We start from the raw sequence: 121,896 nt of genomic DNA on the forward strand, positions 1-121,896 counted from the left end.
AGGTATTCGGGAATGGTTAATCCATTTTTTTGAATGATCATTTTTTCGACACTTGGTGGTGGATTGCTGTAAATTGAACACAATTAACACTTTTCACTAATTGCATTTACTACCAAATTCATGTGATGTCAAATATTGCACTTTCACTCGCGCATGTTAGAACACCTTAGGATGTTGCCTGTTCAATTTGCTAAATATTATTAACTCCCTATTTCCGTATGAGAATATGAAAACCTTCGAAAACTTTTTTCAGCTTCGCTTCACCATCTCGATTTTAACTTTTTTAAGGACTTAGCAGGCATTTCACAAAGTAAATGTTGTAAACCCTAAAAGAGTACTTACGTGTTCACAGATCAGAATTCAGAATTGACGAATATAGAATAGCATCAAGTGCTCGCTTTTATATCCCTCTAGTCCTACAATGTTTTTCTATTTGGATACCAATTAGATGATATGGGATTATCACAAGTAATCAGAAGATGAGTTGTGGATTTGATTGTTTCTGTGAATTTGCACCACTCCGAATACTGTTTTCGATCGTCTTGTACTTGAGACTAAGCTAACAGTAGCGTGCAACTTAACTAATACTGGATATCACCGCGCTGACTTTTTATATTATGAATGGAAGAAAATTGTATACTAAAACAAGATACAAAAAATCTACTTTGGATAACATCAGAAAAGTGCGATCGAGCATTGCATAACTTAAGAGAATTTACTTTACAACTGCGAAATGTGATGCATCCACTCAACAATGCACAGAAAATGGTCGAATTGAGTTTTTCTTTATTATTTTTCAAGTAGGCCGACTGCATACATTTTAATGGGGGCTCATTACATGTATGGATGAGGTATCGAGGTATATGTCACCAGTGATTCCCCGTGCTAGTAAAATTGGGAACTTTATAGTTATGATCCTCCATGGAAATTGCATTACTTCATCGACCTTTCGTATACAATATATTGTATATAAGTCTTATATGTACACAGTTGGTTAGAGGTTTCTGGTTGTTCACAGTAGTTGCAGGTGAATTAAGGTTGCACAAAAGTATGTTAGCACTAGTAACCATCAGTCACACGATCATCAGATTTACTGGAATGTGAACTATGTCCGACAGAAGATATATGTTCACATGGAAAAGAGTGAATATTTTTTCGTGCAGTATTGAATTTTTTCAAACTACACCGACTTCCTGCCATTACTAAAAACATTCTAATGTGTGAGAAACGTGAAAATGGGCGAAGAATATTATTTGCATATTACGCAATTCTACTGGGATTAGTTCACTTAAAACTCCACAATACGAATATTCAAATTATAAAGGCGCCCAACGTGGGAACATTCCCAAAATGGATCTAAATTGAATTTTCAAATGCGAAATACCAAATCAAATAATCCTTTCCACTGTAGAACTAAATTTAAAGAGGATTTGGGTTTGTGGGGCATTTGTAACTGCATCCCAAAGCTCTCAATCGCTCTCAATCAGCTTCCTAAATAGTCTTTGGTAGTTTACTACTACAATAAGGATGTCTAAAACATGAGTATAGAAGCTTTGGATTTGAACTCTCCAAATGGTGAGAGTTATAGACATCGAATTCACCCGCGGTTAGGAGCAATCAAGCCGTGGCCGAGGCGCGTCTTTTGGAGACATCACCCAATTCATGTTCTTTCACGGGGAAAACTGTGGAACACACGCTCGACAAAAGGAAATTTCAGTTGCTAAGTCAGAACCCCTCCATCACCTTAATTAGGAAAAGCGGAAGACAATTAAGTTGGTGACATGGCGGTTACTGGTCTAAAGCCAGTATGTGAAAATTGAGCCAAGCGGCCTGGGAACTGTGAACCTGGGAAAGCTCCGAGCTAACAACAGAGGAAGCTCTGTGGAAGATGGTGAAGCCCTTTGGAAATAATGGCATAACGAGAAATCGGACGTGAGGAAACGAAATCTGAGGAAAAACTGGTGACCCCGGTGGGTCCCACATTGAATGGAGAAGGCTTCAGTCAGCGGTAATGCGAGCAACAATAGTATGATAAAACCAATACATCTGCGTTGAGCGGCACTTTATTGTCAGGCTTTCTCATCCACGCTTCCCGCCAGGAATTAGATCGGTGTACCGGGTGCCGGTGATCAAATCAGCGGCAGATATCTCAATGAAGCTGGTCCTTCCCATAGGAATAGGAATATCAGGAAAATTCACCATGTGGTGCTCCACATCCGCATATAATGAAATGAGCATCATCTTTATTTTTGATTGCAGCTTCGACTCATATAAAATAAATCAGAATACAAGATCTTCGGTGCGCTTATCTACAATGCAAACGTACGCATAGGACACTGCAAACAGTAATGGAACCCCCCATATGCCGAAGGGGGGGGGGGGGGCGATAGGGTTCGCTCTGGACTACGAACTAAATCCTACTTGCTAGTAACTTCTCCCACAGATTCTAAAAAACAAGTGGAAGCAAGGTAAGCTAGCCACGTGAACGGACTTTATTTATGTGATATTATCAATGCCAATTGAACATTGGAAACCGGAGAAGGCGTAAGTAGAAAACAGAAGAATTCTCTGCGCCTCCAGATGCGGCCATTGCTAAAGAAATCAATCATGACGGGATCGAATCTTTGAGAGTACGGTGTGAGGAAAACCTGGGTGCAGACCGGCTTGTTTTATAGGTTTCTTACTGTCTTCTTTTATATATTAGACTGAGTTTACTTCGAAAAAATGTTAAGGTTGGACAAATTTACTTGCAGCATGGTAGAACCTCCCCATATCTGCTTGCAATGAGGCTGACAAAGCTGCCTGATTCCCTTATAAGGGCTCGATTTAATAAAATCTGTGGGAGTGGGTCAGTTATTGGGGCTAGGATCTTTTACCATGAAAAATCCATAAAATCGAAAGCTTGTGTCCTGATTTCAAAACTGCTAGAAGCAAGCTTATTGAGATAGATTTGTTCCCAGGGTCTAGCTAGGGTCATTAATAATACCAGATTAATTATTGTTGAGGGGACAATCCAAATGGGTCAGTGCCTCGAAGTGTGTTCCAAAACTTCGTTCCAGGACATAATAGTACATTGCGGAACTACGGTACCCTGTAGGAGGCAATGTTGTTAGCCCCAACGCAAAAACTAAGGAATCCAGTAGCGTATGCAGAATCAAGGGGAGTAGCAAATGCAATTGTAGAGGAGAGAAACTATTTGATTTCATCACTTTGGTTGGTTTGAGGACGGCGGACGTGGGATTGGCAGGTACGTTCATGGCACCAAGTAGAAGTGAAGTAATTGACCTGACAATCTTCACTTCAAAGGTGTTTATAAAAGTCTTGTTGAGACGTGCGGAGAGACTGGTTGTGTATCACATTCGAGAGGAGGCCAACCATGATTCTTACCAAGGTGGAGAGTCCTGTGAGTAGTCATTCATTGGTTTCACGGATATAGGCTGAAATTCTGAAAGAGGATATTGAAAAAACCTTTGACTGTGTGCCTTTCCAAAAGCTTTGTGGTGTCGTCAGAGAACATGGTGTGGATGATACTTTAATTAAATAGACGTATTTAATGTTAACGTAGAGATTGCAGTGTGCTGAAGTGGCTGCTGATCACCACATAATAACAAAAGCAACGAAAGGCTGTCCCCAAGGAGGTGTGCTACCCCCCCAACTGTGAGAATGTACTTTGGGAACTGCAAAATTTGCTAATACATGCTGAAGCTTATGCTGATCACATGGCGGCGTTGGCAGTTGTTCGGGTTCTGGGATCAATGGTATTACTTACAACAGGGAGGAAACTACCTCGTGCGGTTTCGGCGTGGCCTTTCAGCTCTCCGAAAAAATTAAATATCTGGTAGCCATGCTAGATGAAGCTTCTTATCTAGAAACAAACATGTTGAAGTAAAGACAATATGAGCTCCCACAGCTTATGCGCTGTACAGGCGGATATTTGCCTCGACATGTGGACTTTGCCTCAGGTAGTAAGATGTATATATTTTGTTATGATTGGATCTATGTTCGCTAATGCGTGGAGTGGTGGCTTACGATGGGACATGAAAATGTTCATTGTAAACTAGCCGCACTGCAAAAAACTATGCGTGTGAGTATTACGGGTGCATTGAGTTTACAGGTATATACAGCCCTAAATGCATTTTTCAGTTTCCAGTCCTTGGAAATATTTAAGCGACTCCAATGAGAGCAGCTTATAAACTAATTCGTTTAAATCTATGGGAAAACAACGGACGTAAGTTGCAAAGCGAGTTAGAGGAGCTACTAGCTGAACCGAATTCCATACATATGGAGTTATCCAGAAATGTAGAAAATAGTGGGAAGAACCAGAAGATCGGAAATATATCGAAGTCTTAAAGCGGAGCAGGGCTCTCGATGAGGAGTTTACCTTTCGAATAAAAACGAGAGGTTGCCTTTTCCCTTAGGACAATATACAATATGATGATCCGATGAAGTGCTGGTGCATCGCAATCTGCAGCGCTAACAAAAGCACTCAAACCGTAGTAGCCCATTGTGCTCGACTCCTCCGTCCAGCGAAATATTCCAGATACGTTTGTATACCACTGGATTTCCGTTAGAGGACTTCCAAAAAGCTGATGTCTGATGCGTCCATAAATGGGACGTTCACCTAGAAAATGTTTCCTAAGTTCCACTTCCTCATTAAAGGGTGGACATCTATCATACTGTAGAATTCTTATTCTGAACAGATACGCTTCTAGTGAATTATGGGCCGCTAGAATGCCCACAACACAAGCTTTCCTTCTTTTTGACAGCATAAATTTTGCAATATGTTTGTTTGGCTCTTACAGTTTCGTGTGTCTAGCAATATTTAGGCTCTGTCACTTGTCATTATCGGAAGTTTGTTCCCGGTTTTTGACAGAGGCATTAGTCAATGAATCTAGCCTTCCAATTATTGCTCCGGTTCCGACATGGGAGAAATTTTACAATCTTTTACTAAGGCATCTGAGGTTTGATTTTCATCCAAGGCACCGTATTGGATCTAGATATAGAGTTTAGAAGATTTCTACATTCCTGAACGATTTTCGAGATGAAGAAAATTGCTGTTCGACCCACTCAGTGTAGTTTAATTTTTGCTGCTGATTGCGATGCGCCTGTCCTTTAATCGCTTATCAATCACCCAGATTGCGGCTTTTACGATTGCAAATTCTTTAGCCTGACAGACCGTTGCTTATTGTGTCTCGCAGATGTACGGGCATCCTAGAATGAGGATTGCAAAGATTCAGTTCCCTCAATATCTCCTCCAATTCTCTGTGCCTCTTACGTCCTTTGTTTCGGTGGACTACAAATTAAGTAATCCACAAGTAAGAGTTGCACCGAGTGTCTTTTTCAAGGTCCCAGCAACATCCAGGCGTACAGTTCTTTGTGGTGAGGCTAGCTTAAAGTGAAAACTCCTTTATCTCACCTAACCTTTGCGGTGAGGCTAGCTTAAAGTGAAAACTCCTTTATCTCACCTTAACCCACCATACTACAGATGCATAGCTGAACATGCACCTTATGATATCACCATAAATCCACATACTCATAAATACTCATGTGGAGGAAAATATTCGCTTTGAAAGACCACAGGCTATGCGGCGATTCACTATGCGAATTCTTAGCAGTCCCATCCACAAGAGGCAGAACTTCACCGAATGTGATAAGGTTGAAATAATAATAATAATCGTTGGCGCAACAATCCATGTTGGATCAGGGCCTTGAAGTGTGTTAGAGCACTTCATTCAAGACCGTAATGGTACACCACAGTAGACTGTAGGAGGCAATGTGGTCAGCATTGCACTCCCCCGAGATTATTACCCTGATTTGACTCAGGTACTCATTCACAGCTGAGTCGACTGGTATCCGACGTCAAATCACGATACAAATTCCATTGCCACCAGTGAGATTTGAACCGCGACCTTCCGTACGACAGCCTTGCGCTCTAACCACTCAGCTATCCGGACCACCGGATAAGGTTGAAAACTGTGCTTAATTGCGCCTTCCATCTCTTCAGCTATTTGTCATCGTGAATGGTTGCAACCACATACAATTTCTTTCACACCTGCTCTATACCCTTCTGAAATCATTGCTATATGCGGAATCTTTAGCTTCCCTGATTAGTGCAATAATAAATTTATTTTTGCTACGATGCACACTACGTGAAACTTCCCGGAATTTCTTAGGGAATGGGGGTTTAAACGTGCCTGGCCCGCAATTAGCCAGATCTTGTGAGGCTCGCTGCCAGTAACAACATGACTCCTCTCCAACCGGTCTGTCTGTCACACTCGATTTACTCGTCAACAGCTGAACCTGTGCGTGTCTCTTTTTTTGTCGGGTGATGAGAAGTGAAGTATATTTATATACAAAGTGCCGAACTCCTACCCCAGACAGACTATGGGCTAAAACACCGTCGCGGACTCTATCCAGGGCCGTTTGATACATTACCTCATGACAGGCCATTCAATGTAGGAGCACAATTCCGTGGTTCAGGGAGCCTCAGCTACCCTGGCATCTCCCCTACCCATATACTTCTTTTTCGTCTTAACAGTGACTTAAGTCTAATTCAGCTTCCGAGTGCTCACGCAGATCAAGATTATTTTTGCAAGCAGATTATAGGGCCCTTGTCAAAAACAAAGAGGAATGATAAGAAGGCGCTTTTTTTATGAACGCCGACAGAGACAAACAGCCGTTCTGATACACTCACCACAATTTAATCCAGCGCATGGGTTCTTCTTGTACTAGGTGTCGCAGATCATACCAGATGCGTTCCTGTGGCACACCAACGCTTCCTCTAGTTCCAGAAATGCAATGTAAAGAAAGAGATGCTTCTGAGAGTGTTTCTCCATAAATAATTGCGTTCCGTGTACTACGTCAGTAGTTCCGCAGTTCTGGAAGAATCTAACAAGATTCGTGGACATTTGAACGGTTTTGGGAATACTGTTGTTAAGAATGTTTTAAAAAAATTTGTATGGTATGGTATGGGACCTGATTGGCGGTGGCGCTAACAGTTTCGTTTCTGTGGATTCTGTGAATACCTGTCTCGTCGATTTAATACCTGGAGCTTCTTAAGACATAGATTGATTTTGTGACCACAATCAGAGCCCTGCTGAGACAAACACAACCATACACATCCCACCCTACACTGAGTGCACGGCACGGCATACTGGTGGTCTTGTCTTTTTTTTCTTTAAGGAGGTGGAAATCTTCAAAATACACTGGCCTGGACACGCCAGCGTGGGGGATTCTTACCCACTAAAGCCACCCCCGACTCCCTCCAAGCCCCGTGGAACCACCGTACGGAATTACATCACGGGGTGGAGTTCATTTTAGCTTGGCCCCCTTTCGTCTCTACGCGGCGTACGTAACCGTGCTTTTCTGATCTCCTCTGGCTTTCGCAGTTTGCTCTGGATAGATACGACCATGGGGTTGATCGCATCCCAGTCTTCCTGCCATGTTAGCATTCTTCGCACCAGATTCTCTGGTACAAGCATCTTTCCTAGAGTCTCCTCTAGGTTCTTCCTTTCCTCCACAAACCTTGAACAGTGGAAGAATACATGCGCTGGGTCCCCTGGGACTTCATCGCAGTTTGGACAGTCGGGTGAGGTATCCAGTTTAAACCTGAACAGGTACTGGCGATATCCTCCATGCCCCGTGAGAAACTGAGTAAGATTATAATTAATCTCACCGTGCCGTCTCTCCAACCACTCCTTGATGGCAGGGATGAGCCTGTGTGTCCACCGACCCTTTTCCGAGCATTCCCAACGCTCTTGCCACCTATTTAGCGATCTCTCCCTTTCGGCCTTCTTCGTCTGCGAAAAAGGAGAGATAGACTTCGCATTATACATATTCGTCATCTCATCTGCCAAGTTGTCAATGGACATCAATCCAGAAATGACGAATGCTGCATCATCTGAGACAGTCCTGAATGCCGAGCACACTCTTAGAGCTGTCCTTCTGTAGACTGAACTCAGTTTGTTACCGTTAAACTGGAGCTGCATGGAGCAGGATCGAACTCACTACCCTAGCTTTAAGCAACCTGGAAGCATGCCGTGGCCCTCCCACGTTCGGCATCATCCTTGCCAGGGTCATACTCTCAGTGGATGCTTTGTCATAGACATACTGCACGTGTGCCTTATAGCTAAGCTTTCCATCAATCATCACTCCCAAGTATTTGATCACAGGCTTAGAAGTAATGATGTGATTCCCAGTTTGAATACGGGCAAAATTTCTTTTACGGCGCTTGGTGATGAGTACCGCTTCCGTTTTTTCCTCCCCAAGTGTCACACCAGAAGTCTCAAGCCAACCCTTAATAGCACTGATCGCTTCGCATGAGTATAACTCAGCATCTTCGAGATCTTTTGCGACAACAAATAGCTCTATATCATCAGCGTAGCCCACCACCGTGGCTTCCTCCGGAAGGGGAAGATTAAGAACAACGTTGTACATGATGTTCCACAGCAGTGGGCCCAGTAAGGAGCCCTGTGGGACACCCGCGGAGACAACGTACTTTTGGGGTCCGTCATCGGTGTCATACCAAAGCCTCCGTTCTTGTAAATAGCTGTTGATAATAGCTGCAAGATAAGTGGGAACACCAATCTTCGCCAGAGATTCCCGTATTAGGTTCCAATTGGCCGAATTGAATGCATTTCTCACATCCAGGGTCACCACAATGCAATATTTGCTAGTACTGCCCCCTCCGCGGATTGCATCTTCGGCCAAGCCAGTAACCATTTTGATGGCATCAATGGTTGATCTGGCTTTACGGAACCCATACCGCCGATCTGGGAGACCTCTCTGGCTCTCAACAACCGGGAGTAACCTATTATAGATTACTCGCTCTAGCATTTTGCCCACAGTGTCCAAAAGACAAATAGGTCTGTAGCAGGTTGGCTCACCTGGTGGTTTGCCAGCCTTAGGCGGTAGCACCAACTTCTGTCGTTTCCATGATGCAGGAAATATCCCCTCGGACATGCACGCTTCGAACAACTCAGCGAATATGTCCGGTCTGGATTTCACGGCAAGCTTAAGGGCCTTATTCGGCACGCCATCCAGACGCGGAGCTTTATTATCTCCTATCCTAGTGCAGATCTCCAGCAGCTCCTCACTGGTGACTGGCGGTATTGCCATGTCGTTCAGAGGTCGCTGGAAGCTGTCTATGCCCTCCTCTTGCTGAGGAAATAACCCCTGGATAATTTTTAACAAGAGTATAGAACACGTGATCTGCGGAGATGATCGGCCTCTGAATCGCCCCATCACGATTCTATAGGCGCTCCCCCACGCGTTTACGTCCGCTTCTAAACAGAGCTCCTTAAAGTATTCCCTCTTGCACCGTTGGATGGCGAGCTTGAGGGTTTTGCGGGCTTCCTTATAGACGCGCTCTTTTTGCCTTTGGTCGATTCTGCCTACCGCTCTTTGAGCAGCTCTTCTGGCTCGGTGACAGGCTGATCGAAGGCTGGCCAGTTCAGCATTCCGCCAGTAGTTTGGTCTTCTACTGGGGAATGAGCACCTCCTCGGCATGGACGCGTCACACGCTTCGGCGATGCATTGGACTCTTTCCGTAGAGGCGCCTGCTTTATTAGGTTGGTCTAACCACACCTCCATGAAGGTCTGCTCATCCAGAGCTTTAGCGGACCAGCCTGACATTTTCCTCGGTTTCGGACATGATGATCTTATGTCCGGTGACTCCACCCATAGCCCAAAGAAGATTGCCTGGTAATCGCTGTGGGTGTAGTGGTTGCTGACGCACCAAGACATACTACGTGCCTGTGCAGGGCTGACAAATGTTAGGTCTACGATTGAGGTAGACCCCCCTTTCTGAAAAGTGTTTACATATCCTTCGTTGGCCAGAACGATATCTAACTGTGCGAAAGCGTCTAATAGACTGCGGACCTTGCATTTGTCTCGCTGCTACCCCACTCACGGGCCCAAGCATTAAAGTCACCAGCAATCACCCTTGGACTACGACTCCTTGCGTCGAGAACAAGGCTGTCAAGCATTTTCTCGAATTCAGGGAGTATCAGGCTTGGTGGGGCGTAACAGCTGTACACATATACCCCGTTTATTTTCACCCACAGTACATTGTATGGCTTGTCGACCGCATGCCCATATCGCCGCTCCACCAGACGAATCTATAACCCACACGCCATCGTGACGGTTTCTCTAGGGTTCGCTAATGATGGCAATTTCCACCTCGGATTCGTAGATGGTCTGCTCGAGTAAATCTTGAGCGACCCTACAATGATTGAGGTTTATTTGAATAAACCGCATTTTTTCATTGAAGTCGTCGCCTTCCTAAATTCCGGGCATTTAGCACTTCCGGCAATATGGCGGTAATCCCGTCCCTCACTTCCTTCGGATAATAAGCATTTGGGGTCGCTATTGCACGCTTTGGCAATATGGCCTTTCTCCCCACACCTTCTGCATCGATCGGACCGATCAATGTCGCTGGTGCATGCTTTCGCGAAATGACCAAACGCGAGGCACTTGAAGCGCATCTTTAGAGAAATCTGCTCTCTCAGACAGCAAACAACCCATTCGATTCGAACCTTCCCGGCCGCCAATAACTTCTGCGCGGCGTCCACTAGTAATCGCAATGTGGCCGTCTGAGTATTGTCATAGGCTTTCCGCAAACTCACAATGGACTCTTCGGCAAGTTCCTCCAACTTGAACTGTTCCATCAAGGCAGTGCAAATTTCTCCTTTGGATATCACTTCATCGAGCTCCTGGCACTGTATATAGACCTCATGTTTTTGGGTCCGTACTGTGACATTCTCCCCAAGTGAGTTCTTACCCTGAGTTCGGAAGCCATCGGTTTTCCCTAAACTAGTTTCTTTCAGCTCAAACATGAGGTCACCCTTTTGGGTCCTTCGAATCTTGCTGACATTTCCACCTAGATCTTTTAGGTCGGGGTCAGCTTTGACCCTTTTCAGTATCTCCGCGTAAGACAAACTTCCATTGCTGGAGATTTCAATCGCTTCTGGGCGAATTCGCACTTTTGCCTTTTTCTTCGTCTTTTTCCTAACTACCTTGGTCCAATCACCATTTTCATTCCCCTTGGATTTTGTCGAGTCGATTGCCGGAGCTCACACTTGGGGGACCTGCTTTCTCTCTTCGGTGCCTTTAGTTCCGTTTTTCGGAACTAGTTGTATGGCTTTTTTCCTCTTAGGCACCTGTTGACTTCCCAGAGGATCCGCCTCTCCTTCCCGCACTCTTTTGTTTGGTGGCAGGCCGATTGCAACACGATTAGGTGTCACTTGGGTCGCTTGTGACACCGTTGGGGCAATAGATTTCGACTTGCCCTTGGAATTTTGTTCCTCCTGCTGCGAATTGTTGTAGAGCACTCTAATTGCTCTGACCATATTTTTTATGGTTTGGTGGACGTTGTGCTTGTCCTTGACGAACTCAGACAGCTCCACTATTTTTGCACCAAGCTGTGTGAAGGGTAATTCCTCTACTTCAGGGCTCTGCTCTCCATGATTCCTAACCAGATTGCTACTTTTAAATAGTCCTTCATATTTGGCATTCATTGACCTTCCCTCCGTTTTATCTTTTTTGATGTTTGGCATTGGCGGAGATTTCAAAGTTGACGAACTTCTTCTCAATGGGTCCTTTTCCTGGTCCTGGAGTACCTCCTGTTGCTGCTCCTCTGGAATATGTGCGGTCGATGTTGTTGCTGTTTTTGTTGTCCAACGATCTGCTTTCAATTCACCCTTCTTCGGTTTTGTTACTGGTAGAGTGGTACTTTGCTTGAACACTTCCTTTTCCAAATCTAAAACACTTGTAGCATTAGATGCTACGGTGGCCAAGTTGTCCACCACCGAGGCACTGCGGTCGAGGGATATCGACGGCTCCAGCTCGCTTGCTCACTCCCAAAAGCCGCCGGTACTGGGGTTCCGAGCCCCTGCAGCGTAACTTTACTCCTTCTCAATTCGTCCATGTTGGTTTTATTTTCTGGGTGTCCTTCCCATAGCCATTTTGGTCCACGCACCAGAGATGAGCAAACACTAGCCCATGCGCAGTCAGAAAAGAAAAGTGCATGAGCACATATTTACACATCAATAGATATGCGCTAATCCGCCAGCTGGGGTCGCGCCTGATGGGAGATCTGGCCACTCCTCACAGGCTGGTTGTCTTGTCTATCTAAATCTATATTGAACTAAGGAGTAGGCCACCCGTGTCGAAACATCCCATTTGAGGCCCGAATGGCTCTGTTCGCTTGAAAGTAATCACAACCTCCATGAAGCTCCTGCCAGGGGGCCAACCGCAACAACCCAGCTGAACGCACACGAAGCAGGACTTCCCCTGAAACATGAATTCAGGGGCTACCTCAGTTCTCATGCTACCAGTATACCCCTGGTAAGGTTTCGTGACCTACCTCCACTTCAGATGAGTTACCGTGCAGACTCGGGTCTAATCGCTATAATCCGGCCTTTGGAACATTCGCCTACTGCGTCTCGGCCAGCAAACTAAAGTGATACAGAGTCTTTCGGTGCCACCACTAGATTCTCCTCAGCCACTTTGTTTCGGTTTGGCCGACAGGGCTGCTGTCATGGCAATGCGAAGAGAATTTTATAGCAATTTTTAGGGTATGCGATCTATGCCGCAGCTTTTGGCGCGATACCGTCAGGTTTCTTGTAGTGTGCAGATATAAATGTGCCTTTTCCGAAGGGCTCTTGCACGTTCCTCGGTCTTCAGTGAGGACCGGAGCTCGTTCTACCCTGTCGACTGATGTGAACGCCCTAGCATTTTTCGGAGGCTTAGGACTCAACACGATCGTTTTTTTGCGAAACCTGTCATCAAGAGAAATTAGGTAGGATTTTGCATAGTGGTTTAGCTCTAACTTTATTAATCTCTTTTTCTGATCTTAACAGCATATTTTTGTTTTGATGTGGATAGTATAAAGTACATTGCTTTATTGCTCTCCTCATTTACTTGGGCTTGGGGCCAGCAGGTTTACATACGTGTCGGAGTTGGAAAGTCATTATTGTATTTTCAATTTTAAATCAATTCATTAAAATATCTGCATCAAAACTATACGGTCATGTATTATAAATATAATTTCCCAGAATTCATGATATGTTTTTAATACTTTATCTGTTTTATTATTAAAGTCTACGAGGAAATTGCAAGAAAGAAACTTGATTCTCCTCAGCATCAAAACATACTTTGCATATTGTGCATGGAACTAGTGGAAATGCAGATATCTGGACGTCCGTGCGTGGTTTTAGTACGTGACGAACACGGCGTCAGCATGAAAACATAAGAAGCGATCAAAAGCTGCTCGATCAAAGTCTGTAATCTTTTAAAATCAAAATGAAAAGAATCAGACTGCATTAACAAACGTGGGGGTGAGTCGCTCATGATGGAATGCATTCCGAACAATAACAACGAGTATTAGAATAAAAATTCCTGCTTTACCTATCCCTTAAGCAAACGTTTTCGAAAGGAGATGTTACCAGCCAGATGAAGCTAAAAATTGAAAGGTTGCCCTTACTGCAATTCCATGGAGATCGTTTGGGCCATCTTAATTAATAAAGTTCACGTAAACAACAGACAAAATGCGGCAAAGTTGCAAATGGGCATTTTAAAATACTGGAACCATACAGTCAATAGTACGCCGAATGGTATTGAATTAATAAACGTTAAGTCGAAAACTGTAAGACTATTTTAGTGCAAAACTCAATAGGTCTATTTGAACCACTGTTTTAGTGAACCGGTCTGAGAACATAATGGTCCAATGGTGTCCACTAGGACGGGTAAGTGTCTGAAACTAACAGCAAGGCCACAATTTAAACTTCTTAATGCTTTGGAGATCCTCTCGCTTGTTAATGGATATTAGTAAGGTGCTACAACACGCGGCGGAATTAATAATTGCAGCCACAGGTATACAGTTTACATCTAGAGGTCATGAAATAAATGAAAAATAGCAGATTGAGGGAATTATATATTTTCCCAGACCAAATACCACCATCATCATCATCACCAACGCTGCAACAACCGGCGTCAATAAGGAACTCCAGCGCCGAGGTCCACCAATTCGATATCCCTAAAAGTTGTCTGGCGTCCTGACGGCATCACTATATCTCAGGCAGGGTCTGCCTCATCTTCTTTCTCTACCATAGATATTGCCCTTATAGACTTTCCGGGCTAGATCGTCCTCACCCATACGGACTGAGTAACCCGCCAACCACAACCTGTTGACCCGGATTTTATCTACAACCAGGTGGCCGTGGTATAGATTTCGTCTTTATGTAGGCTACGGAATCGTCCATCCTCATGTAGGGGGCACAAAAATTCTTCGCCTGCTCGATCTGGATGAAAGTAGACTTTCGGGTTGTTCTTCCCATAATATTGATATCGTCAGCGGAGACCAGTACTTGGGTGAACTTGAAGAGAATGGTGCCTCTTGCATTGACATCTGCATCGCGAATCACTTTCTTCAGGGCCAATTTGAAAGAGGTTAAAGAGGTTGCATGTGTTTCATGTGTTCTTTCAACATCGTCCGCGTAGGCCAGCAGTTGGGGGAACTTGAAGAGGCTGGTACCTCTCGCATTTACGTCTGCATCGCGAACCGCTTTCTCCAAGGCCAATTTGAAGAGAACGCATGATAGGGTATCCCCTTGTCTTACAGCGTTGTTGATGTTGAATGGTCTGGACAGTGATCCTGTTGCTTTTATCTGGCCTCGCACGTTTAATACCTCTTTGCCCATCGTCAGGCACTGATTCGTTGTCCTACACCTTGAGCATCAATTGATGAACCACTTGGTGTAATTAGGTTGGTAAAACCTCCGCCCCTGGTGCGGTTGCTCCCTGTACTTTTCGAGCTCACAGACCTGTTGGTTCTCCCAGACTGCATTTTGCCGGCTGTGACACCGCTTCGCCGTTCGATGGAGCTTTTGAGGTTTCCCGCGTGGTAGTCGTTCCCGGGTTCTTTGAAAATGTAACATTACTCGGTATGCGGCATTCATATGTTCCGTTGCTAGCTTACATTTATCGTCAAACCAGTCGTTCCGACTTTTTTTGTGACTGGGGACAAGTATGTTTGTGACCATATTGCCGCTTCCAATTCCTCCTTATAGGTCTTACGGAAGGCTATGTTGTGAATAGCTTCAGTATTCACCGTGAGCTGATTGTCAGAGGGCGTCGTAGGCGGTGTTGTAATTCGATTCTGGTGCACTATGTCCCGTCTGGAGAGGCCCACGTTTGTTTGTGGACCGCTTTCCGTGGAAACCAGGTACCTTCAACGTCCATTTTGTGCGATACTGCATTGTATAATCTGCAGCTTGTTATCATTGATATTGACATGTAAGTTATGGCAGCCAACGTATCGCCTGAAGACGGGCTTTGTTCCTACTTGACCACGAAAATCTCCAAGTATGATTTTTATATCATACTTGGGACAGGTTTTGGGGGACCGCTCAACTGCCTTCTTCTTGGTATCCTTTTCCAACTGTGAAGTCTCCCATGTAAGCGCATTAACGTTAATGAGGCTTACATTTTTATTTTGCCTTGCAAACGCAGAGTGCATAGCCTTTCGCTTACATTTTGAAAACCGATAACAACAGGTTACATTTTTTCCCTGGCTAAGAAACCTACTCCGAGCATATGGTTTACAGGAGTGCATCTTTTGCAAGGAGCGCACGTTCCATGAGAAAATGGGCAAATCGTTATTCCGGTGCCTTTGAAGGGTTCGTCGTTTTAAATTCCATCCTGTTCAGGGCTCCTTTTGTGGCTTCGTAACTTTGGTTTTCCGTATAGGGTTGTCAGCCTTACCTAACCCCCCAAACCTGGACGACCAGTTGGTACAATTTGTTCATGGTCCATTAAAACAAATGATGATAGATGATGAGATTTTCACATTTTTTTCACCTTTATCCAGTGATAAAAAGTGAGTATAAAACTTGATATATTGGAAACATTCTGAATCAGAAATGGAAAAATTTGAATCTGAACTGAAAATTCTAAAATTGACTTGGAAAAGTCTGAGTCAGACTTACAAAACTTGAATACTGTTCATTTTAACGTGATTTTGGTACCTAGTGTTTTGGTTTGTGGTAAATTTGGTGCTGCTCATCACAACCTGTATTATCGCTAAATATTTCCAGAAAACAAACATGTCCTTTTCTTTTAATATCTTTCAGTTTTTTCGGTTGAGCTTTTTTGGATATGGCCCCGTGAAATAAGTGGTTACCTTCTTGCTCCTGCGTTTATAACTAATATCAAAATTAAGAGCGGTTTTGGAATTTTCCATTTGATATACATCATGCCTATATTTGGAAAAACATTCACTCGGCCTTTGTAAGAGGACCCCCTTAAACTCGATGTTGAACAATATTACCCACTGTTGTTGATGTTGTTTGTATGCAAAAAAAAACTCATTAAAATCGTTTCAATCTTTGTCTATTTGTCTGTCCGTCTGTCACAGCCGATTTACTTGGAAACGAATTTATGGCGACAGGATGTGCTCTGTCAATTCACATTCCCATTCATTCACATATAGCAAGTGGTGCCATTTTCTGTTGATTTTAAGGAGGACTCTCCCCATATATGCGAAGAAGGGTGTACATTTTTTTCATAGGATGTGCCCGTGTGGCATTCAATTACTACTTTCTCGAAGTAGTTCTGTTTCGGACGTAGAGTGAAACATATCGGTCTGAGGGCTTAAAACGTGAGCCCCAAAAAGTGAAGCAGGCCTCCTGTTCAGAACGTATCCAATCGGAAAATCTAAAAAAATCGCAATGATGTATATGTATGAAATCTAGGGTTCAATATATATCTCATTGCGATATCTGGTCAAATAAAATTATTAATAGTATCTTATCATATTTTAGAAAATTACTCTAAAACCCCCTTCAGGTTCATGCTAGAAGTAGGAAATTGAACATCAGTGTAAATGATAAAATGGGACATTATTCTAAAAGGCTTAAAAGTAAGTCCAACTATTTTTGATAAGGTGAAAGTGTATGGCATCAACATCAAATAAAGTGAACTCTTTGAGCGACAGGTCACAAAGGAACATCTCAGTTTTCTTTTTTTAGCTTTTTTTTAATTGCTATTTGTATATCAGTATCAGTTATCATTGGTATTCAATTTACACACATGTATAAGTATTTGCGCGTATTCTTTTGGGTACGGAGTAAGGAGGAAATATTCAGATGCTTTGATTAATTACATCACATATATAATGTATGTGTCAATGTGCGCTATAGACAATGTTTGTTTGTTTAGGCCAGGCACAATCTTCTAATATGGAAATATATCTTGAACATAAGATGAACACTAAACCTTTCTACCTGAAGCGGCCACCTTCCGGTATTCCGACTTGTTTTAATTACTCGAAGCTAATTACTTAGGAAAATGTAATCCATTGCCATCACCTCAGGTACATATACAGCCTCTAGGGATCTTTCTATGTTTTTACGATTTCTTTCAAAACAGGGGGTGGCTTTTCATTTTCACCAGCATTAAATTAAAAATTCCTCACATGACACAAACATAAAGTCTTTCATACCTGAAGCGTCCACCTTCTAGTTTCCCGGCTTGTTTTCTGTTTACGTTACAAGCTGGAAAGTTTTAAACCCTACCGTTGACTATGATCATACAGTTATGTGAGACTTTTACTCACTAAAACCACCTCCTCTCACTCACTTCGAAGCTCCGAAGCTCCTTCCTCACCAGATTGCAAATCGCCTTTATTATTTTTTTCACAGCCCGCCAAGTGGTTTTAATGATGCATATAATATACGGTGTTCTTCGGAGGAAACCTTGCCCGGTGTCAATTTACACTTCTACTCTGTATGCGAGGAATTTCGGGCAGTTAAAAGTCGATATGTGTTAGGGATGATATACTAGCGGAACAGATGGTGGCGGTTTAGTTTCCCAAAACCATAGCGATTAAGACGGGGAAACTTCTACGCTTCCTCATTACATAAAACATGGATCTGCATAGACGGTTGTGGTGAGTTCTTAAAGGCAGTGAGGAGGGCAAAGGTAAACTCTTCATGATCGGTGCTGACAACCGATCCTTGGAGGCAATTAAACGTCGCAACTGCCTTAGCAACTACATATTTGGTAGCATACCTGTACATTTGCACAGGAAGAAACCAAAGAGGATACTCCGGAGGGTGTGTTGGGTACCGAGGTTCCCGGAGGAATCGCGGAGGCCATAGAAGGCAAGATCCAACAGAGATGTGGAGGACAATGCTCTGGTATTAAAAAGGACTCCAAGCACTAATAGAACCGATTACCAGAATTAAAATAGCCTCAGTAAACCTCCACCATGCAAAAGCTGCATTTGTAGTTTTTACAAGGGCAAATCGCAAGGATAACGTTGGAATAGAGCTGACTAAAGAGCCCTGGGTTTGCAAGGAAGAAATGTGGAGGTAATTTGGAATTCCTCGTGTGAAAAACCATGAGATTGCATCATTTATGCATATGCGATACATATGTTTTCCAAAGTTTCTAACTGGAGACCTCGTGGCTGTCCAAGTCTTATTGGCTTCCGAGGAAAGAACCCGAGAAGCAGTCGTGGCATTAGTATACTTCCCAGGAGGATTCCACCGGAATTAGTTGTTAAACAGGTGAAATATGTAGGGAAAAATAGGAGTGACATCAGGAGCAATATAAAGTTAGAAGCAGTGGTGGAAGCCCTCAATATGAGGCGAGCTGTTCGGCTAAGATAGTCAAGTCATCAAGGATGGTCTTTATTCCGAAAGCAGGTCAAAAGAATCCGATCCACCATAAATTTTTCAGACCAATCTGCCGGACATTGTTCATATATAAGAGACAACTATATTAGAACTATCATTCTAATTCTTAATCCGCTACGCCCATGTCAGTACGCTTAGAACACAAGATGGTCAACTGAAACTGTCCTGTATCAGTTGATGGATGTATTATGGGCTCCCATGGAAACAAATAGAAATATAAGCCTCATTAACGTTCACGTCCCTACAGAGGAGACTGCAGAGTTGGAGAAGGATACCTTCTTCGAGGCACTAGAACGAACGCTCAAAACCCGTCCCAGGTATGACATCAAAATTACACTTGGGAATTTTAACAACCAAGTAGGGTATGAGATCGTATTCGGGCGATATGTTGGCTCCCATAGCTTAAATCAAAATGCAAACGATAACGGACTCCGGATTATTCAATTAGCAGTGTCACACAAACTGTTTGTTGGAAATACCTGGTTTGTGCGAAAAGCGGTTCACAAACAAATGTGGGCCTCTCCAGATGGGACCACTTTCAACTAAACTGACCACATGTTGATCGAACGCCGCCGCTTCTCAGCCTTGATGAATGTCAGAACATATAGGGGACCAATACAGACTCGGATCACTATCTCTTTGGTACAGTGTCTCGAGCTAGAATAAGAGTTAGAACTGAAGCCATCCACAGTGCAGCCTTCGGCAGCACCTATAAGGGGGAATTGGATGCCACAATAGCCGTAATCAACAGAGATCCTGGAGATGAAGTATCAACAATTACCCAAAGAACGTTGTTATAAATACGGCCGCAAACATACTTGGCCCAGCCGCGAAAGGAGTCGGAACGGCTGGTTCGATGCTGAATGTAAGCTAGTAACGGAATGGAAGAATGCTGCATACCAAGTAATGTTGCATTCTCAAAGGACCTCCAACTGAAGACGATATAAAATTACAGCCACCACCAAGTATGTAGGATGGAGCCGGATAGAATTACAGCCGAACTGGTTAAATATGGATGCAATCAATTACATTAAGCGGTTCCTCAACTTATGCTCAAGGACCTAGTGGAGCTAGTGTGCGAGGCCAGATAAAATCAGCAGGATTACTCTCAAGGCCATTCGACATCAAAAACGGTGTAAGACAAGCGGATGCCCTATCATGCGTCCTCTTTTCTCGTTCTGTAAAAAGTGATCCGCAATGTTGAGGTAAATGCAAGGGGTACGACCCTTTTTAAGTCCACCAAACTAATGGCTCAAACTGCTTTCATCCAGGCGCGACATCTGGGATTGCACATCAATGAAGGTAAGACAAAATATATGGCGGCCATGTCAGCACCAAAAAACAACCAACCAACAACATCAAATCACACTAATCAAACGGGAAGAATAAAGATAGCAGACAACAACTTTAAGATTGCTAATAATTTCTCCTATCTAAGGTTGAAAATCACAACCGATAAAAGCTATGAAGATGAAATATTCGTACTGTTGTTGGCAGTAAAAGAGTTTATTTTAACTTACAAAAACTGTTTCGCTCGAAACGTCGAAACAAGGGTCAACGCTTTTACTGTACAAGACAATGATCTTGTCAGTCCTCATGCATTCCTCGGAGACTTGGGTTCTTACCAAAAAAAATTGCGAACTATTGGCTGCGTTCGAGAGAAGAATCCTCCGAAGAATTTTTGGCCCCCTACATGAGGATGGACGATAGCCACATAACGACGAAATCTATGAGCGATACCATGACCGTCAGGTCGTGGATAAAACCCGGCGGGTTACTTATTCCGTATGGATTACCGGTTACTTAGTCTGTACGGATGACGATGATCCAGCCTGGAAAGTCTATAAGGGCAATATCTATGGTAAAAAGAGAAGATGAGGCAGACCCTGCCTGAGGTGAAACGATGGCGTAGGCCAGGACACCAGACACCTTTTAGGGGCATCGAATTGGTGGACATTGACCCAAAACCGGGATGTTTGGAGTTCCTTATTGAGGCAGGCTTAAACCGGATACCGGTTGTTGCGCCGTTGATAATGATGATGATAGAAACAAAAGAAATTGCAGTGTGTGTTTTTGGATAACGAAGGAGCTTTGATAACACATCGCATTCAGAGGTATGAGATGCAATAACCCGTAAGGGAGTGGGAAATTCTTTTTCCTTCTGGGTGGGCAGAATTTAAGAAAGTAAGTAGATTGAGGTGCCGATAGGCACAAATTCATTTATAATGAACACTGCTCAAAGTTGTCCACAAGGTTGGGTATTATCACTATTAATGTAGAGCACGTTAGTTGATAAACTCCTAGGAGAGTTGGCTTCTTCTTTTTTCCAGCTTTTGTCCCGTTCACAAGTGGGGTCGGCTCGTTGTGATTGGGTTCGCCATTTGGTTCTATCAAATGCTTGACCCAGATGCAGTGGCGAGGCTTTTAAATTCCCATCCAGCGTATTAAGTTTACCATCGACTGCGATGTTCAGACCAATATTGAGTGAATTCTTGCTAGCGGGAATTACGTGACCACACCGTCCAAAATGCCTCTGTCGCAAATCAGTGCAACTCCATATCGGTCGCGGATATGCTCATTTCGGTTACGCTGATGATATTGTTTAAATCTGTAGGAGCAAATATGAGGATACCCTATGGTGCAGAAAGACGGGGCTGCGCATAAAGCCTGCCAAGTCCAAGCTCGACCGCCTGGGAGCCATTAGATTACATGACACGCAGGTGAAACGAGTAGCAGAGGTGAAATCTTTGGGAATAATACTTGATTAGAAACTACTTTTGAAGACATATGTTAAAAAAAATCCGTCAGAAAGCCGCATGCGCTCTGTGGACTGGCAAGTCTACAGTAGAGAGAAAATGGGGATGCACTGCGAAAATTCTGCGCTGGATATACACTGCAATAATAAGCCCTATGATTCCCTATGGAGCGGTAATCTGGGCTGATAAAATGGAACTCAGGGGAGGATTTACATAAACTTCAAAAACTGGTTTGCGTGTGTGTCAGTGTTCAACAAGTCCTTCTGGGACTGACTCCTCTCCATCTACACATTCTGATACAGGGAAGGTGAGGTGAGACGGGAGGCTGCCTAAATTGAAGGAAAAATGATATTCTTCTAGGCGGTACCCCGAGTTGTTGATACAAAGGGATAACATGACAACGAGATTTCACTTCGGTAAGTAGTCTGAAGCACGTTCTAGTAACAGGACAAACTGGGGAAGCGTGACATTGATATACAACTTAAACTAGCAACTGATTACTTGGTACAATGACGAATCCCCTACAGCAGAGGGATCAGGCGAAGGGACCATTGGTCCAAGGAAAACGCAATTTGAACCAACAGGTAAGCACATCAGCATATTATTAGATCCTACCAAGTAAATTCGAAACTTATATGGGAATGCGTGAACACGTTCACCTCGCTCAATAAAGTCTGAATACTCTGGGTTCCAGATCACATAGGGTTTGAACGCAATGAAGCAGTGAAGGAACTGGGCAAGAATGGAATGGAAACGTCGCTATATGGGCTAGAGCGATTGTCTGTGGTCGAAAATGAAATTGTTTAAACCTCAACTTCCGGATCATAGTAAGAAAACTTGCTGGCCACTGTAGGCAAAAACTGCAATACAGTTTCAGGCATCTGGGAAAATATTTAATAGCAGATGCCAGGTTGAAACACTTTTAAGTAGGGAAGTTTCTGTCTGTTAAAAGACATACTATATGTAGTTCATAGATATACTATAACCAGTAAAGGGGCATAATAATTCTTTTAAAATGTAGTGCGACTTATCTTGACAATACTATTGTGTATATATTACAACCAACAACAGCTGCTTTAGCAATTATGAAGCCTAAATCGCTGGACGAATTTGCCTGCGTTTTGGGCAAGTCAGTCTTTCTCACTCCAAAATAAGAAAAGTTTACCTTTCCTTTAATTCGGTGCATAGGAAAGTACCGGAACCTGAAATACAAATTGAGAATAACGTGTGAAGTTATGCTTGAACGGAAGCGAAGCATAAAGTCCACGTCGGATTTGGAGTTTCCAGCCTCATTAACATCCTGCATTATTTCGGCCGCAGGTGGGTTTTCGAAAGCACACTCATTCCTTAAAAAATATGGGTGCAATCATTTCCTTAATGGGCTATCGGGCATCAAGCACATACCTATGTCATCGCTGCTTACTCCGTCCTACTCTTCAGGACTTTAGCTAAAACAAAATTTTGTAGGAGGAAAAGCTACGTGTTGCAATAATTGGAGAAGACTACAAACATTAGAAATCCTGGAGTTTGACCTATCCACTGCCACCTCCCGCTTCTAATGAGCTTCAGTCGGATCCTACTTGCAATTTTCTTTAAATGTAGAATTATTTGGTCCAAGGCCGTGACTCAGTGAGAGAGGACGCAGAGGTTATCAACGTAGTAGAGTATTTGATTAAAGAATACATGTTCTGTTGAAATCCATCCCTTCCTCCAGGCATGCAAAAAGTCACTTACAACAAGAATTAAAATTATTGGCGACAGAACGTAGCCTTTTTGGTTTCCACTTTGAACTTCTGATGGTTTACTTCGATGCTGCACGTGACACTTCAAATGTAACTATGATAGCAGCAATTATTTTCTTGGAGAAACCACTCAAAATTCTCTGAATGCTGAAACTAATGAAGATTTTATGAAAATCGATGAAGAGGAAATGAAGCAGGGGTCTAACTCCGCATTCTGCTCCACAATGAGAATGCAGAGATGTTTTGGCTTTTTTCAACAGCGGGATACACGCAATTATTGCCCTCAAGGCGATTACTATATCTTGTTCCACTAACTGGGCATGATTTTAGATTCCCTGGATTCACGGGTAGCTGGAATGACTGGAGCTCAGAAACGTTGCCTAACTTGAATGCAGATGGCTCACATAATTCCGCATCTGTTTACATAAGCACTACAAAGAATGTTATACATTTTCCACTTTGAACAGCGCAGTAATAAATTCCTCTTTGTCATACTGAACGGCACGGTGTACATCTCGAGGTTTGTTTCAGCCCAGGAGGTCAGGTGCATCTCGCATAGGGGCAGTAAGTGGCTTGAATTCTTCGTTGCTTGTCGACTCTCTTGAAGTTCAAGCAGTCAAACAGATCTCATAGCGTCCGTTCTTAACACAGCTGATAATATGATTTGCTCCAGAGGAGAAGGCGCTGTTAATGGCCGAATGCTTATCAATATTTTCTGGCTGCTCATTCATCGTGACTGTTGTTCATTCAGAAAATGAATTCTTTCACAGTCGAATGACAGCAAGATAACGAAAGTGAAACGTGTTGACCTTGGGGCGTCAAAGCTCTCCATCCCTGCGGGCAGATACAGATGCAATACGCTACTGACCATCAAGTGATGATCACGCTCGAGATTGATTTCATTCCTAAATCTCCCATTGTTGGGGATGTGGTCGATCTGAATAAATGGACATTGCTGACCAAGTGAAATCTGACTAACTAGGCGGCAGGATCTGTCCTGGATCAATGTGCCGCCAATAACGAAGCGCTGCAAATTGCTGCAAAGCAGTTCAAAATATTTTTGAAAAAGGTTCATACTATATCTGTCTATTATGAGTTCTATGCGAAATCAGAACCACCTCAATCAATGGTTCCTATTATTTATGTTTCAAAACTAAACGAAAGAAGAAATTCGCTACCGTTTTCTTTCATTTGAATTTCATGGAAATCACATGCATACTGCTTACTGTATTCCTTATCATATTTGGACTTTAGGCAACATAACATATGCCGGCAACATTATCAATAATATGAAATAATGCCAAACAAACAAAAATTAAGTCAAATTATTTGCTCGTGGCAATAGTACCAACAGGTTGATTGACAGCCGCAAACAATCGGTGGGTTTATAAAGATAAGCGAATCCATGTCTAACCTTGACAATAAAATTAGAGACGATGTCTACCTAATATCTCAAAATTAAAAAGTCGATAAACACTTCATAAGACTGGAAGGCTAAAGAAAATGCTAAATACTTTTCTTTAATCGTATAGTTACCTACTTAGGCTGAATAGCTGTTTTCAGAGAAACATATGATGGAGCAGAAGTCCAAAGCCGAGTTGGCCGGGGTTGCATTTTGTTCTCCGATATTTTTTCCCCTTGTTATCAGTGACGTGGGTGGGTGATTTCGTTTTTCGTCAAGCACATGGAGTACGCTGATAACATCTGCTGGATATGGAGAGGGAAGAAACAAAGTTAGACTGAAAATGAACCCCAACAAAACAGAGGTTCTCAGTTTGATTGGTACATATTATTATATGCAGGGTGTTTCAAACTGGGTAAACTATTATATATGCCAAGCGATTCCACATGCAAATCTAAGTAAAAAATATTAAGTGATGTTTTTTCGATTTATTAACCTTTTAGCTGCCACAGGCATTTTGATTTTTAAAGAAGAAAACGCTGTGCCCACACCACTGAAATCATAGTATGGTCCAGTCACTGAAGCTGAAAATCGAATGCGATCTCCGAAATCTTTCGGTTAACATCGATTTACATAAAAAATTGAAATAAGTTGGTCTTAACTTCTATTTCTTTTCCTTCTTCTTTTTTTTTCAGCCTTTGTCCCGTTCACAAGCGGGGTCAGCTCGTCGTGATCAGTTTCGCCATTTGGCTCTATCGAATGCCTGATCTGGGTGCAATCTCGAGGCTTTTAAATCCCCATCCAGCGTATCAAGCCACCGAATATAAAACATTCGTTCATATTGTGCCAAACTACAAAATACACATGTGCGTACAACACATATCAAAGGTATATGTAAATATTGTGTTCATCCTAAATAAACAAAGATTAATTGAACTAACGCATCTTGGCGCATTTGCACTTTAGTCGTTGAACGAAAGCTTATGTTCCATACGTACCCACATGTCCAGCTTATTGAACACTACCCGCAAACTGCATAAGTACATACATATACATACACATGCCTGTTATTAGTAATTGATGCTGATATTCAAATAACTAAAAACAGCTAAAGAAGAAAAACGAAACGTGAAAAAAATCTCCCCTTCAAACCTAATACAAAATGGCGCCAATCATTATATCCAAAGGAATTCACAAACCACACTTTCCCACCAAATTTCGTGACAATCAGTTCAGCCGTTTTCGAGTAAATCGGGTCTGACAGGCAGACAGGCAGACATACATTGAATCAATTTTAATAAGGGGCTGTGTTTGCAGAAAATGTTTATTATTAATTTCCGAGTCATGGCTCATGGTTCACCTTTTTCTCCACGTATTTCCGTTCGATGTTGCTAATATGAGGGATAGCAATAATATACGCGGAGCGGCCCGTCTTGTCAACTAACAGTACGTCAGACTTGCTGTGTGGAGTATGGTGATCAGTCAGAACTTGCCGGTCCCAATACGTGATGTAAGCAGAACTATCAAGTACTGCTTCCGGCTCATATCAGTAAACCGAACATGTTCCCGTGATCAGCCCATGTTTGTATGCAAGGTTTTGATGGATAACCTTACATACAACATTATGCCTGGTGATGTATTGCGCCCGTGCCATAACAGTACAGTCAGAAATGAGATGGTCCAACGTCGCTAACGCTGAACCACACATTCTGCACTGGTCGTTCTCCACCTGTTCTTTCATGATGAGTTTTTTAAAAGCTCGGCTGGCGACCACACCATCCTGAATGGCACACATGAACCCCTCAATCTCACCAAGAGCTTTCCAACACACAGCCATCTGTTCGACAAATGCAAATCGACAAATGGCTGCCAAAGACAATTCACGTGTTTACTGTGCATCGCCTTCGACTTCCATTCATTGATTCACTCTTGTTCCAATTTCACCCCACCCAGAGGATTGAAAGAACGATCTTTCAAGTTAAGTAGAGACAGTCCATAGTCTGCCTTACAGACAGCCGTATGCAAGGGACTCGGGTGGCTCGGGTTCATCCGCTCCACGGCAGACTTTGGATGATGCATTCGGAATTTTGACATAGTAGTTCGTATTCGTCGCTGGACGTTATCCAGATCGGTCTTCGTCCACGGCAATATCCCGAATTCATAAGCCAGTGAGGGAATAGCGACTACATTCGACGCGCTTATTTTATTCTTCTCCGAGAGATGCGATATCAGCACCAGCTTTACATGTCGCAGGAATTCGAACAGCAGAGCATCCCTCAGATCAGATAAGGTGGTATGCCACGCTTCCATGAATATCGCCAAAAACTTTATTAGTTTCAGGTCAGTGCTATCGATTAGCCAGGTATGTGGAACGCTATCAAAAGCCTTGGCATAATTGATATAGCAACTAAAGACGTCTCTTTGGGCTCTAGTTGCTTGTCCTACAACTACCGAGTCGATAATGAGTTAGTCTTTGCAACCCATTGGCCCAACTCGGTAGCCCTTCTGCTCCTCGGGCAGAATGTTATTGGTCTCGAGGTGCGCATTGATCCTTCCACTAATAATGGATGTGATGAATTTGTAAAGGGTTGGTAAGCAAGTAATCGGCCTTGTGCCTGCGGGGTCCTGCGCCGTGTCCTTCTTAGGGATAAGGTAGGTAATCCCCGCACTGAGGAAGGGTGGAAATTCCTAAGGCCAACTCATGACCTCATTTATACTGCGTGCCAACCGATTGTGTACGCTGGTGAATTCCTTACACGAGAAATTCTGCACCCGATCCAGACCTGGGCCCCTCCAGTTCTTCGAGCTGTTTATGGCTCGTCGAACTTCATCTTCGGTAACATCCGCAAAATTCATACCAGGCGTATTGGCATGGCGGTGATCCACCCAGCATGCTGAGCGGATAACCCCCAAAGTCCAACCCAATATTCTTACGCTCCATCTCCGAAAACTGCACTGTGTGGACGCTCCGGTGGGATTGGTTGAGAGATCTGAAAAGCTCCGCTGGTTCCTCGCGTATGTTGTATTCTGGACACGTCTGGAATGACTTTCGCCATACCGTCGTAACCGACTGCATATGACAGAAAGTTTCTGCTTTTGTGTCCAGAGTTTCAACTACGGGTGTCTCACTGGGGATGGCATAATTCCGGTAAACCCTTTGCACTTTATTTCTCACACGTCTACTGGTATTGCCAGTGCTGATCTGAATCAGTCTAGCAATGTCCTGTCTTAGTGACGCCGACGTTCCAGACGAATTTTCTATGGTGAATCTCTTTAGTCACTCAAACCAATAACACGAAAGCGAATCTTCTAGTTTAGCGAATCTAGTTTAAAATTATTATTAAAATCGATTCACTGTCTACCTGCCTGTCACAGGCACTTTTCTCCAAAAGGACTACACCAATTCAAACCAAATTTCGTGGACGTATGGGAACTATGAAATCCCGCACATACAGTGAGTGACATAAATTTAGGTGAAGTTTCCCCATGCAAAGGGGGATATAATTATTTTTTTCACCTACTGTCTCCGTGTGTGGTGGTATCTAGTTTTTTTTTTTTTTTGGGAGTAGGGTAGGTGAATGCGTTTACGCACAGAGTGTTGGACTCCCGCAACAGCACGCTGGCGGACTACCAACTAAACACCTCCCCGTCATCAGAGAACTAGCCTGGAACCGTTTGACACATTACTTCGGGCTAGCCCTCCCGCTCTCCCGGCTTTGGGAGCCTTCAAGTCAGGGAATTCCTTTCACCAACGGGAGGGGAGGGGAGGAAGGGAGTTGTTAGTTCAGGGAACCCCTTACCGTCCGATCCCTCTGCCGGTCGAGTTCAATCTTCTTCGTAGTAAGAAGAGCCCGAACATAATGCGCAATACGATTCCAGCTGCCAGCGCTCTTCAGCATCTCTCTGACAATGTTGTCTGGAGAGAGCTCCCCTGTGTCTGCATAAAGCTGCTGGCGGAGGCCGTCCCACCTCTCGCAAGAGAAAAAGGTGTGTTCAGCGTCATCCGCCACTCTATTGCAGAACACACAGTCAGGAGATCGCGCCTTCCCAACCCTGTGCAGGTAAGACTGAAAACCTCCATGCCCACTTAGAAGTTGGGTAAGGAAGTAATCAATCTCACCGTGCTTTCTGTTCAACCACGGGTCTAATTTGTCGATGAGCCGCGCAGTCCACTTGCCCCTTAGCTCATTTTGCCAAGAAAGTTGCCACTCGTTAAGGGTGCGTTGACGTTCTTCACGGGCAACCACTTCTCTTAAGTTTTCGCCCTTACGGCGATAGATAGCTTTGCGCTCCTTGGCAAGGAGGGCAACGGGGATCACTCCCGCAATCACCATCACAGCCGGTTCGGAGACAGTGCGATAAGCAGACGCCACTCGCAAAGCTCCCCGCCTCTGCACTTGAGCGAGGCGTTAACGATGCACCTCCTTGTCAAGGGCATCAGCCCATACCTCCGCACCATAGAGAAGGACGGACTGCGTTGCTCCCATGAGGAGACGTCTCCTAGTTGATATAGGGCCGCCGACATTCGCCATTAGCCGACTCAAGGCCGCGACTCCTGCTGCAGCCCTGTCCGCGGCTGCTTTGATTTGCTCGAAGAAGCTCATCTTCGAGTCGAGCATTAAACCAAGGTATTTAACCGTTGGTTTTGACTCTATAGTCAACTCGCCGATCGATATGGGACGCAAGGTCGGGATTCTTCTTCTGGTCAGGATGACTACTTCGGTTTTTTCCAGCGCAAGGTTGAAACCGTGAGCAGTCATCCATCCGCTTACCCGTCGCATCAATATGCCAAGTCTGCTTTGCGCCTGTTCAACAGTGCGTCCGGCAACAAGTGCCGCAACGTCGTCTGCATAACCGACCAGGCGCGACTCTTCAGGCATATCGAGTCTCAGCAGACTATCGTAGGAAGCGTTCCAGAGGTCCGGCCCTAGGATGGATCCCTGCGCTATTCCCGACGTGATTTCCATCCTCCTCTGGCCCTCTAGCGTCTCATAGAACAGGGAGCGGTCTTTCAGATAATCCCTCAATATCCGCAAGAGATAGCTTGGCACGTGAAAGGAGTTCTCTAGTGTGCCCAGCATATCTGTCTATCTCACGGAATTGAAGGCATTTCTGACATCAAGCGTTATGAGGAGCACTATCCGTCGAGATCGGCGGCTGTGTGCCCTGGCTCGATTAAACGCATCTATGACCTCCATAACAGCATCCACTGTAGATTTCCCTGTTCTAAACCCGAACTGCCTTGCGGATAAGTCCCCGGCAGCACGGATCGCTTCAGCGAGTCTACCCCTGATGAGCTTCTCGAGCACTTTTCCGGCCGTGTCAAGCATACACAGCGGTCGGTATGCAGATGGGAGCTCCGGATCTCCTTTACCCTTACGGATCAACGCGAGTCTGGCCACTTTCCAGCGAGAAGGAAAAATGCCCTCCTTCAAGCACGCGTTGAACGCTTCGAGCAGCAATTCTGGCCGTTGGCGGAACACCAGTTTGTAAACTTCCGCCGGGATGCCATCAGGACCTGGCGCCTTCCTGTTTTTCATAGTGAGAACCGCTTCTTCGAGTTCTCCCATTGTGAAAAGGGGACAATCCACGACGCTTTCCGCGCTGTTTACATCAACCCGTACAGGGTGTCTGGGGAACAATGCCCGCACAATGCAGTCCATCTGGTCGGTGCTCAGTATGCAGGGCTTCCGCAGAGCCCCGATTTTCCGAGTGACAAGCTTATAGCCAAGTCCCCACGGGTCATCATTCACCTCATTAATAAGATTTTGCCAGCCGCGAGCTTTGCTTTTATTTATAGCGCTGCGGAGTCTCCTTTTTGCTGATCTATATTGTGCCTTTATGGCACATGCCTCCTCGTTGGCGTACAAACGTTGTGCCAAACGGCGGAGCTTATGACACTCCTTCCGTAGGTCGGCAATTTCCGCCGTCCACCAGTACATAGAAGGCTTGTCGCGCCTGGGGCCTCTCCGGGGCATGGAAGCCTCACACGCCGTCGTTATCAGATTCATCACTGAATTTACGACGGTGTCAGCTGCGACACCACCACCCCCCGGAGTGCCCCCCAGCGCGGCCCTACCTGCTCCAAGAGCTTCGACGAACCTTCCGATGTTCACCTTCGCGACATTCCACACGTAGGGGGAACGTCGTGTTGGTGCTCGCCGGCAAGTAGCGTCAAACACTTCGAACGCAATGTACTGATGATCACTTGCCGAGAAGTCTTCTAGGACTCGCCACCCGTCCACCGATGATGCCAGAGATTCCGACGCAAAAGTTATGTCGGGAATGCTTCCTTCACAACCTGAGCGCCGAAACGTTGGCGTGGATCCGGTGTTTAAAATTACGAGCCCGGTTCTCGCCGCCATTTCCAGAATCCGTTTCCCTCTGGAGTCTGATTGAGGCATGCCCCATTCAAGAGCCCTGGCATTAAAATCACCGCCAACCAGGATTCGTCCCTCCGTGTTCGAAACGGCGTCCTCCAGAGCATCAAGCCGGCGTTGAAAGTCCGGAATCGACTCATTCGGCGTCAGGTAAACGCTAAAAAACGTTATCCCTAAACACCGGATCCAGGCAAATCCGTCCCCCCGGCCTTCGGCAAGAACACGAAGTCGAACGTCGTCCCGAACCCAGATGGCAGCGGTGCCCGATAAGTCGAGATACCATGAGGACGGGTCCTTGTTTCGGTATTGCTCGCTAATCAGCACTAGATCAGCATTTACTTCCGCAGCGAACTGCGCTAGCAACTGGTGAGCGATTGCACTCCGGTGCATGTTAATTTGCAAAATGCGGATCATGGCGTTCGCACCCTAGCCCTCTCCAATTCCGCCCTGAAGATCGGACACCGTCCCGAGCCCGCAGTGTGTGCGACGCTTTCGCCAGATGCGCCACGATCCCTGCAAAGAACACAACTCTCGCTTTCCTTGCAAGTCTTCGCTTGATGACCCGCTTGGCCGCATCTCCGGCATGCTGTCCTCCTGTCCGGACCCTTGCAAGCTGCTGATGTGTGTCCATAGTCCAGACACCTGTAGCACTTGGTGGGGACTATCCGCATTCGTACCCTGCATACTACCCATCCGATTTTGATTCTCCCGCTGTTAAGGAGTTTCCTCGCATATTGCTCGGGGACATCCACCACGGCAAGTTTTTGGCCTCGAGCATTTACAGAGGTAATACCTACCCGGGCATTGGTTACCTCTGGACATTCACGCTTTAGCGCCTCCTCTACTTCGACCTTTTCTGTGAGGCAGTCAAGATCCCGTATTTCCAGAGAGCACATGGGTTCTAGGCTGGAAACAAGGGCCTTCTCCCCCAATAGCCCCTTGACCGCTTCGCAGAACGTGCTCTTGTCGGTCGTCTTTGGGCCCAGTTCGACGTGAACTCCACCACTCCTCGTTTTCCGTATCGAAGACACCTCTGCTCCGTTCTCCTCGGGTTTCATCCTGTAGCGGATTTCACTAAGGACTTCCGCAAATGTCTTGCCTTCCGTCGGCTTAATGAGCAGAGCCGACGATCTAGTCCTTCTTCGTTTCCTCGTTTTTTCCGCTACTGGCTTTGGGTTGGCAGCCTCCTTGTTTTTGGACAGACGTGTCTCTGGCGCCGGAGTCCGTTGTTTCTTTTTATCCTTTTTCGCCTTCTTTTTTTGGACCTTGGAGACTACTTCGATAAAGTCTCCTTCAGGCACGTCGTCCTCTTTCCGCTTTTTCCCCTGTTCACTTTGCAGAGGGCTATCTGCGGTCCGTTTGACGCAAGCAGCATTCTCAGCGGGGAGTGCGACTGTTTCTGCTCTACAATCGTCTTCCGCTGCTCTCCACGTGCGTCTATAAAAGGAAATGCGGTCCAGTAGTTCCTCCAGTTCCATCAGCCCGTTTTTGACGCCTTTGCTGACGTTTCTCTGAAGGAACGTTGCCGACCGCGTACGTTTCACCACTGCTGCGCACTTTCGGATGAGCCTTTCCTCTTCGGCTCTAGCGAGGACGGTCGAATGCATTTCCACTCGATTTGTGTCCAAATCCATCTGCTCAGGACTAGCGTTTCTCACTGAGCTTACTTCCAGGACAGGGGCACTGCAAGGTAATGGAGTTGCCATCCCCGCACGGTCAGTCGCACCACTTGATGAGGCTTCCTCTTTATTTGGGCGCCCCGGTGTCTCATCGGGTATATCAGCCCTCGTTGCCTCTTTCACTGGTCGCTGCGGTGAACGACGCATCTTTGTGCTCCGCCCAAACGCACCCAGCTCTTCCTCCTTGTCTGTTGTTTCGTCGTTTTTTTTTATAATTTTCAGAATGTTCTCCATGAAAAAGGTACCAGCGCATCGTGTGCAAGGGAGCGGGCCGCAATAGTCAAGAACGGGTATACCCTCAGGGACACAGCCCCTACCCCAATTCCCTGAGGCCTGACCTACGCTTAGCTGATCCCGGAATTCACGGACGGATCAGCGCTCGCTCGGGGCAACGCGGTCTACTAACACCGGTTCAATGCACACTTCCCGACCAGGGTCCCGAAGGGGCTGGCTCCTGATACACGTCGCAACTACCACCTTGGCAGAGCTACACTCACATCACCCCGTCGACGCCGACAGAGAGTTGTCGACGGCTCCGGAGACTCCCAGTGTGTCCCGACGTGTACCGGTCATTCGCGGTTCGCTCTTCACCGAGAAGCTTTCTCGAGGCTACTACCTAGGACGCAGGTATGCTGCCAGCTAGGGGGCAGAACTACTTACTCGGGCACCTCGGGGACGTCACACCCCGTATCGTAAGCGACCCGTTTAAAAATCGCTAACGACCCCTGTGGTATCTAGTAAAAGGTACCCATCAGTACTTTCCGATACTGTGACTGCAAAATGCGCGGGTGACGAACCTAAATGTGCACACTTAAAGTGAGACATTACTTTTTACATTTTCGGAAAAAAGCCATCGCAAAAATCTGGAAAAATCAGGGTGTTTCGCTTTCATGAAATCTTGGCCTTAAAATATGCCCCTGTGCGATATCCGCCCAGATAGTAGTGAGTTGCTCAGTTTAATAAAAACTGTTCAATTTAATGAAAAACAAAGTATATTAGCCCGGTCAATATTAATCTAGCATAAATGGAAGACCTATTTTAACATTTTAGCAAAATATAAAATCTATACTCTGGTCGGGCAACTTTGCTAATCAGGCATTTTTGCTGGAGTCATTGAATGGGTCAATGATTTTGTTTATGCTTTCTTTGCAAGTATCAGTTACAAATAATAATTCCTAATTTCTATTTTTTTTCATCTTCATTTTTCTTTAGAACAAATATCGAACAGTAATAATGTCGATTGAGAAAAATGAATGAAACAATTTTATAATACAACAAGAAAAATATGGAATAAACATTATGGCCACTGTGGGCACTCAAATGTTTTTGTTAATAAATAACAAAAGTCTAATACAAAGAAATATACAATTTATTTATCTTAAAGCTTATAAAGTGGATAATATATATATTTAAAGATATGATCATTCTTATATTTAACTTTTATTTCTTTTTTGATAAGCGAAATGAACAAAATAAAATATCTAATTCGTAACGACCGGAAGTTAGAGTAATACTCGCATAATATTTACATTATTTACATAGTCCCACCATAAGACAAATGGCAAAACGGAGCACGGCTGCTAGTCAGCATCCCGAAGACACCAGTACCAAGATTTCTCCTTTTCATTCCGCTTAACATCCATTTTTCTCGCCCTGGAATATCTCCAGTCGAATCCCGGAGTCCCCGTAATCAAGTTCCGGGGATACACTATCTTCTTGTCGGCGACACGTCCATATATATGATAAATAACCGAGTCACCGGCAGAATCAATAACTAAACCGTTCCTATCCAGATACATGAAAGCTTTGGGAGGAATGGAGCCTGCCGTAAGAGTTGTCTCGAAATACCCGCCATTTGGGTAGAACCGCTGCAAAACTCAAGGGTTCTCACCATGCGAAGCGGATCGCACTAAATCATTCCGAATCAATCTAACGATAACTGTGTCGATTCTCGGCACAGCAGCAGCTGCATACATCACCTCATTAGTTACAAAATGTTCATTACTTAATGAAGCTTCAAGTTTCAAGTTCATACCGCCGTACGCCAAGGAATTTTGAAACAGAATCGTTTCACACTTTTGCGCGTTGATTTTCATCTGCCAGCTGCTCGTGAAGAACTTAATGCCATTGAATGTCTTCTGAAGTTCAACTTGCACCTCAGTTACCTTTTTGTATGCCGTGTAGGCTATCAGATCGTCAGCGAGGGCAACCAATGACCTTTTAAGAGATTTATTGAACTCAAATAAGTTAAGTAAGTCGCGGGCAAATACTGCAAAAAAGTGTAAGCAGTCACGGTTCGTTGCCTCAATCTCTTCAAAACATGAAATTCTTTTTTAGTAGTGAGATTTCCATCTGTGATGACAAAACATTTGCCGTACAGAATCGTCGATATGAGCTGATTGGGAAACTCGTTTTCAAAACAGTCTGAAGATCAGGCCTTCCAACCAGACGGTTTCAAAAACCTTCTTCATGTCTATAAGGCCAGCAAATATTAGACGTTACGTTATTGCCAGTATTGTCGAATGTACAGATCGAAATTTGAATTGCGCATTCAACAATAATTCCTTCCTCTTGATATGCCCGTTCAAAACTTTCATTACCAAAAATCAAATACCTTGTTGATGTTAGGCAGCAAAAATTTTGTACTTCTGGCATGATCTTAAAGGGGGTTTCCGCCAAAATTTTCAAAATATGGTAATAACATTATTAACAAAATTAACAATATTTGTGCAGATATCGGAACATTATGTTTTTGGAGGCTTAGATTTCGTTTGGATAGACCACTTTGATTTTTTTCAAATTTTTCAGTTGGATAGGTTCTGAGAACGAAACACACTTGTTGGGGGTCATATATGCGCTCTCACTCCCATACTTTTCACTCGATATCGCATACGGGAACAGTTTCGAAAAGTACTAATTGAGCTCTTTAATTTGCTATCCCCATGGCCATATTTTGTCAAAAAATTATTTCGATTCACAGACCACACGTTCTCACCAAATTTCGTGACGAATGGTTCAGCCGTTTCCAAATAAATTGGGTGTGACACACAGACATCGAATCGATTCTTTTCAGGTTTCGTTTCACACAAAACTGTGGCGCGGCAGGATTTCGAATGTCGCGAATACCAGCGGACAGATGACGTCACCGGCGCTCCACTCAGTTCAGACCTCGCTACAAGAGTGAAAAACAGAGTAGGTGACGAGAAACGTCAAAAGTAAAAAAAAAGATAGTTGCTTGGCAGTCACGGTGGAAGGAAAGATTTTCGTGCAGAAAGAAAACAGTTACATACGGAAATCAGTATTATTTCTAATATCTCGGAGTTATCCGATTTTCGTGCAGAAAGAAAACAGTTACATACGGAAATCAGTATTATTTCTAATATCTCGGAGTTATAATAAGAGTAATTTCTTGAAATTGTGTATTGAATATTGTTAAATACAAGCACCTAAAAGAATAAAAGTTCTTAAATTTGACTGAGAACTCTTATACTGGTGACCCCGGAGCGAACATCGCCGCATTAAAATACGTTAAGAACCAAACTGTCCCAGATTCCACCGAGGAACAAAGCGCAGAATAAATTCTCAAATGAAAAGTCTATCGAAGATGGAGGAAGAAGTGCAGCATTAAGAGGAAACGGTGCCAGCAAGATCCCGTGAACATGCACCAAAGTGCGTGAGAAGCCACCGCAGCCCCCGTCCTCAAGACCAGCGTCATCGCCGCAGGATTCGAAGCCGCCGCCCTCAAGACCAGCGTCATCGCCACGGGATTCGAAGCCGCCGTCGTCAAGACCAGCGTCAACGCCGTAGCCGCCGCCACAACCATCAACAACGGCGCGTTATTATTATTTATAATTTTATTAAAATTTTGTTGTTTTAAAAAAAGTGGTAACAATAAAACAAAATCGCCGCAAGAGACGCTGGCAGGCCTAACGGTGGGAGATCGGACTCCCAGCCAATTGCTGCGCGAAATAAAGCAATTGGGTGGGAGTACGATCGACGACGAGTTGATGAAGTCCCTTTGGCTGCGTCGGCTCCCGGAAGGCACCCAGGCGGTCCTCGCGTGTGTCTCAGCTTCCTTGGAGGCACTGGCAGCTGCGGCCGACAAAGTGCACGAGCCGCCTTAACAGCCAGTGTGGCTGAGATGCGGGCGACGCTGGACGCTCAGCGTTTGGGCGCCAGATCACGAGCTCACTCGCGGTCTGCCACCCGAAAAGGGCGATCAGATAGCAGGTCGTCAGGACAGTCCACGGACCGAGGGATTTGCTGGTACCACCGCAGATTCGGTGATAAAGCCACCAAGTGTACAATCCCTTGTAAATTCACGCCTGCCGCAAAAAACTAAGTCCGCGGGGGGTCTTGACGACGGCCACCCAGAACGCAGCGCCACGTCGCCTAACTATTTTCGACCCTCTCAGCAGGCGCAACTACCTCATCGATACTGGTGCGGAGGTTTCGGTTCTTCCCGTACCTCGGCAACATCAACTATTTCCACAACCGCTCAAACTTGCGGCAGCAAATTCCTCCCGCATAAACACATACGGGTATAGGCAAGTGGACATGAGTCTTGGCTTGCGTAGGACGTTTTCGTGGCGTTTCATCCTGGCGGATGTCAGCTTCCCCATACTAGGTGCAGACTTCCTGTGTCACTATGGATTGCTGGTAGACTTGCAAAACAAGTCTCTTATAGATTCCACGACCAACCTTAATTCGTCGGGACAAATGGTATCTCACCCAGGCAATAATCTTTCCGTTCTTTTAGAAGACATTACCGACTCTGGTGTTCGGGCACTTCTCCAAAAGTTCAGCCAGATTACTACCGAGTGTAGTCTCTCCAAACCAGTGAAGCACAATGTACAGCACCACATTATCACTACTGGTTCCCCGATCTTCTCGAAGGTGCGTCCTCTACCATCCCAGAAACTGGCTATTGCACGGAAAGAGTTTGAACAACTCGTTCAACAGGGTATCTGCAGGCCCTCAAACAGCCTTGGACTTAACCAAGGCTTATCACCAAATCCCAGTAGCTCCTGAAGACATTCCAAAGACGGCAATATGTACACCCTTTGGACTCTTCGAGTTCTCCCGAATGACTTTCGGATTGTGCAATGCGGCGCAAACCTTTCAAAGGTTCATTCACTCAGTCCTGCGAAACCTTGATTTCTGTTTCGTATATTTGGATGATGTTTTGGTCGCTTCTTCCACTGAGTCTGAGCACTTAGCCCATCTCGAGTGCATTTTTCAACGTCTTCTTGAGTCTGGTTTAGTCCTAAACGTTGAGAAATGCAAATTTGTCCAAAAACAGGTGAGATTCCTCGGCCATTTTATTTCCCCTGAAGGAATACAGCCCGACCCAGACAAGGTGCAAGCGATAACAAGCTTCCCGCGTCGAAAGACAGTGAAGGAGTTGAGGAGGTTCTTGGGCATGCTAAACTTCTACCGTCGTTTCCTGCCCAAGGCCGCCCATCACCAGTCCATTTTGAACGCGTACTTGTCTGGCCCCAAAACTAAGGACACACGAGATATCGTGTGGTCTGAAGAGGCTATCCGCGCGTTTGACAAATCCCGTCAACAACTGGCCGACGCTACACTCTTGGCATTCCCTCTGCGAGATGGACCTCCAGCCGTTTTTGTTGATGCCTCTGACATCGCAGTAGGTGCTGCCCTTCACCAAAAGGTGGATCAGGTTTGGGAGCCTTTGAGCTTCTTCTCGAAGCAGTTGAATTCCGCTCAACGGAATTACAGTACCTACGATCGCGAACTGCTCACCGCGTACTTGAGCATCAAATACTTCCGTTTCTCCCTAGAAGGCAGGCCGTTCACAGTGTTCACGGATCATAAGCCTCTCACGTATGCTTTGAAACAGAAGCCCGACAAAGCGTCCCCTCGTCAGCTTCGACACCTGAGCTTCATAAGCCAGTTTACGTCAGACATCCAGCACGTGTCCGGCAAGGACAACATAGTCGCTGACGCTTTGTCTCGTGTCTCCGAGGTTAACATCCCCGCCTCACTCGATTTCTCGGCTATTGCCAAGGCGCAGGAGGATGACGCAGCACTTCAGAGCCTCAAATCCAACCCCAAATACAAATTTCGGGAGTTGCCCATCTTCGGCTCAAACCTCTCTCTCTGCTGCGAAGACTCGGAAAAGGGACCTCGGCCATACATTCCGGCCACATTTCGCAAGGAAGTGTTCCACGCAGTTCACGACTTGGCGTATCCAGGCATCAGGTCAACAAATCGGTTAGTCACCGATAAATACTTCTGGCCCTACATGAACAAGGATGTCAATTCCTGGGCCAGAGAGTGCATCGCATGCCAGAAGCGTAAAGTCTCCAGGCATGTAAGGAAAGAAGTGGGCTCATTCCCCCGCACTACCAAGTGTTTCCACACAATAAACCTCGACATAGTAGGGCCTTTGCGAGACTCGCACGGTTACAGGTATTGTCTCACAATCATCGACAGGTTTACGCGGTGGCCTGAGGCAATACCTCTGAAAGACATTACGGCGCAATCATGTGCCGAAGCCCTCTGTCGAGAGTGGATACCTCGCTTTGGCGTCCCTGCAGTGGTCATCACTGACCAGGGAATGCAATTTGAGTCCACCCTTTTCTCGGAGTTAGGCAAACTCCTAGGGTTTAAACGCCAGCGGGCTACTGCATACCATCCGCAATCCAATGGGATGCTGGAACGTTGGCACCGGACGCTGAAAGCCGTCATTATGGCACGCGACGATCCGTCCTGGACCCAAGTCTTGCCTCTCGTCCTACTCGGCCTACATACAACCCGCCGAGAGGAATTTGTTGCCACTTCCGAGAGGAATTTGTTGCCGCTTCGACAAGAGATCGGGTCTCACAGAATCGGGGTTGGTGCGTCTGCTGAGAGACAATCTCCGACGCATCAAGGCTACTCCTCCCACCCAACACTCGTCCGCATCTGCCTGTGCGCCCAAGGAACTGGACACGTGTACGCACGTCCTGGTCAGGACGGGTGCCGTCCGGAAACCGCTGCAGCCTCCTTACGAAGGCCCGTACCGCGTTCTCGAGCGGGGAGAACATTTCTTCCAGCTCGAGATCGGGGGCGCAAAAAGGCGGTCTCCCTGTCCAGACTGAAGCCCGTGTGCAACCCTAAACAACGGCGCGTTCGCTTCAAGGACACACAGTTCCGGATTCGGTCGCTGAAACCCCTCGGTTTCATCTGGGGGTGGAGTGATGTGGCGCGGCAGGATTCGCGCCATTCGAAATTTATTTCGAATGTCGCGAATACCAGCGGACAGATGACGTCAGCGGCGCTCCACTCAGTTCAGACCTCGCTACAAAAGTGAAAAACAGAGTAGGTGACGAGAAACGTCAAATGTAAACAAGTCGGAATACCGGAAGCTCGCGCTTCGGGTATAAAGGTTTTGTGTTCATCTTATGTGAGAAACTTCAACGCACATTTTTCTGTCCGTATATAGCTACAAATCCAACATAATCCTGTATATTTTTCCAAACTACGAGACATACTTACGTACATATTACACTCACCCTAAACAAACAAACTGCCTATTTCTCAATACTGTACACATATATGCACGTATATAAATTGATCGTACTCATATTTCCGATTTACTTCGTCTATCTGAATTAGGCACTACCCGCAAAGTCCTTTAGCACGCATATACTATACACCTATATATACACATGTCTCGTTGGAATAATTGATATTCATATACAAATGATTAAAAAACTAAAACAAAATAATTCCTTTCCACCCAATTCATACCAACTTACTTCGTTGTGGTATTGATGAATTGATATGTGATGATGACGTCATGCAGGTTGTAGAGTCCACGAAATTCACAAAAAATTGTAAAGTTTCACCCCCTGTAACTTTGTCAATAATAGCTTGATTTTCTTCAGACTTGACCAAATTATGCATTATGTTCTTCATTATACGCATGTAAAATTTTGTACTTCTGCGATGAACATAAGGGGGGTGCCGGGTAAATTTCTAAAATGTGGAAATATACTATTATTAACTTTATTTCTGCAGATATCGGAACCGGATATATTTCGAGGCCTAGATTTCGTAGAGTTGCACTACTGTGATTTTTTTCAGATTTTTCGGTTGGATAGGTTCTGAGAACGAGACCTGTTACACTTTTTGATGGTCATATTTGGAGCCCTCACTCCCCTATATCTCACCCAATATCAAATATTGAACCAGTTTCGAAAAGTACTAATTGAGACCTTTCATTTGATACTCCACATGGCTACATTCTGTGAAAAAAAAATTTTGCAGCCTCCTTTCATATGTATGGGGAGCCCCCCCTTAAACTTAACACAAAATGGCGTCAGTTACTGCATGTAAAGGGAACGGCAGATCACATACTCCTACCAATTTTCGTGACAATCGGTCCAGCCGTTTCCGAATAAATCGGCTGTGACAGACAGACAGACAGACAGACAGACAGACAGACGGACAGACAGACAGACATCAACAGTCGACTGAGCTGGGCGAGCTTTAAAACGCTCCGCGTCTATTTGGTGTTTAATAACAATTTTGGAAGCAGTGAGCAAAACAAAAAACAAAAACAGTGAAAGTTGGTGAATAAGGTGAAAGTGACAAACAAAAGTGTATAATTATCTGAGTACTTTGCAAGAAATTCTTCTTCATTGACTCTTCAGTGATAATTTTTTCTCTTTGTTCATTTCATTTCCTTTGTTTGCCATCTGTATTGAGCTAGATATTAATTAGCCGTTTACTGAATGTATTAGCGGCTACAAACTTGACTAGTGAATAAAAAAGGAAACTGACGATAGTGATATACGTGGTGCGGTGCGAGCTTGTCTGCCCGTCGATCACGTGGACTCGGGTTCGAGCCCGCGTAAGGACTGCGCATTTTTTATCAACATTTTAAACCTTGAATTCTGTTCGTATAGTGTTGCGTATAACTTATTGATACTCATTCACCAGAATTCCATTTCCACCCTGGGTTTGAATCCCACTAAAAACGAAATTTGAATTTTCTATTCGTCAAGAATTACAGCTTATTATCTTCACAAACACTATGGAATGCTGTGCTACGGTAGGTAACTTGCTTGATTTGTTTTGATTAGTAGATTATTTAAGAAAATGGAAGGTGAATATAATCAACCCGGAGAAGAGACATCCGCCCGGACGTTGGATGTTAACACAACATCCAGCCTGGTCCCCACTAGTAAGGGCGTCGGCGAGAAGACGCCACTGGTAAATATTGGAGGCGACCCATTTAAGAGGAGCAGTAGAGTCATGCGATCCCCGGCAGCAAAGCCCGATAATGCTGACAAAGTTAGCCAACGCGCCTCGATTAAGGATGCGAGTAGTGAGCCGGAGGCGATAACTAAGCTAGGGGTAATGATAAAAAACCTCATGGAGTATGTAAACGCTCGGCATAATGTCCATCACGCGATTAAAGACCAAGTGCGTGCTATTAGAGCTGCGTATCTTGAAGTACGAGAAGAACTAAAACAAAGTAGTGAAGGGAAGAAACAGGGAGAAACTGCAGCACTGCAGTCAACGCCTAGAGTGCTGCTTCCATCTAGGGGCAGCCCCTTCACTATTAAGGAAACTCCGGAGCTCCGTAAAAGACCGAGAGAGTCTAATGGGGAATCAGAATCTCCTCGACGTAGCCAAAAACGCAAAATGGAGAAAACGCCTCCACGGCAACTTCGCGAAAGACTACCAGAGCCTACGGCGAAAGACGGTAACTCCAATCAAGGTTCCACTTGGACTAAGGTGGAAAAGAAGAAAAAGCTGCAGAAGAGAAGCAGGCCTGATGCGCTAATAATAACAAAAACAAGTGAGCTTACGTACGCTGATATTCTGCGCAAGGTCAAAACAGACACCTCGTTAATGGAGCTAGGTGAAAGTGTGAACCGCATAAGGCGAACACAGAAGGGCGACATATTGTTGGAATTCAAACCAGGCGAAAACAGGTCAGAAGACTTGCAGAAAAAAATCGAGTCGTCACTGGGTGAGGCAGCAGAAGTGAAGCTCAGTCAAAATCGTGTGGTCATTGAGTGTAAAGACTTGGACGAGATCACAACGAAGGACGAAATTTGTCAAGCGCTACGATCCCAGTTGGGAATACAGTCGGTCCAGGAGCGAGATATTTTACGGCTGAGGAAGGCATATGGCGGCACACAAACTGCGTCCATAAGCCTAACACTTGAAGCGGCCAAAAGGGCTATCACAGCCAGTAAAGTTCGGATTGGCTGGGTCGTCTGCCGACTACGAGAGCAGATAACTCTAAAAAGATGCTTCAGGTGTTTGGAATTTGGGCACGTGGCGAAGAAATGTACTAGCGTTCACGATAGGTCCGACCTGTGTCGTAAATGCGGAAATAAAGGCCACATTGCAAAAGCCTGCGAAGAAAAACCCAATTGTCTGTTCTGCAGGCAAATAAACGACATTGACAGCGCCCATGTCACAGGCAGCAGCACATGTCCGGTGTATAGGAAGGCGATCAACACTATGCGCAAATGAGGTTCCTACAGCTAAACCTGAACCATTGCCAAGCGGCTCAGGACCTGCTCTCCCAGACGATATTCGAAAACAAAATCGACGTTGCTATTATCTGCGAGCAGTACAAAAACCTAGACAGTGGAGTATGGGTCGCGGATAAGAGCGGAAAGGCAGCGATATGGACATGTGGAAATCGGGCCATAGAAGGAACCACCAAGATCCTCGAGAATGGCTTCACTAGAGCAAAAATAGGCGGAATATCTATTTACAGCTGTTATGCGGCTCCAAGCCTTACGACAGAGGAGTTCCATTCTTTGGTGGAGAGGTTAGCAACAGACGCACAAAACCATAGTCCTAAGATAGTGGCTGGAGATTTCAACGCATGGGCTGAAGAATGGGGCAGCCGAGAAACGAACGCAAGAGGACGAATATTACTCGAAGCTCTTTCTCGTCTGAATCTTGTAGTGGCTAACACTGGATGCGTGAACACTTTCCGTAAGAGAGAAATGGGGTCCGTGATAGATGTGACTTTTGTTAGCGATGTTTTAGCTAAGGATCTGCAGTGGTATGTCAGTGACGAATATACACATAGCGACCACCAGGCCATCATTTTTGAAATCAGACATGGAAAACGAATGAAACGGTCTCGGACGAGAGCTGAAAGGTGGGCAGCTAATAGGTTTGACGAGGAGATTTTCGGAGAGGTTTTGCAGCAAAATACAGCGCTTGAAGGAAGCGCAGAAAATAAAGCTCTGCAGATTGGCGAGAAGTTGCAACGAGCATGTGACGCATCCATGCCAAGGTATGTTGTATCACAGAAGCGAGTTCCGAACTTTTGGTGGAATTCTGAAATCGGAGAATGCCGCAAGGCCTGCCTCAAGGCCAGAAGGCGCAGTCAGCGAAATAGAAACCGATCTGGATACGAGCAATTACATGAAGAATATAAAAACGCTCGGAAGAAACTACATGTGGCCATCATGAAAAGTAAATGCGAACACTTTAAGCGACTGTGTAATGAAGCTGACACGAACCCCTGGGGTGGCGCTTATAAAACCGTAATATCGAAAGTTAAAGGCAAACGCTCCCCATCGATCTCTTCCCCTACTCTGCTTGATGAAATAGTAACGGATCTTTTCCCACAGAATGTGAGTACCGCTAACCTTCCCACTGTCGAGATAGACACCGCGGAAGTTCCCACCGTAAGCGAAAAGGAGGTCCTCGAAGCTGCGGATAAAATTGTTGGAAATAAATCACCTGGCTTGGATAGCATCCCCAATAAAGCTCTGAAGGCAGCAGTAAAAATAGCTCCAAATATGTTTGCCGAGGCGTTCACCACATGCCTTAAAGAGGGGGTATTTCCTACACAATGGAAGAAGCAGAAATTAATTCTAGTCCCCAAGCCAAACAAACCTTTGGGTGAAGCTTCGTCCTACAGGCCGATATGCCTTCTAAACAATACTGGCAAACTATTCGAACGAGTAATCTATAACAGATTAATTCGAATTGCCGAAAAGGATGGCGGTCTCTCCGAAAATCAGTTCGGTTTTCGAAAGGGGAGGTCTACAACGGATGCACTTGTCCTAGTAGCAAACACAGCTAAGACCGCACTTGACGAGGGCAAATGTTGTGCAGTGATTACACTTGATGTGAAGAATGCCTTCAATTCCGCTAGATGGAGCAAGATACTTGAGTCCCTAATTAACTTAGGCGTGGCGAAGTACCTGGTGCGTATTGTTGCCGACTTCCTAATCGATAGGACTCTGTGCTGCGAATCAGATGAAGGAATGAAATCCTACCAAACGACATGCGGAGTTCCGCAAGGGTCTGTCCTAGGGCCACTCTTGTGGATTATTATGTATAACGGGGTACTGACCCTAGACCTCCATTGGTTTCGCGGACGATATTGGTGTGACGGTTGTTGCACGCCTTCTCGAGGAAGCCGAGCTCTATGCAAATGAAGCAGTCTGTGAGATTAAATCCTGGTTAGAGAATGCTGGTCTACAGCTCGCAGAGCATAAGACGGAAGTAGTACTTATTACCAAGCGGAGAAAGTGCACTTCCATGAAGATCAAAGTTGGAATGCAAACAATTTATTCCAAGCCTGCACTTAAGTACTTAGGTGTAATGATTGACCAGAGGTTGAATTTCAGATTGCATGTGGAGGGTGCAGCAGCCAAGGCATACAACATCGGAGCGCTGGTTGCGAGAATGCTACCAAATATAGGTGGCCCAAGGCCGAGCCGTCGACTCCTTATTTCAAGGGTGGTCAGTTCGATCCTACTGTATGCAGCCCCAGTATGGGCAGATGCACTGGAAAATATAATAAATAAAAAAAAGATTGGAGCTGCGTATCGCATAAGTGTACTCCGAACATGTTGCGCTTACAGAACAATTTCTAATGAAGCAGCTTGCGTGATAGCAGGAATGATCCCGATTGAGATTCTGGCGAAAGAAATACAACGACTTTACGATCGAACGTACCTCACCGGAGAATCTCCTGCCCGTCGGCGACAGTTCGCACGAGCTGAAACTGTCGCGGAATGGCAAGAGAAGTGGGACGAGTCAGAAAAAGGCCGTTGGACTCACAAAATCATATGGGATATCCGGAAATGGATCGAGCGACCTCACGGCGAAGTAGGTTTCGACCTAACTCAATTCTTGAGCGGACACGGAGGCTATCGAGCATATCTGTACCGATTTGGGCGCGATGATTCGCCATATTGCCCACAGTGTGTAAACATTCCAGAGGACGCAGAACACGTCTTTTTTCACTGCCCCAGATTCGAAACCCAAAGGGCTACATTAGAAGCTACAACCGGGGAGCACTTTACACCCGAAAATATCATGGAGCTTATGGTGAAAGCCAAGGGGATATGGACCGAAGTTGAAAAAGTGATTACAGCCATCGGAAAGAAGCTTAGGCAGGAGGAAGTCATCCGAAAGAATGAACGCGAGAGGAACACGAATGTTGACATGAGCGCAGAAGAAATTCTGATCCAGCCCCGCGACGTAATACCAAATGGGAGTCCCGCGGGGAGAGTGGAAGGAGAAGGAGGTGGTTTTAGTGGGTAAGAGTCCCACATAACCGTGTGGCAGGAGCCTGCGGTAGCTTTTGAAGCTTTCCACCTTCCATCGGGGAAAAAAAAAAAAAAAAACAGACAGACAGACAGACAGACGGACAGACAGACATCGAATCGATTCTAATAAGGTTCTGTTTCACACAAAACCTTAAAAAAAGATAGTTGGTTGGCAGTCGCGGTGAAAGGAAAGATTTTCGTGCAGAAAGAAAACAGTTACATATGGAAATCAGTATTATTTCTAATATCTCGGAATTATAATAAGAGTAATTTCTTGAAATTGTGTATTGAATGTTGTTAAATACAAACACCTAAAAGAATAAAAGCTCTTAAATTTGACTGAGAACTCTTATAAAACATTAAGAAACCCTGAAGAGAAGCCATTTTAATATTTCACTCGAATCAATCAATTATTCTCGCTTATTATTATGTTAGGATCTTATTGTCATGACTTGCGATGCGGTACGAAATTGATCAGTTTGAACTATTATAATTTTGACACTTCGAAAAGCTGTTAAAGGAGATCTCGGAATGTGACATCTTTTGAGGCTTAAATTTCACATAAGTGTTTTACACAAAACAGGGCTTGGGTGAAATAGATTCTTTATAAATGGGACTTAAATATTTTACGTGGATGTCTCTCATTAATTATGACGTCAGCATCTTATTTGTATGACTTAAGAGCCAGTAGTGTCCGGATAGCCGAGTGGTTAGAGCACAAGGCTGTCCGACGGAAGTGCGCGGTTCAAATCTAACTGATACCAGTCGACTCAACTAGGGTAATAATCTCGAGGAGCGCAATGATGACCACATTGCCTCCTACAGTGTACTTTAGTGCACCGTTATGGTCTTGAATGAAGTGCTCTAACACACTTCCAATTGGATTGTTGCGTCAATGATTATTATTAATATTATTTGAATGCAATGAATCTGCGTGAAATTGATAAGTTTGAATTGATATTGTATAACTTTGATTGTAATAGCAATGAAACTTGGCTATATTATGCACGATGATATCCTCTGTGTTGTTGCAAAACTTGGTACTCCTAGAATAAACTTAAGGAGCGTTTCCCAGGCAATTTCAAACAGTTGGTAAGATACCATTAGTAAATTCATTTCATCAGGTATAGGAATGGGACATATTTTGAGGCCTAGATTTTGTATAAGCGCATGACCATGATTTTTTTCAGAATTTGTGTTGGCTAGTTTCCGAAAATGAGTCCTGTCTCACTTGAAGTATACAGATTTTGGTTTCTTACTCGCGCAATTCTCAATTTATGTCAAAATTAATACCATCATCATCAACGGCGCAACAACCGGTATCCGGTCTAGGCCTGCCTTAATAAGAAACTGCAGACATCCCGGTTTTGCGCCGAGGTCCACCAATTCGATATCCCTTTAATATCAGTTTCGGAAAGTCCTCATCGGGGCCTTTCATTTGATATCATACATGACTACATATGGTCTAAAAAAATTACACATCCCCCCTTCGCATGTATGGGGAATTTTTGTTCATAGTTCCCATATGTCCACCAAATTTCGTTTAAATCTATTTAGCCATTTAGCATCTTTCACTCTCTTCATAGAATCTACACACAGTGTCAGCAGATATCAGTAGCTTACCCAAGTGATAGTTTAGCCCGCAGTGGGTATTCCCACTATGATCCGGAGGCACTTCTTGGTAAGATTTAAACAATCTTTCGAGCGTTTGGGATCGTATTACCCCAATGAGCACCCTGGACTCTTCTATTCCCGGTAATTTCGGCCAGTATAGTTCCTCAGCCCTTCTCTTCATTTTTCAATGTCATAGCCATGAATCCATTTCTGACTTCACAGAATGTCTCTGGTCCGTATAGTGGTGTCGCTCTTCTTTTCTAAATTCGTCCTCTGCTTCATTGCCTTCTTACTCAATGTGCCCTAAACCCCAGAATATCCAGACCTTATTAAGCCTTATTTATCTGGTAGGACATAAGTGCCTTAATAATCGCTTGGCTATCGGTTAGAATAGCAAAGTTCTGCCCCTCATAGTTCCTTTCGAGGTTGGAGGATACACATCTGTCCATTGCTTATATTGCCGCCTGGAATATACTATTCTGGTTACTCATTGGCTCAAAGTGCGTTTTCTCTGAAACGATGATCCCGGCGCCTGCTCCCTTTACCGTAAGGAATCTTTCAGTGTACCAGGTAATCAGTTGCTCATTTAAATCGTATGTAACAGCTACGCTCTTCTTATCGAAGTGAAACCCTTTTGTCATGTTACTAGTAATTCGGGATGCCGCCTAAAAAGAACATCAATTTTCTTGCGGACATTCTGAAGATCACCCTTCCTGCCTGTATTTGTACGTGCAGGTGGGCAGCAGTCAATTCCAAAAGGACTTGCAGGGATACCACTAGGCAAGGTTTCATTGCCCTACTGATACACACAGAAGCCAGTCTTTGAAGTTTGTGGACCTCCCCACTTGTTGTGCTGAATTCCATTCTGTCTGCCTAGATAGCCACCCCATAGGTAATCATAGGCCGTGCAACTGCAGTGTATATCCATAGTAGTATTTTCGGGTGCAATCCATTTTTTTGTGCTATGGACCAGCAAATCACCAGAGCGCTTGTGGTTTTCTGACATATGTTTTCAACATGTGTTTTCCGGAGTAATTTTTTGGTTTTGTGTGATTCCCAAATATTTGACCCCTGTTACTCGTTTCACATTAACGTCAAGTAGTCTAATGGCTCTCAGGTAATCAAGCTTGTGCTTCCTAGTGAATAGCACTATATTGGCTTTGGTTTAATTTATGCGCAGTCCCGGATAATAATAAATATCACTCTTGCCTGCCTTCATGAAGCTATGCTTCCCCTTACCACTCTTAGGAAAAATGCTAAGATGATTTCTAGGCCTCTGTGAAGTACTGGGAAAATGCCATCTACTCCGGGTAGATTTCAGTGGTTCACAGGTTCTCGCTGCCTACCTACAGTTCTGAGCATCCCTCTATTGCTACATTCCAATTCATCTTTTCTTCTATTGTCCGTTTTTGAGGTGTCACCTTCCGCCATGAAGTAGGATATGAATTCTGAGAAGCAGATATATCCTGTCCTTCTCATTCCCGGTAAATATCCCTTCTTCCTTTCTCAAACAGGTACAAGATACTGCTTTGTTTTAATAATAATAATCGTTGGGGCAATAATCCATACTGGATCAAGTCCTTGAAGTGTGTTAGAGCACTTCATTCAAGACCGTAACGGTACACTACAGTACACCGTAGGAGGCAATGTGGTCAGCAATGCGCTCGCCCGAGATTATTACCCCGATTTGACTCAGGTACTCATTCACAGCTGAGTCGACTGGTGTCTGATGTCAAATCACGATACAAATCCCACTGCCACTAGTGAGATTTGAACCGCGACCTTCCGTACAACAGCCTTGTGCTCTAACCACTCAGCTATCCGGACATTGCTTTGTTTTGCTACAGCCTTATACAGCTTGTGTGGTTTATTCCGTGCCTTTACAGAATGCCCTAAAGCTGTTTCGTTTGCTTCCCTGATCGCACTGTTATAGGCCGTCAATGCCCTTTTGTACCTCTGTCAGTCTATGGTTTGTTTCGCTTGGTTGAAGAGTTTCCGTACCCCCTTTCTCATTTTGATAAAGTTCCTGCTGCACCAGCTGTCTGTCGTCCTGACCTACTCTATCGCTCCATCTCAGGCAGGGTCTGCCTCGTCTTCTTTTCCTACCATAGATATTGTCCTTAAGGACTTTCTGGACTGGATCATCCTGATCCACACGGATTAGGTGACGCGTCCACCGCAACCTGTTGAGCTGGATTTTGCGCACGACCAGATGGTCGTGGTACCGCTCACAGTTTTCATCGTTATAAATGCTACGGATTCGTCTACCCTTACGTAGGGGACCAAAAATTCTTCGGAGGATTCTTCTCTCAAACGCGGCCAAGAGTTCGCAGTTTTGACTGGCAAAATCATAGTCTTGTACAGTAAGAGCTTTGACCCTATGGTGAGACGTTTCGAGCTAAAGAGTTTTTGTAAGCTGAAATAGGCTTTTTAGGCTGCGAACAACCGTGCGCGGATTTCATCATCATAGCTGTTATCGGTTGTCATTTTCGACCCTAGGTAGGAGAAATTTTCAACGTCCCAAAGTTCTCCTGTCTTTATTGTTCTCTTTTGACCACGAGATCTCCAGTTAGAAACTCTGGAAAACATATGTATCTTAAGTTTCTTTTGAGAATGATGCAGACTCTTGGTTTTTCACAGGAGGAATCCTGCATTAACTGCATACTTCCAGACAGAGTGCGTGAGCCGATACTATTCCAATGTTATCCATGGAAGTTGCCCTTAAAATCACTGTACTGCATGGTGGAAGTTAAACTGGGCTATTTCAGTGCTGGCCATTGGCTCCCTCAATTATTTGGAGCTTTCCTCCATTGTCGGAGTATTGTCCTCCTTGTTCGACATGACACTTCCTTGCGTTTTGCTGTCCGACTTGAGCCCAAGAAGGTCTAGATTAAGTTCGTCCAACTTCTCCTTTGCTGTGGGCAGCAGGTCCACTTCCTGGCGCTGTCATGCCCTTTCATCCTCTAAGATTTCCGCGATTTCTTCAGTAGGCTTACCAGCCAATGTGTTCTCCGAAGTATACTTCCAATGTTTCTCTCTGTGCACGTGCACAGGTATGCTATCGAATCAGCCATTGATGACAACAATCCATAGTGGATCAGGGCCTTCAAGTGTGTTTGAGCACTTCATTCAAGACCGTAACGGCACACTACAGGATTACAGTATCCTGTAGGAGGCAATGTGGTCAGCATTTGGCTCGCCCGAGATTATTACCTTGATTTGACTCAGGTACTCAATAACATCTGAGTCGACTGGTATCCGATGTCCAATCGCGATACAAAATCCACTCCCACTAGTGAGATTTAACCGCGATCTTCCGTATGACAGCCTAGTGCTCTAACCACTGAGCTATCCAGAGGCAGTTATGACGTTTAATTGCCCCAGACATCGGTCGTCTACCCCGATCGTGAGGAGTTTGCATTTGCCACCTCCTGCCGTGACCATAACCACGTATGGAGTCAATCGTAAAATTTCCAATATTTTGCATTAATAGCGGGCATACTCAACTCACATGGTTTGATGGAGCCAGCCTGTACCCATATATTTTTACATAAAAAATCCATAAAACCTTTCACACCTAAAGCACTATGCTTTCGGTTTTGGGCTTGTTATGTTTGCTTCATGGTGTTCGAGTATTTTCTAGTGCAATTTTCGCGATATAAACAAAAGAACCTATTTCTACCTTTCTAACTTAGCCATAGATGGCCTCATGCCCGGAATGAGACTGTCGTTCGACAGTGTGATAACCATTTTGCTGACAGGAGAATATTGATGAACACTGGACCGACATCAAAAGTGTTATTCTCTCCGTTGCAAATGAGGTCTGCTACGGCGTTCCGAGACAGGTAGTGTACAAAGGTACGTGAGGAACTAAAGGCTCTAATTGCCACTACGAGAGGGGGGGGGCGAGCGTAATGGCGTGTATAGCGTAGCGCGTCACAAAAGCCTATTCGTTATTGCGCTAGTCAGGGAAGGAGGACCTGCCCCAAATAATTACAATTTAGTTACCATACATCTAGAAAGAATATGTAGGTCTTTGCCATCCCTCACAGAACCGTTGTGAAACTTACGCACAATGGTTCTGTGAGGGATCGTAAGGAGAGACCCCTCAGCCACGACGACGAGCAGATTACGAGTCGAAGGAACATTTCACCAGGGTTTTTTACCGTATAACCGTTGGTATAATCCCACCTCTTGTAAATGGAATTGTTAGTCACTGTAATTACGGATATGGACTACTGGTCGAAACAAAAGAAAAATCATCTCGGGCTCAAGTGTGGCGAGTTCGATAGGCTTGACACTAGCTCGGTGGAACTGTTCAATTACGACTCTCTCTGCAGAGTTGCTTGCTCCATTCATCTATAAATCCTGGGAACCTGAGATTTCTCTCAGTGCATGAGACAAAGGTATTATCGTCAAAATTCTGCATAAGGGAATCCGTTTTCCAATAATTGGAGGAGAATTTGCGTGCCTCTCACCGTCTCAAAAAGGGCTAACATTATATTGATATAAATTGGAGGAAATCTCATAGGGGTAATCGCCACACCATGTCAACATCATTCTCTCGATCATTCTCGAGCAGTGCAGGCTCAGACCGCTGCCCTTCATTGATTTTGGAGTATTTTACGCTAAAAGGACATTCCGCAGAAGCTAATAGTTATTATCGGAGCGACGTATAATGGCGCAAAATATCACATGCTGTATAGAGGTGCAATTTCTGAGTAACTTAGCATTCGGAAACGATTCCGGGAAAGTTGCATTTTATTTCCGATCCTACTCCTTCTTGTTATGGGTGACGGTATTCATACTCCTTGTATGGCGGATTTAAAGAAGACCGACATCTTTCCTGAAATACCTCGACACTTCAACTACGCTTGGAGTCGCATTGAAGATAAATACCAACAAAACTGCGGTAGGTTAAATAATCAACACTACTCCCCGCCGAGGTGCGGGCCAGCTTCTGGTAGATGTGTTGCTTAGAGCACAAAAGTGACAACGTATAGGCCCCACTTGAAGAAATTGTGGCCCCTACGATTAGGTTGTTCAAGGATCATATGCTCTATGGGCTACCGGTGACAACGTGGAAGGAGTTAAAATGCATTTTATCGAGTTGGGAAGAATGTTGCGTAGGCATAATCGTTAACATGACGTGGATTTTGCCAAATTACATCCTTTTTTTCGGCAAAGTATTCTAAGTGACACAAAGAGATTAACAATATGCACACAACGCCATGAATAAACACAGTTACTTGTTACCTTCAAATTTTAACGGTAGCTAACAGCAAAGATAATAGTATTTATTGGTATTTCCAATCATTCCATATTATCGCTTGGTGAAACGTGCTTCCACGGTATAAATCAATGAGCAAGCGTTTCATTATCATCATCAACGGCGCAACAACCGGTATCCGGTCTAGGCCTGCCTTAATAAGGAACTCCAGACATCCCGGTTTTGCGCCGAGGTCCACCAATTCGATATCCCTAAAACCTGTCTGGCGTCCTGACCTATGCCATTGGTCCATCTCAGCCAGGGTCTGCCTCGTCATCATTTTCTACCATAGATATTGCCCTTATAGACTTTTCCATACCGTCACCTAATGAGCCGGATTTTATCCACAACCAGACGGTCATGATATCGCTTATAGATTTCGTTGTTATGTAGACTACGGAATCATCCGTCCTCATGTAAGGGACCAAAAATTCTTCCGAGGAATCTTCTCTCGAACGCGTCCAAGAGTTTTTCCTCCTAAAAATCCAAGTCTGCGGCGAATATATACGGACTGGCAAGATCATAGTATTGTACAGTAAGAGCTTTGACCCTATGGTGAGATGTTTCGAGTGAAACAGTTTTTGTAAGCTGAAATAGTTGGTTGGTTGCCTACAACTGTGCGCGGATTTCATCATCGTAGTTTTTATCAGTTATCATAGGCCAGTAGTTGGATGGACTTGAAAAGGTTCGTACCTCTTGCATTTACCTCAGCATCACGGATCACTTTCTCGAGGGCCACGTTAAAGAGGAAACATGATAGGGCATCCCCTTGTCGTAGACCGCTGTTGATGTCGAATGGTCTTGAGAGTGATCCTACTGCTTTTATGTGGCCTCGGACATTGGTCAGGGTCAACCTAGTCAGTCTTCTTAATTTCGTCGGGATACCGAATTCTCTCATGGCCGTGTACAGTTTTACCCTAGCTATGCTATCATACGCGGCTTTAAAGTCGATGAATAGATGGTGCAACTGTTGTCCATATTCCCATATTCCATCGCTTGCTGCAGAGAGAAAATCTGATCTGTTGCTGATCTGCCTGGAGTGAAACCTCTTTAGTATGGGTCAATGATTTTCTGGGCGTATGGGGATATCCAGCCTAGCAAGATAGCGGAGAATATCTTAAAGATGGTACTCAGCAACGCGATGCCTCTATAATTGCTGCACTGTGTGATATCTCCCTTTTTATGTATGAGACGGATAATGTCTCGTTGCCAATCGTCAGGCATTGATTCGCTGTCCCATACCTTTAGCACAAGTTGATGAACCACTTGGTGTAACTGGTCGTCTCCATATTTAACCAATTCGGCTGTAATTCCATCGGCTCCTGGCGACTTATGATTTGTTAGCAGATGAATTGCACGGACTGTTTTTCCTAAACTTAGTGGTGGCAGTATTTGTCCGTCGTCTTCAGTTGGCGGGACCTCCAACTCGCCGATGTTCTGGTTGTTCAGTAGCTCATCAAAGTACTCAACCCATCGCTCCAATATGCCCATTCTGTCGGAAATCAGATTTCCCTCTGTGTCTCGGCAGGATGAGCATCGAGGTGTATAAGGCTTCATCCTGCTGACTTGTTGGTAAAACTTGCGCGCCTGGTGCGGTTGCTCCCTGTATTTTCGAGTTCACAGACTTGTTGGTTCTCCCAGGTTTCCCGCAATCTTTGAGAATGCAACATTACTCGGTATGCGGCATTCTTCCGTTCCGTTGCTAGCTTACATTCATCGTCAAACCAGCCGTTCTGACTCCTTTTGCCGTTGGGTCCAAGTATGTTTGTGACCGTATCCATGATAACGTTCTTCAGGTGATTGTGAAGGTCATTTGTTGATGCTTCATCTCCAGGTCCTCTGTTGACTGCGGTTATTGTGGCATCCATTTCCCTCTTATAGGTGTCGCGGAGGTCTGTGTTGTGGATGGCTTTAGTGTTCACTCTCACCTGATTGTCAAAGGGAATTCTAGGTGGTAATGTTATTCGAGCTCGAAGCACCATGCTAACGAGATAGTGATCCGAGTCTATAGTGGCCCCCCTATATGTTCTGACATTCATCAAGGCTGAGAAGTGGCGGCGTTCGATCAACACGTCGTCAATTTGGCTGAAAGTGGTCCCGTCTGGAGAGGCCTGTATGTATGTGGACCGCTTTCCGCGCAAACCAGGTACTTCCAACAACCATTTCGTGTGACCCTGCTAATTGAGTAATCCGCAGTCCGTTTTGTTTTTGTTTTTTCGTGTAAGCTATGGGAGCCAACGTATCGCCTAAATACAGGCTCTTTGCCTACTTGGCTGTTAAAATCCCCAAGTATGATTTTAAAATCATATCTGGGACAGGCTTCGAGGGTTCGTTCTACTGCCTCGTAGAAGGTATCCTTCTCCGACTCTGCAGTCTCCTCTGTAGGGGCGTGAACGTTAATGAGGCTTATATTTCTAAACTTGCCTCGCAAACGCAGAGTGCATAGCCGTTCGCTTATGTTTTCAAAGCCGATAACAGCAGGTTTACTGGATGACCGCTATAATATATGGTGTAGCTGCTCTTCTTCAGGAAACCGGTCCCTGTCCATCGCATCTCTTGTAACGCTGTTATATGAGCCCTATATTGGGAGGGGGTATCGGCTAGCTGCTCATCAGCTTTATCTCTGTACAGGGAGCGCACGTCCCATGAGAAAATGAGCAAATCGTTATTCCGTTGTCGTTGCCGGGTTCGTCGTTGTAAAGTCCATGCTGTCCGAGGCTCCTTTCGTGGCTCCGTAACATCAGTTTTCCGTGTAGGGTTGTCAGCCCTACCCAACCCCAAGCGTTTGCAAGGTTATAATGGGGAGGTTAAAAAGTCAGCTCCGAAAATTTCATGTCCCGACTTCCTACAAGAAAGAACGAGCGGTAAAACTCTCCCGAGATCTTCAAATATGAGAGCCCCCCACGTAACCCCGAAAGTATTTGAGATTTACAGTAAGTTGCCAAACAGTATGACAAACAAAGTCCTTAAACTTGTGGAAATGTTTGAGGTATGCTTGTTAGCTCTAAAATAATCTTGTTTCTTAAAGCTGGTAATTCTCCAGCTGAAACATTTTACTACAGGCCTATATCCCTATTGAACACTATGGATAATACGATGGAGCGAATAATGTGCAACAGGTTGCTCCCGGTTGTAGAGGCTCTGGGGGGCTTATCAGATTAACAATTCATCTTCCGTATGTCCCAATCAACCATCGACGCCATCAAGCTTGTTCCAGACGTAGCTGAAAATATCGTGCATGGAAAGGGTATCGCTGGAAAGTATTGCAGGATGGTTACCCTTGATGTGGAAAATGCATTCAAATCAACCAGTGCAGACCTTATAAGGAGGTCTTTTAGGGCGATACCCAGAGAGAGAACTATGTCACCACTTCTAAAACAGCAATTAAATACCTTAGAGTGATTCAACCACGTGGCCCTGGGAAGGGTTGCCAAATATTGCGCCGTAGCCGGATTGATGGGCATGCATATTTTGACTAGTGGGATGAGGTGCATCTATGATGGGCCCAGTTATTTCTTTGATGGATACGTAAAAAACTGAGAAGGATAGGAATCATTAAACAAGCGGCAACAACGACGGAAACGGATTGGAAAGGGTTTGCGTACCCAGAGAACGTATGAGATAAACTATGATCTCATGCAGTTTCTCATGGAACATAATGGATACGGTGAACAAAGCTGATGGCTTTCGGATGCAAGTTAAAAATTCGCTTGGAAATAATGTCCGAGTATGCGCCCAAAAACATGAGATCTACATATATCAGGGTAAAGATTTCGATGAAGTGACATGAAAAGGAAAAATTTGCACCACCTTGAAAGGGCCACGCAAGTTGGAAGAACTTGAGGAGGAATCTAATATGCGTTTGCCAAAGGTCTATGGCGATACTCAAACTGCCACCATACAATTAGTAGTGGAAGCAGCATAGAAGTTTTTAGCCTTGGAAAAACTTCAGATTTGATGGGTAGCTTGTAATTTAAAACAACGATTAACGAAGAAGTTATAGGGAGTGAGGCCATATTGCCAGAGGAACCACAAATATGTGTTGTCTGAAGGAAAGGAGTAATGGGATAACCAGGATTTTGGCAGAAGTGTCAAACTGCAATGAGAAAGTCAGTTGTTATTATAATTGAGCCCTAAAGAAAGTTCGACAGTAATGTACGTGTCACATATTCGACTTATGGAGCGGGGATATGAGTGTGTGGTCGCCAAACCATACAGTGTACCATGAATCAGTCCACCAGTGGCTTTGTGTGGGCAACATAAGTGATGTATGTGTATACAGCCTCTACGTTCCACCAAGTCTGACGCTGTCTACCCAATCCTAAAATACAGTAGCCCAACACCTCAGAAAGTTAAGCTGTTTTGCCACAAACAACTTATCCGTTAGTCCTCATTTTCGGCTTCATCTTCTGGTCCGACACTTCCCCCACCAAATCGGAAGACTCCGACGCAAAGAGAATCTTCTACGAAATCATTTGTTCCCTCAAATCCTCCTATCTCTCTAGTCCCGTAACCTCCTTTTCGACCCCGGCGGTAGAGTAATCTTCTACGACGGCATTTACTCCTCATCCCAGTTTCCAAAACCTACCCATCCTCAGTGTCACTCCTAGCTTCCTTTCTCAAACCCCTTAAGCATGCCCCCCATCCCAACCCACATCCTAGTTGCTTCCCCCGCCCGCTTTCATAAAAAAAATTAACGAGTGGAGGTTATTTCGACTTTTCATCCAGAACACAATTTATTTACAATTTCTTTTTTAGTGATAAGTTAGCTTAAGCCATAGTTTTTACCTTAGATTAAGCTAGGCTGTTAATGTAGTACATAAGTTAGGTTAATTTAGCTATGTAGTTTTATAGGATAAATTAAAAATGTTGTTCATCATCAGGTGAGAGTGAACACTGAAGCCATCCACAACACAAACCCTCCGCGACACCTATAAGAGGGAAATGGATGCCACAATAACCGCAGTCAACAGAGGACCTGGAGATGAAGCATCAACAAATGATCTTCACAATCACCTGAAGAACGTTATCATGGATACGGCTACAAGCATACTTGGCCCCAGCCGCAAAAGGAGTCGGAAGGGCTGGTTTGACGATGAATGTAAGCTAGAAACGGAACGGAAGAATGCCGCATACTGAGTAATGTTGGATTCTTAAAGAACGCGGGCACGCGCAGAGACTTATCGCGAACTCCGTCGAGCGGAGAAGCGACTTCACAGACGGAAAAGGAAGCCTGGGAAAACCAACAAGTCTGTGAACTAGAAAAGTACAGGGAGCAACCGCACCAGACGCGCAAGTTTTACCAACAAGTCAGCAGGATGAAGCCTTATACACCTGGATGCTCATCCTGTCGAGACAAAAAGGGAAATCTGATTTCCGACAGAATGGGAATATTAGAGCGATGGGTTGAGCCTTTTAATGAGCTACTGAACAACCAAAACATCGGCGAGTTGGAGGTCCCGCCAACTGAAGACGACGGACAAATACTGCCACCACCAAGTTTAGGAGTAACAGTCCGTGCAATTCATCGGCTAAAAGATCATAAGTCGCCAGGAGCCGATGGAATTACAGCCGAATTGGTTAAATATGGAGGCAACCAGTTACACCAAGTGGTACATCAACTTGTGCTCAAGGTATGGGACAGCGAATCAATGCCTGACGATTGGCAACGAGGCATTATCTGTCTCATACATAAAAAGGCAGATATCACACAGTGCAGCAATTATATAGGTATCACGTTGCTGAGTACCATCTATAAGATATTCTCCACTATCTTGCTAGGCCGGATAGCCCCATACGCCCAGAAAATCATTGGCCCATACCAAAGACGCTTCACTCCAGGCAAATCAGCAACAGGTCAGATTTTCTCTCTGCGGCAGGCGATGGAAAACTGTTGGAAAATGGACAACAGTTGCACCATCTGTTCATCGACTTTAAAGCCGCCTATGATAGCATAGCCAGGGTAAAACTGTACACGGCCATGAGAGAATTCGGTATCCCGACGAAATTAATAAGACTGACTAGGCTGACCCAGACCAATGTGCGAGGCCAGATAAAAGCAGCAGGATCACTCTCAAGACCATTCGACATCAACAACGGTCTACGACAAGGGGATGCGCTATCATGCGTCCTCTTTAACCTGGCCCTCGAAGAAGTGATCCGTGATGCGGAGGTGAATGCAAGAGGTACGATCCTCTTCAAGTCCACCAAACTACTGGCCTATGCTGACGATATCGACATCATGGGAAGAACCACCCGAGACGTACAAACTGCCTTCATCCAGATCGAGCAGGTGGCAATCGGCGCGAGATCTTGGGCTGCACATCAATGAAGGCAAGACAAAATATATGGTGGCAACGTCAGCACCGAAGACGAATCAACCAACAACATCAAACCGCACTGGTCAAACACAAACACGAAGAAGAATAAGGATAGGAGAATACAACTTTGAGACCGTTGACAATTTCTCCTATCTAGGGTCGAAAATCACAACCGATAACAACTACGATGATGAAATCCGCGCACGGTTGTTGTCAGCCAACAGAGCCTATTTCAGCTTACAAAGACTGTTCCGCTCGAAACGTCTCACTATAGGGTCAAAGCTCTTACTGTACAAGACTATGATCTTGCCAGTCCTCATGTATTCCTCGGAAACTTGGGTTCTTAGCAAGAAACATTGCAAACTCTTGGCCGCGTTCGGGAGAAGAATCCTCCGAAGAATTTTTGGCCCCCTACATGAGGATGGACGATTCCGTAGCCTACACAATGACGAAATCTATGAGCAATACCATGACCGTCCGGTTGTGGATAAAATCTGGCTCAATACGTTACGGTGGGCGGGTCACTTAATCCGTATGGATGAAGATGATCCCACCCGGAAAGTCTATAAGGGCAATGTCTATGGTAGGAAAAGAAGACGAGGCAGACCCTGCCTAAGATGGAGCGATGGCGTGGGTCAGGACGCCAGACAGCTTTCAGGGATATTGAATTGATGGACCTCGGCGCAAAACCGGGATGTCTCGAGTTCCTTGTTAAGGCAGGCCTAGACCGGATACCGGTTGTTGCGCCGTTGATGATGATGATGGTGGCTGTTTGTCGGTTGTCTGACACTGTCCCTCAATTTTTTTCTCTTTAGAGCGAGGTTCAGTGGTAACTTGCGGCTCTCCAGTGGGGTAGCAGAGTAGCTTATGGGCAGTTGGATGTAGTTTCATCTAACGAAGGTCTTTCGGAAAGCTTGGCTCGGTTTTAGCCGTGACCTTAGTCAGTCCCTACGTTGATTTAGCAGAACATACCACGCATCATGATATGGGTGATATGGCTTCCATTGAGGTATAACTATTATAGATCAACCTATTAAAGTATGCGTCTCTACGGAAACACAATAGAGCAATGCATCACCAAAGCATCTGAAGCGTCTATATTTAGGAAATGCCCCGACCAAATTTGACTTCTGACAACCTAAATCCTTCAAATTAATCTCTATGTGATGTCTATTGCGTTGCTCAAACTAGCCTTATTCTGAAGGAAAAATTCAAGCCCATCTAATAGTTTTTCTTGAAATGTGCGTGAATGCTTTGCTTGGCACTGCATTGATATCAGAACTTCTTACTGACACTCGAGCTATTCTCCGCAAATACCCGTCCAGTTCAAATACAAGTTTTTGTTCCCTAATTAATTGTTTCTACAACGAACTTCAATTCATGTGACTCATAACTTCCCAAATAATTTTCGTCACAATTTGTATGTAAGGTGTCCTGAGATAGTAAGCAAGTGAAGGCTGTTTCTACAAATGTTTATTTCAACATTCGTTGTTCTACTTCTTCAATCATAATTGCCAAGATATGGTTTAACATTTACCAGGATTGAGTTGTTTTTCTCGCCCGTTACACATAACCACCAGCGTTGCTTCAGAGATGCCACTGAAAAGAATGTGAATAGGTCTAATGCTATCAAAATAAACAAAAAATCTGGCTTATAATTTACTATAAAGCATTTCAAAATAAATATAAAATTTGGTATTTATTTCGTTTGAGTGCTTCATTTATTTTAAAACTCCAATTTTCTCCATTCTTCTCAAAACATATTGAATAGTGGTCACAAATCTTTTTGAAGACATTCCTATTTCACGGATTCTGTCCCCTTTGTCTTTGTCAGTCAAATTTTCTAAACTGTTTTCTCCACATTCACTTGGATCCATGCAGACAAGGAACAGCTTCACTACTGCCCAGACAAAACCAACCGTTTCTCGTTTCGCAATTTCTTCCAAAATATTCTCCAAAGTGGGAATGGGACTGTATCCTAAATTTTCTAAGGTTGACTTGAAAGTTTTGTAGTAACACGCTTCGATCAGCAAATCTCGTTTTTGGTCCAAAACATCAAACTGGGGGTTCGTATACAAGAAATGTGAAAAATCGAGACCGGGACTTGAATACACTGAACCCTGGAAATCAATCTAAAAAAGAAATACAAAAGTCTCACTTTGAATCCAAATGTAGTGTCGGCAATATTATTGTATACTTACAAAATAAAGATCGATCGGTTTCCCATTTTCATATTTAAATAAAATATTATTCGCCCAGAGATCATTGTGAGCAAGGACTTTCGTCTCCTTTTTGGCAGGGCCGAACCATTTGGGCAAATTTTGTGGAATTATCGAGATGAATCGGCAAAGTTTTTCTGCGGTTTCTTTGAATCCTGGCCATGTCTCTACTACTTTGGCCAAATGCTCGAAAGGTTTTATAAAACTTTCTTCCACCATGTTTTGATCTTTAATACTGTTGACAAGAAGGTCTTTGCTGAAGATCCGGAATACTTCGGGTTGCTGTAATTGGGAAAATGTATATCGTGGATGTGTACGGAATAGATTTGTTTGTTCCTCAATTTTCAACATAGACGTTAATTAAAATCAGACGGTTCCTTCCTTCCTTGCGTACTAAAGAAAGGAAGGAATGACTGTCGAAACACTGTATAAGTGGTGCACAATAAAAATGTTTAGCCAAAAAGGGAATTTTTTTCATGCTTTCGACTGTTATCAAGTTTGAAAATGTAAACATGTTTCTAATGTGAAAACTTTCTGCCAAAAATTCATTACCTCCCTGGCGAGAACCTTTGAAGCTGCATGAAATTTAGCCAATTTCTCGAAGACTAATCCACAGTGTTCCTCATCTAAACCTTTAACGCGATCGGCAAGGATATACCCCAGAGATGTAACGTCCACGAAGACAAAAGTTTCAACTGGCGCCGGTGTATAATATAGAAATCTGTAGGGAAAGTTTGCGGTAAGAGGCAGCTTTTATCGAAATGTATATTGAAAACTTACCTTGGAGCGAGAGCTTCACCATCAAGGAGGCGTTCTATTTCCGGTAAAGCATGCACGTAAATATCGCGTTCTCGAGTGAACAATCCCATCTCCCCAAAATGTTCCCCGAGTGGGCCACTCGGTTGAACTTTAATTATGAGGGATATTTTTTTGTCATCTGAGCCTCCATCGTTATAGGTTGCATCAGCTCTATAAATATGGCCAATGTAATTTTCACCTGGTTTAGGCCCCATTGTGAATAAGACGTTCTTTAGTTCAAGGACTTTTCCATTAAAACCAACCTTAAACGCAGCTTCAAAAAATTTGGAGTCCATAAATTCGGGAATGTTGATATTATTAAAGTTGACCAGCATCGTGACTCTGCAAACCAAAATAAGTTCTCGTGGATAAATTTTATTAAAATATTTGGGGGGTCTAATTCCTAAAGTCACATGTTCCAAAATTGTCGAAAATGAGTTAAGCGTAGAGTTGCATAGTTAATTTCAAGCCACATTGAATAGTTTGAAAACTTTTTTCCGAATTTTGTTTACTTTTTGCGAAAAATACGATTATTTTTTCAAATGTCACCCTATAACTAACATGACCAGATATTTTTCACTCCATAGCGGGGCACTTTCCTAAATAAGCAGCATTTGGGAGAGGGGGGTGTAATAGTGAGGTTTGCTATAATAAAATAAGTACAGTTTGCAAATGTTTTATTTTACAATGTAAAATATCCTAGCTTACACAGAACATGGGTACTGAAGTCTATTCAAATCTCAGTGTTTAATATGTCACTGGAACCTATTTGTTTAATTAAATTTGGCGATGATCGCAACTTTGCATGAAAGTCTTGGCAGCTTAAATCCAATTGAATTTTGTCAAGATGTCTGTTTGTCGTTTTTTTTTTTTGTTCTTACACTTTGGAAGGTGGAAAGGTTCAAAACCTACCACGTGCTCCTGGCATACGGTTATGTGAGACTTTTACTCAATAAAACCACCTCCTTGTTCTTCGCTTACTCCGCGGGACTTCCATTTCGGTATTAGGTCGCGGGGCAGGATATGTTATGAACTGCGACTCTTGTCGTTATTTGTAACTCTCCTCCGAAGCTCCTCCTTCCTCAGCAGATTGTGGATCGCCTTTATTAATTTTTCCACCGCCCTCCAAGATGTTTCAGGGGCTAGCATGTGGTCCACAATATTTTCGGGTTCCAACCGTGTCTCGGCGTCAATTTCTGCCTGTGCTCTATGTGCGGCGGACCGCGGGCAGGTAAAAACAACATGCTCGCCTCCTCCGGAATCACCACGCATGTCGGGCAAGGCGGGGAGCCGTCACCCCCGAAGTGATAAAAGTTTGCACGGTACTCTCTGTGTCCGCTTTGGAATTGGGTTAGGTGGTAACTAAGCTCACCGTGCCTCACCTGATCCATTTAGAGACATTAGGAATAATCTTATGTGTCCAGCGTCCTTAAAGTGAATCATCCCATCTTTTTTGCCATTCCAAAATATATTCACTTCGCGCCAATTGTCGACGATAGGAGGCGTCGTCTCTCGTTCGCCAAGATGTCGATGGGAATCATGCCTGCTATGACACAAGCTGCGTCGTCTGAAGTTGTATGGTAAGCGCACGACGTTCGCTATGCACTCAATCGGTATGGGGCTGCGATTTTTCTTCTATTTGCTTCCAACTTCAAAGAGGGTGCCCAGACTGGAGCTGCATAAAGCAAGATGGAGCTGACAACTCTCGAGATCAGGCGCCGAGGGCTTTGCCTAGGATCACCTATATTTGGGAACATTCTTGCCAACAATGTAACCACTCCGGAAGCTTTTGTTGCTAAATTTTTAAAATGGTACTTGAATTTCAGTCTTTGCTCAACCATGACTCCTATGTATTTAAGCGTTGATTACGACTATCGACTATCGACGACTGCTTCCTTCGCTTGGTAATCAAAACTACCTCGGTTTTATGTTTCGCAAGTGTCAGACTAGCCTCCTCTAGCCAAGACCTGATTTCATAAATTGTCTCGTTTGTGATTACCTCGATTTCATCAATTTCCGTCACCGTTCTGAGGGCATTGCCGGTAGATCTTGCCTTTCGGAATCCGAACTGCCTATCTGAAAGATTACCCTCCTTTTCTGTGATTGGTACAAGCCTACTGAAGATCACCCGTTCGAAATGTTTGCCGATGCCGTTTAGCAGGCATATAGGTCTGTAAGACGAAGGATCACCCAAAGGTTTATAACTTGTGGGAAGAGAGTGCTAATGATATCCCGCAGCAAATCAGGGTTGGTGATCGGCGGTGAGCCCTTACCCTTGATTGATATGATTACTACCTTGTATGCACCTCAACATGGGTCGAAGTTCGCTTCTTTGCAGAACCTTTTGAAGTGTTCAGTTTTACTTCTAGAGATATCTGCTTGCAATTTTTTCCTCGCCTTCTTATATCGGTTGTGCAGCTCTTCAGACTCAGGCCAGTTTCTGCTACGTTGGCTGTGTCTTCTGGCTTTAAGGCAAACTTTACAAGTTCTTCGATTTCGGCATTCCACAAGAAGTTGGGCATTCGTTTCTTGAGTACCGTGCGGCGGGGCATGGACGCATCACACGCTTTTTATATCTTTTCTAGAACCTGCGCCACCTTTTCTCGTCCCCACTGGTATCTTTTCCTGCAGAAGTATTTCCTCGAAAATTTCTTTACCAAGTTTTTTGGATTGATTCGATTTGGCAGATTCGCTTTGCTCCTGTCGTCCGCTCCACCTGGAAGATGATAGCCTGATGGTCACTGTGTGTCTATTCCTCGCTCACCTGTCATTGGAGATCCTTAGACAATGCATCACTAACAAACGGTTTCTGCAAGTCCAGATTGCCGCTTTGCCGCTTCTGTCTGATACAAAGACACCATTGTGGGAGTCTTTGTAATATTCGCATATAATGGCAACGTTAATTTCATTTTCTAGCCCGCTTTGAGAGAGCAGTTCCTGAGCAATTTGGCAATGGTTTAAATTCAGCTGGAGGAACTTCATTAACGAAAAGCTGAAATTGCCTTCTTAAACGCCGGACATCTGTCACTGCCTGTGATATTATCGACGTTACCCTCCTGTGGTTCTCTGCATAGCAGGCATTTGGGATTCGCATTGAACTCTTTGACAATATGTCCTTCTTCTCCGCATCTTCGGCACAACGTAGATCTATCGTACTTGCTTGAACAATTTCTCGAAACGTGTCCAAATTTCATACATTTGAAATACCTCTTTGGTGACGACGCGTATTTTGGCAACAGTAATAGCCCTTTTCGCTTCCTTGGCCTAAGCGCAAGGGGCAAATTGTTTTTCTGCGTGCGTCTTATACGATTCACGTGTTTACCCAGGTCCAAGAGGGAACTGTCTGTTCGTCTGTCTGTCTGTCTGTCACACCCGATTTATTCGAACCGATTCTCACGAAAATTGGTAAGAGCGTGTGATCTGTTGTTCTATTTACATGCAGCAGGTGGCGTCATTTTGTGAATGGAGGGTGCAAAATTTTTTCATAAAATGTGGCCATGTGGGGTATCAAATGAAAGGGCTCAATTACTTTTCGAAACTGGTTCCATATTAGATATCGAGTGAAACATAAGGGAGTGAGGGGCCAAAATATGACAATCAAAAAGTGTAACAGGTCTCGTTCTCAGAACCTATCATCATCATCATCAACGGCGCAACAACCGGTATCCGGTCTAGGCCTGCCTTAATAAGGAACTCCAGACATCCCGGTTTTGCGCCGAGGTCCACCAATTCGATATCCCTAAAAGCTGTCTGGCGTCCTGGCCCACGCCATCGCTCCATCTTAGGCAGGGTCTGCCTCGTCTTCTTTTCCTACCATAGATATTGCCCTTATAGACTTTCCGGGTGGGATCATCTTCATCCATACGGATTAAGTGACCCGCCCACCGTAACCTATTGAGCCGGATTTTATCCACAACCGGACGGTCATGGTATCGCTCATAGATTTCGTCATTGTGTAGGCTACGGAATCGTCCATCCTCATGTAGGGGGCCAAAAATTCTTCGGAGGATTCTTCTCTCGAACGCGGCCAAGAGTTCGCAATTTTTCTTGCTAAGAACCCAAGTTTCCGAGGAATACATGAGGACTGGCAAGATCATAGTCTTGTACAGTAAGAGCTTTGACCCTATGGTGAGACGTTTCGAGCGGAACAGTCTTTGTAAGCTGAAGTAGGCTCTGTTGGCTGACAACAACCGTGCGCGGATTTCATCATCGTAGTTGTTATCGGTTGTCATTTTCGACCCTAGATAGGAGAAATTGTCAACGGTCTCAAAGTTGTATTCCCCTATCCTTATTCTTGTTCGTGCTTGTGTTTGACCAGTGCGGTTTGATGTTGTTGGTTGATTCGTCTTCGGTGCTGACGTTGCCACCATGTATTTTGTCTTGCCTTCATTGATGTGCAGCCCAAGATCTCGCGCCGCCTGCAGAACCTATCCAATTGAAAAATCTGAAAAAAATCACAGTCGTGCATCTCTACGAAATGTAAGCCTCAAAATGCATCCGGTTCCGATATCTACATAAACAAAGTTAATAATAGTATGTTAGCATATTTTAGAAATTTAGCCGTAAACCCCCTTAATTTCATGCTAGAACTATAAAATTTGTGTAATGGACAGCATAAGGCACAATTTAGTCAACTTCGAAGAAAATACAACCGTTATTAACAAAGTTATAGAAGGTGAAACTTTGTCATTTGCTGTGAATTCAACAACGTGTATGACGTCGTCATTGACGGCCCATATCAATTCGTCAGTATCAGAACAAAGTCAGCTGATATGAATGGTGATCACCAAGAAACATTTTCTTTTAAGCTTTTCGGTAATTTGTATATCAATTACTCCAGGCAGACTTGTGTGTATGTAGGTATATATGCGTGCTAATGAAGTTTGCCGGTAGTTAAGGGGTTATATACAGTTAGAAGGCCGAAAAAAAGCGAATTTTCCAGAATTTTTTTTGAGAAACCTTTTAAAGTTATTGATCTAAATATTTGAACATATATTATGGTATCTTTTAACAATATTTTCAGACTTAAAACTAGTAAAAATATTTATTTGGACAGGAGCTACAGCTGATCTCCGGAAGCTCCTCTCAAAAAAGACGTTTTGCGGTGACCACTATATCACTGAACTGGAACCTCTGAAATTAAAAAAACCAAACAGATTTCGTTAAAGTAATGTTAAATCTAGTAATTAATCGAAGGAATAAGCAAAATAAATTTTTTTTACAAAATGGTGGTTTCTAGAAAAAAAAATTGATTTTCGGCCAAAATTTCGGCCTTAAATTATTTATAAAAAAAAAAGTATTAATCGGAAAGATAAAATCTTCGATTAATTACTAAAAAATATATTTAAGAAGCTTGCGTCAAAATTTGAGATCAATCGGTTTAGCCGTTTTTGAGTAATGTTGGTCACCGACTTTGAAAACACCATTTTGAGAAAAACGCGTTTAAAGTTTGAAAAGCACTTTACATAAGATGAAAATTTTTTTTTTTCAACTTACATGGAGTCGTATATTCCAGGACCATATAATAAACCCTCCGTCGCTTCGGCAGCTTCTAATAACTCGAGCTGATGTTGTCTGCGAGCCATTCTTCCATCTCGGGTGCTCTCACGCGCTCTGATATCGGAAATGGTCACGCGCTGCTCATCTTCTTTTTCAGCATATGAATGCGCATTGGGTCCAAGTGTGATTCCTATTGCCTTCATATAATATAATTCCTTAATCCACAAAATTTTGCTGCACCTTTTAACCCTAATCCGAGGACTCTCATGACAGATAAAAATCGTCGATTTATTTCATAAGAGTGCGCGACAAAAGGACTAGAATTTATGTTACGATCTGCACACTTATCACACAGTAAAACAATTTTAAAACCAAGTCCTCGTCCAGAAGCAGTTTGACATTTCACATATTCAGAAATTGCTGCAAACACTGTTATAAAATTTAAAATGCGATACTCAACAGACGGATCACGCGGAACTGAGATTTCCTCTTGTTCTCTAAATTTTTTTGCCGAGGCACTGAAACTACTTTCATCCGTTTCGGTTGTTTTTGGATTAAAAACATTTTTTCGCTTTTTTGGTCTCGACTTACGTATGTTAAGAGATTTTCTCATTTCTCTAGAAGCCTTCATTTTCAAATTACAAATAGAATTTTAACGAACTCACAAGTTTACTGCTTGGCTTAGGTGCTTATACTGACTACCACTCTTAAATATTTTCCAGTTTGGGGAGAGCAAAATTAAAATTTACCTTTCAGGTATAAAAACGACAATAACACACTGATGTTTTACCCATCTAAATACATTAGAAGGGAACATTTAGAATAGGTAGGTGCACAAAAGGGACACAGCGTTCCAGGTAAGCGCTGCCGCTCCGGCCTTATGCCGCTCTGAAACGCCTTTTAAAATTTGCATGTAACTTCGAAAATATTCACCGGAACGATATGAAATTTTCTGTGTGTATTCTTAAATATATGTACATTAAGAAAATAAAATAAAAAAAAAATCGTTTTTATGAAAATTCTAACTGTATATAACTCCTTAATCCAAACAGATATATTTGTACATTATACAAACCAGCGATATTCAATATACGTATTATATATGAACATATGAATACTTTTGTGCTTGAAGTAAACCGGAAATATAGGTACAATCAATTTATATACGTGCATGGATTTTTTTTTTTTTTTTTTTTTTTTATGGATGGAGGTGGAAATCTTAGAAAGACGCTGCTGCGCCAGGTTGCAGCAGTGTGTGGGATTCACACCCACTAAAACCACCCCCACTCTTCCGCCCCTCCCCGCGGGACCACCGTGAAGTATTACTTCACGGGGGAGGCTCTGGTTCGCTATACCAGCTCGTCCATGTCACGTCTCCGTCGCGCCGCCTTCCGAGCTCGATCCAACTCCAGGAGTTTTGCCTGCACCACGGCTACTGCCTCATTTACCGCCATCCAGTTTTCCTCCGACTTCAACATCTCTTCCACCAGGTTGGAGGGCTCGATGTCCGCCCCTAAGATGCTGTTCAACCTCCTTTTCTGCTGTAGAAATCTGGGACAATAGAACATAACGTGCTCCGGGTCCTCGAGTGTAGCACCGCATTCAGGACAGTTGGGAGACTCGTCCAACTCGAAGCGATGCAAGTACTTCCTATAGCCACCGTGTCCCGTAAGGAACTGTGTCAGGTGGTAATTCAATTCTCCGTGCTTTCGGTTGACCCATTTCTCGATGCACGGGATCAATGTAAGGGTCCACCTGCCCTTGTCGGAGTTATCCCATCGTTGTTGCCACTTGCCACACAACTCTCTCCTGATGGCTTTTCGGAAATCCGCATTCACCTCGGCTGGATTTGCCTTCCGTTTTTCGTAGAGCCAGTGTGCCTCGCTCGCTAGAAGCACGTGCATGGATATGTATAGTATTCGGTAATAGGCAGTTTGTTTGTTTAGGATGAGAATAATATCTATACCTGTAATATGTACGCATATCTTATAGTTTGGAGAAACATGAAGGAGTATGTTGGATTTATAGCTATATACGGATGGAAAAATGTTCGTAGAAGTTTCCCACATATTTAAGATGAACACGAAACCATTATACCCTAAGCGCGAGCTACCGGTATTCCGACTTGTAACAGTTGTACACGCTTTCTTCATTACCGAAAACACTCTTCAAACAGACGCTTTGCTTCCTGGGAGGGTCAATACAGGTTAAATATCCGCTTGGGTCGCCAAGCTTATCTTCCATTTACAGTTAATTCCCATGAGAATTATTAAGCCAAACATGAATCATTTCAATAGAATCATAAACATTTGAGTGCACCTGCATAACGGATACACAAACTAATAGATCATGGGAAAAGTAAACAATGAAGCGAGCATCGTAGGTGTTAAGATAGCATTAAGGATTAGAAATAGTCAGTCTAGCTGGAACTGTACGAGTATTAGGATCATAAAGATCAATAAAATATATTTTTTTTTGAATAACCTCGAGTGTTATTAATTTTAGTAGCGCAGTCGGTAGGATCCATGCATCGAGCAGGATCCAGTGATACGCGAAGTTACGTGCTTTAAATTCGTTCAAGAACCGGCGCAATTTTTTAGAAACAAAGTTGTTTTAACTAAAAAAATCGAGCGTCGCGATTAGTTTAATCAATTATAAAAAAAAAAAAATATATTAACTAAAATAAATACAAAGCTAGGAGGCGGAGTAACAAGCATAAATCCGTCTTAAAACACATTCTGAGGCTGGTTTGGAATCCTACCAATAAAAAAAAAAATCTAATATAAAAGTGCAGTGAAATAGACTCACCTCAAAACTCAACGTAGAGACAGACTAGCTATTTACCATCGACGTATCCTTCAAGCTGAAATGGATAACGTATTAGCGCAACGATTGATAGCAGCTTTGGAGAATTTAGCTAATCTGCAACGGCCAAATCGAACAGAAACAATAATAAAACAGATTGCCTACATAAAAGAGTTTTCGGGAGACAGGAAGCAGCTAACGCAGTTTTTAACAACCGTTGGTGGTCATCTTAGTGCTATCGATGAGGAATCACGGGAAGAAGCCTGGCAGGCAATTTATAACATAAAAATTACAGGAGCGGCAAAGGAACTTTTGTTAAATAATCGTCCGGAAAACTGGGAGTCGGCTAGAAATTTACTCAAACAACATTTTCGACCATCTACGAACTACAAGGACCTTTCGAGAAGAATAACGCAACTCAAAGTAAGTTCCATTTGCGATCTTAACTCTAAAATTGAATATATTATAGAAGAAATCAATACATTCGCCACTTATGAATCGAATACAGCGGAAACTCGCCAAACTTTCTACGCGTTATTAGTGAATAGAATTAAGCAAATAGTTAGTGGTAATTTGTCACGTGATATAAGAAATTTGTTTGATTTACATGAAGTAAAAGAAATTTTATATTCGTACGTGGGCTACGATCTAGATCAGGAAAGAAAGAATTACAACAGTCAGGACTATAGAAAACACCATAACAAACAGGACAATAGAGAGAAACAATCCGGTAATCATGGACAATACAATTCAAATTTTGGTAGACCAAATAGGGTAGAATCAAATCAATACAGACGTAGCTCGGGACATTTTTTGCAAGATCGACAAAATTCTCGACTAAATAACTTCCGAGATTCTGGGTTTAGAAGTAATAATAATTCTACTCAACATAGACAACATTCCTGGAATCGTTCTGACCAGGTTAAGCGACCACCACCTGAACATATGGAGATAGGTACCGTGACCCATAGAAGATCAAACCAAAATAGAAATGACCCATCACCCGGGTCTAATTCAGTAAACGAGGAGGTTCATAATGTTGAACCAGAGTTTTTTTCTGAATTAGGCCTCGGAAACAAAATCTTTGCTAATCTTACCATTGATAATAAACTGTACAAGTGCTTGATAGATACAGGTTCAACAATGAGCATTGTGAACTCTGCTAACATCCGTTTGCAGACTATAAATCATACAACCACGGAAAGCGTTGAACGAGTAATTACAAATATTCCAACAGAATTTAACTTTGATCCAAAAGGTAGAATCAAATGGTATAAGAGGGAGTTATTAGGGAAGTCGTATGACTTTTTAATCGGAATGGACATATTATCCAAAATTGTGAAAATCTTCAATTTTGAGAATAAATGTCTCATCCTAAATAATGGTAGTAAAATATCTGTAGATTCTTCAGAAAATGAAGAAAATCTCAAGTGCTTTGAACTTAATGCCGAACAAGGGGAAGTTGACTTAAGTCATTTAAATAAAGAAGAAAAAAATGAAATGGAAAAATTATTGAAGGAATTTAGTGGGTTAATTTACAAGGAAGGGGATCCTTTAACTAACACCGACACAATTATGCACGAAATAAAAACAAAAACGGATCAGTCAATCCATTCGAGGCTATACCGTCTTCCTCCAAAACACGAGGAGGAAGTCCGCCGGCAAGTGAGGGAGTTTGAGAAATTGGGGATAATTCGGAAATCACACAGCCGATATGCCTCACCTATTGTAATCGTACCAAAAAAATTAGATAAAACAGGTAAACAAAAATTTCGCATGTGCGTAGATTATAGGGCGTTAAACGAAATCACAGAGGATGATCAATTCCCTCTACCCAACATAGAGAGTCTATTAGATAAGCTCGGACGAGCACAATATTTTTCAGCCGTAGACTTGGTTCATGGATATCATCAAATAAAAGTACATCCGAGGGATATCCACAAAACTGCCTTCGTTACACCCGACGGCCTATACGAATTCCTTAGAATGCCCTTTGGGCTAAAGAATGCCCCAAGGACCTTCCAACGATTTATGAACTATATACTTCGAGATTGCGTAGGCGTAATCTGCATCGTCTACTTAGACGATATTCTCATATTCTCCACTAGCCTAAAAGAGCATATTAAGGCATTAAGAAAAATATTCCAAATTTTATCTGACCATAATTTAAAAATTCGTTTTGACAAATGTTCTTTCATGCAAAAACACACCGAATTTCTTGGACATATCCTTACAGCTGAGGGTATGCAGCCTAATCCAAATAAGGTAAAGTGTATACAAGAGTATCCACTACCGTCAACAATTAAACAGTTAAGGGGATTTTTAGGTGCTACAGGCTATTATAGAAAATTTGTAAAAGACTATGCAAAAATTGCACACCCGATGATCAAATACCTAAAAAGGACAAAAAAATTAATGTTAGAGATCCAGAATATATTCAAGCATTCGAACAACTAAAATTAGTCTTGACTAAACAACCGATTTTAAAATTTCCCGAGTTCGATAAACCTTTTACACTCACTACTGACGCGAGCAATTATGCGATAGGGGCCATGGTAACACAGAATAATCAACCTGTGTGTTATGCCTCTCGATCGCCAAATGATCATGAGAAAAATTACTCTGTTACCGATAAAGAATTTTTAGCAGTTGTCTGGGCTGTAACATATTTCCGTCTCTACTTGTGGGGTAATCGATTCAAACTTATAACAGACCACTTACCAGTAAAGTATATGACAAAGAAGTATAAAGGGAAAGAATTTAGTCAACGTAATCAACGGTGGTTACTGAAACTACAAGAGTATCAGTTTGATATAGAGTATATCAAAGGTAAGGAAAACAAGGTTGCAGACTTCTTGAGTCGCATTCCAGAAGCCACTAATAAAAAAGAAAATTCCACTGATAACCAATCGATCAATGATTTGTCAGATAATGCTACAGTTCATTCACAAGATGAACAACAGTTGGATCACATTCCTATTAAAGAGACCATAGTAAATAAGTATAAAGCGTAGTTAATACTAACATATGACGTAGAGCAGGAAATAGAAATATTGCATAACCGTAGAATAATATATATTGATATGACTAGGGATAGGGACCATTGGGTTGACCTTTTAAGAAGGTATATTCGACCAGGTATAACAAGAATCTACACCGAACTTTCATACCATCAGTTTAATAAAATTCAGCAAGTATTAATTGAACTATTTGGAGACGATAGGAACATAAAATTTATCAAAGCTACAATGAGGGCTAGAGAAATAAAACCAGCAGAGGAAATCCATAGACAGATATCCTTATATCACACAGTTGAGAGTATGCACAGTGGGATTATAGAAACCTTTAATAGTCTAAAAAATAAATTGTATTACCCGAAGTTAGTCGAGGAGATAACCAAAGTTATTAATAATTGTAAAACGTGTTTGGAAACCAAATACGAACGTAAGCCTTTCAGAGTTAAATACAAAATTAGTGAAACTCCCACTAGTATAAACGAAATTTTGCATATGGATATATACTATTTCATGGAGCAGGCATTTCTAACGCTAATTGATAAGCTGACGAAAAAAGCTTATATTTATCATTTGCAAAATAGAAATTGGAATAGGAAGATCGAAGTGTTGGAAGAACACTTCTCTAAATTTGGTAAACCGCAGAAGATTATTACCGATAATGAGTTCGCTAGTATTAATATCAAGGACTTCTTTAGAGCGCAAGGTATAGCATTACATTTTACGAAACCTAATACCCATACAGGGAATAGTGATATCGAAAGGTTTCACTCAACATTACAGGAAAAACTAGTATCTATGAGGAAATTAGATCTAACTTTATTACAGAAAATACATAGGGCAGTAAGTAATTATAACGATAGATATCACTCTTCTATCAAAATGACGCCGAATCAAGCAGTACGGGCTGATCCTGCAATGCTTGAAAAGACTTTGAAGGACTACAAGAATAAATATATAAATAAGTTTAATAAGAAAAGAGAAGATTATAGGGAGACTAGGAGAATTATTCCAGTTAAGAACTATAAACGTAATTACTATAAGAACGAACCTAGATATAGGATTAAAGAATTAGGTAGAGAACATCCCATTAATATAAAACGTCCGCGTAAATTTGCAGGTGATGACCTCAGTTTGGGTAGTTGCACTACAACTTCTACTATTAGCAACACCACAGATAGACGCAACCCTGACAGTAACAGAAATTCAAAGCCTTAATAAACAAATTGAACTCAATTTTCATTTTAATAACTCGATTAAATACCTTAAAAATTTGATAGAGTCAGACCGAAACGCAATTAGTAAAACCTTTCAACAACTCACAGAAAACGATAAAAGTTATTAGTAAAAAACCAACTGAAAACAGACCAAATTTTAAAACTCCGAATTTTGGAAGAGAATTTAAATCAGATTATTGACAACATAGCAATGATGAAACATGGATTGATTCACCCTAGTATGCTAACAGCAACCGAAATTTTGACGACTAAACTGAACTTTTATAAACTCAAAAACGTACGAACCGGACTACTGAAGTATAAGGAAAAAACAATAATTTTGGCCCTTAAAATTCCAAATTCTTACAAAATTGAAGAGTACAAATTAATTACATCGTTACCCACTACGAATAATTTACAAGCAATGTTAGAAGATCAGTATTTTATAGAAATAAATGGAACAAAATATGTTTATGATGAAAACTTGAATTATGAAAGGGAGTTGAAACCTTTGAGTAATTGTATTACAAGAAATAATTGCGTACAGAAAATGCTGGAACAGAAATTGTGAAGGTTGATGACAACACTATAATCTGTAAGAATCTTAAACAAACTAATATTGTTAATTATTGTGACGACAGAAACATACACCTAAATGGTAACTATTTAATCAACATCAATAACTGTACAATCCAGACACTAAATCAAACTTTTGGTAACACAAATGTAAAATTTATTGACAGGTTCTTTTATAATGAAAATACGGATTATAATTTCACCAAAAACATTGATTTCAAAGAGATAGTTTTAGAAAATAAGAGAAACTTGGAACATATCAATATTTTAAAATTTCATAAAAATATAAATCACCTATCTGGTTCAATTGTAAGCGCATTTCTGTTAATACTATTTATCATAATACTTACCCTATATCATGGACACAAAAAAATTGAAAATTGTTGTAAAAAGCTCGCAATCCAGTAAAATTCCGGAGAATTTTAAGTTAAATAGGGGAGAGGTTAAATATCCGCTTGGGTCGCCAAGCTTATCTTCCATTTACAGTTAATTCCCATGAGAATTATTAAGCCAAACATTGTAAACATGAATCATTTCAATAGAATCATAAACATTTGAGTGCACCTGCATAACGGATGCACAAACTAATAGATCATGGGAAAAGTAAACAATGGAGCGAGCATCGTAGGTGTTAAGATAGCATTAAGGATTAGAAATAGTCAGTCTAGCTGGAACTGTACGAGTATTAGGATCATAAAGATCAATAAAATATATTTTTTTTGAATAACCTCGAGTGTTATTAATTTTAGTTACATACTCTGCAATCTTACTTGCAAACTTACAATTTATTGAGTTTTCTTTGAAGTGTGTAAACATTTCTACCCATCTAGAATCAGTTTAAATTTTTTTCTCGATCCACTCAGGAACTTTACTCTGGACACATTTTTTTTACATAGCCGATTTCATCAACGATTTACGTATAAGAAGATGGTATAAGTAATTTTTCGCAATCAAGCAATCCGCAGAAATTTATATGTTCTTCCACTTCGGGGTTTTTTTGAATCTTGGCCGTTCAAAAATCTCTAAATTTTGAAAATGGGCAGTCCCTTGCTCCAAATATTGAAGTGCCTCGTAAAAAGAAACAAAGGTATCCGTAGTAGTTTCATTTTCTTGTTCTGAGAAGCTTTTTGCCATTAGATCATGAGCTATTTGTGGAATAAATCTATTTATCATCTTCTGTTTGAGATTTCCTTTCACAAGTGTTATCTGAACTGTGACCTCGACTGCTGAGTTCTTATCACCTGCAACGTTTAAAATAGTCTGTTGCTACAGTCTCCTCTGGGTTCCTCCTTTCTTCCACAAATCTGCCTCCACTGCAATTTGGATAGTCGGGTGAGGTCTCCAATTTAAACCTGTGAAGGTACTTGCGATATCCTCCGTGCCCCGTGAGAAACTGGGTGAGATTGTAATTAATTTCACTGTGTCGTCTCTCCAACCACTCCTTGATGGCAGGAATGAGCCTGCGAGTCCACCGACCTTTCCCGAGCGTTCCCAGTGCTCTTGCCAACTATTTATGGATCCCTCTCTCTCAGCCTCCTTCGTCTGCGATGGAGAGATGGGCTTCGCATTGTATATGTTCGCCATCTCATCTGCCAAGATGTCAATCGGCATCATTTCAGAGATGACGGATGCTGCATCATCTGAGACAATCCTGAAGGCAAAACATACCCTCAGGGCTGTCCTCCTGTTGACTGCACTCAGTTTGTTAGTGTTAACTGAGATCCGGAACGACTCCCTCCAAACTGGGGCCGCATAGAGCTTGGTTGAGGCCACCACCCTGACTGAAAGCAACCTGGAGGTATACCGTGGGACTCCCACATTTGGCATCGTCCTTGCCAGGGCCATATTAGCAGTGGATGATTTGCCGCAAATATACTGCACGTGTTGCTTATAGCTGAGCTTCCTGTCTATCACCACCCCCAAGTATTTGATGGTCGGCTTGGAGCCCCTTAGTGATGAGGGCTCCTTCTGGTTTTTCTTCGGCAAGTGTCAGACCAGAGCTCTCTAGCCAGCTTTTAACAGCACTGATTGCCTCGCCTGAGTAAAACTCAGCATCTTCGAGATGTTTTGCCACAACAACCAGCGCTATGTCGTCAGCGTAACCCACCACCCTGGCTTCCCCGGGAAGTTGTAGATTAACTACATCATTGCACATGATATTCTACAGTAGTGGGCTCAATACGGAGCCCTACGGGACACCCGCAGAAACAACGTACTCCTGGGGTCCCTCATCGGTGTCATAGCAGAGCCTCCTTTCAGCTAAATAACTATCAACGATAGCAGCGAAATAGCCGTGAATAGCAACCTTCGCAGGGGATTTGCGTGTTAGATTCCAATTTTCTAAATTGAATGCATTTTTCACATCCAGGGTTACCACCATGCAATATATGCTGGTACTACCCTTTCCGTGAATTGCATCTTCGGTCAAACCAGTAGCCAATTTGATCATTAATGGTTGATCTGGCTTTACGGAAACCATACTGCGGATCTAAGGGGCCGGCCTGGCTCTCAACAACCGGGAGTTACCTATTATAGATTACCTGCTCTAACATTTTCCAAGCAATGCCCAAAAAACATATGGGTATATATGAGGATGGTTTACCGGGAGGTTCACCAGGCTTAGGTTTAGGCTTCTGCCGTTTCCATGCCGCTGGAAATATCCCCTCTGATTTTTCGTCATATTCAGAGGTGGTTGGAATGCATTGGTACCCTACTCTTGCTGGGGGAATAATGCTGGGGGAATAACCCCTGGATGATTTTCAGCATGTGAGTAGGACACGTGATCTGTGGAGATAAATGGCCTCTGAAGCGCCCCATTGCGATTCTATAAGTACTACCCCACGGATTTACGTCCGTTTCTGAGCAGACTTCCTTAAAGCATTTCCTTTTGCTCCGCTGGATGGCGAGCTTGAGGGTTTTACGGGTTACCTTATAGGCACACTCTTTTGCCACTGATCGACTCTACCAACCGCCCTCTGAGCCGCTGGCAAGCTGACCGAAGGCTGGCCAGTTCACCATTCCACCAGCAGTTTGGTCTTCGACTGGGGAATGAGGACGACATAGACGCGTCACATGCTTTCGACGCATGATTCACCTTTACAACCGAACCTGACTTCCTTTCTGAGAACTGTTTACAGCAAATTCTTTAGCCAAAATTATGTTCATCTGCGCAAAAGCTTCTTACAAACTGCCCCTCCCCCCTTGCATCTGACACCCCATTCTAAGGCCCAAGCGTTGAAATCACCACCAATCACCTTTGGACTTCGTCCCCTTCCGCCGAGAACAAGATTAACAAGCATGCCTTCAAATTCAGAGAGTGTCAAATTTGGTGGGGCGTAGCAGCTGCATACATATACACCACTTATTTTCGGCCACACCAAGCAACTGGCTGCCTGACTTCCAGTACATTATATGGCCTGTCAACCGCAAGCCCATATCGCCGCTCCATCAGTCGAATCTGTGACCCATATGCCATCGTGACGGTTTCTATATGGTTCAGTTATGATAGCGATTTTCATCCCAGATTCGCACGTGGTGTGCTCAAGTAAATCCTGAGCGACCCCTGTAATGATTCAGGTTTATTTGAATAAAACCCATTTTCTCATTGTAGTGAGCATATTCCTATATTCCGAAAATCCAGCATTATGCCGGTTATCCTGTCCCTCTTTTATTTCCTACAACAGGCATTTGGGGTCCCAATTGCACTCTCTCGCAATATAGCCTTTCTCCCCTCACCTTCTGCATCGGCACTTTCGGCATCGGATCTTTCTACGCTGCTGGTGCATGCCTTCGCGAAGTGCCCAAACATGAGGCATTTAAAGCACCTCTTTAGTGAAGTTTGTTCTCTTAAACGGCAAACCGTTAAAACCCATACAATCCGGCCGCCTACAACATCTGCGCTGCTCCACTTGTACTCGTATTGTGGACATTTGAGTACCACAATTCATCACCATTATCAACGGCCTTAATAAAGAACTCCAGATATCCCGGTTTTGCGCCGAGGTCCACCAATTTGATATCCCTAAAAGCGGTCTGGCGTCCTGGCCTACGCCATCGCTCCATCTTAGGTAGGGTCTGCCTCGTCTTCTTCTACCATAGATAAGGGCAATATCTATGGTAGAAGAAGACTTTCCGGGTGGGATCATTCTCATCCATATGGATTAAGTGACCCATCCATCGTAACCTATTGAGCCGGATTTTATCCACAACCGGACGGTCATGATATCGCTCATAGATTTCGTCATTGCGTAGGCTACGGAATCGTCCATCCTCATGTAGGGGGCCAAAAACTCTTCTGAAGATTCTTCCCTCGAATGCGGCCAAGAGTTAGCAATTTTTCTTCCTAAGAACCCAAGTCTCCGAGGAATACATGAGGATAAGCAAGTTCATTGTCTTGTACAGTAAGAGCTTTGACCCTATGGTGAGACGTTTCGAGTGGAACAGTTTTTGTAAGCTGAAATAGGCTCTGTTGGCTGACAACAACCTTGCGCGGATTTCATCATCGTAGCTGTTATCGGTTGTGATTTTCGACCCTAGATAGGAGAAACTGTTAACGGTCTCAAAGTTGTATTCTCCTATCTTTATTCTTTCTGTTTGACCAGTGCGGTTTGATGTTGTTGGTTGGTTGGTTTTCGGTGCTGACGTTACCACCATATATTTTGTCTTGCCTTCATTGATGTGCAGCCCAAGATCTGGCGCCAATTGCCGCCTACTCGATCTTGATGAAGGCAGTTTACATCAGCATCACGGATCACTTTCTCGAAGGCCAGGTTAAAGAGGGCGAATGATAGGGCATCCCCTTGTCGTAGACCGTTGCTGATGTCGAATGGTCTTCAGAGTGATCCTGCTGCTTTTATCTGGCCTCGCACATTAGTCAGGGTCAGCCTAGTCAGTCTTATTAATTTCATCGGGATACCGAATTCTCTCATGGCCGTGTACAGTTTTACCCTGGCTATCATAGGCGGCTTTAAAGTCGATGAATAGATGGTGCAACTGTTGTCCATATTCCAACAGTTTTTGCATCGCTTGCCGCAGAGAGAAAATCTGATCTGTTGCTGATTTGCCTGGAGTGAAGCCTCTTGGGTATGGGCCAATGATGTTCTGGGCGTTGCCAATCGTCAGGCATTGATTCGCTGTCCCATACCTTGAGCACAAGTTGATGTACCACTTGGTGTAACTGGTTGCCTCCATATTTAACCAATTCGGCTGTAATTCCATCGGCTCCTGGCGACTTATGATCTTTTAGCCGATGAATTGCACGGACTGTTACTCCTAAACTTGGTGGTGGCAGTATTTGTTCGTCGTCTTCAGTTGGCGGGACCTCCAACTCGCCGATGTTTTGGTTGTTCAGTAGCTCATTAAAAGGCTCAACCCATCGCTCTAATATTCCCATTCTGTCGGAAATCAGATTTCCCTTTTTGTCTCGACAGGATGAGCATCGAGGTGTATAAGGCTTCATCCTGCTGACTTGTTGGTAAAACTTCCGCGCCTGGTGCGGTTGCTCCCTGTACTTTTCGAGTTCACAGACTTGTTGGTTCTCCCAGGCTTCCTTTTTCCGTCTATGAAGTCGTTACTCCGCTCGACGGAGTTCGTGATAAATTCCTGCGCGTGCCCGCATTCTTTGAGAATGCAACATTACTCGGTATGCGGCATTCTTCCGTTCCGTTGCTAGCTTACATTCATCGTCAAACCAGCCCTTCCGACACCTTTTGCGGCTGGGGCCAAGTATGTTTGTGGCCGTATCCATGATAACGTTCTTCAGGTGGTTGTGAAGATCATTTGTAGATACTCTATCTTCAGTTCCTCTGTTGACTGCGGTTATTGCGGCATACATTTCCTTCTTATAGGTGTCGCGAAGGGTTGTGTTGTTGATGGCTTCAGTGTTAACTCTCACCTGATTGTCAGAGGGGATTCTAGGTGGTATTGTTATTTGAGCTCGGAGCACCATGCCAACGAGATAGTGATCCGAGTCTATATTGGTCCCCTATATGTTCTTACATTCATCAAGGCTGAGAGGTGGCGGCGTTCGATCAACACGTGATCAATTTGGTTGTAAGTGGTCCCGTCTGGAGAGGTCCACGTATATTTGTGGACCGCTTTCCGCACAAACCAGGTACTTCCAACAACCATTTCGTGTGACCCTGCTAATTGAATAATCCGCAGTCCGTTATCATTTGTATTTTCGTGTAAGCTGTGGGAGTCAACGTATCGGCTGAATACGGGCTCCTTCCCTACTTGGCTGTTAACATCTTCAAGTATGATTTTGATATCATGCTTGGGACAGTCTTCGAGAGTTCGTTCTACTGCCTCGTACATGGTATCCTTCTCCGACTCTGCAGTCTCCTCTGTAGGGGCGTGAACGTTAAGGTAGCTTGTATTTCTAAACTTGCCTCGCATGCGCAGAGTGCATAGTCGTTCGCTTATGTTTTCAAAGCCGATAATAGCAGGTTTCATTTTTTGCTTGACTAAGAAACCTACTCCGAGCATATGATTTACTGGATGGCCACTATTATATATGGTGTAGCGGCTCTTCTCCAGGAAACCGGTCCCTGTCCAACGCATCTCCTGTAACGTTGTTACATCAGCCCTATATTGAGACAGAGTATCGGCTAGCTGTTTATCAGCTTCATCTCTGTACAGGGAGCGCACATTACATGAGAAAATGCGCAAATCGTTATTCCGTTGTCGTTGCCGGGTTTGTCGTTTTAAAATCCGTCCAGTCCAAGGCTCCTGTTGTGGCTTCGTAACAAATTGTTTTTCGTGTAGGGTTGTCAGCCCTACCCAACTCCCAACCTGGAAGACTAGTTGGTACAATTTGTCCCGTTTTCAGGCGCGGGAGACTCGCCTTCATCCTTCTCTGTCTGCAGCTTTTCGTTAAAAGAAGAAGAAGAAAGAGCTCCCAGCGGTCACTACGTGGAGGTGGAGATAGGGTTTGGTAGTAGAGTTGTTGGTGTTGGTTCAGCAGGCAATTCCCAGGTTTTATGCTCCATCATGGGTACCAAGCCACGTTCCGCCCTGGGACCTATACTACCCTTTGACCACCATTCGCTTTTCGTTAACCCACAACAGACTCCTCGATAAGTTCTCCAACTTGAATTGCTCCTTCAGAGTAGTACAAATTTCTGCTTTCGATGTCACTTCATCCTTATCCTTATATTGTATATAGATCTCATACTTTTGGGTACGTACTGTGGCATTATCCCCAAGTGAGTTTTTGACTTGATTGCGAAGGTCATCAGTTTTGCTTACACTACAACTTTTCATGAGATTCTGTTCACATTTCCGTTTAGATCTTTTAGGCCGGGATCAGCTTTAATCTTTCTGAGAATCTCCGCGTAGGACAGATTGCGCTTACTGGAGATAATAATCGCATCTGGACGAGTTCGTACTTTTGATTTTCCTTTGACTTTTTTTTGGTAACTTTAGTCCATCCAACGTTTTCGTTCGTCTTGAGATTTGCAATTGCTGGTCGACTTTTCTACATTCGCTGTATAGTTTCCTCCATCTGAGCTATTTGTGCTGATCTTCAGTATTTTCTGCCCGCCTTTTTTTCTCTTAGGCGCCTGCTGATTATTTGGAGGATCCCCCTCTTTTTCACGCACTCGTTTATTTCGCATGATTCGATGGTAGTACGGTTGGGTGTCACTTGGGTGGCCTGTGACACTGTTGGGACAGCAGGAATCGGCGTATTTTTAGTATTCTTTTCGTCCATCTTTGATCTATTATAAAGGGCCCTAACAGCCCTCACCATATTCTTTATGACTTGGTGCACGTTGTGCTTATCCTTGATAAGCTCGAATTTAAGGTGGGGGGGGGGGGTCCATGCATGCAAAAGGGGAGGGGGGTGGACATTTTGTTTCATCAAATATGGTCATGTGGGGTATAAAATGAAAGGTCTCCGTTAGTACTTTTCGAAGTTGTTGCTAGTTTATCGATTTGTTGGAAAGGTGGGTGCGGGGGTTGAAAGAAATCATTTCTTTAACGGACGCATTCTCAGAAACTAGCCAACCGAAAAATCTGAAAAAAATCAGGAGGATGCCACTATATGGTGCTAGCGATTTTTGTTCAAATAAAATTAATGATAGTATGTAATTGCAATTTTTAAGGTTTTGTGTGAAACAAAACCTTATTAGAATCGATTCGATGTCTGTCTGTCCGTCTGTCTGTCTGTCTGTCTGTCTGTCTGTCTGTCTGTCTGTCTGTCTGTCTGTCTGTCTGTCTGTCACAGCCGATTTATTCGGAAACGGCTGGACCGATTGTCACGAAAATTGGTAAGAGTATGTGATCTGCCGTTCCCTTTACATGCAGCAACTGGCGCCATTTTGTGTTAAGTTTAAGGGGGGGCTCCCCATACATGTGAAAGCAGGCTGCAAAATTTTTTTTTACAGAATGTAGCCATGTGGGGTATCAAATTAAAGGTCTCAATTAGTACTTTTCGAAACTGGTTCAATATTTGAAATTAGGTGAAACATAGGGGAGTGAGGGCTCAAAATATGACCATCAAAAAGTGTAACAGGTCTCGTTCTCAGAACCTATCCAGCCGAAAAATCTGAAAAAAATCACAGTAGTGCATCTCTACGAAATCTAGGCCTCAAAATATATCCGGTTCCGATATCTGCACAAATAAAGTTAATAATAGTATATTTCCACATTTTAGAAATTTACCCGGCACCCCCCTTATGTTCATCCCAGAAGTACAAAATTTGACATGCGTATAAAGAAGAACATAATGCATAATTTGGTGAAGTTTGAAGAAAATCAAACTATTATTAACAAAGTTATAGGGGGTAAAACTTTAGAATTTTTTGGGAATTTCGTGGACTCTACAACCTGCATGACGTCATCATCACATATCAATTCGTCAATACCACAACAAAGTAAGTTCCTATGAATTGGGTGGAAAAGGATTATTTTGTTTTAGTTTTTTGTTCATTTGTATGTGAATATCAAATATTCCAACCAGACATGTGGGTATGTAGGTATATATTATATGCGTGCTAATGGACTTTGCGGGTAGTGGCTAATTCAGATAGATACAAGAAGTAAATCGGAAATATGGGTACCATCAATTCATATATGTGCATATATGTGTACAGTATTCGGAAATAAGCAGTTTGTTTGTTTAGGGTGCGCGTAATATCTACGGCTGTAATATGTACGTATGTCTCGTAGTTTGGAGAAATATCAAGGAGTATGATCGATTTGTAGCTATATACGGATAGAAAAATGTGCGTTGAAATTTCTTAGATAAGATGAACACAAAACCTTTATACCCGAAGTGCGAGCTTCCGGTATTCCGACTTGTTAGTAATTGGCTGGAAAACGCCCTTGGGTTCATTCTAGTATCACGAAAGCCAAATGAATCACTTTTTTGCAAATTCAAGACTTTGGGTCGAGTCATCATGATCGGTTTCGCCATTTGGTTCTATCGAATGCCTGATTTGGGTGCAATCTCGAGGCTTTTAAATCCCCATCCAGAGTATCAAGTCACCGTTGTTTAGGGCTGCGTTTTGTTCACTTACCATCGACTTCGATGTTCAGACCAATCTTGGCAAGTGAATTCTCATTAAGGTTGGTCTGAACATCGAAGTCGATGGTAAACGACCAAATATATGCATATATTACGTGCTACATACTAATGGGAGAAATGCACACTCAAATGGCTTCCCCACTTGTATAAACTAATATTCAGTCAATGGCGTTATTATTTGTGTTACAATAGTTTGTGTTTTCGTTGTCGGGTAATGAAATTTTAGTTCAAAACATATATTAATTACGTTTGGATAATGGTTGGAGCTAAAGCTGTGGTTTTCTCCGGCGGTGTGGTAGGCCCAGACACATCAGCAGAAACATCAAGTTCTTTTTTGTTCAGGACGTTGCTTTTGAAAACTGAAGAAATGGTTTTGCTGGAGTAAAATATTTGGTTGGATTTGGTTGGAAGCTATATGTCTGTCTGTCCGTCTATATGACTGTCCGTCACACGCATCTTTCTTGGAGACGGATGTAGCGATTCACACCAAATTTGGTAGGAGCTGTGAACGCTCACGCTTACAGTGGATGACATAATTCTACCTCGAATTTAAGGGAAGATCTCCATATATGGAAAAGGGGGTGTACATTTTTTTCATCAAATATAATCAAGTGGACTATCAAATGAAAGGTCTCCGTTATTACTTTCCGAAGCCGGTCTTAGTTTGGACATTTGTTGGAAAGGTGCGGTAGGTCGAAATTGACTACTTTTTAGGGGACCCATTCTCAGAAACTACCCAACAGTAATATATGAATAAAATCAAGAGGCGGCCGCTTAATGGTGCTTAGGATCCGAAATACCCTAGATATCCCCCCCCCCCTCCGCCTTAAGTTCATTCTAGCACCACGTTTGGTGGAAATCGCACTATCACTAGCAAAGTAACAATAGGTCAGCGTTGTCACTTCTTGGCAAATTCAAGACTTTGAATTTCAATAGCACTTGAATGTGGATATTCTCATATAACACATGCATATATTACGTATGAAATAATAAAAACTTGTTGTTTCTTTTTCATTGGTGTGAATATTTATTCTTGCAAATACTGATATTTCGGGAACCACTTGTTCCCTTCGTCAGTGCTAACTGTTACGAACTGATAGGGCAAATGCACATTCAAATACACTTACATAAGAAACACACAAAACCGTCCATACTTGAAGCGTTAAGCTTCCGGTTTCCTGACTTGTTAATGAATAATATTTACTTAATCTTTAAGTAATAACACCACTGCCTTACGCTTTGGTATTTTGAAGTGAAGGCGTGACACAAAACAGCGAAATAACAGTCGGCAATTAACTAAAACAAAAATGGAATAATCGCTTCATGCAATACGGTCTCGGATTGAATCTGGACAAAACTGATTTTTTGACGACCGATCCCCATGAAACACAATTAATGTCAGCGGCAGTGATCTGCCCAAAACTGAGCGATTTAAATACCTCGGGTCAACGTTATCAGCCAATGGAGAACTGCGTTATGAAATTGCTTCACGCATTAGCGCAACCCGGATGAAGTGGCGTTCCACAACTGGTGTCCTTTGTGATCGACGTATCAACGAACATCTCGAATCTAAAGTTGACCGCAATGCCGTACATCTTTCTATGGTTCTGAGTGTTGGCCGACTATAAAAGACAATGAATGGCGTCTTGCGGTAATGGAGACGAAGATGTTACGTTGGACTAGTGGCGTCACACGTTCTGATCACATCCAAAATGAGGATATCCGTAATCGTTATGGGGTTGCACCGATCGTGGAAAAGTTGCAAGAAAGGCGTTTTCGATGGTATGGCCACGCAATTCGTTCTAACGAGAATTCACTTGCCAAGGTTGGTATAAACACCGAAGTCGATGGAAAACGACCAAAAGGCAGGCCTAAACAACGGTGGCTTGATACGGTGGATGGGGGGGGGGATTTAAAAGCTTCGAGATTGCACCCAGATCAGACATTCGATATAGCCAAATGGAGAAACCGATTACGACGAGCCGACCCCGCTTGTGAACGGGACAAAAGCTGAAGAAAAAGCAGAATAACGAGACGCGAACACGAGAGTCGGTAATGTCTTCTAAAAGGACGGAAAGATTACTGCCTGGGTGAGATACCATTTGTCCCGACGAATTAAGGTTGGTCGTGGGGTCTATAAGGGACTTATTTTGCAAGTCCACCAGCAATCCATAGTGACACAAGAAGTCTGCGCCTAATATAGGGAAGCTGGCATCCGCCAGGATGAAACGCCACGAAAATGTCCTACGCAAGCCAAGACTCACGTCCACTTGCCTATACCCGTATGTGTTTATGCGGGAGGAATTTGCTGCCGCAAGTTTGAGCGGTTGTGGGAAAAGTTGATGTTGCCGAGGTACGGGAAGAACCGAAACCTCCGCACCAGTATCGATGAGGTAGCTGCGCCTGCTGAGGGGGTCGAAAATAGTTAGGCGACGTGGCGCTGCGTTCTGGGTGGCCGTCGCCAAGACCCCCCGCGGACCTAGTTTTTTGCGGTAGGCGCGAATCTACACGGTAGCGTACATCTTGTCGCTTTAACCCCGAATCTGCGGTGGTACCAGCAAATCCCTCGGTCCGCGGACTGTCCTGACACCTGCTACCTGATCGCCCTTTTCGGGTGGCAGACCGTGAGCGTGCTCGCGATCTGGCGCCCGAACGCTGAGCGTCCAACGTCGCCCGCATCTCGGCCACACTGGTTGTTAAAGCGGCTATCTCGCGCCTCAAGTCACCCACCTCATCCGACGGTGGTTGAACGGCCGCCAAGGTTGGGCGTACGTACACCTCCTGCACCTGGTCGGTCGTCGCTGCCAGTTCCTCCAAGGAACCGGAGACGCAAGCGAGGATCGCCTGGGTGCCCTCCGGGAGCCGTCGCAGCCAGAGCGACTTGATCAGGTCATCGCCAATCTTGCTCCCACCCAATTGCCTCATTTCGCGAAGCAATTGGCTGGGAGTTCGATCACCCAACGTTAAACCCGCCAGCAAGTGGTCTAATTTTGCCGACTCGCTTGCCGACAGGCGCCTGATCAACTCGCTCTTGAGCTGTGTGTACGATGCCGACTTCACTACGTCGGACACCAGAAGAATAGACTCCTCGTCCAGGCCGACCACCGCGTAGTTGAAGCGGGTTGCGTCCGATGTGATGCCGGACATTTGGAATTGCGCTTCCAAATGCACGAACCACAACTCGGGGTTGCGCCGCCAAAATGGAGGAACGCGTACGGCGAGGGCGGTCACTTGCGGGTCCGATGGGCCTGCCGCGTCTTTGCTGTCGAACGACATCTTGAGTAACGAAAAGTACGAGTTTGCAATGAACACGTGGTGAGTTTATAATGAAACGCGGTGAATTTTGCTCCGATACGGGAGGCCGCACCCACAAATGCACGCACGAACACAGAAATGACGACCGAAGCGGACGCTCTCCAGCGCAGACCGAAATCACCACCCAGAAACCCGCCAAGAAAACGGAGAACCCGCGATGAGAAACACTTCAACGCCGTCTCTTGCAGCGATTTTTAATTATTATTATCTGAACTATGAATATAATATAATAATATATATTAAATATACAAATGCGGAATAAATAGTGTAGAAAACTTCTACGTGGTTTTTATAGTAAAAGGTGTGGTTGTTGTGATGAAGTCAATTGGTTGCCAAATAATCGTTCGTTTTCTAAGTTGCTGCTGCCAATGTTGAAAGGTGGTCGCGCTCGTTGAATTTCTGATGCGGCAATAATGCTGGTGTCAGCTACGTTTGAGATGGTGATGGCTGCGGCTGCGGCGGCAACGATGGTGGCTGCGGCAGTGATGCTGACGTCTGGCGCTGCGGTGCTGGCGTCTGGGGCTGCGGTGCTGATGTTTGGTTAACTTGATAAAACGCGCTCGAGATCAGAGGAACAGAACGAGTCATCTGAGGTATCGGCTGCACAGGTTGTTCAATAGTTATGTTTACAGGTGATGGTCCAACCTCTCTTTCTTCACTTTGGATACTGATAGTACTAGGGCTTTGTGCTCTTCGGGGTCACCAATTTAACTTTAATAGTCCAATTCTTTGCAAACCACACTTTTTAGGTACACCGGAACATAGACTGGGTTTTTACAATCAATACTCGATAGATTTAACAATTAAACTTTATTAAATAATTTGCTCGTTAGAGGCAGAAGAGAATTATCTCGCTTCATGTGTTTCTTTTCTGCCCCTCACTCATGGCACACTTTTCTCGCCAGTCCTCCACTCCCGTAGTGAGCTCAGCAAAGTGGATAGTTCCGCGCCATCTATTTGTTCGCATTCGCAACATTCGAAATAAATTTCGAATGCTGCGAATCCTGCCGCGCCACAATTGCATGCATCACACCTAATTGCTTCAGGGAAATTCAATAGCATTAAAGTATACTCTGAGAAGCACGTTACGACTCACTTCCTATTTTTCCTATCCTATATTTTCGTCAGTGTCTTTATTAATGTAAACAAGTAAGCAAGGAAGAGTAAATTAGAGAGAAAGATTCTTCAGTATAATTCCCATTTCAATTTGACTTTAATAGCCGTTCCAGATTCTTCAAGATATTGTAATAAATTGAAGTAGAAAATTGAATAATAAATTGTCTGACCTTTTTCTTAATATGACACCGTGATCACTAAGCACTAAGCACTATTTCAATTATTGAACTGTGAACTTTGGTTCGAAGATAAAGCGTTAACACGAAAGACTGTTTGAAGCTTCAATAAGTAGATGTACTGTATATATATCAATTCGCTGAATGAATGGAATGATAACCACATATCAGTGAGATATAAAACTGATAAAGTGTACGCAACTAGTCATCAATTTATGCATCGATATCGAGCATAAAAGTGAGTCTAATTTTAGTAAATCATGAATCATTCATTTTAGCTGTACCATCATATCCCAAATTGGATCTTCCATACTATTAGAACATCAGACATAATTAATCTTGGTTTGCTTACGTAAATCGCTTTTCCACGTTCACAACTGATCACGCATATGTGGCCGTCGCGTGAGTATACTGTCCTCTGAATTTCGAAAGGCTTAGGTTGGTCTTACTGTTGACACCTTTGAGACCGTATTGAGTTTACAGTATTCTATGAGTACCCATTGCTCCGTGCTTCCAAACTATTACCGACAATTGAAAATGGCGAATATAAGCTTTATTATAGTTACTGCTTCTGACAAGAGCTCCTTAAAACATTCCCTCTTGCCCGGTGGATGGCATCATCATCATCAACGGCGCAACAACTGGTATCCGATCTAGGTCTGTCTTAACAAACAACTGCAGGTATCCCCGTTTTACGTCGAGGTCCACCAATTCGATATCCCTAATGGTTGCCTGGCGTCCATCTCAGGCAGGGTCTGTTTCGTCTTCTTTTCCTACCATAGAAATTTCCCGTATAGACTTTCCGGGCTGGATCATCCTCAACCATACGGATTAAGTGACCCGCCCACCGTAACCTATTGAGCCGGATTTTATCCACAACTTGATGGTCACGGTATTGCCCATAGATTTCGTCATTATGTAGGCTTCCGAATCGTCCATCCTCATGTAGGGGACCAAAAATTCTTCGGAGGATTCTTCTCTCGAACTTTTCTTACTAAGAACCCAAATTTCCGAGGAATACATGAGGACTGGCAAGATCATTGTCTTGTACAGTAAGAGCTTTGACCCTATGGTGAGACGTTTCGAGCGGAACAGTTTTTGTAAGCTGAAATAGGCTCTGTTGGCGGCCAGCGACCGTGCGCGGATTTCATCATCGTAGCTGTGATCGGCTGTGATTTTCGACCCTAGATAGGAGAAATTTCAACGGTCTCAAAGTTGTACTTTCCTATCTTTACTCTCCCCGTTTGACCAGTTCGATTTGATGTTGCTGGTTGGTTGGTTTAACGTTACCACCATATATTTTGTCTTGCCTTCATTGATGTGCAGTCCAAGATCTCGCGCCGCCTGCTCGATCTGGAAAAAGGCAGGTCGTTCTTGCCAAGATGTCGATTTCGTCATCATAGGCCAGTAGTTGGGTCGACTTAAATAGGATCGCACCCGTGACATTCACGTCAGCATCACGGATCACTTTCTCGAGGGCCAGGTTGAAGAGGACGCATGAAAGGGCATCCCCTTGTCGTAGACCGTTGTTGATGAGAGTGATCCTGCTACTTTTCTCTGGCCTCTTTTATCTGACATTGGTCAAGGTCAGCATAGTCAGTCTTATTAATTTCTTCGGGATACCGAATTCTCTCTTGGCTGTGTACAATTTTACCCTGGCTATGCTATCATAGGCGGCTTTAAAGTCGATGAAGAAATGGTGCAACTGATGTCTATATTCCAACAGTTTTTCAATCGCTTGCCGCAGAGAGAAAATCTGATCTGTTGCTGATTTGTCTGGGGTGAAGCCTCTTTGGTATGGACCAATGATGTTCTGGGCGTATGGTGCTATCCGGCCTAGGAAGATAGCGGAGAATATCTTATCATTTTACGTATGGGACAGATAATGCCTCTTTGCCAGTCGTCAGGCATTGGAATGAAGGCTAGATAGTTCACTATTCTATCAGTAGTTGGGTCTTCTACCAGAGAATGAGCACCTCCTCGACATGCACGTTTCATATGCCCGGGGGGTGCCTTGTGTAGCATGGAGAGCTCTCTCCGTGGGACCGCTTGCTTTAGTAGGTTGGCCATACTTCCAAGAAGCTTCCCTAATCCAGTGCATTCGCAGACCCGCCTGATGTCCTTCTTGGTTTTACGTATCCTGTTTCCCGGACCTGTGCTTCTATCCTCAGTTCAAAGATGATTGCCTGGTGATCGCTGTTAGTGTAGTCCTCGCTAACGTCCCAGGACATACCAAGCACTACTACAGGGCTGACAAAGATCAGGTTTAGGTGTTTGCATCACCTTCATTATCCGGAACTCAATCCAACTGGCCAAATGTCTTTAATAGGCGCTACTCTCCCTGCTTACACACACGTTGGCCCAACCGTTGAAGTTATCATGAATCACCTTTCGACTGTGTTCCCTTGAATCGAGAACAATTAACTCATGGAGCATTGTGTTGCATGGCAAATATACGCCCGTATCATCGCTCCATCAGTCGAGTCAGTGACCCATAAACATCTCGATTTCTGTAGGGTTCATATATTATGTCAATTTTCATCTCAGATTCATCTGGTCTGCTCAAGCACCTAAGTCCTGAGCGGCTCTGCAATGATTGAGGTTAATTTGGTGGTGCTTGCTTTCGCGAAGTGTCCAAATATGAGGCACTTGAGGCACCTCTTTAATGAAACTTGCTCTCGTAGGCAGCAAGACAACCCATCCAATGCAATGATAAATCTTTAAATGTGTGCAATTTAAGAACTTGAAGCCATCGAATCGAAGAGAAGTAATAAACAAGTCGGGAAACCGGAAGCTTGACGCTTCAGGTATAAAAAGCTTTGTGTTTCCCTATGTGAGGAGCATAAGGTAGTTCTCCATTGGCCTATACCATTGACCCGAGATATTTAAATCACTCAGTTCTGGGCAGGTTACTGCCATTGTCAGAACTGAGCGATTTAAATAAATTAAATATTTAAATCTAAAATTTACTGCAATGTCGTCTGTCTACCGCTCTCTATAGTTCTGAGTGTTGGCCGCCTATAAAAGACAATGAACGGCGTCTTGCGGTAATGGAGACGAAGATGCTGCATTGCACTGGTGGCGTGAGACATTTTGATCACGTCGAAAATGAGAATATCCGCGATCGATATGGGTTTGCACCGATCGTGGAAAAACTGCGAGAAAGGCGTTTTCGATGGTGTGATCACATAATTCACGCTAACGAGAATTCACTAACCAGTATTGGTCAGAACATCGAAGTCAATGATAAGCAACCAAAAAGCCAGCCAAAACAATGGTGGCTTGATACACTGGATGGGGATTCAAAGGTCTCGCGATTATATCTTGATCAGGCCCTTCATAAAATAAAATGACGAAACCGATCATGACGAGCCGACCCCGCTTGTGAACGGGACAAAAGCTGAAGAAAAAGAAAAAGATGTGAGGAGCGACGAGTGCACGACAGCTCCCTGCCACATAGCTAAAAATTCATCAATTTTATGGAAAGCCCTATATTGATAATAGCCAACATTATACGCTTCAGACTCTGCGTTTAATATTATTGTATTAGCAAATGCCAAGAATTTAACCAACATCAAATATAAACAAGTCGGCAAACCGGAAGCTTGACGCTTCAGGTATGAAAGGTTTTGTGTTTCCCTATGTGAGGAGCATAACGTAGCTCCCCATTGGCTGATAGCATTGACCCAAGATATTTAAATCACTCAGTTCTGGGCAGGTTACCGCCATTGCCAGAGCGATTTAAATATCTCGAGGGGCAGGTTACTGCCATTGCCAGAACTCAAGGATTTAAATATCTCGAGTCAATGCTGATAGCTAATCGAGAACTGCGTAATGAACTTGAAGCATTAACGCAACCTGGATCAAGTTGCATTCCACAACTGGTGTTCTTTGTGATGGACGTATTAGCTTTTAGTCAATTTCTAATAGTTGATAACATCATCATCATCAACGGCGCAACAACCGGTATTCGGTCTAGACTTGCCTTAATAAGGAATTGCAGACATCCCGGTTTTGCGCCGCGGTCCGCCAATTCAATATCCCTAAAAGCTGTCTGGCGTCTTGGCCTACGCCATCGCTCCATCTTAGGAAGGGTCTGCCTCATTTTCTTTTGATAATATACTACTAGCAAATTTATTTGAGCAGATACCGGAATGGGACATGACTCAAAAATTAGATTTCACCTAAATGTTTTACACAAAACCTTAAAAAGGGCTGCAGATAGGTAGATTTTTCAAAATGCGATTTTAATATTTCATGCGAATGTCAATTATTCCCGTTAACTATGACGTCAGAATCTCATCTGTATGGCTTTGGAAGCAGTAAACTCGCGCGAAATTGCTAAGTTTGAACTGCTATAACTTTGGCGTTAGTGGCCAGATTTCCACGAAATTTAGCACAGAGGAATAGGAAATATTGTCGTCTATGCTGGTATAAAATTCGGAAGTCCCAGGATGAATTTAGGGGGGTTTTAGTAAATTTCTAAAAAGTAGTAATATACTATTAGTAAGTTCACTTGAGCAGATATCGGAAGGGGACATATTTTGAGGCTTAGAATTCATCTAAGCGCACCACGCTGATTTTTTTTCGGATTTTTGGGTTGGGTGGTTTCCGGAAATAAGTCCTGGCTCACTTTAAGTGCGTACATTTTGACTCCTTACTCACGTACTTTGCAATCCACACCAAAACTAATATCAATTCCGGAAAGTAAGACCTTTCATTTGATATCCTACATGACTATATCCAGTGAAAAAAGTGTTTGAATCCCCGCTTTGCATGTATGGGGAGCCCCCTTTTAAACTCCACCTAAATTTATGCCACTCACTGTATGCGTGGGATTTCATAGTTCCCATCCGTCCAGCAAATTTCGTTCGGATCGGTTTAGCCGTTTCGGAGAAAAATGCGTGTGACAGACAGACAGACATTGAATCGATTTTGCTAGGGTTTTGTTTTACACAAAACCTTAAAAAACATAACATGTGTTTTAATTGTCTCAGCGCTAATCACATAGTGGTTTGATGTCCATCACTTAAACATTGCAAGAATTGCAATGGCAAGCACAATTCGGCATTACATGCCATCAATGTCGGAAATTAAATGAAGAGAGCGTGAACACCAGTGACATCATTAAGCTCAGCTCCGAACAAAATTCAGCGGTCATTATGTTATTGGCCAGGGCCCTCATGTCCGCAAGAAACGCTTCTGGGATATTCATACCTTTGAGGGCATTGATAGATCAAGGCTCACAAAGATCATTCATAACTGAATCAGCAGTTCTTCAAATTGGGTTAAAACCCAAGTATGCACACGTTTCAATTAGCGGCTTAAGCAGTCACCGATCATCAACACGATATATAGTCTATGTAGAATGTTTGGAAATACTATCTTCCAATATTCTCAGATTCAATTTGCTAATATTAGGAAAAATTGCTGGAGGATTGCGGCAATGCGAGGTGAATAAACCAGTGCAATTCGATATGCCGACGTCAGTTAACACAAACCTGGGAAACTTAGCATCTTGCTAGGATCAGACGGTTTTGGGAAATTGGTTCTTCCAGCCATTCCAACAATTCCTGGGCATACAATGTTCGCTCAAAATACACGTTTGGGATGGGTGATTACTGGGGCAGCAAACACTGGAAATCCTAATCAGAGTCACTACAGCTTAGTTGGCGTTCAAGAACTAGACGACAGTTTGAAAAGGTTTTGGGAAGTAGGGGAAGCGAAAACTAATACCTGAGCAAGAAGAATGCGAAAATCGTTACAGGTTCACCATGCGATGGTCACCAGACACTGGCAGATATGTTGTCCGTCTTCCATTCAATCCTGATATTTGTCCAGTTAAAATGTTAACATCATCATCAAAGGGTGCGATTCTCAGATGGCAATAAACCGAAAGATATTTAATGCTTTCTTACCGAAGTATTTGGAGTTGGAACATATGAAGGAAGTACCAGCATGCAAACTACATACGCATCCATCATATTATCTGTTCCACCATGAAATCATTAAAGCAAGTAATACCACCATGAAGCTACGAGTTGTGTTTGACGCATCACATTGATAATCAGCTGGACACTCGTTACATGAATTGTTAATGGTTGGACCGATTATCCAAAGAAACATCGTTGAAATCGTACTAAGATGGCGGCTGCACAAAGTAGTACTGACAGGTAACATCGAGAAGATGTATAGGCAGATTTGAATTGATTCTAGAGACCAAAACTTCCTTAGAATAATCTGGAGACCAGCGACGCCAGGGCCGATCAAACACTATCGCCTAAAAAACAGTTACTTATGGAACGGCTTGTACTCCATATCAAGCAGCTAAGACATTGCAGGAGCTGGCAATACGGGAGCAGTTCAATCATTTAGCAGAGGCTTTAGCAGTCATCTCAAGGGACTTTTATGTAAATGATCTTCTCACTAAGAAACACGGAAAAATGCCTCAAAAACTGTTAATTCATTAGGCCCTATTGGGATGACAACACATGGTAGAGATATGTCGCAGGACTCAGAATTTGATCCAGAGAAGCTCGACGATCCTCCGGCCTCCAGTGAAATCAATATTGATGAAGGAAGGAAATAAAGGAAGCTCCCGGGAAGCTAATAAATACGAAAGTGCCCAGTGGGAAAGCTAAGCAAAGGAGCAGTGTCAGAATACGGACGAATCACTCCATCCACCTACTCGGAGGAAAACTAATAGAGTTGTCCAATTTTATAAAGAACAAACACAATGTGCACCAGGCCATCAAAACCATGGTTGAATTGATTATCATCCTGAAAGAAGGTGGTATGGCTTATGCCGATATCCTCAGGAAGGTCAGATCCAATCTTGATTTGATGGACCTTGAAGAAAACCTCAGCCAAATCAAACGCTCCCAGAAAGGAAATTTGGTGCTGAAGCGGAAGAATTCTCCGGACAAAACGGTTGAGAATTTCCTGGCAAGGTGGAGAAGACCTTAGAGGGAGAGGCACAAGTACGGGCCAGAAAGCAGGAGATTGTTCTATAATGTAAGGACATTGGTGAAATCACGGCCAAGGGGGATATCCTCGAAGCCTTAGAAAAGCAGTTGGGACTGTTTGATTTGTATTACTCCGCAGTCAGTGGACTAAGGAAGGCATACGGAGGTACGCAAACGGCAATCATAAGCTTACCAGCTAAAACAGTGTTCAAACTGCTAGCGACTGATAAAGTAAAAATAGGTTTGGGCGTTTTCCGGCTGAGGGCGCAAATGTCCTTCAAGCGCTGCTTTAGATGTCTGGAATTTCGCCACATAGCGGCGAAATGCACCGGTGACTGTGACGGGTCAAAAAATGCAGAAAATATGGGGGAGAAGGTCATATGTTTAAGGACTGGAAGGCTCAGCCTGAATGTTTGCTTTGCAACGGAGTGAAGGTCGTTGACTGTCGGCATGTTGCAGGCAGCAGCGGATGCCCAATGTTTAGGAGAACCTTAGATCCAGTAAAGAAATGAGGTTGATATAAATCAACCTCAACCACTGCGAGGCAGCGAAAGAACTTCTCTTGCAGACCGCCTATGAGAAGGGAACCAAACTGTCGTAATCAGCGAGCCTTACTGCAATAATAAGACCGGTGCCTAACTATAGATGTAACTGGCAAGGCGGCAACCTGGACGTGTGGAAATCAAGTCATTCAAGAAGTGATAGAGTTGAATTCGTCAGGGCAAAAATAGCTGGCATCTGCATACATAGTTGCTAAGCTCCACCAAGCGCGCGGATAGTAAAATTCAAAGAATTTGCTAGTTATGGTACTACGCTACGACTGTGAGAAAATGACAAACACCGGCGTATCCAAGGTACAGTCGCAGATTACTTGTGGTCGGAGTCGTTCGCTCCACATTGTTATACGCGGCACGAGTTTGGGAGGAAGCGCTAGCTTGTGAAAATGGTACAGCACACCAAAACGCGGCAAAACGAGAGTCGCCAGAAAAGTGACAGCAATGGTGGAATGACACGCAGAGGGGTCGCTGGACCCATCGTTTGATTCCCCGTATTGAGGAGTGAATCCAGCGACGACATGGCAAGATTAACTCCCATCTGACCCAATTCCTGTTGAGACATGGAAGCTATGGGAAGTATTTGCACCAATTCCGGCTGGATGATTCCCCCTTTTGTCCTGAGTATGGTTTCACACCTGAGGACCCAGAGCATTTTATGTTCCACTGTATAAGATTTTACTCAGAAAGGAGGAGTCTGAAAGACTCTCTGAAAATCAACATAAGCCCGCAGAACATTCTCGGCATAATGCCGAATCGGAGGGAACCTGGTGTAAGGTGAACTCCCTTACCAAAAGCATGCAGGAGGAACTTTGAAAAGCGGAGCGCGCTTAAAGCACAGTGCTCCCCGGGAAGTAATGCTTTGCCGTGGTTCGGTGGGGAAGAAAGAAAGAGAAAGTGGAGGTGGTTTTAGTGGGTGAGAATCCCACACACTCATGCAAACTGGCGCTGCAGTGTCTTTATAAGATTTCCTCCTACATCCACAAAAAAAAAAAAAATGGAAAACCGGAAGCTTGACGCTTCAGGTATAAACGGTTTTGTGTTTCCCTATGTGAGGAGCATAACGCAGTTCTTCAGTGGTTGATAACATTGACTCGAGATATTTAAATTTCTCAGTTCTGCTACCGGCAGTGACCAACCCAGAACTGACCGATTTAAATCTCTCTAGTCAATGCTATGAGCTAATGGAGAACTGGATAATGAAAATGCTGGTTGCATTAACGCAACCTGGATGAAGTGGCGTTCGACAACCGTTGTTCCTTGTGATCGAAGTATCAACGAATGTCCGAAATCTAAAATTTACTACGATGTCGTCCGTCCTGTTGCTCTCTATGGTTCTGAGTGTTGGCCGAAAACCAAAAATCAATGAATGGCGTCTTGCGGTAAAGGAGACGAAGATGTTGCATTGGACTAGTGGCGTGAAACATTTTGATTACATCCGAAATGAGGATATCCGCGATCGTTATGGGGTTGCACCGATCGTGAAAAACCGCGAGAGAGGCGTCTTCGATGGTATGGTCACGCAGATCAGGCAATCGATAGTGCCAAATGGCGAAACCGATCACGACGAGCCGACCACGCTTGTGAACGGGACTTAGGCTGAAAAAAGAGAAGAGGAACACGGGCGGTCGAAAAAATCTTCTTTATTTAGTCAGTTTTGTCGAGGGCCGTATAGCATGGGGCGATCATTCCACTTTTGAACAAGTTACTGAGACACTAGGAAAACATTATGTATTTAAAACAGTGTGTAGGGCTCTGGACGTTGGATGTGTGGTGTGACCGTGTCCGTAACAAGAACAAAGAGGAGTGGTGAGAGGACACTTCCTTGATAAACGCCGACAAAGACACGAAGCAGTTTTGATACACCTACCACGTTCCCAACTCTTTTACTTTTCTGATCGCGATAAAATATATATTAACCTCTCTCTCTCTCATGAGCAACGCATGTATTGCGTTAGAAATTCCGCAGTTGTTGAAAAACCCCGTTTAATTGCTGGTTATTTGGACGATGCTGTGAATACGGTTGTCATCAATGCCTTCGAAAATCTTTACAATATGAGCCAGCAAATGGGTCGGATGTTAATTCAAACATACTATTGGACTACGTTATTTTGTTCATATTGGACCTATGGTGCTTTCTTGGCAATTGGTGATAATCTACCCTGGTCAATAATCTCATTGAAGACCCATTGTACATGGTTGGGATTCCCGTAAATTTGCCAACTGAGTTATACTAGAGGCGTTACTTCTCACGGGCCATAATTACTCCCAAGCCAAGTATCTAGGTTGATAAACCGCTTACGAGGCTTGTACCCGAGGGTTTCATAGGCCGTTTTGTGGATTCCATTTTCAGAATATACCCACCAGAAAAATCAGAGGAAAGCATGATGATGGCTCTATATGGCATCTAGGCTCTGAAATACTCCTCATACCAATAGCTGTCCAAATAAAATTAACAATAACATATTAATCTATTTTTAAAATTTCCTTCGAATCCCCCGCAAGTTCATTCTTAAAATGATCCAGTAGTCTGGAAAGTTTATTCGAAATCCTACTGTTACTAATAAAATTATAATAGGTTCTGGTCGCTTTTTAAGGTTTTGTGTAAACACAAAACCTTATTAAAATCGGTTTACCGTCCGTCTGTCTGTCTGTCTGTCTGTCTGTCTGTCTGTCTGTCCGTCACACGCATTTTTCTCAGAGACGGTTATAGCGATTGACACCACATTTGGTAGAAAGGTGGGAACTGTGAACGCTCACGCACACAGTGAATTACATCCTTTTACGTTGAATTTAAGGGGGGGTCCCCATACATGCAAAAGGGGGGTGTAAAATTTTTTTTCATAAAATATAGTCATGTGGGGTATCAAATTAAAGGTCTCGATTAGTACTTTTCGAAGCCGGTCTTAGTTTTGACATTTCTTGGAAACGTGGGGAGTGCGGGGGGTTGAAAGTGATCATTTCTTTAAGGGGGCCATTCTCAGAAACTACCAAACCGAAAAATCTGAAAAAAATCAGGAGGCTGCCACTATATGGTGCCTTGGCTCCGAAATACCTTTCATATCGATATCTGTTCAAAGAAAGTTAATAAAAGTATATTACTATAATTTTTTGTAATTGGCTGGAAATCCCCCTTAAGTTCATCCTAGCGGCACGAAATTCTGCAGTGATATAGGCTATAATATAGAGCATGATCGTACCAAGTTTGATGGAAATCTCACTATTACTAACAAATTTATAATACGTCGAAGTTGTTGCTTCTTTGAAAATTGAAGACTATCAAAGTCAATATCACCCGAAAGTGGATATTCTCACATAATATATGGATATATTACGTACTACGTACTAAGAAATACACAAAACCTTTCGTACCTGAAGCGTCCAGCTTCCGGTTTCCCGACTTGTTTTATGTCAGGTTGGTACTCTTGAAAAGAGGAAATGTTGTGGGAAATACTGTACAGACTGTGTCGGGCATAATACTACCCTGTTTCGTGGAAATCCGGCTATTAGTAGTACATTTATAGCAGCTCAAAATTATCAATTTTGCGGAAAGTTACTGCATCTTAAGCCATGTAAACATAATGCTGACTTCATGATTAACGAGAATAATGGACATTCGAGTGAAATGTTAAAGTCCTATGCATGAGGAAGCTACTTCTCCTCAGTCCTTTGCCCTTTGCAGATGTTCGTAAAACAAAATATTGTTAAAATCGATTTACTGTCTGTCTGTCACACGCACTTTCCTCAACAACGGTTCTATCGAATGATCTAAAATTCGTAGAAAATGTGGGGGCTATGAATGCTCACGTACGCAGTAAGTTAAATCGTTCTGTGTGGAATTTAAGGGGAATATTTTTCACCAAATATGGTCATGTGGAGAATCAAATCAAATACTACTCGAAATTTTTAAAAGGGGAGAGGCGAGGGCTGAAAGAGGTAATTTTTTCGACGGACCCGTTCTTAGAAACTACGCAATCGAAAAATTTGAAGAAAACTGCGACTGTATGGTGCCAAAAAGCCGAAATGGCCTCCATATCATACCGGTACCTTTTCAAATAAAGTTAATAACAACATATTAGGACAGTTTTTAGTAATTTACAGTTAACCCCCCCTAATTTAGTAATAGAATCATGAAACGCAATAATATACTATAAAACATTATCCTACAAAGTTTGGGATAAATCGCACTATTACTAACAAAGTTATCATTATCATCAACGGCGCAACAACCAGTATCCGGTCTAGGCCTGCCTTAACAAGGAACTCCAGACATCCCGGTTTTGCGCCGTGATCCACCAATTCGATATCCCTAAAAGCTGTCTGGCGTCCTGACCTACGCCATTGCTCCATCTCAGCCAGGGTCTGCCTCGTCTTCATTTTCCACCATAGATATTGCCCTTATAGACTTTCCGGGTGGGATCATCCTCATCCATACGGATTAAGTGACCCGCCCACCGTAACCTATTGAGCCGGATTTTATCCACCAGCAGACGGTCATGATATCGCTCATAGATTTCGTTGTTATGTAGACTACGGAATCGTCCATCCTCATATAGGGGACCAAAAATTCTTCAGAGGATTCTTCTCTCGAACTCGGCCAAGAGTTTTTTCCTCCTAAAAATCCAAGTCTGCGAGGAATATATAGGGGCTGGCAAGGTCATAGTATTGTACAGTAAAAGCTTTGACCCTATGGTGAGACGTTTCGAGTGAAACAGTTTTTGTAAGCTGAAATAGGCTTTGTTGGTTGCCTACAACTGCGCGCAGATTTCATCGTCGTAGCTTTTATCAGTTGTGATTTTCCACCCTAGACAGGAGAAGGTTTGATGTCGTTGGCTGCTTGGTTTTTAATGCTAACGTTCCCACCATATATTTTGTCTTGCTTTCATTGATGTATAGCCCAATATCTCGCGCCGTCTGCTCGATCTGGATGAAGCCAGTTTGTACGTCTCAGGTCGTTCTTCCCATGATGTCAATATCGTCAGCATAGGCCAGTAGTTGGGTGGACTTAAATAGGATCGCTCCCATGGCATTTGACTCAGCATCACGGATCATCAGAGTGATCCTGCTGCTTTCATCTGGCCTCGCACATTGGTCAGGGTCAGCCTAGTCAGTCTTATCAATTTTGGTGGGATACCGAATTCGTTCATGGCTGTGTACAGTTTTACCCTGGTTATGTTATCATAGGCGGCTTTAAAGTCGATGAAGAGATGGTGCAATTGATTCCAATAGCTTTTCTATCGCTTGCCGCAGAGAAAATCTGATCTGTTGCTGATTTGCCTGGAGTGAAGCCTCTTTAGTATAGGCCAATGATGTTCTGGGCGTATGGAGCTATCCGGCCTAGCAAGATAGCGGGGAATATCTTAGAGATGGTATGTGATACCTGTATCATTTCTGCACTCTGTGATATCTCCCTTTTTATATATGAGACAGGTAATGCCTCTTTGCCAGTCGTCAGGCATTGATTCGGTGTCCCACATGTTGAGCACAAGTTGGTGAACGACTTGGTATAATTGTTCGCCTCCATATTTAACCAATTCGGCTGTAATACCATCGGCTCCTGGCGATTTATAATGTTTAAGCCAATGGGTTGTACGGACTGTTTCCGCCATACTTGGTGGTGGCAGTATTTGTCCGTCATCTTCAGATGAAGGGACCTCCAACTCGCCGATGTTCTGGTTGTTCAGTAGTTCATCAAAGTATTCAACTCATCGCAATATGCCCTTTCTGTCGGAAAGCAGATTTCCCTCTTTGTCTCGGTAGGATGAACATCGATGTGTATAAGACTTCATCCTGCTGACTTGTTGGTAAAACTTTCGCGCCTGGTGCGGTTGCTCCCTGTACTTTTGTAGTTTGCAGACCTGTTGGTTCTGCCAGGCTTCCTTTTTACGTCTGTGAAGTCGCTTCTCCACTCGTCGGAGTTCGTGATAAGTCTCCGCGTGTACCCGCGTCGCTTGAGAATGCACCATTACTCGGTATGCGGCATTTTTCCGTTTAGTTGCTAGCTTAGATTCATCGTCAGACCAGCGGTTTCGACTTCTTTTGCGGCTATGGCCAAATATGTTTGTGGCCGTATTTATGATAACGTTCTTCAGGTTATTGTGAAGATCATTTGTTGATGCTTTATCTACAGGATGTCTATTGATTTCAATTATTGCGGCATCCATTTTCCCCTTATATGTGTTGCGGAGGGTTGTGTTGTGGATGATTTCAATGTTTACTCTCACCTGATTATCAGAGGGGATTCTGGGTGGTGTTGTTATTCGAGCTCGGATTACCATGCCAACAAGATAGTGATCCGAGTCTATATTGGCCCCCCTATATGTTCTCACATTCATCAAGGCTGAGAGGTGGCGGCGTTCAATCAACACGTGGTCAATTTGGTTGAAAGTGATCGCATCTGGAGAGGCTCGTGATTGTTTGTGGATCGCTTTCCGTGCAAATCAGGCACTTCCAACAACCATTTCATGTGACACTACTAATTGTATGTATGTATTGTATCATGTGACACTATTAATCTTAAGTGGACATCCGCAGTCTGTTATCATTTGTATTTTGATGTGAGCTATGGGAGTCAACGTATCGCCTGAATACGGGCTCCGTCCCTGCTTAGCTGTTAAAATCCCTAAGTATGATTTTGATATCCTATCTGGGAGAGGCTTCAAGAGTTCGTTCTACTGCCTCGTAGAAGGTATCTTTTTCCGACTCTACAATCTCTTCTGTAGGGGCCTCGCCAGCGCAGAGTGCATAGCCGTTCGCTTATGTCTTCAATGCCGATAAGAGCAGTTTTTTTTGGCTGACTAAAAAACCTACTCCGAGCTCTTGGTTTCCTGAATGGCCGCTTTAATATATGATGTAGCGACTCTTCCCCAAGAAACCGGTGCCTATCCAACGCATATCTTGTAACGCTATTACTTCAGCCCTATATTGGGACAGGGTATCGGTTAGCTGTTTGGGAGCTTCATCTCTGTACAGGGAGGGCACGTTCCACGAGAAAATGCGCAAATCGTTATTCCTTTGTCGTTGCCGGGTTCGTGGTTGTGCTTTCCATCCAGTCCGAGGCTCCTGTTGTGGCTTCATAACTTCGGTTTTCCTTGTAGGGTTGTCAGCTCTACCCAACCCCCAAACTGGAGGACCAGTTGGTACAATTTGTCCCGTTTTTAGCCACGGGAGACTCGCCTTCATCCTTCTCCGTCTGCAGCTTTTCGTTAAGAAAGATTTCCCAGCGATCACCACGTGGAAATGGAGATAGGGTTTGGTAGTAGAGCTGTTGGTGTCGGTTCAACAGGCTGTAATGATAGTAGTGGAGATAGGAGATCAAGTCGATCCCTTGAGTGGCCGATAACGACCTAGAGGGCAGAGCTATCCCAAAAAGCTAAACAATTTGGCAAAATTTGACCGTGAAGGTCCGCCCACAAAGATTGAAGCTCTATCAAAGTGCTCGGTCGACACGTTCTTGCACGCCTCTGTGCTAGCCAGGCTCGGGAATGTGGGGGGGGTCCTTTGAGCGCTTTGATCCCTCACGCTTCATTACTTAAAACAACGTGTCTTTACCGGTGCGTGGGTCCGCACCGGATTTTAAAATCGAATTTTACGTAGGAATTCGCGACGGTCTATCGAATAAAACCAGAACGCGAGCTAAATTGGAAAATAAAAAAAAAAACGGCTCGACCGCGCGCGTGGAGCCGTTTGTCTCCGGACCCGAGTGCCGCGATCAAGTAGTGGAAAATCCACGACGGATCACCTTCCCGATTGCCGTCCCTTCCGCCTCAGATCTTGAACGAGGCGCGGCCGGTGAGGTTCCCACCCTTCCTCGACATCCTCCGGCCAGTTATTCTATTAGAGGATGTCCCTTGTGTAAGAATTCCGCGGGAGTAAGGAGGAAGTAAGGGGAGGAAGTCCTCAAACTACTTCCGATTATTCCAACATTATTTATACAATTCCGTAAGATTTATTATAAACACCACAAATGAAAATAAAAATAAACAGTGGTTCAAATTCAAAAGAAATAAAAAAAAAGAAAATACTAAAACAAATGAAAAATAAATAAAAATAAAAAGAAAGTAAAATAAAAAAAAAGGAAATTCAAACATTACTCACTCTAGTCGTCACGCCGAGCTCGGTTGGCGGCTGGTGTAACAGGTTCTAAAAGAAAAACAACAAATTATATCACGTATTCAATGATAATATGTTAGTTAAAGCTTTTTCTGCCCCACTTTTTAGTTCCGATTATATGTACAACTTTTTCAAAGATTTCTTAGATAAATGCATTTATATTGTTCGTCTGATCACACAATTAGCGAAACACTTCACCGATTTCTTAAATAGAGGCATTTATATTGTTCGTCTGATCACATTATTAGCGAAACGCTTCACCGATTTCTTCATTAAGTCCGTTATGTTTTATTACTTATTTAATTTTTGCTTTAGGGTGAAAAGTTATCCAGTTGCCTTTGCACCTTTATGGCGAATCAATTGCCATTCCTTCACCTTCGGATTGATGACGTTTTTCCTCCTTCTCGAAGACTTCTCACTCTTCTTCCTTTATTTCTCCTTCTCGAAGACTTCTCACTCTTCTTCCTTTATTTCTCCTTCTTTCCTCCACCAAGAAGCTCCCCGAACCGCTGTCCTCCAGCTCTCAAACCAAACTCCCCGTTTTTCCTTCCCGCCAAAAACCTTCTCCCAGCAACATTCTCGCTGCCTTTGTTCGTGCACCGCTTCTATTCCCGCTACATAGCCTTTCTCACTCGCTAGGCAATGTTGCGGCAACATGCGCATGCGCCTGCGGTTGCGGCAAATCATTCCCCTCCTGTCAAGATCAATTCGCTTGAATACATTGAATAATGTGCAATCTGCGGCGAACTTTAAGGCAATTGCACACTATTAAATGCATTGTTTAAGCAAATTGATTAAGAAAGAGCCGAATGAAATTCCGCTCCCGTCGCGCAGCCGCGGTCACTACAAGGCTTTTCCCAGGTTTTATGCTCCATCGTGGGTGCCAATCCACGTGATATGATATAAATTCCGATTCACTTCCAGTCGATAACCATAAATTATGTACTCTTAAGATAACGACGTAATCAATTGCATTCTCGTAACTTAGCCGGAATTGCATGATGATATGAAATGAGTATAAATATCACGCACTCCGAGTAGAAGGTGAGATTTTGAAGTAACTCCTGTTACAAAAAAGAAAGCTGAAATAAAATCCGTATTCACAAATGTGTTGATTTTTCAGGTTCCGGTGCGGGCCCATGCGTTAGTTACACTTGAGTTTTTTATTAAATGACATGTGTGTTTTGTCAGATTTTTAGGTTTAGTAATTTCTCAGAATGGGCCCGTAACCTAAAAGTTCACTTTTCATGCCCCCCTTCCTTACACTCAACATAGAAAAATGTCACTCCGTGCATACGTGAGGTGCTTAGTTGCCACCTCCACACCAAATTTCGTGCAAATACGAGCCACCGTCTCTGAAAAAAAGAGCAAGCACACAACAGTACACGGATTTTTATTGGTGGTACAACACACACAAAAAGAATACAAAAATGATCGATCAGGTTTAATCATCGGAAAAGGGTTCTGTAATAACGAACACTGTGAAGAATATTATTTTAATTTTTCTTCACTTTTGATCTTTCTCCTAGAAGAAAACCGGTAAATATGCTCCTCCAATGATTAATTAATCCGCAAATAATAGGTAAAATTCGCGTACGACACCATCAATGTAGAAGGAACTCAAGGAGGAAATTGGGTTTGCAGTTTAGTTGTTCATATGTATATACTTGGCTGCGATATTTATAAGTAAACAAGTTTCTCAATGAACCTTGAATTGTTATTATTATTATTCTGTTAAGGGAAAGTCGCACCGCGTCCTTGAAGAACTATTGTGCTCGTTTTAGTGGTTATAGTGTACCTATTGATCATAGTATCTCAAGCAGGCCTATAACCGTTTGCAACTTTAGTATGTTCCCTACTTCCAGATCTTTCAGCTTTGCGAACCTTGAATTAGAAGTATTTAGAATTCATATGAAGCATGCTACGTAACGAAATAAATCTGAATCCAAGAGTGGGCCTCTTCCTAATCTGCATAAAAGTTGCTTCTAAATTATAATCACTGTCACATTTATCGAAACTTCCTTTGGACATTTTTGATTTGATTTTCTGACTCACATTCCACCAAAATATTACGTACATATAGCATTTGCGTCATAAAGATAACACCAATGAATATCAAGCTACAACAAGTGTTTCGAAAACTACTAAAACTCACAATTGATGTGCGATATCTTTGAGAACGTTGAGGTCGAATTGATAACTACTTAATCTTAGAGCGCGAGTGACTATTATCAAAACGGCACTCCTGCATATATGTATGTACAACCCCTTGCAACTTCAAACTTTGAATGAAACCTGTCTTGCTATATTATCTGAAAGTGTTGAAGCTTTGGAGTAAACATAATATTAACGTAATTGCAAAGTACAGATGATTTGCAAAGTGAAGATTAGCTTTTTTCTACTCTATAAGTTCATGAACATTAGCCATGAGGTTAGTCGTTTCTAAATTCTTGGTTATTTACTGTAAAAGAAGCTTTTTATTTACTAAGGTAAATACGTTTATAAGGTGATACATCAGATGTTTAAAAGATCTGTTTGTTTTTTCAAGTATACTCTATGTATATGTTCATGTATTATAATAATAGTATAAGCACACGAATAGTTGATGCAGAGCTTAAAGATACTACTACTATACTACTATAGGTATCCAGATACCAGGTGGCTTGAACAGTTCGTAGGTGAACATAGAAGCGCCCAATTTCTTTCCAGCGAACATTTTCTTGCGATTTGAGAACAGGGAAACGTCTCTTTGGGCCAGGTCTGAAGAGAACGGTGGAAGAAATTGGAAGGACACACACAGAGTCCTGTTTATACACTTTTTTGCCGGTAACTGCCTTCTTGGGGCTTTCACTGCGTGCATTGTCCTCGGTTAAACTTAGCAAAGGGAAAAGTCCGAATCATGTTTATCAAGCTAAGTCTTGGCTTCAACAGTATTTTTTTTCACCAAAAACCAATCCTTTATTATCCTCTTTTATTAACACGAAATTCTTGTTTATCCAGTCCAGAGTGTAGAAGTTCGCTATACATATGTAAACCTATGGAGAACCACTTTAAATGAGGGACATAGACCATTAGAAGAGTTATTGGAAAAACTGAATCCAATTCTGTTTGATACAAGATTAGAATTCTGCTGAAACTTAGAGAAAGCTGGAAGGGTGGTGAAATATAAATATAATTCTTTGCCAATGGCTCAAAAATAGAACAACGTTGTGGAGCAAAAGTCTACTTCTCAAGTCAAAATGAGAAGTGGTTTCTCCCCCTACGCCAACTGCAACGGTTGTTTAAGGCTAAGGGATATGAGCAGCAGCTTAGATGATTGAAGGCCAGTTGAAGTGATCTCTCAATTTCTGGATCCAATACGATAGAACTACTCTATGTTCCTGGTTAGTGTGGTGGAAGGTGAAATGCAATGCAAAGAAGATTTAATTTTCCCATTAACTACGGTTGCCTTCAAAACACTCGGAACAAGTATCCCATAATTATAAATGTTGCTGGACATATCAAAATTTGCTTGTCGGAATTAGCAAGCACACTGCAAATTTTATCGTGTAGAAAATCAAGAAGGCTTTCAGAAGTATTGCGGGCATTCTATATTCATATGGTTGCCATTCTTTAATCCGTTACCCTTTAACGCGTCAACTGCACCTACGCACCCTTGTTAGCATTTACCTGAAATGGGCTTTAGTTCACTCTATGACGTCCCGAAGCGACCAAACTTTTTCTCCACCATTCTAAGCGAAGTGCCCTTTGGCGCAACCTACATACCGACCACTTTGGGAAAGTGGATCCGACTGCCTGGCCTACCGAATAATGCTAATATCACCCCCCTTATTCTGTGACCAATCTACCAGCCACGTAAGGCTTTTCATTACGTGCAGGTGCCAAATCAGTGGGCCGACAAATTTCTTCGTATGTAATAGTGTCAGGCCAGCCTACCCCAGTGATACGATGAAGGCTCGGAGCCTTTGAGTAGCAGCGGAAATCACTTTCACTTATATAGAAACACAGAAAGAATGCTAGCACAGAACAATCTCAATTTGGTCTTGGTGTTGAGATTACTACATTTTGCAGATTTTAGACAGGTCAGCGAAAGCGGATCTAGTGCTTTTAATGCGTCGGGTAAAACCTCGTTTGTTGCCACCGCCAGCGGAAACCAGGCTTTCTAGATATATCAATTGATCGACGCCTTCGATGCTCTGCTCATTAATGTAAATAGGGAGAGTACTATGACTCGTCAGATTGAGCACCTTGGTTTTCTTGGTGTTCACCTGCAATCCAACTCTACCTGCCTCCGTTTCCAAATCCAGAGTCATTTGCCGATGAGAGAACGAACAGATGTTATCAGCATAGTCGAGGTGTTTCAGGGAATATGACATCTTCCATTGAACCCGTCCATCAACCCCGGCCAGAAAATAATATCCGTGATAAGGTGCAACCTTGGAGGGCTTTGCTTTAGACCTCAAAATCCGCTGAGATTATACCTCTGTGTAGTACGTAACATTAAGTGCCATCATATGTCACCCTGTTACTAGCTTCTTCGGAATGCCCCTCCTACGTAGATCACGCCCAATTCACTCAATATACACGCGAAGCCATCTTGAAATCAATAAAAGGTAGTTGTGGTGAAGTGTCATAAACACAACACAGAATACTGTATACCATAATGTCCATCTTATATTACATCAAAAACCGACAAATAAGTTGTTTTGAGATTAAAGCAAACGTTTTTCCATCACATGTCGGCGCAAAGAGTTGTCGTAGCCCACCTTGGCATTCAGATCATCATCTGAGAAGCCTCGCCTAACCTACGTGTATTTGCTCAAAGAAAGCATACTTCTTCACTATATATATATGAACCGGAATTTTACAGTCAGAATTCTATCAGAAAACGGTTGCCAGGTCAAGAGAGCGCGTCTTACGGTAGCCTTCAGAAACAACCCGACACCAGATTCACGTCTGCTACCCCTCGACTTTCCATAGTACAAAAAAGCCCATTGCCATTAGTGTGGTAAGGAGAGAGTCCCAGAATTTTGCTTCGTTTAGGTCCGAAATGTACACTTTGTATCGTTGGAATTCCCGTTCGAGTTGGAGAAAGCGAGCATCCTGGAGACCCTCGTTACCGTTGCCGAGGATGGTGCGCACATTCCAGATATCAACCATGGGCCGTTTTCGATAGCCAAAGTTCGTTGTCGTGAGGTGAGTCCCTATCCAAGGTGTTGTTAACGTTTCGGTAGCAACAAAGCTTCAACATTTTTTTCTAGCCCTTCTAGTCGCATTTAACTACAAGTAGGGAAGGTTTCCAGTGTATTCTTAAGTCCTAAGCCACAGGGCAGCGTTTTGACTGGCCATGATTAACGTGCTGGACATATATATATTCAAAATAGGAATTATTTAAGATGATATGGTGTGTAATATGTGTAATGAGAAAGAGGAATCCAGCGAGCAATTCTTATGTGAATGCCCCAAATATGAGCGCAACAGACCTCAGATCTTTGGTGCTGATATGCTCCAGCTGCAGCAGGTGGAATGACATCCACTAATGCAAATGTTGCGATATATAAATGTATCTGAGATATTTCTTTAGACGGGAGAGTCAAGTACAATGGGCTACTAAGGTCTGAGTAGTCAGAGGCTATGCTCCTCGTCTGTTCAGCTGTTTCCACGGCTATTCAATGCATTCTATTCCACACAGATCAGGCTGATGCCAAAAAAAAAAAAATAAACGCAGCAAACGTAAACATAAACGAGCAAATCAGGTGTCTAGGAGGCACGGAATGTCGTTGTTTATTCGAGAGATAGGGACAAGGTATTTAACTGGCCCGTGACCCTTGTGGTTCATGTATTGGTGTATCGATGTCTTCATGGCGCCTAGAAACGTTTTTTTCGTGTTGTTTCCCCATCCCGTGTGACGAGCCATGTACAGCTGTGGAATGCCACGTGCTGGCAGCCACGCACTCGCAACCACGTGACCGCACACCGTTGCACTGCGTCACATACACGGCACTAACACCAGAGGTAATGAGCGGAATTTTTCTCGCGCATTAACGGTAGATGATCGAACATACGCAACAATTTGTTTTCCACGATTTCAAATAATGCGCCAGGAGACGAATCCCTCTCGGATCGAGCCAAATAGCGCTAATAATCAAAATGAACCAGCGCCGCTTCTGAATGAAACAAAGGTTGAAGAATATCATTAAGAAATTTCACGGTTCTCAAATGGACAAAAAGAGGATTACAAAAAGAGCGGATGATTATTTTGGATCCTTGTAAGACACTGAAAGGCAAAAGGACTTCTAACCCGTAAAGAGAAAGCGTAACAAAATAATTAAAATTACGAAAACAATGAATACTAGGATGGTAAGGAACTAAAAAGGGGCCCGTGAAAGCATGAATAAAACTCAGTGCTAAGAAAAAGACGACATCTGAAAGGTGAGTGCAACCGAATCGGTTATTACCTCTAAGAAAGGTGATACGATATATAAGTCAAATCCGTTCCCCGAAAGGAGATTTTATGTTGAACTGTGACAAGACGCTGAAAACTTCCTCTGCAAAGAAAAGAAGTCTTTAGGGGAAGTAGACCAAGAAAAGGAGATTGTCGTACGATATAAAGACTACGATGAAGTCACGACGACGAAACATATCCACGAGGACATAAAAAAAAATTCAGTCAACTCGGTTTGCAAAAATCTGGTATCAGAGGGCTCAGGAAAGCGTATGGAGGTACGCAAACGGCAAGCATTAGTTAGCCGAACAAAACAATGCTGAAACTGCTAGCAGCTGATAAAGCGAAAATAGGCTGGGTCGGTTGCTAAGTAAAAAATACGAGGAAATGTTGTGTATGCTGATTTCAAAGCTAAGGCAATCAAACTATTTATCTAAAGGGAAGTATCAGGGCTATAGTGGAGCCAGACATAGCGCACAACAGCGACAATGCCTTAACTTCTCAAGGGACGAATTCAGGCTCAATAGGCGGTAAGTGGCACATTTGTAGAAGAACACTCCGTTCATGGGGACCATGCAGGAGTTTATGTTTCTATGAATGATAAGCTAGAAATCAGAGTTGGTCCATTAACGGTTGCGTTAATACGTGAAGCAATTTCATAACGCAGTTCTCCATTGGCTGATAGCGTTGATCCGAGGTATTTAAATCGCTCAGTTCTGGGCAGATCACTGCCGCTGACAGTGATTGGGCCTGTTTCATGGGGATTGTTTGTTAAAAATTCAGTTTTGTTTAGATTCAATCTGAGACCGTGTTGCATGAGGCGATCATTCCATTTTTGAACAAGTTGCTCGAGATCATTTTTGCTATCAGATGAATGAAGGCATCGAACCGGTCCCAATCAAGGTACAGTTAGGTCTTTGGGTTTTAACGTAGGTATCTGTCGTGGAGACTTAATCCTACAGTCTTCTTAAGACACGGATTGATTTTGGGACCACAATCAGAGCCCCGTTGTGACAAGCAACAACGGTACCAGTTTATGCAAGTGCATGGCTTAGCATTCATACTGGTGGATGCAAGACCTACCTAAATCTCTGCCGAACTAAGGAGTACGGCACCCATGTTGAAACGCAACACCACGCCGAGGCCCGAAGGTATCTTCTCGCTTGAGCATCACCAACAGCCCCCATGAAACTCCCACAAGGGGACAACAACCGAGCTGTACTCATATACGACAGGAATTCTCCCGAAGTATATGAGTCCAGGGGCTACCCCGGTTCCCATGGTACCAGTATACCCCTGGTAAAGTTTCGTGACCGAAGCCACTTCAGATGAGTCCCCGTGCAGACTCGGGTCTGATCGCCCTGATTAAACATTGGAGCATTCGCCTACTGCATCGCGGCCAGCAACCCAATGCGATACAGCGTTTCCCGGTGCCACCACGTGGAGGTTTTCCTCGGCCACTTGGTTTTGGTTCAGCCGACAGGGTTGCCGCCCCGCCTTCCTCTCCGCCACCTCAGAGCACCCCAATCAAGGTACAAGCGATTTTGTGCTTCCCGCTTCCAAAAGCTGTTAAGGATCTGAGAAGGTTCGTGGGCGTGTTAAAATTCTATCGTCGTTTCTTGCCCATCGTCAATCGATCCATAACGCTTTCTTGTCTGGGCCGAAAACCATAGTCTCCCGTCTGGTTGTGTGGTTTCCAGATGTTGTTCAGGGGTTTGAGACCATCAAACAGTAGCTGGTGGGTGCTAGACTTGTCGCATTCCTTCTGCAAGGTGCACCACTAGTCGTATTCGTCGGCCTAGTCGGCCACTGGTCGTATTCGTCGATGCCTCAGACATTGCGGTAGGTGCTACTCTTCACCAGAAAGTGAATCAAATCTGGCAGCCGTTGAGCTTTTTCTCCAAACAGCTCAATCCTGCTCGACGCAGCTACAGCACTTATGATAGTGAGTTACTAGCCGCGTACCTTGCAATTAAATACTTCCTACATTCCCTTGAAGGCATGCCGTTCGCATTATTCATGGGCAATAACTTTTGCTTTAAAACAAAATCCCGACAAAGCGGCTCCTCGCAAACTTCTGTACTAGAGCTTTATCAGCCAGTTCACTTCCGACGTTACACACGTGTGTGGAACAGATAACCTTGTTGCTAACGCTTTGTCTCGCGTCGATTTTCCGGCAATTGCCGAGGCGGATGATGCAGTTCTTCAGACTTTGAGGACCAACTCCAAATACACATTCAGGGAGTTTTCTATCTTCGGCTCAACATCCAGTATATACTGCGAGACCTCAAGACAAGGGACCATGGCCTTACATATATTCAGGCCAATTTTCAAAAGAAAGTTTTTCACGCCGTTCATGATCTAGCGCATCAAGGCATTCGTACAGCGAATCGGTTACTTATCGCAAACAAACAAACTGCCTATTTCCGAATACTGTAGAATATAAGCAACTATATAAATTGATCGTACCCAAATTTCCGATTTACTTCGTGCCCAAAAGCATACATATGAACATATATATTATAGTACGCATATTAAATACAGTTAGTTTTGTGTAAAAATATATCTATCTGAATTAGACACTACCCGCAAACTTCATTAGCAAAACAAAACCCTAACTAGTAATTTGTTGCGACCTCATTCATATGAACTTACTTCATTGTGATATCGCCAAATTGATATGGGATGATGACGTCATACACGTTGCTGGAAATTCACAAAAAACGGCAAAGTTTCACCCCCCATAACTTTGTTAATAATAGTTGGATTTTTTTAAACTTGCCCAGATTGTGCATTATGTTATCCCTTATAACCGAGCCAAATTTTGTACTTCTGGGATGGAAAGGGCAATCCCAGGTAAATTTCTAAAATGTGAAAATATACTTTTATTAACTTTATTTATGGCGATATCGGAATCGGATGTATTTTGAGGCCTAGATTTCGTAGAAATGCACTACTGTGATTTTTTTCAGATTTTTCGGTTGGATAGGTTCTGAGAACGAGACCTGTTACATTTTTTGGTGGTCGTATTTTGAACCCTCACTCCCGATATCAAATATGGGACCAGTTTCGAAAAGTAATAATTCAGCCCTTTCATTTGATATCCCACATGGCTACATTTTATGAAAAAAAATGTTGCACATGCTCTTACCAATTTTCGAGACAATCGGTTTGGCATTTCCGAATAAATCGGGTGTGACAGACAGACAGACGGACAGACAGACACCGATTCGATTCTTATAGCTTGTGTGTTCTTGTGTAAACACAAAACCTTACAAAGGGTAGGAGTCTGCCCTCGCTCCACCAAGCGCCACAATCCACCTCGACATTATTGGTCCTTTGCGAGACTCGCACGGTTTCAAGTATTGCCTCACAATCATCGATCAGAGGCCCTCTGTTGAGAATAGATTCCACGCTTTGCTGTGCCGGTAATCACCGACAATTATAATCACCGACAATTTGAGTCCTCCCTATTCTCAGAGTTGGGCAAACTTCTCGGTTTAAACGCCACCGGATTAGTATGCTGACATTTGTAGAGAACGGACGTATCTTCAAATTAATATTATTAATAAAAAGATTTAAAATTTAAATTAAATTTAATTTTCTCAATAATATAAAAAGATATTTATATTACATAATTACATAATTAATACAATATAATTTAAAACTTAATTTAAACTAGCTTACTTTTGATTTGTTATTTAAGTTATTCTTTCACCGAAAAATTTTGTCAAAAAATTCGTATTTTTGACTTGTGTCCTGTTGACGGGAATAAGCGGTGACCCACCGACGGGTGGTGGACTAGATCGGCCCCCCACCATAAAGCCTAGGGGCACTCGTATCAGTCGTGGAGTCCGGAACGAGGAGGATCCAGACCTCAAAAGACCCAAAGTAAAGGTAGCTCATCTTGAAAGAAGAAACGGCGAGCTGGCAAAGATCTCAAAAACCAAATGTCATTATTGATAAAGAAAAATTGAAAACTTACGAAGCAGCTAATGGCTGTGGCGGCGGGCCCGTCGTCTCCAAAGGTAGCCAGGAAAAAAGTGAAGCTTTCTTCGAATACTACTGCAGCCATGGAGGAGCTAGACTGCCTTGAGGGCGAACAAGTTTTCGGCAGCGAATCTGCCCGTATAGAGGATATAGAAAACCATAAAACTGACGGTACGAAAGACAATTGCAACGGTGGTGATGAAAATGTCCCAGAAGAGAGCGCTAATTAGGCTAGTTGCAGTAGTGACAAGTGCGGCAATGGTGGCTCTGAGGGGCAAAACTCGGTGAGTTTTTGTCGATGTTTCAAAAAAAAAAATACAAAAAAAAAACAAAAAGGAAGAAAAAATGTTGGACTGAAAATTTAAAAAATGGTCCGACCGCGGCCACAAGTAGCACCCGAAATAAAGAAAAGTGAGGAAGGGTGCCCCCATTAATGTACATAAATTAGGTGGTAGAGATTTAGCCACTCTACTTAATGGGAGCGGGGCGCTCTCGAATTTTATTATTAAAAAGACGGGGGCCGATAGAGTCCAAATCAAATGTGAAAAATAGCGGATTACAAGAAAGCACGGGAGGTCCTCGAGCAAGTGGCTCATCACTTCCATACACCCAAAGGAAGAGAAGGTGCAAACCTTCCTTCTAAAAGGTTTGGATGCGAAGAAAGTGCCCGATGGGGTGCTCAAAGTGTTCCAGGAGACGGGAACTCAGGTGAAGTTCCTCTCAGTGTCACGCTTTAGTACGAGGAGATCCATTTTGGAAAAACGAATTCAGCTGCACTTCCTCGTGCAGATAAGCCTGGAGAGCCGGGGAAGCGATCTGATCAACATCAGGTCGCTGAATTACCAGGCGATTCGTTTTCAGCCCCTGCTGAGGGGTGAAATAGTCCAGTGCCGAAGATGCCAGCGCTTTGGCCACTCGGCAGTGAGCTTTGAAATGATCTTGTGATGTGTGAAGTGCAGGAAAGGCCATACCGCAGCCGAATATTCGCTGACTGAAGCAGAGGGTAAGGAAAAACCCTTCTGTGACAACTGCGGAAGCGGATGGCATCCAGCTTCGGACCGTGGATGTCCTGCATACCACAATGTTAAGGTCACAAGGCAGCAGACACCAAGATCGGTCCAAAGGACAAAGGTGTCAGCGGTGTTGAACGGTACCGCCCCTTCGGCAGCAGTTGTCCCGGGGATCCCGTTTGCAGAAGTAGTCCGACAAGGCGGAGCTAAGAAGCCCCTTCAAGATGCAAGTGGTGTTATGAACACCATCTTCAATAAAATATTAACCATGTGTGAAAACATGCAACATACGCTACAGGAACACAATCCAAAAACAAACGGTATAACAGAATATTTGCACAAACAATATGCCGACTGCTAGGTCTGCAGTCACAGCGGTACCACTGTATGGTGTCCGGATCATCGCTTTTAATGTGAATTCCATCGTAGGAATCCACAGAAGAGCGGAGCTAATTAATGGCAGCCTGACATTGTCTTGATTTCAGAAACCCACCTCAGCCGGAGGCATTCGATAACATTCAAGGGTTTTGAATGATAGACGAAATTGTGTTGGTCGTGGTACCGGTATACTTTTAGGTCGCCATTATCGTTTCAGGTATATTAATAGGCCTGAATTTGAAACCTTTGAATGTATCGAAGTCTCTTGTATTCTTCGTTTTGAGAATGATGGGGTCCTAAGTCCGCATCAACTTAATGCTGGACCGGACCAAATGGGGAGCAACTTACTCCCTCTTTCCTGGTCCACGGACCCCTCGCTTAGGGCTTGCATCCAAACTTTTTAAAAAAAGTCAAGCGACGACGGCTTTACGGTTTCTTACCAGGGCAGAGGCAAATCGTCAGACGCTGCCTCACCTCTGCCCTGGGAGCAGCCCCCCATTTGGTCCGGTCCAGCATTAAGTTGATGGGAACTTAGGACCCCATCATTCTCAAAACGAATATTTCAGCTCTGGCCAAGCTCTGGTCAATAAGGCGGATTTGCGCTCAATATAATTCGTAGGCATGTCGTGTTCTACGAATTATATAAAGGAGCACGCAACATCTGCGAGCCGCTACGGTCACGCTGCTCCCAGGGCATAGGTGAGGCAGTGTCTGACGATTTGTCTCTGCCCTGGTAAGAAACCGTAAAGCCGTCGTCGCTTGACTCTTGTATTCTGTTTTCACTGCCTAGAGGAGGAAATTTAAACATTCTGTCAGTCTATGCAGTGGGAAACAATCGAGCCAAGTTCAAGGAGAAATTCCATTCTCTGGTTACGATACTCGAACTGAACAGGCTGCATAATTAGTATATTATAGCTGGTGACTTGAGTGCTAAGCATACCTCGTGACTCAACGCCACAAACAATCCCAGAGGGGTACTCCTGGATAGAGCAATACCAGATAGAGTATAAATGCGAATTATATGGGTCAGAGAGTACAGGTTCTGTTTGATGGACGAAGAGTTCGCCTTCTGCCGATGGACAGTGGCATCCACAGGCTGAACTTTAAACAAACAGATTGGAAGAAATTCCAAGAGAAATTTACTTGGGGATATCAAGAGGAATGCCCACCCGCCAGGTGACAGGAACTTGAGGAACGAGGAAATTCTTCAGCATCTTCTCAAGCTGGAGAACTTGACGCTGGAGACAATTGAACAAGTCGTCCCTAAGATTAAGTTTCGAGATAGAACACCTTATTGACTCAGGTATAGACACGAATAGTGTAACTGCTGATGCGCAAGGCAATTATATTATAATGGATGATGCTCTGAAATTCGAACTTATAGGGGAGTACTTTGAATCGGTGCATCGACCCAGAACGGACTTAGAACCAACGGGACTTTCGCAAATTGTAGAACGAGATGTCCACAATTTCAAATATAGCGTGAACGGCACCACAGCGATAATCTGCCTGATTACTTTGTCTCATGTGGGGAATTAACCACCATATTTAGAAGGGTAAACAATAAGAGATCATCCGGTATGGATGGCATTCCCAACGTGGTTCTCAGGCATTTACCAGACATTGCCATTCGTAATGACTGCATCTTGTTCGATAATTTTGAACAATTCCTAATTTTTAGGGCAATGGAAGAGTGTTCCCGATCTTAAAGAGAGGGAAGGCTTCATCAAGTGCTAAGAGCTACCGCCCAATCAGTTTGTTGCCTAATATCAGAAAGGTGTTTGAGGTTTTCGTATTCAAAGCCTTGAATGGGCTTATAAAGAAGAAGAAATTATTGACAAATGCGCAATTCGGATTTTGATCTGGACATTCGACAATACAAACAATAACGAAGGTAACGTCTGATATTTGCTGGCGGATTACCAATGGTGAGTGCGTAGGCGCTTGCCTTATAGACATGGAGAAGGCCTTTGATACCGTCTGGTTGGATGAACTGATTTTCAGGCTCCTGAAGAACGAGTTTCCCAGCCATCTCGTAGCGATGATCTGTAGTATGCTGTATGGCAAGTGTTTTGTCATTCCGGACGGAAATCTCACTACTAGTAGAGAATTTCATGTTCTGAATGGATTACAGCAAGGGACAATGACTGCGCCTACACTTTTCGCAGTATTTGCCGGTGAATTACTCAACTCGGTCGAGTTGAATAAATCTCCTAAAAGGTCGTTGGTTGCCTTTGCTGACGATCTGATAGCCTACAAGAAGGTAACTGAGGTCCAAGTTGAACCTCAAAAGATGTTCAACGCTATTAAGTTCTTCACGAACAGTTGGTGGATGAAAATCAATGCGCAAAAGTGTGAATCGATTCTGTTTCGAAATTCCTTGGCGTGTGCTAGTAGCAACTTGAAAAGGAATTGGAGAGATCTCCAATTTAACGAACATGTTAAAGTCGGGCTAGAAAGCGCTCGCAGGGCATTCATGTTTCTTCGAAGACTCTTTTATGCTCCACATCTTAGCCGGAAGGTTAAAATTATTTGCTATCTTACTTTGGTTAGACCAGTGCTCACGTACGGGTGTCCTATCTGCTTCAAACAAGGATGTTTGAAAGGAAATGTTTGGGTGCCTGAGCGGGGCTTAATAGGACTGCTTCCTCAAACTATGAACATTATGTAACTAATGAGATGATGTATTCAGCTGCTGCTGTATCGAGAATTGACACAGTTATCATCAGATTGATTCGGAATCATATAGTGCGATCTGTTTTACATGGCGAGAACCCTTGGGTTTCGCAGCCGTTCTACCCAAATGATGGGTATTTCGAGAAAACTCTCACGACAGGCTTCATTCCTCCTCAAGCGTTGGTGTATCTTGACAGGAATGGTCTAATTCTTGATTCTGCCGGTGATCCGCTTATGTACCATATACATAGGCGGGCCAAAGGATAGAATACCCCCCGAACTTGACTGTGGGGGCTCCGGAATTCGACTGGAGATATTCCAGAGCTAGAGACTTGGTATTTAGTGAGATGAAAAAGAAAAATCCTGGTACTGGTGACTGCGGGATGCCGGTTAGCGGGGGCCGTGCTCAGTTCTGTCATTTGTTTCTTGGTGTAAATATGTACATAATAAACGGGTGCTGTTTTTGCCTCCAGTTGTACATTATACATACATATGTTATTATTCTTTGTCTGTTAATATTACAACTATTGTTATTACTTTTTCTTCCTACGTCCTGTTATTGTAAAAAAAAATATATAAAGCGAAAAGTAAATGGTTTTAATTATGATAGTTTTTAGAACAATAATTTAAGTTAGAAGTATAATTTGAAGCCATTAAATATTTATTATTATTTCTTAGTTATTTCTTTATTTTTTTTTTATTATAGTATATTTCTTTATTTGCCACTAAGGCCAAGAGAATTCAGTCGGGTTGTTTGACCATTTCCCGGCAACTTATTAAAATTAGATTTTTGTTTCTTACTGGTTCTCGTCTCTGTTTATGAATGGTTATTCAAAAATTTTGTGAGCGCCCAGTTAGTATTAGATTTAAGTTATTTTTGTTAATTTAAAAGATTGTTTTTTTTGTTCATTTTCCCAGTCTATATATTATTGTCACCTATTTGTTAAAAATAAAAAAATGATTTTATACGCCACCAGACAACCGTTTACCACCCACAGTCCAATGGGATCCGCGAAAGGTGGCACAGGACACCGAAGGCCGCTATAATGGTCCAAGTTAACAATCTTTGGTCGCAGGTCCCTCCCTCAATATCAATATATATCAATGTTAATAACTCGAGACGGACATATTTATGTATATTTATATGTAGTGTAAATGGAATTTGTTTTTAGGCCTAATTCAGATAGATATATTTGTAACTTAAACTATTTAATATGCGTAGTGTGTGTGTACATATGTATGCTATTGGGCACGAAGTAAACCGAAAATATGCGTACGATTAATTTATATAGGTGCATGTATGCATATGTACACTATTCGGTAATAGGCAATGTTTGTTTGTTTATGGTGAACATAATATCTATCTTAAATATGAAGCAATATTTTTGTTTCTCGTCATATATGAATAGAAAAATGTACACAGAAAGTTTCTCAATAAGATAAAGATAAAACCTTTATATCCGAAGCATCAGCTTATTCCAACTTGTTTAAATAGCCATTTACGTAAATAATTTGATCTGGAAAGCACTGTATTGATGATAGTGAACTTCAAATGCGTCATATTAGAAGTTAAACATTATTGGTCTGTTATTTCGTTATTTTATTCCGGGCTAATGAAACAATTTCGGATCTCTATTCTTCCCTTCCTCTGCCCAGGCTTTCCACATATCTCTTTAGCTCGGGTCGTCTTCTTCTGGGCCATACAATATAGCGAGTATATTACAGGAACAAACTCACTAATATGGACATGATTAAAGGGAGCGATATCGTTCCTAATATTAATAAAAGCTTATCCCTCTTATAACACTTTGTAATGATGAGTATTATTTTCGTTCTTTCCTCCACGAATTTATTTTCTCAGCAGCAGCACCCAATATCCTCAAGATCTTTTTAAGGTTTTGTTTGCAAAACAATACCTTATTAAAATCGGTTCAATATCTGTTGAGTAAAAAAAATTGAGTAAAACCCCCCTTAAGTTTATCCCAGAGTTATAAAAGTTGGTAGTAGTATAAAATATAATATGAAGTATATTATTTCCAAGTTCGATTAAAATCATATTATTAGTAACAAAGTTATAGTAGCT

At 43.3% G+C, this 121,896-nt stretch overlaps 2 protein-coding genes across 5 annotated transcripts in view; both read right to left on the minus strand.

The window, feature by feature from the left end:
* Positions 1-508, minus strand: part of LOC119657724 — a 12,712-nt gene extending 12,204 nt beyond the window's left edge. Inside the window, exons 1-2 of the mRNA XM_038064768.1 lie at positions 343-508; positions 1-66 (exon numbers count right to left, since the gene is read on the minus strand). The exon at positions 1-66 is cut by the window's left edge and continues 306 nt beyond it. Of these exons, the coding sequence (XP_037920696.1) occupies positions 1-41 (41 nt within the window). The 5' untranslated portion in view covers positions 42-66; positions 343-508. The remainder of the gene's footprint in view (positions 67-342) is intronic.
* A 60,588-nt stretch (positions 509-61,096) lies between these two features.
* On the minus strand, positions 61,097-107,579 carry LOC119656823. 4 transcript variants are annotated; one of them, XM_038063464.1, is made up of 6 exons: positions 107,470-107,579; positions 105,300-105,344; positions 62,419-62,778; positions 62,191-62,359; positions 61,621-61,920; positions 61,097-61,551 (listed from the first exon to the last, which is right to left on the minus strand). In XM_038063464.1, the coding sequence occupies exons 3-6, from the start codon at positions 62,769-62,771 to the stop codon at positions 61,141-61,143; spliced, it is 1,233 nt and encodes a 410-aa protein (XP_037919392.1). In that variant the 5' UTR covers positions 62,772-62,778; positions 105,300-105,344; positions 107,470-107,579; the 3' UTR covers positions 61,097-61,140. The 4 variants fall into 4 exon arrangements, with proteins under 4 accessions (XP_037919392.1, XP_037919391.1, XP_037919390.1 ...); XM_038063463.1 differs by lacking the exons at positions 105,300-105,344; positions 107,470-107,579 and adding exons at positions 70,744-70,798; positions 89,678-89,814; XM_038063462.1 differs by lacking the exons at positions 105,300-105,344; positions 107,470-107,579 and adding an exon at positions 89,678-89,800.
* Positions 107,580-121,896: the final 14,317 nt, after the last annotated feature.

This window comes from Hermetia illucens, chromosome 5 (genome assembly GCF_905115235.1).
Source record: "Hermetia illucens chromosome 5, iHerIll2.2.curated.20191125, whole genome shotgun sequence".
In the NCBI taxonomy this organism is placed as follows: domain Eukaryota; kingdom Metazoa; phylum Arthropoda; class Insecta; order Diptera; family Stratiomyidae; genus Hermetia; species Hermetia illucens.

Coding starts and splice junctions, on each gene's coding strand:
- LOC119656823 (XM_038063461.1), bottom strand. CDS start 68,138: ATGAAGGCAATAGGAATCACACTTGGACCCAATGCGCATTCATATGCT. Junction 62,779..67,932: donor CCTGGAATATACGACTCCAT/GTAAGTTGAAAA, acceptor TTTGGTTTGCAG/AGTCACGATGCTGGTCAACT. Junction 61,921..62,190: donor CAAAGGTTCTCGCCAGGGAG/GTAATGAATTTT, acceptor TCCCAATTACAG/CAACCCGAAGTATTCCGGAT.